The sequence below is a fragment of the Tachypleus tridentatus genome, chromosome 7 (genome assembly GCF_004210375.1).
Source record: "Tachypleus tridentatus isolate NWPU-2018 chromosome 7, ASM421037v1, whole genome shotgun sequence".
Taxonomy (NCBI): Eukaryota; Metazoa; Arthropoda; class Merostomata; order Xiphosura; family Limulidae; genus Tachypleus; species Tachypleus tridentatus.
Window position 1 is genome coordinate 78,060,040 of NC_134831.1, and position 144,179 is coordinate 78,204,218.

The 144,179-nt window shown below is 32.4% G+C and overlaps 2 protein-coding genes across 6 annotated transcripts; both read right to left on the reverse strand.

Moving 5' to 3' along the window:
* Positions 1–2,359: 2,359 nt before the first annotated feature.
* Dlg5 (MAGUK family member discs large 5) lies at positions 2,360–90,133 on the reverse strand. Its single transcript, XM_076512621.1, is given in 27 exon segments — positions 2,360–9,621; positions 10,007–10,116; positions 10,871–10,980; positions 14,094–14,323; positions 17,234–17,478; positions 18,336–18,549; positions 19,445–19,547; positions 19,889–20,087; positions 22,996–23,161; positions 23,675–23,777; positions 25,581–25,746; positions 29,002–30,754; positions 33,249–33,438; positions 41,658–41,834; positions 50,766–50,868; positions 52,269–52,396; positions 56,849–56,984; positions 60,177–60,334; positions 60,336–60,394; positions 60,697–61,036; positions 61,311–61,553; positions 62,325–62,651; positions 64,709–64,867; positions 68,988–69,142; positions 75,089–75,152; positions 79,979–80,121; positions 89,160–90,133. Coding segments are annotated over 27 exon segments (6,165 nt in total). The 5' UTR covers positions 89,446–90,133; the 3' UTR covers positions 2,360–9,523.
* Positions 90,134–107,306: 17,173 nt separating this feature from the next.
* On the reverse strand, positions 107,307–141,052 carry Tsp26A (Tetraspanin 26A). 5 transcript variants are annotated; one of them, XR_013030971.1, is made up of 9 exons: positions 140,892–141,052; positions 132,840–133,034; positions 131,944–132,018; positions 121,749–121,847; positions 121,163–121,291; positions 120,087–120,137; positions 117,663–117,779; positions 114,356–114,523; positions 107,307–108,805 (listed from the first exon to the last, which is right to left on the reverse strand). XR_013030971.1 is itself a non-coding variant. In XM_076512620.1 (8 exons), exons 1-8 carry the CDS (start codon positions 140,976–140,978, stop codon positions 114,455–114,457), a joined length of 822 nt encoding a protein of 273 aa, XP_076368735.1. In that variant the 5' UTR covers positions 140,979–141,052; the 3' UTR covers positions 112,407–114,454. The 5 variants fall into 5 exon arrangements, 1 of the variants encoding a protein (XP_076368735.1); XR_013030969.1 differs by having other exon boundaries at positions 113,671–114,523; XR_013030970.1 differs by lacking the exon at positions 107,307–108,805 and adding an exon at positions 109,485–110,878.
* Between the last annotated feature and the right edge of the window lie 3,127 nt (positions 141,053–144,179).

Here is a 144,179-nt window from a genome sequence, read left to right on the forward strand (position 1 = left end):
TGGTGGTTGTAAGAAATGATGGAGGTGTATTTAATCCAAGATTCCTTCTGGCTTTGACGTCTAACTCATCAAGCATGTGCACGGACTTGCTGAAATGCAGTGTACAGGGTGGCCCGTAAGTACCTACCCATCCATATATCTTATATATCCAGTGCATCTGTGTGCTGTCCCTCATTTTCGCTGCATAATATTATGCGAGGCATGTTCTGTGAGACATTTTCCTCAACATAGTAGGGGATATTGTTCCAAATGCCGCAGTGACAGATGCCTTCAACTCATCATTAGTATTGTTGAATATAACATATGGATGGGTAGGGACTTATGGGCTACCCTATAGTTTGAAAGTGTGGAATATCTACGAAATTTATTCCAACATGTTTCTGAGCTTTTCGTGTCATAGAACAAGCAAAACTGCACCAAGGGCAGGTATGCCATGGGAATTATGTTGAGGTTTCGGGGATGTACTGAGTAGCTTATTGGACAACACAGTTAGTTACTGCTGCTACACAATCATCTATCAATGATTTACATAAGATGACAAGATCAAGTTCCGAGAGAACAGTGAAAGAGGGCCAGTTGGCCTGGTCCAACTCCCACTGAGGCATACGGGTGGTTGGGGGGGGGGGACCACGGCCAATCTCTCTTAATATGATAGGGAATGATCACTACCCTATGGATTGATGTCAACCTCCCAAGAAAAGCAAGTGAAAAGCAAAGGGGAGCAGATGAATGATCGATAACAGTAAATGACTGAAGATAAGTGTAAGAGCCAGTACTGAAGAGAGACAGGTTGTGATTCAGGAGCATATGCTCTATAGTATGACCCCTCAACATCAATGCTAGAACCACCCCAGAGGGGATTATACCCATCAAGATCCCCCACAATTAAAAAAGGAGTTGGCAGTTGCTCAATGAGGGCATCAACATCTGACGGATGATAATTTTTCCCATGGGTAAGGTACAGAGAGCAAACAGTGATGGTACGACCCAACAAGATACAGATGACTACAGCCTCCAAGTCGCATATTCAATGACAAGGACCGGGTGGGCACATGTTGATCAACCAGCAGTGTTACTCTCCCATGTCTTTGTCCTACACATGACCTGTCATTTCGGTATAAGGAGTATTGTCAAACTGTCTGTATTAGTAGGTTTTAAAAATATTTCCTGTAAAGAAAGACATTTGGGATGATAAAAATCAATCAAATCCTTGAGGTCATTCACATTTGATTCCTTGACAGTTCCATTGGATTAGCGTGGTCATATTTATATATTTTGGAAGAGAATATGGCAAAGAGACATTCTGCTTGCAACCACGTTTTGTTTTTCTTTACTGGATGCAAGTCTGTAACTCTCTATTGATCCTGCTCAGGATCGAGTAGGCAGGTCGGTGTTTGTAGGCATACGTTCCAGTGATTGAGGGCGTAAACAAATAGTTTGTTTAATTTTTAGGGTATCAAGAGAGGAAGACCCCATAGAAACACCTGGGCTTGAACAAGGAAAAGTTGGCAACAGCTGCAAGATGTGGTTGGGACAGAGATAGAAGTAGGCACTGATTCATTTACCTTTTTATTTTGGAAGATACGAGTTTAAGGTGCACTGTTAAGGCTTTTATAGGAGGCACGGAAAGATATGTCGAGACTCCTACTGTAGTAGTGGAACAGATTACAGCAGCATAAGTCCGAGATGGAATTGGGAATAGTAATTTCTGAGCCTCTGGATAAGTAATATTATGAACTGTCTTGAGACGTTGTACTTCTTTCTCTTCCACCCATTTAGGGCAAGAAGTAAAATAGGAAGAATTTGGACCATTACAGTTAACACAATGTGGTTCTAGTTGGTATTAAAAAGCATCATGGTCTTTACCAGCACAACAGGCACATGTCAAGATGTTTTCGAATGACCAAATCGTTGACAATGAAAACATCTAACAAGGTTAGGAATATAAGGCCATACCTTACAATTCAGATATCCTGCCTTGATTGTGGTAGGAGGACGTGATGTTGTAAATGTTAATATTAAAACATTTGTCGGCTTCATAATGCTGTCTCTTCGAGTAAAAATTCAGGGCACAGCTGTAACACCTTGGCTGGTTTTTATGTTTCATGCAAGTTAATATGACGAACATTAAAGTGCATTGCTAAAGAACACTCATAACTTAGTGCTACAGAATTTGATGAAAATTACATTTCTGTAAATAAGTCTAGATGGAGGACGTAGTGTGTGTATAGATAAATTCAATTTGAAAATATATGTTGATAACTGTGTGTGTGTTACCTCACTTAAACCTTGATTCGTAAAGGGTCCCAATGTTCTTTAGTGCTTTATTTACCAGTAACTGACAACAGTGCAGGTTACATAAAGGAATACCTGGTACTTTACTTTGATCAAACAGCAGTGTACACGTTTACATCAAATACATAATTTCACGTTTTCATAACACACAAAGCTTTCTTATGAAATCTATTGAAATATATTTATATATATATATATATATATATATTTTATTTATTTATAAATCTAAAAATAGCTGGGAGCTTACTTATAATGATCTAGCTTTTATATTATTGGAGGGATAAGCTCTTACATCTTCCAGCACTTTGTACATAATATATTTTCTCCTGTGGGCTTCCACAACTTCCCCTTTTACCAGTATTATCCTGGTGTGGTAATGAATCCTCAGGTGAGACTTACGACTAGTTTTCTGAATCTTTGCCCGTTGTTCTCGCCGTTTATCACAGTTTTAACATGCCTACCACGAGGAAAACAAGCATACAAAAACTAACAAGAGCTTAAAGAAACATAAATGTAATAATGTCCCTTGTATACAATATCCACTGATATTTTACTTCTAGAAACAGGATAGCCAGAGATTTCTTTGCATTTATAAGAACTACATTATAGGCAGCACCGATTGAAAAATGTTAACATTTCTCGAGTTATCCTACCTTTTAATGAAAGCTGCCTATTAAGTCGGCCATAAACCTTGATATGAGCATTTCAAATACTTTGAGCACTAAAATTAGTGGACAATGAAACATTGAAGTGTAACATATTAAAAATCTTAGGGAGAAAAGGGTCCCTTTTCCAATTACTTTCTTGGACAGTATCAACAGATATACCCACAATTTAAAATCTTTGTTGATATATGTTACACACAAAAACACACTACACTTTCTTCTCGGTGAGTTCCTAGTATCAGAAACAAGTTATAACGCGCCTCTCGCAACGCAGAGACTTCGTTACAATTGTATAACATACAAAATACTTTAACCACCAAAAAGGATAGGCATTATATAATCTTAAATGTGCAGGGAGAGGGGCCAAAATATGAACGGCTAATCTTATGATTCGATGCTGAGTAACACAGTAATTAAAACGCACGTTTTTTAACTGTCATTATTAGTAATCTAATTAACCGTGGCCATGGTGTCACTGCACATTCACAACATATCGAACCGTATGAGGCCCGAGGTTCTATGTTAATCTGACGCATTATCACTAGGTTAGTTAGTCGTATGGTACTGTAATTACAGTAACGAGCGGATAACAAATAAACGGCGTATATTGCGAAGTAGTCTGAGAGAATAGTAACCATCATATTGACCCGTGATTTCTAATGATAATCAACATATGGAAGTATTAATACAAGTTACCACACAAGATTTTTTAGTGGACGATTGCTCTGTAGCATTTCATCAGAAGGGCAGATAGTCGAAGATCCATTTAAAACGTGTAAAAATACCAGTAATATTTGTGTGAAAACGAAACCATTAGTCTAAAATTCAGATACATTTCAGTTAATATAACTCAAAAGAAACTTTTCTCACGAACTAATAAATATATTTTGGTCAAATGTCATACGATTAATGTTAGTTTGGGTTGCATAATTAAACTGAAGAAAAACTTTTCGAATGGAAAATTTGGTGGTAGTATCCTTATAGTATTAAATTAATACGGCATCCTTAACTATATATAACGGGCGTTACTGAGAACTGATTAATAGGACTGGAACTCCGAATAAAAACATTGTGAAAACTAGACATTATCATCACTGTTTGGTGGTTTTTGAAACAAACTAATATATCAGGTTTCTACCAGTATTCGAGAACGAAACTCTTCAACAAATCACAGTCATGTAGTTTAACTGGTCACCAAGTGTGCAGCTTTCACTAAAACTAAATGCTTCTTAGATATGAGGCCCACACCCCACATACTGCCTGTTCCACTAACTTCACCCTTCAGAAACAAACACATTAAATTTTACAAAAATCCATCGGTGTAACGTTTACGTTTGTTCTGAGCACTGAATCACATTTAAATACACTACTGACTTTTACCACCAGTACTACAAAAACAGACTGTACAAAAATGCGAGTTTGTGTATACATATTAAAGAAACAAAGCTCTTGCAAAGAAGCCTGGAACTGCTCCTGTTATGAATTGTAAATAAAAGAGGAAGAGCCATGTTATTTAATAAAGATTTATGTCTACACACAAGTAAAATGGTGAAAAAAACTCAACTTGCAACATCAGAAACAATAACATTACTTTTAGATCAATTTGTCTCGCATATAAAACTGCCTATATATTAGCATATAGTTCGTATAAGACATACTAGTGTAAATATTTTAAGACAAGTTAAAAGTTCCACTTCCATGTGTTCCTTCTAACAATTTTCTTAAGGGCAACAAGCTGAAACTTAAAGGTATCCTTTGATTATCCCATGCTACATACATTGGTTACACAATACACAGGAGTGCTGTGTTGCTATGAAAACTATCAAACCTCATGACAAAGTTGTAGTTCACAAAGAACTACTCAGATGTCAGTAAAATACATAAACTGAATTTCACACTGAAAATAATCTTTGTATAAAATTTAAGATACACTAAAAAAAAACAACAAAAAACGTCACATAAAACTGGAGTCAGTGACACAGGTCAAAGCAGAAAACATTATATACGAATACTCTGTTTCATTGATCTTGTAGTTAAAATATAAGTTCATTTTTGATGTTTTGGACTATTTAATTCTTTGAATATTATTCTATATTACTGATATAGAGGGGGCAGTTGTGGATAAGTTAAATCTAACCTTTAAACAGTGATTACCCTAGCTTAAATACTTCAAATAGTTTATTTGACACTTGTACTCTTATTTATATAGTCACCAAATAAAACACGATGTTTAAAAGTTTATATGGACTAATAGTTTCAGTTAGGCAATAAAAGTTACTTTTATAATAATACATCATGTTATTAATCACTCTGCAACAAGCAAAAATTCATGACTCTGATTTACTTTGAACATGTACAACACAGTTAAAATAGATGTATTGCACTCTGAAGACCTTAGAGACGCCATTAGGCTTAATAATCCTAATTTACCAACTTTCAAACATCCTTATTTCATGCTGAAAAACTAGAAGTATACATTTCAAGACAGAAATAACAAGAATTTGTAAGCCAGATTATACTAACATACATATTTCTCTGGAAGACACAGTTTTAGCTGCCTTTTCTTTCCTTATTTGTAAGTTTGCTATCTAGCTATTTACATCTGTGGTAAGAGTTGAAACAAACAAAACAAGCAATAAAACACTAACATCAAACTGTACAAGACACAAAAGTGGTGAATATCACATTTTTAGTCTGTTAGTAAGTAATAACCCTTAGTTACGTTTAATGTCATACCTCCTTCCAGTTTGTAAAGCTTTCATAAATCAAGATTCAATGCACTATATTTTAACGTTCAATTTGATATGAAATATTGCAGTGATTATTCATTTTAAGTAAAAAATTATAACACTGTTTAACATTTAATTTGGTACAACTTAACAGAAAATAGGGATTTCATCAAACATTTGGTTTCATTACATTTGAAAAACTTTAAGCACCCTTTTCTAATTTTTTAAACATGTTACACTTTAGGAATAAGAATTGTGTGATAAACTTCTCCTGAGATGCAAGTTATGCCTTTGACTACAAAAACATAAGCAGCCTTGTTTAATTCGGAAACAAAAAAATCTGTAGTACACAGCTTGTGAAAAATGACTAAATAAGTTACTTTGTTACTTACTAAAGAAACACTATTGTGTTTCAAATTTTGTTTAGTCCTACATTGGTACATAAAACTTGATAATTTTGTCCACAAATCATTGTTCTTCATAAGAACAGTTCTTGAACAAAGTTTTTTTTTAGTGTAAAATCATCAAACCTGATTAGAAATTAATATATATATTATATACACATTTATCAATGGACAACTCTATTCCCTGTTGTCAAATAAGGTACTTCAGGTTAATAAAATTCTAAAGAAATTTAAACTTACATATATTTCAACTAACTTTGTACAGTGTGTGAAGAAAATATTTACTTCAGAATACTTAACACTGTAACAGGTTATTTAATACAAATTGTCTTAATACTTAGTTTAAATGAAAGAACGACTAAGGGTATTAAGTCATATTTATAACTTTATCTGCTATATTCAATGTCTCGACACTAAGCTACCTGTAAAAACGAAATGCTCATTACTCTTAAGTTCCTTAGTAAAAAACTTCTTATACAATTTTATAAAACTTGACATTTCACAAATAAATGTTCTAGTTTTTCAACCTTTAGGATAAATTGAGTACATGTAACCAAACCTAAATTTTAACACACACACAAATTAGCTCATAAGCTATGAAGCATTTAATACTAAAGTAAAGGCTTTTAATCATTGCTGGTTTAAAGCTGTATAATATAAAGCAAGTTCAAGTTTTGGGTATCCCCATTGCTACTTACAGAACCAAATGTATAACCAGTTCCTCACATATACACAAAGATCAAAGAATGGCCATAGTGGCTCCAACACATCTTTTCCTTTCAATTATTATTAGTTTACCTTTTACAAAACTTCTATGAATAAAAAAATAAAATCATCACACAAGATACATTAACTCTTACAGCATATTTAACAATGACAGATTTTACGTCATATAAAAAGTCTCATTAAATGAATTTTTTCAATCAAATTTTAGTACACCATCCACATACTGAAAAATACCACAACTTGTGAAAAAAAAAACTTAAGATTCTTACATCTTTTACATCACTAAGTTCCAAGAATTACATATTCCATTAACCTCATCCCGAACTTGAATTGCATACCAAACCTTATTAACTGTACTTTCATTCTATGAAAGTTCTTACCATTGTGTATTCCACAGTAACTACATACTCTCAGTATTCCTTCCAGTATGTACTGAACTGTAACTGCATACTCTCAGTATTCCTTCCAGTATGTACTGAACTGTAACTGCATACTCTCAGTATTCCTTGCAGTTTGCACTGAACTGTAACTGCATACTCTCAGTATTCCTTGCAGTTTGCACTGAACTGTAACTGCATACTCTCAGTATTCCTTGCAGTTTGCACTGAACTGTAACTGCATACTCTCAGTATTCCTTGCAGTTTGCACTGAACTGTAACTGCACTCTCAGTATTCCTTCCAGTATGTACTGAACTGTAACTGCATACTCTCAGTATTCCTTGCAGTTTGCACTGAACTGTAACTGTATACTCTCAGTATTCCTTGCAGTTTGCACTGAACTGTAACTGCACTCTCAGTATTCCTTCCAGTATGTACTGAACTGTAACTGCATTCACTTTAACAGTTTATTATGTCAAGTATTACTCATCTGTAGTTCTATACCTTGGAGATTCATAACATATTCTTATAGTGTAGTTCAAAGTGTTTCCTCCTAGTTACTACTTCATTGTGTTTAAAAGCTTTGACAGTTACTACTATGTAAATGAACACTTTCAAGGTTATTAATTATTCTTACCTGGTTACAATAAGATGACCTGAATATCACTACTTGATTTTAATTAACTCCATCTGGACACCTTAAAAACCACTACATGATATCACTTAACTACATCTAAACACTGAATATCTGTAACAGATCCAATAAACTTTAAGTGTTCTGAAGGTTGTTACCATATATTACTTCACAATATTCATCCTTACTACAAATGTTTACTAAGTTCTACTAATTGTGCATTTTGAAAACATTACTACTTATTTGTTTATCATTTCAAATGAACACTTGTAAATGGTTCTTACAAACTTACTTCTGGGCCAATGTAGCTGAACTCTTAGAGACACCTAAAGACAACTTACCCTGCATTATCATCAAGTTTTACTCATGTAGTAGCCATTTGGAAATTACAATTTTGTAACTCTCAGAGAACTTTTCCACATAATTAATAATTAGTGGAGACATTTGAAATAGTTGTTTATCTTCTGGATTTACCTAGCAAGTCGATACTTCACTATTCTGAGAGGTCTACAGTTTCAAAGAGAAATGACATTCTTAATCTAGTATTTACCTCATGGAGACACGTGGTCTTGCTTTAAACCAGGCTTAAGCTTGGACGTGTGCAACTTTAAAGAATACTGAGATTTTTCGTTGAGTATCTATTCATCACAGTGATCTCTTCTTAAATCAGTTGAAATTTATAATGTTTCACAGCATACTGATAAAGTTAGGTACGTACTATTGGGAACCACAGTGATCTAAAACTGACTTTTTTTTAAAAAACGTAATTTCAAGGTGTAATGATACTAACAGTTCAAGTCTTACTTCTAGAAAACATATGGTTTGTTCTTGAAAGTATGTAGTTCTAATGTGTTATGGGAAGTATGCAGTCCTAAGGTGCTATGATATTACTGGTTTGGAACCTATAGGACATGTCCATTGATTCACTCTATTTCTAGTTTAATACCTTTCTGGCAAACAAAAACAACCTCATTATATAATTATGTTTGGATAAAAGTTCTTACAAGGGATAATGGGTACTGTTGGGTTTATCACTATCCCATAAAAACACAAGACTTTCAACTAAGTTGAACATCAGAGGTAACTGTATGGAAAGCACTTTCTATCATAGCTTAGTGCTTGAAAGTATGCAGTGTTAACATACAATGACACTCTTAGCACAGTCTTTCTATAACACTAACACTCTTTATAAAAAATTAATACAAACTGTTCTTGATATAATTTAGTACTTGGGTCTCTTCCTCAAAGACAATGCACAAAATAACCTTTATATTCCAGAAACGTCAGAATAAAAGTTAGCAAGTTTCATGCAAGGGATATTTTTTTGTTCTTGTTGGCAAATAGAAGGCCTACAATCAAACCGATCCACAAAAAAATTCTTCCCACACTCTATGATAAAGTAATTTTTACACTGTTCTCCACACTAATAAGGATACAAAGGAAAAGTTAATATACTGCCATTCACGTTACTCAGATAAAGCTGACAATTATTACTTGTCCTTCACTGTAGAAGAAACTTACTAGTTTACTCTTCTCACTAATAAAGTTCTACACACAACATGTGGTTGAAATCATACTTTTCAATAATTCAAGCAGACTTTTCATGTATAACTTTATTTCTTATCCACAAGGAACCCAACATGCCTTTCTCTGCTATTCTTCAACACAAGTTTTTATGTATAACTTTATTTCTTATCCACAAGGAACCCAACATGCCTTTCTCTGCTCTTCTTCAACACAAGTTTTTATCTGAGTGCACAAGTAAGTGAGGTTGGAGCCAGGGATCACAGCTGAAAAAATATATAACTTTCTCAGGACTAAATTTTAGGTTTTATAACATTTTTTTCAATGCACTAGTTACATGTTTTTCAAAATAATTTCTTCATTTCCATTTCATACTCTTTAATAGGCTAAAAAAAAAAAAAAGTACCTACACAGAAAGGCAGAGGTTGTTTTACTGAAAACTGTTAAATGCTATTTTTAATAGATAAAGCAATAAAGTCAAAAACATTAAATTCCAAACTTGGTTTCTTCTAACCACATTTAACAAAACAACTACAGATGTTTTAAGGAAATGAAATCTAGATGTATTTTTTCTGACAAATAAATTTAAAAACATCAAGTGAATTGGCTTTACCTGGCTTTCAATGTTATCAAACACATTCAATTCCTTACCATTAATAAAGTGTTCATATTCACTCTCAATTTTAAGAGCATGTTCATACATTTCTTTAGCTGCCTTAGTTGTCAGTTTCTCTGTGAGGTATCTTGAATCCTTTACTTCCCTACAATAAGAGAAATTTAACTTTTACACTGCTAGAAATATTTAATACATACTATAAAACAATTTTCAAATGTTTATAGGCTGTTTATGTGATTTAGCTTTAAAAGAAATGCAGTAGGTTTAACATGGAAAGTCTTAAACTTTGACCCAACACATAAGAACAAACCAAATTTAACAATGCATGAAACGTTGTTAGAAAACGTCTAAAGTAAGATTTAATGAAATATTTAGTATACCATACTAACATTATTATTTCATAAACTACAAAATTTTTAAATACATTGTCACATGATCATTTAATAGTATCATAATTACGATATAAAAATTTTCTTTGTCTGTTACTTTTTAGTCATATCATTAGAGTAGCAAAAAATATGAAATTTCTAAGCCAAAGAATACTCCCACTAAAATGTTCTAAAAAAATAAAATTCTACCTCTTTTTGAAATTTCCAATCATAGATATTGCTTCTGAATGTTAAAAGGATCATTTGTCAAAAAAGTAGTTTGATAGTTATTACCGAACAAAATTAATAAAAACGTGGAAAATGGTTAACATTTAAAGAAATATATTTCAAGTAGTATCTGAATAAATAATGTGGCATTGAAAATAAGGGTTTATCACCATGACAGAGATCCTATAATATAAAAATTACCTACAATACCTAAGTTTATAAACTAACTAAATATCTTTGGAATTGATATCTTAGCACTGGAAAAGAAGGATTTTAAAAGGACTAGTTTAAACAAAGCAATACCTTATCTGCTTTGTACTCTTGAACTTGAGAAAGATCACAATTGGAAAGATTTGACAGCGATGAAGACGATCCACAGCTGACAGACTTGCATCTATCAAGGCATGACGGTTCTAGAGAAAACAAAGGCTTTCTTTATCAGTTACAATAATATACAAGTAACAACAACAGCCTTCTTTCTTCACCTACATATTAAACTGTTTCATTATAATTCTTTTTTCTTTGAAATACTGAGTCAAATGTTTTTCAAAAGTCCCAAGTTGCATTACTTATTTCTCACTCCATACTGCCATGGGCCTAATGACAGGTTTACTGGGGGAACCTCTGAAATAGATAATTTCCCATAATGAATTTTCAGTTCTAAAGAAGGTTCACATACTTTTTTTTTTGTGTGCAACAATTGAATTTGTAATTTCTTCAAAACTCCACATAGAAAATTTAAGGTAACAAATAAAACTTTATGTAGCTTGACTTGGTTTTAAATGTTCTCATACAGGTTTACAAGTAACTAGAATTTTGTGTTCAAATTGTATACATTTTCATTTATATGTAATGGTACAGGTTTCTGGTATAAATGTAATGAATCTGGCAATCTAATGTATAAAATATTATTTAGAAAATGCTTATTTTATGCTATTAATAAAGTCGGCATAATTTAATATTGGTTTTATGACAAACATGTATTTTAGCTTATTATGCTTCAACCACCAATTTGATAGAAATGTTTATATTACTCAAACAAAAGCAAAAGTACCCATCCTCACTAATGGGAAAATGTTAAATTAATCTATCAATTTAAATTATTGCATGGACTTCAAAAAGATTAACTGATGTTGTTCTCTTGGTTTCACTTAAAGCCAAAGCTCTGAGCTACTTATACCACCATATGTAAAAAATAATTGTTGAACATTTCAGTCATACTCAGGATGAATGAGGATAAATACTCATTTGACATCAACATTCTTTCATTTTCTTTAGTTTTTTTTTGTATTTCTGTTCATTGTCGTAAAGTAATAATTTAATCTGATGTTTTTCTGTTTTGTTTTCTTCTCAGTTTCTAAAAAATTCCTTAAGTGATAGAAAAAAAAAGAATATTTTCAAAATCTGTATAGCTGAATTATAGAAAATCTGTCATTAAGACCAACACAATTTTTATGAATTTTAAATTTGTACTTTTTGGGAATCAACCTGAAAAGTAATTGTGAAGCGAAAGGGTTAAACAAACAAGGGTATGCAGTGAAAAAAAACAACAAGTGATTTAGTTGATAATTATGCTGCAGGATGCAAAAAAAGCAACAGAAAAACAAAATAAATCAAAGTAATTTCCTCACCCTGTGTCTGATTAGAGATGTTACTGGCCAGTCTTTGAAAAAAAAAGTGTAAGAGGCTATGCTATAAAAGCATCCCTAAAATTATTTTTAACTGTACATTATACTAGCAAGTAACAGTTTCAAATATATTTCATATACTATAATAAAAATATATCACAAATCTTTGTTTATTCATAAATTTTTATGCCAGATTTAACAAGCAAGTGAAAAACTATTTTGAATTGTATTTATTTTGCTCAAATAGCTGGTTGTCTTTGTATTGTACAGACCAAGTGCTTCTTTCAGGAAACAAACTGTTCATTTTTACCAAAACACTAAAATAAATATATTTTGTAACCAATATGATATTTTGAATGAATATTCAGTTCATTTTAATACATCATAGTGTGTGACCTTAGAATCATCTGATATTTCTTATATACTCCTACTGAAATCAATAGGCCTAAAGAAAAGACTTACAAATCTATTATCATCTCCATTTAGAAATACAAAATTAAAAAAAAACCACTGAGGCCATCTCCTTCAAACACAACAATTCAGATACAAATATTAGATCACACCTCTAAAACATTTAACATCATTGTAGCTTGCTCAGTTGAATTACATTTCATAATCTTAGATAGACGTATCCAGCCTTTCAAACCTTTATAACTTCTTTATAATAAACAAAGGTGTTACACTTATAGTAGAGGAATTGCTTGCTAATAACAGCTATAATAAGTTATATTAACAGATATGCAAGTTTCTCTCCAGAATGGTGAGGGATGGAAAGCCAAATTATACACAGATTTTCTGTGACTATATCACATGCAAGATAACAGTGTTATCCACCAGAGAACACTAGTCAAGGTTTGAAGTCAAGGAATTAATAGTATACTGCTTTTATAATTTTAACATGTCTTACTAAATGTCATTTGCACTCCAAGATTTTCTATGAGGCAGTGAAAGAAAATTTATCTGTAATGGCATATAATTTGAATGCCCAAGGGAATAATCATCTTTACACATTAAAATCACATAAATGACAAGAGACAGATTTATTCTCAAATTTATTAAATGGAATAAAACTAATTCTTGAAATTTAAAAGAAAAAAATATCATTTATTACAATATGTGTTTAACTCAGACATACATAAAAACCATACAATCAAATATCTTTGTGTGGTATTAAGAAAGAAAGCTAAATTTTCCCCCTTGCTCTTAAACACAAGCAAGAGCAGAAATAATATTTTGTATACATATATACAGAATCACACACAATAGCTATAACTTTCTCTAACTAATAAATAATAATGAATGAAATTTGTATTCATGATAATTTTATACAATTTAAATCCAAACTTTTCACAGGGTACATCCTTACAGTTACTGGAGTATAAAATAAACAAGTTACAGGCAAGTGACTGACTTAAAAAATGAATCAATCAAGTATTGATTTTCCCCTTTTTAGAATGTCTTAAGTAATTATTTGACATGCATGAAAATATGCAAAATATTTTAAGACATACAAAACCCATTAATCCCATAAACGATGAAAGCACCCTAGCCAAATTTCTCAGGAATTTCTCTTTCCAGTCTCATTGGAGGACCAGTATAAAAACAATTTTTGCATGTCATTTTTTATCAAAACTCCACCCCTGTTGATCTGTAGAACTGTTAACACATAAAATATGAAATTTACTAAGGCACAAAAAAAATTCCATTTTATAAAGATCTAAACCCACAAAACTTAGCAAAGATAAGTTCAAATGGTACATACTTCGTAATATTCACAGACTTTAGTTTCACATGTCAAGCCCAAGCATTTTAATTACATTTTTTACTATGATTAAAAAATTCCTTAAGATAACCCTCATAGCCCACATGAAAAGTGTCAACCTTCAGTCATTACTTACCTTATCACAAATTTCTTGAACAGCACTTAAAGTGGTACATTCATAATAGTTTCCTTTACGGCAATAATCCACAATCTTACACTCTTCTAATCCTCTTTCCATAGCTTGCTGACTGCATTGGGTAGCTTCTGGTATACATCTCTGAAAGACTGATGGAAAGTCCTGTTCTAGCTTGTGCACAACAGATTCATTTAATGGACCAACCACCATGACAGGACGCATTGTCGAATCTGTTCATTGAAAAAAATGTATAATATACTTGGATAAGATTTTCTCTGTCTATACTGAAGCTATACTCAGAAAACACTGTTTAACCCTTTCACTACAGATCATAACCAAGAAAGTAATTATACTATGCTTTTGTTAACATATTGATCAGAAAATTTTCAATTTCAAATGTGAAATCTTTAGGACCTTCAAATAATTATATGTTATTCAAGAAATACTTTATATTTTATCTGTTACAAGAAATACTTTATATTTTATCTGTTACTTTCACTACTGAATCAAAATCTCTGTTTGATGGATTTCACTGATCTCGTAAAAAAGCAGTAAATCAACATTAATTTTGCTTTTTCTCTAGAATGACTACAAATTATAACTTTAAAACAGAAATGTTTAATCTAAATAGCATAAATGTCATTACATAATACATTTGTATATATCTATTATTTTTATTATATTGACCTTTCAGTAACTGCTGACTAACATCACAGAAGTTACAATGATATGGCGCACATGCACTCATGTTACCATATTCAAGAATATAAAACTGACCAATACAAAATGACACTTTCTTGGCAGTGTTTTAATCATCTTAATGTATGTGATTCTTCTGATGTAAATTGAGGGAACTTTCTTGAACATTTACACCTGTGAAGTAAGAATCTCCCATGGTTTAAGTTCACAGAGCTTGTTGGCCATAAATAATGGCTGAGCTGGGATATTCAAAATTAAGTTTTGAATTTGGTTGTGATGAACATGAGAAAACTAATCATTGATGAAGTAAAATCCAGTGGTTTTTATTCTGTCATTGCAGATGAAACCACGAAGGTCAGTTGCAACAAACAACTTTCACTTTGCCTTTGCTATGTTTCAGAAGGTGTCATTAAAAGAGTTTTAGGCTTCTTGTTGAAGAAATCAATGAAAGCCCAAGCCCTTTTAAATTGATTACAGAAACTGGAGTGCAACAGGGGCTCGATCTTTCTTTGATAGTTGGCCAAGGATACAACAGTGCCAAACATGCTGGGCTTCAAAATCTAATTAAAATTGCAGCCCTAAAATCAATTTATGTCCAATGTTTTGGTCACTTGCTTAATCTTTCCATTAAAAAAAAAACCCTAAAGAAAACTCAATCACTGTGAAACACTAGAAACAATACAATCAATTTATTCTTTTGTTGAGGGAAGTTCCAAGCATTACCAAATTTTCTAGGAAATTCAAAAATGTTATGGAGAAAAAAAATCATTGTGCTTCAGTTTCATAGTGAGACCAACTGGGCCTTAAGACATGCACTGAAGCTACAATTCTCACCCCTCTTAAAACTGGCTCAAATGTTCCCAGCACTTCAGCCACAGGTAAAGGCCTTCTAGTTTCAATCTGTGACTTAGAATTCATCTTCACTGTCCTAGTATTGGAAAAAAACTGAGTGAAACTTCATCTTTGTCAACTTACCTTCAATCAGAAAAAATGGATATATTTTTGGCAAGAATAATCAACAACCTTAAATCACTAGAGACAAATGAAAATTTTTTTAAGTTATGGGACAAAGCCACAAACTTGATGAAAGACATAAGATTTAATTAAGGAAGAACAAGATATCAGTTTCAAAGAACTGACCATTCCTTGCTACCAAATACTAACAGAATGAGCCTTGGAAGTTGGATTTACATCTGCTACTACAGATCTTGATAGTCCAACTGTTCATACAAGAGATGCCATCTTATTTAACACTGTTCAAACTTTCAAAGAGCAAATTCAATCTCATTTCAATGAAAATTATCAAAATATTCTTTGTGGTTTCTCCTCTGTCATAATGCAACCAGAAAAAGATGCTACAGATTATGGTTGGTCTTGTTGATCAAGACAAAATTCCAATTTGTCTTCAGGATATAATGTCAAACTGGATTTAAGAAAATGGCATCTCTTAACTCCTTCCAACTTACTATCAGTTGGCACAAATACTTAGCACTGTTCCAGCCACACCCTGTTTTGCTGAAAGGTCATTCTCTGCTTTACGTCAAATCAAAACTTATGTCCTACCATGGGCAAGAAAGACTGTCTCATGTTGCAATTTTGAATAATGAATGGGAAATTAGAAATGTTATAATAAAGAACAAAATGGAAGAGGTGATCAGAAGAATCATGAAGGTTATTGCTTATTTAAATTTGATTTGGTCAATGTTATGTGTTAGAAAAGTAAAAACACCAGCTGCAATGAAAAACTTATGTTTACTGTTTTCTATTCTTGAAAACAAATATATGTTGTTACTTTTTCGAAGCAATCAGGATACTGAAAATTTATGTTTATGTTTTATGGTTCTTAATAACAAAGATATGATGTTACTTTTTCAGAGGGGTCAGATTACTGATTGCCCAGTTAGGAAGTCTGTCCTGAAAGCCTGATTTCAGCTATTAAAGATGCTAATTCATAAAAATGTATAAACTTTGTATTTTAACATAATAAACATCTAATTCGAACCAGTGCTGCATCCAACATACCATGTTATATACAAATAAATATCAATGTTCAGGTGTGTTTTTTAATATGTTTACTTTTAAATTAAGAAATTAAATAATGTATAATATGAAATTTGAATTACAATCAACATTTTGATATGAAACTTAATGACAAATTTATAAAATAGTAGATAATAAAATTCTGAATATGGCCAAACATGTTGGCATGCCTTTGACTCATGAACTGTTGGGATGGGGTTAATAATCTTAGAGCTTGTACTGATAATCAGTTACTAGTATCAAGTCACATTTATGATTAGTTTTTACAGAGTTTCTTCTTCAAAGCTATAACTTTATTTAACTTTCATTATGAAAAGTCAAATAATAAGAAAAATTAACAGAACCAGTAATAACTATGTTCTAAAACAGACACAACATTTGGACTTTTGATAAAAACTTACAATCAAGCCGTTCAACCCTCTGATATGTTGGAGGTACCAACTCTTCAGCTAATGTTCCCGAGTCACTGCAACTATTAATAGAGACATCAGAAAAAGAAGCTAGCTCTTTACTATCTCGTGAACTACTACGATGGTGTCGCCTTCGTCGAAAGAAACTCCTTCTGGCTGAAGTTGAGCCTCTTCGTGTTCCATCATTACCCTCCAGGTCTGCTAGGTTCCTCGGCATCATTAACTCCTCTTCAACCCTAACAATAAAAAATAAAGTTTACACAATGCCTTTCAAGATAGTGAATAAATATGGTGTTGGCCATCCTTTTGGTTTAAATAATAAAACAATAATTATCAATAATTTCTAACTGAAATAAACTATCTACATAGATCAAATCTGAAATATTTACTTGAAATATGCTATCTACATAATTAATTCCTCAAGTATATACTAAGTAAATAAAATGGTTAATTTAACATACAAGTCTGACTAAGAAGTCAAAAAACAATTTATAACAATAAAAGTACTGATTCATCAGCTGGCATTCTCATTGTTAAAGATATTTTTAGCCTTAATCCCAATATGAGTTTAGAAAGTTTGGCAATACTGAGATTTTTAGCTCAGTTTTGAATCCATATATTAAGCTAATACCACCAAGGAAGCTTCATAACGAAATATGTATTTCTATATATTAAACATTTTTCTGCAAAAAGTTGTCTAAGACCATGTGGAAACTACCTGTTTTAACCATTATACACTAGTGTGTTGCATGTCAGTCTAAAATGATGTCACATTAGCAATGCTCAATGTGTAATTTATACTGTTATGACATCAATAAAACGTGTACATCATATGAAGAGTCATGAGAAGAATTATGCACTGTGAAGACTAAACACAGATGACATATGAACTTCAAAGCAAGAAACAAAAATATTTATTACTCTCTTAATTTTGGTTTTATTTATTCCTGATAAAGGGCACTTTCAGGAACCTGCAGAAGAATATCATATATAGTGTTAAGTGAAACTAACATCAAAGAAAAAATGGAATACAACTTACTTAACCAACACATAAGAGCTCTGCTCCATGCACTTTCACCAAAAACAAACTTACTTGCTCTTACTGGGGATGAATCCACATTTGATTTTCTGTCCATCCTGGTCAAGGACCCATGCTCGCCAAAGACCACAGGTGCTGTTGTACATGGTATTGTCCACAAATAATATGTCATCCTTGTGAAGTGACAAAGAACCATCAATAGATGGTCGATCAAACAAAACTCTAATGTAAAATGAATCTCCTGGTTTGTCTTGGACCTCCATGTATTCTGTAAATATATTTGGTATATTTAAATAAAGGTATATCACTTTACATGAAACAGCTCAAGCTCATAAAAACTGCATAAAAAAATCTCTTAGCTTCATAACCTACACGGAGACTAAAACATATGTATACATTTGATGACAAGTTATGAAAGCTCAAATAAATAAACTATACATTTGAATATCTTAACAGATTAATGATTCAATTCAGTAAAAACCCATGCATTTCTGTAACCGCAGTACACATTTTTTCATGATAGTTACATTTGTCCTTAAGGCTGCATGTAAATAATACTAGACTTATGATTCTAAATCCAACATTTTAATACAAAATTCAATGCTATAAGTATAAAAATAACACTGTTAAGTTGTGGAAGTTTATTTTTCTCGTTATGGTCAAGTTATTGTACACAACTAAGTTATTGAATTTTTCTGTTTAAATAATTATTTTGTTCTAGAAAGGAAAACAAGTTATAGCCTCAATATTCAAGAGTTGACAGCCAAAGCTTTAAGTATTCTCAATCATACTTCCCTTATATATAATGACTAAAAACTCCTTCAAGATATAACAGTGTACATGTTGTAGTTATATTCACATTTCAAATGTAATAAACAACATAATATTATGCCATATTTCCATTAATAATTAGTACTTAATTTGAGCATGAAATATTTTTGATGATCCATGGAAACTGGAACCAAACATTCTCTAGATACTACCCTGTCAATACTAGAAATGGTCAAATTTTAATAGTAAAAGAACTTATTTTATGTATGCACATAAAACACAGCACCAGTTTTTCTTATTTTGTATATTGATAATACCTTTATTTATACTTTCTTTGAAGCACAGACATTTATCTCATTATTACAAGTAAATGAACTCTGCAACAAACTTACTGCCTGTGTTGTAAAGAGCCATAACAGTGACAGTATCTGCTGGTTTAGCTAACTCGTATGCAGCTTCTTCAGCCGTGGCATTCCTCAAGTCCACTCCATTGTACTGAAAACAACACAGTCCACATAATATTAAATATCAAGAACTGCTCTGTATAAGGAATAATACAAAAAAAAGGTTTGAGAAGTTACTAAATAACTATATTTCTCTTTAGAAATGTGATGTTTGCATGTGCAATACATTAAGCACAAATTAGAGCTTTCTGATAAGTTCCTAGTTGCAAATATTACGTTTTATATCAAGAAGTACACAACAATAATAACATCATACACACTGAACTATAAAATGACATTTTAGGAATGTTTATTTACCACTTATCTATTTGTTTCTTTTAATATTAAAATCTCATACTATAGTTATTGAAGTGAACAACAAAAGCACATTACCTCTAATATCTGGTCACCAGGAAGCAAACCACTGGGACCTATAGCAGGAGAATCATCTTGGATGTCATGAACAAATATACCAACTGCATTTCCACCAAGAAGACTGATACCAAGATTGGATGTTGTTTTTTTAAGCACTATCATACGAGGTTCAATCTCTGATGACCGTGAACCACCTGATCTATCTTTACCTTTGGGACTATTCATAAAAAATAATAAAACGAATTCAACAATTTTTCTGTAAATCATTAAGACGATGAAATAATCATTCAGTAAAGCTTTCACTATGGTTGGACTAAAGTTTCCAAAAATAAAGTTTTTATACACTTTGTTGGCAATACAAATATTTTACACTGCTAAAGGAATTAATCAGTTCCAAAACATTTACCTTTAATGTTTTTAAAAACTACTGTAACTTGATCTCTATTCTAGTTTCTGAAGTTGCAGCAACCTGATTTTTAACATAAAAAGTACCAGTTCTTTCAGTTTTTAAGTGCACAGTAACTCTTTTAATTTGCACAAAAAAACTTAATACTGGACTACAAATATGTTTACTGCAAAAGTAAGTTTAGAATTGTAATTTTCCATTACAAAATCACTACACATCTACCCATTTTTTTTCTCTTGTTCATTACACCATTATTATCTTCGAAACTTCTACATAACTTGAAACTACTACTTTCCTCTTAATTGATTATGTGACACCTCATCTGAATGGACACAAGATTAACAAATTATGTCACCAGATGTAAGAAATTAAACTTCAAATATCATTTTCAACATCTTAATAACATGAGCAGAATAAAAACATACCAAAGGATACCAGTAAAAATACATAAATTATGAAAAGTTAAATACAAACAAGTTTTTCAAAATACTACTTAATCTAAAGCCAATTCTTTTTCCAAAAAAATTTGTTACACAAAAAAGGGTATGAAAATTTTCAAAACAGACCAAGGAAATATATACTTTTGTACTAATTCATTCATGCACAGACTGAAATTTTTCTGCACAATAAAAACAAAAGTTCTTCAGAACTGAAGTTTATTCAGTAGAAAAGTTATATATTCAACTTTACCCACACAAATAATAAAAAAATTGAAAGGTTTGGTTTTGAGTTAATTTCTTTGTTCTCCCAATGAAATCAGTATTTGTAAATTTCCTGAATTATGTTTGACTAAAATATCACTCACAGCACCCCAAAAAAAAAAGGCAATAATTTTGAACAAAACAGCACAACTTTGTTTTTGTAACTTGAATGTAAATGTAGTTTTAACAATTTTCTTAGCAAATCTTGGTTTCTTAGCACCTATTGTCGTGCAGTGTGCAACTTAACTGCCTATATCCCAGCACTGAGAGGTCGCAGGCTATTAAACTAAATACATCATGAACGTTTTTGGTATTTTTTTGAAAAGTTTCCAGTTCAACAGTTTCCAGAGATGTGTATAGAGATCAGACTAAAATGTAAAATATTAACTTGGTAATATAGTATAATAACTGTTAGATATTCAAGTGTAATTGGGGAGGGGAGGCAATTGTGGAACAAGATGAGGTAAGCTTAATTAAATCATTTTTTTTACTCAACTGTATTAATTCTTGATGAAAAGAAAAATAAATGTATCTCTCAGAACAGATGGTATGGGCATAAACACTTTTACTAATAAAGCAGAGAACATTTCAACCTTCCTAGGTAATCTTTGTTAACCTGAAGATGACCTAAGAAGGTCAAAACATTGTTCTCTGCTTTATTAGTAAAAGTGTTAATACCCATACCAACTGTTCTGAGATACATGAACTGTATTGTTTCACTCCATCAAGATGTAGTGAATACATGTAAAATCAATAAGTAACTGCTTAAATTAGCACAGAAAACTGTTGAAAAGGAATGTTAAAAAAATAAAAACAAACAAACCTAAAATGAGTTCAGAGCTTATTACGTACATTAGATAAAACCTTCTGATTAACAAATTTTTAAAAGTCAGTTTGATTATTATTTTGATATGGTAAACAAGATATACTAATTGCATGCCAATGATTGTGTGCAGTGACATTGCACTGTTTCTTCAAACCAAAATAAAGATAAAATTCAAAGTTTTATACAAGAAAGGTTTTATAGGTGTTTAAAAACATTGGAGAAAGCTATTAACATCAGTATTTAAAACCTGTATCAAAGGTAAGCATTTTTAATTATTTATTTAAAAAAACAAAACCATAACAGAATTATTTTGAAGTTTCAAATCTGCAACTTACCATAGATATAAAGGAAATTATATATTTTCAGAATCCACATACTCTGTATATAGTAATTTTACACTTCTGAACTAATTTTTCCATAAGTTTATTTTTAGAGTGCAATAAAGCAAACAGAACAGCTGATGCTTTGAACACATCCATTCTTACAGAGATCATTAACTAATGGAATACTATATGCATGTTCTAAAAAACAAGAATAATTGAGAAATAAATATATTTATAGCTCTTACGGTACATATGACTGTCAAATAAACTTCTGCAAAGCACATTCATTCTCTCAGAAATCATCAACACTGTTTTCATCCACAGAATATGTACATGGTTATTGTAAAATTAAACAGGCAATTTAGTGATAACTAGAGGGGACGCTCAGTAGTGTATACCTCTGCCATGCAGTGTAAATATTTGGCTCTAAAATAATACAAAAATGTATCCACAAGTCCATTCATTTTTGACCAAGTTACAGAACAAAAATAGCATTAAAAATTGACTCCCACTTTTGGATTTTTATGAACCTGCTGTGACTTTGACATTCCAAAAACTAATCGCACCTAAGCTTGGTTATAGGCTAAGTGTCTACCAGCTTTCATCCAAATCTATTCAGCTATTTTCAAGAAATCTAGCTGACAAATACATGCAACCAAACATACCTATATACATCCAGGAGTGAAAAACACAGCTTCCAGGCACAGATATAAAAATAAAAAACATATGATTGGTAAAGAAATAATAAGAAAAACAAACACAACCAAACACGCTGATCAAGTGATGTACTCAAACAAGATTCTTCTACTGTACTCAAAAAGTGCACATAAAGACTGTTGTGTATTCTCTAGTGTGTTCAGTTTAAGTACCTTGACACTTTCTGTCTTGTTAGTGTGGACGTAGTTGAACTAGGCAAATCATCATTTGAAAGCTTCATGGCGTCAATGTAGGACAAACGAGTGTGATACTGGGAGGAAGCAGGGGGAGTCTGATCACTGCCAGGGCTGCTTGGCTCCGATATTTTTTCTCTATATTCTAAATAAAGTAAATAAAGAATGAATTTTTAAGAAGCAAATAACCTCAATGTATTGCTCCATTATTTATACACAATAAAAAGGTATAATTTAATGGTTATACAAATTTCAAATGACCAAATTAAAATTCTTCCGTAAGGTTAAATTTTAGCATGGGCTTCAAAAATCATAAATAATAATGTTTAATTTCAAAACTCAATTTGAGCCTAAACAAAAATACTGACATTTTCTTAGTAATAAGAAAAAAATGGTACTGGTATTGAACTAATTAAGACACTAATTCAAATAGTCTATGGAATGCATAAATTTCTAGTCTACACAGTCTCTTTCACAGTAAATATTACTTAACAAATAAACTTTTCACATACTTAATATGATAAATACCCAGAAATAAACCAAAACTTTTCAGAAATTTAATCTCTAACAAAACAAAAACCCAACTAACATTTTTTTATTATAAAATTTTTAATGGAATTAAAAAGAGAAAGCCAATAAAACAAATCAAATCACTTACTGTCAGGATTGTACTGTACTAGCATGGTGATGCTGTGACCACACTGACGCAGAACATTAGATGCTTGTTGATACGTGGCACTCCTCATGTTAATCCCACACACCTAAAGTACAATAAAGGTATACAAATTACACAGATTTGTCACTTAATACACAATACACTCATAAGATTATCTCGTGTAATAAAAACTGTAAATTATTACAAAAGTTTGGCAAAGACACCTAAAATACAGCTTTTCACCTGATGTACCCATAATAAAATTACCTCTATATGCCCACTCTTAGTGCCCAGATATCATCATTTCAGCAACACAAGCTGTGTAACAAAGCTCATTCTTATTTAGATGTATCAGAACAATATGAAAATCAATTTTATTGATCGATTTAAAGTACAGCAAAACATACCAAGAGTACTTGGTCTAACCTAAAGCTTGGAACTTCCCAAAGTGTAACTTATATTTCCAAATCAACAGCTTGCTATCATACTCTATATATCCTAAATCTTTTCCTAGAAATCACTCACATTACTCACGTAACTGTAAAAAAACCTGTACAATTTATACATTTGCTAAGAGCTATTAAGATTCTCTCACAAGCTAAAAAAATATATACATTTAATTTGGTTAAAATTAATAGTGTTTGCCAAACCCACAATTGAAAGGAATTGGAGAAGATATGACTTCTTTTTTAGGTAGATGGAGGAATTTCTTACAAAAATTTGTCTGAAGTTCTAGAGTCATTGTAATACTTTATATATATTCTATTGAAACAAGTAACCATCCAAACTTTATGACCAAGTAACAGATTTTCTGACAAAATTGTACATATCTTGGAGTATACATATCAGGTGCATCAGATTCAAAGCTTACTACCAAGCATAAGATGGCAAAATGCTTTGTAAGCTACTGAGGCAGCAGATGTGGATGTGACCATTACAGGACACCAGTTGCAGAGGTGGCAAGCCATGAAAAAAAGCCACAGAAGAAATTCTGTTGGTGCTAATAAAAATACTAAACAGTTGAAAAGAAATGGATCTACCTAGAGACTGGGTATGATTACAGAATTGCTAGAATGCATCGGCAGTTGTGACCAGAGCTGTGAGAAAAGTTAACTCTGGTGAAATACAAAAGTGCTGTGATCATTTATCTGTAGAAAAGTCACAGTAGAAAACACCACAGATTAACCCTTTGAAAATGATGCCTTTTAAAAACCTTTTCTGCACACGTGACTGAGATACATTAAAAATTTAGTTAAACACCTTTATTGTCAATGTATTTTAATCAAATTATCATCAAGTATAATTACAAAATGTTATTCCTTTATTTCAAAATAAACCTCAAACATTATTTGATTTGAGTTTTGATATCTTATATGCCTTCAGTTACAGATCAAAATTTAAAGCAGCAATGTAGAAGAAACCATATGTGTAATGTAGACAATTCCATGTAGATGTTCAAAAGTACAGTACATAGGTTGTTTACCAGTAACTGAAATACATTACAAGAATTTGTCCAGGATAAACTCCTTGTCACATTTCCTCAACTTAAGAAAAGTCACGTGTTGCTAAGTAACAGTTTTAACTTGAATAGCATGCTCATAACCAATAAAAAGAGCCAATTTCCAGAAAAATTAGACAACATTTACCTTTTACCGAATAGGTTAAAAAAAGTTTAGTCCATTATTGAGAGCAATGTTCCTAGATAGTGACTTTTTTTTTCCTTACACATATTAATTTGATAATTTGTTAAATATACCTGGAGAATATTAAGAATTTGATTTTAAGATACATATTATATTTCAATATGGTAATGATGCAAAATAATAAATTGGTAAAAAGTTAAAATGTTGACTCAGAAATCAAGAAAAATACTTTCATAATTCCTAAAATTTTGGAAGTGTACACTAACCTCAAGCAACTGATCACCATACTGTAAACCAGCCTGTCCAGCTAAACTGTTCTCACTTATTGGAGATATGAAGATGCCTTGACTAGCTCCTCCACTTATGTTGATACCAAGGGGAACCTCCGAGCTCCGTTCAATAAAAATTCTTCTCAAATCTCCTGGTTTTACTCTTAAAAATAAATATATCCAATTATGTTTAAAACAGTATCAGATTTGTTGGGTTTTTATCAAAGTGTTAATAAATTTTCAAAATAACTTTTCACAATACATACACTATAAAAAAAGATGAAAGTGAAAATTTAACTGACTATTAAAAATATATATATCACCATAATCCTAAGAATAACTTAAAATAACAAACACTATCTTAATAGGTATTTTTAATACATGAAATAGGAAATTCTAATTCTTAAAAAAAATGAAAGAAAACTGAACATTAACAAAATTCCACTTTAATTATAAAATACAAAAAAGAAGAAAACATTTTCACACGACTGTAATATTCAGATTGTTATCTGCTTTCTAGAAACTGTGCTTTAAGTACTCTATTCTTTATCTAAATATAGTGAACACAAAACTTAACCATTAAAATGTACTTTAATCTAAAAATACTAAGCAATAAGTTTTTATTTTGAATTGAAAAACAACAAAAAAATTGTTTCAAACCTCATGTCCATTCTTCAAAACAATCAATTATATTTATTGTTCTGATCAATTTCAGAGATTTACATGTTACTCCAGTTACATTATTTAATGTGCAATCTAAACCAAAAAAACAACAACCCTACCAATCAATCTTTTTCACATGAAAAAAAATTACAAAACAGATTAGTAAACAAAACATAAAAATATTCATGATGCAACTAATAAAAGTAATCTCATTTGAACTACTGCAAATTTTTACTGAATATTTCCTGGAAGATAATTTTGGTCACAGAAGAGGCTTAAATTTCCTAAATTTACTTGTCCAAGAAATAGACCTTTTTTCAGTAGCTCAAACCAGTTACCCCATCTACTGATTACACTGCACAACAAAGTTTTTGCTTCTTGAACACGGTTGGATGTTCCTTATAGATATTTGGCTGCTGAACCCGAAAATCACATTCAAATTTGCCCATCACGTAATGTTTCATTGAAATTCAGTTTTGTCACGTTTTTTTCTTATATTTGTGTCCAAAAATATTTGTTTCTGTAAAAGACCTATGAACAATGTTTTGCAGTCTGGGCATGAAATCAGGCCAGGTTGGAAGCTGTTCTGTGGAAGTATGCAGCCCGGACAGGCTGGATCCAGCTTGACACTGTCTCAGCAGGCTATAAAAGTGGCTTGCATACACAGATGCTGCTCATTGGATTAATATAGACCTCATAGTGTGTACATATTGTTTCAGAATATAGCATTGCCTTAGTAGCACTGTAACAAGTAGGCTAGACATTATAGACGTTTCACAGGACGATTGGTATCAGTCAATATGTCTCGTCAATGCTGTAACAGCTGTGATACATTTTGGTATATTTGTGGAGAGTATATGCTTGTTTATCAGAGACCCTCAATGACTACTCTTGTGACGAAAGCATATCATCTGCACTTGGACTCTAAAATTGGTGATCAAGACCAGGAATGGGCACCTCACATTTGTTGGGAGACATGTACTGTCTGTCTGAGAGCTTGGCTCAGAAGCACTCGAAAGACAATTCTGTTTCCTGTCCCAATGATATGGCGAGAACAGAAAAACCATGTGACAGACTGTTACTTCTGTTTGACTAATGTGTCTGGTTTCTCTGCCAAAAACAAGAAGTCAATTGAATACCCTAATCTGCCTTCAGCAATGGGACCTGTGTCACATTCCTCTGGTGGACCTTAGATGAACCAGATGAAGAAACTGCAATGCAGGGAACTGGCAGTGACATTGATCCAAATTTTGAACAGTGTTCCTCGGGTGATCCACATCTCATAACACAATCAAAATTAAACAATCTGGTCAGAGATTTGGGTCTGTCAAGAGCAAAAGCCGAATTGTTGGGTTCAAGACTGCAGGAATGGTGATTGCTGTCACCAGGTACGAAAATTTCTGTTTTTTGAAGCTGCCAAGATAATATAACCAAATTCTTCGTAAAAATTGACAGTCTCTGTTTCTGTGTTGACATCGAAAGATTGTTCTCTGCTTTGAGTTATGACCATGGCCCGCAAGAGCGGCATCTCTTTATTGATTCATCAATGTTAAGCCTCAAAACTGTTGTTACACAATGACAATGTTTACCCTTCAATACCAGTTGGCTATGCAGCACACACAAAAGAAACCTACAAAAACATGGAAATGTTGCTGAAGCACATCTAGTACAGCAAGTACAACTAGAATATCTGTGGAGATGTGAAAGTTGTTGCTCTGTTACTGAGACTGCAGCTCGGCTATAGAAAGTACTGTTGTTTCACCTGTGAATGGGACAGTCGTGCCAAAGAGTCACATTATTCTAGAGAGTGCTGACCATTCTGTAAAAGTTAGTTCTAGGACAAAAAAATGTGGCACATGAACTGCTTGTCGACCCGGCAAAGACTTTTTTAGCCTCCTCTTCACACGAAATTGAGACTTATGAAGAATTTCGTGAAAACAATGAACAAAGAAGGCGAAGGTTTTCGTTATTTAAGACAAATGTTCCCAAGAATAACTGAGGCCAAGATCAAAGAGGTCATTTTTGTTGGCCCTCAGATTAGACATGTTATGAGTGACAAGCGGTTAGAAGATCTGTTAGGGCCGCAAAATATTGCCCGGAAAGCCTTCAAAGATGCTGTTAACAATTTTCTTGGCAATTACAGAGCCCAACATTACATTCAGCTGGTAGACAAACTTCTCAAAGCATACAAAACAATGAAGTGCAACATGTCACTCAAGATTAATTTCCTCCACTCACACTTGGACTTCTTCCCTGCAAATCTCGGAGCTGTCAGTGACGAACACGGTGAAAGGTTTCACCAGAACATTGCTACAATGGAAAAACAATATCAGGGCAACTAGTATCCATCAATGCTTGCTGACTACTCTTGGACACTGCAACGTGATGCACTGGACATTGAATACAAATGAAAATCAGGAGCAAAACACTTTTAATTATGTTGAACTTAATAGTGTATTAGAAACATAAATGCAATTAAATACGTTATTGCCGGTAAACAGTTAACTGTCTATTTCTCAGTGTTCCTATGATGAAGCAAAACCAAAACTGTATTTGTGCATACCCACCAGGTACCTGTCACAATCAGCAAAAACTTTTCAGGAAGCAAAACGTTTCAAAAAAATTGTTGTGCAGTGATACCAATACACTAAAATAAACCTACATTAGAATTGTTTTATAATTTTTCTTACTGCTAAAAACATATTGACATCAAGATTTTTGAATATTAAAAATATTTCAGTACCATAATACTTACTTGCGAACCCTATCTACCATTCCCAGGTCGTCTGTACTGCCTGAACTCAACCACTGAACCGTGACTGGAGGTACAGGACTACTACGCTCTGACATGGACAGTGCTTTTTCTATTGAACTAGTAGACATCTTCCCAGCTGAAGACTTTGATGCTACACTAGGAGTAGAAGGAATTCTTATTCTTTGGTTTCTTTTAGGAAATGTTGACAATCCATTGTAAGGTGAGGTTGAACAAGAATCCTCACTCCTGAATCCTTCGTGGATGTGAGAATGTACAGGCACCAGATGCTTGGGATGCTGAGTAGAAACTGTAATAGGATGAAAATGATGAAACTCAAGACTTTGGGTTGGAGAAGGTCCAGCATAACTAAACTGGGAGGAACAGCCAGGTGGAGAAGGACTGAAACTGTAATGTCCACTGTCCTTAACACCATACCTTCCACTATAACTCTGGGGTTCAGCCACAGAGCCCGATTCTGTAGTTGAACCACTTAAAAGAGAATCTCCACTACGGGAAGAAAATACAGAGAGTTCTTGTGGAGAGGAGTAACGAGAGGAAGTCACACACATTGGGCTAGAAGAGTGAGGATGATGAGGGTGTGGATGAGGAGGACCTCTCTGCCCACTACTTAATGTATAAAACATATTCTGTGTAGCAACATTTCCTCCAACTCCAAGAGGTACTGGGTTAGAGTATAAATGGCTTGAATTCTTAAGCACCAAGTTTCGTTCTGCAATAGGAGATGTAAGAACTAAACTGTCAGTACAAATATAAGCATTTGCTTCTAAAGGAGAAGAAAGGGTTTTTCCATACCTTAATGAAACTGGAGTGGCTGGATTTAAACATTCACTATTGATCACACCGTAATGTGCTGACCTAGGTCGCTGCCTTCCTTTATTTTTATAATACTCTAGGACATCTTTGTCTCGGTGAGCTGATACCACTGAATAGTCCAAACAGGATTCTGGTGATGTTGGACTATTGAAGTGAACATCCAAATGATCTGAACTACGATTACTTATATTTGCTTTTAGTGGACTTGCTGACAGGGCCATCATATAAGGAGAAGGTGCACTGGAAGACACAGGTAAGCTAGATGGAGGAGAGATAACAGGTGAATGATCAGGTGATGTAAACCTGTCAATAATAGGGCTTTCTTGACTACGAATTTCTTTTTCAGTATGAAGATGAGATACGTGTGATTGTGAAGAAGGATTTGTGATGCAATGTGTTGGTGGTTCAAACACACTTAACTGTTTTGTTACATTAGCTAATGACTTCCTTTCTTTTCGTTTTTGTGTCTGCAGAGTAGTGACAGTATTAATATTACTAAAATCAATAGGAGGACCTTTGTATTTAGGCCACGTTCCACCTGTGTGTTCTCGAGCTTTCCATTTCTTACTAGGTTTACTGTAATGCTCTAGTACAGAGTCTAATTCTGCAATAGGATCTTCTTCCAGTGTATAACTGTGAGAAATACTAGAGGCATGAGTTGATTTCTTTTCTTTATTATGTCGCCTATCTCCAAAGATCTTATGGTAGGCTTTGTCCAAGAGAGTGGATTGAGATGTAGGGCCATAAGATCTGCTCTCACTATGATGCTTCTTCCGGGAGGTTTGCGTGCAGTCGCTCACGTAAGAAGGAACAAACTGTCCCTGCTCAGTTTGAACTCCACTTGACCTCAGCTTTATTCTGTGATCATCCATATCTTCAACTAATGCATGTTGTTTTCTTGGAGAAGATGGTAGACTTCCTGAATAATGAAAAAATAAACTGTACATAAACTAACTGATAGTCATTTGAGGCATTATCACAAATGACTACATATATTGTTGTTGTTTACTTAAAACATACCAATGAAAAATGATTTTTATTATAACACTGATTTACATATCTTGTAATTAACAGATGAGTAGATGTACTATGTTGATGCATATTTATCATTAAAATTATAAACGTTATAAAAATCTACTATTTTAATCAAATAAAAAACATTTTATGAAATATAACAATCATAAATAAAATCTAACTTTATAAATAAATACTAAAAACAGCATTCGTGCAATGGTTAATGAAAAATAAAACACACGACAAAGTTAAAATGCACTGTAAGATAAAACTTCAATAAAAATAAAAAGGGCATCCGTTAGACATTCTCTATATTTTTCAGCACAATCTACACTGAGAGAAACATGGAGTTACAACATGAGAGAACTACATGTGCATACAAAACTGAAATACTTTAATATAATTAACCAACGTATTTTATCCTCAATGTATACAAAATAGATTTTAAAAAACTGATCTCTATAACACCTGGACAAAGATCTTTATTCAAAATTAACTGTAATTTTTCATATCCTCCAAAGATTTTGTTACATTTATTGTTATGATAAACTTGAATAACCAACTGATAAAATGATCAACACTTGGCACATGTTCATCAGAAGCTGATACATTAGTTTTGTATAGCTATAACATTTTATAATGTGCTTTAGCTCTAAATTTTAAATTTCTAAATATCTGACCAACATTAGTCAAACCACAGTTACAAGGAATTTCATCTATACCACATTCATAACTGTTCTACCTTCTTTTTAGACTGACTAATAAAACTTAACACACAAGGAGAAACATTACACTGGAATAATATCATTTTTAAAATTAATACTCATTTGCATGGAAATACATTAAGCATACTCTCCTACTATCTGAGTAATTCTTCACAATTTAGTAATCACTACCTTTAATTTATTACAGAACTTACAAATAAATTATATTGGTAATAGTAAGATCAAATTGTCTGTTTATGGCAACACACTTTAACACATTGTATCTACACATTAAATGTTTATGATAGGTGCAGAATTTTAAAGGTATAAAAACAAATTTAGAGAAAGAAGTAAATTTTTACTATCAAGGTTAATACAATCTCCCCAAAACAGCTTTTTTTCCCCTTTTTTTTGTTTAAGTCTTATCAAAATAATTTAAATAACCCTCCCTTTCAGTTTTTAACATGAATTGAATATCAGTGCAATGTATCACTACCATCCTGCCACACAAAAAACACAATCTAAATATCTCAACCATGCATCTTGTTTAAATAAAGCTGTACTTCAAATATGGATTTAAAAAACACACAAACAGCTCATACAAATTTTCTACCTTATCAATTTATTTAAAATATTGAATAAACACATACAACTTATTTAAACTTAGTGTTATTCTATTCTGAAGGTATTTAAGGCTTTTAGGCAATTTTTTTCTAAAAGTCAGCAGGTTTACATCTTTATAATTGATAAACACATCAGACCCTCCAGAATTCCAACATAGGATTCTAGTTCTCAGTAGTGCAAAGGGATAAGTAGTGTCTATGACTTCTTTCTTTTGCACTAGGCCCAGATAAAACTTTATCCTACACATTTATGTAACAATTGTAGTAGTACAAAAAATAATAATTTTTCAAATACACAAATGAGAACTCACAATATTAACATGCAAAAAACACAATGACCTCAAGAATTTATAATTTAACTGGCTTTCTAGTAATACAATAAGTGAATTAAAATGATTCTCTTATCTGGAGGAGGTGACCTTGGAAATAACAATGAATCTGTATGCCTAATAGTTCAAGGACGTTCATTCGAATGAGCTAACCTTACACATAAATCTTTAAATTAAAATCTTCTTTATTAGTTATAAATAATACAACAGCAAATGTCAGAATTACATTTTTCTAAAAACAGTATATAATAAGAGGGCATGATGCAGGCATTTGACTTTCTGGCTTAAATTTATATATTAACTTATTTTAGATCTTAACAGTATTTGTTTTATCAAAAAGCATCAATTACATCAATCTCAGAAAGCCAAATAGAAGTAGTAAAACAATTTAAAATGAGCAGTTTGAAGAAAAGTGATATACAGAAGATTGAAAAGTATTTAAATATCTCACTAGGAAATTAAAATTAAAAGCTAAGCAACATTAATTATAGACTACATTCTGATGCTTTATTTGTTAACATTCACTGATAATAAAGATTTTAATTAAATTTTGAATGTAACTCTGTAAAAGGTTGCAACACATTTTGACCTAGCTGTACTTGTAGGGTTGAAAGTACAGTCCAGCTCTTTATACTAAATATAAAACACTCATTATTTAATTATGACATGTTTTGTGACTGATAACAATACACTGAATGTCTCAGGCAGTTTAATGAATTTCACATACAGTTTTATGCACTTACTGTGCTCTTGATTATAGCGTGGGCCCCCCTCTTTGTCCATTAAGTTATGTCCACTTGAGGCTGAGCTTGGAGGAGAACTACTAGCAGAGAAGTACTTCACTATCTGAAGAATAATGTGTGGGCCAGCACTATCCAGCATGTGTTGAACTTCTAATATGGACTGGGTACTGCTTACCAGCTTTCCATTTATCTAAACAAATAAACAGATTGTTGCATGTGTTCAAAATACTTGAAACTTATGAAACATCAGACATTTGTTCAAACTGGATAACAAGCATAACACCATGAATTTCAGAGTACTTCAGTTTTACACTGGTTTTCATCATTCCTGCGTGAATAATGACTGTACTGTTAATAAAAACATTCTTATAGATCCAGCTGTACTGATAGAAGCTGATATACTTCGAAATTGCAGTATTCAACTAATCACTGAACAAGGTTTGTTATCCAGTAGGAGCAAAGATGTTTAATATTTTAAAATATATCACAAAAAAGTAAAAACCAAACTATGAAAGAGTACATGAGTGTCTGTGTATGAGAGTATAAACAAAACCTGTAGCTTTTTAAAACGATTCTTTAAACTTAGGTTTATTGCTTTTTAATGGAACTTCTGCCATTATATAAAAGCCATGCTTAAGATCAATAGTTATCACTTCAATTTTAAACAAAGTTTGTTTTTTTCATTACGTAAATAAACCAGTAACAAGCTGTAATTTTTTTGTTTTTTTTTGTTTTACATGTGTACATAATATATAAAATGATTTATACACAGCACACACATACATACATGACGATGTACCATATATAAATATGAAATGTCAAAAATATCCAAGTAATGTTTTCCACGAGAACCAGACTTTACACACAAAATATCACACTAAAGAACTAAGAATGACAATTCAAAGAAATTTATATTTTAAGGCTAAGCAGGCAGTTAATGTGCTGAGCAAGTGCTTTAGAGAAATCCCATCTTCTACTGCTTGAGACTGAATACATGCTCGTGGGAAATATTTTTAAATACTACTTTGGTTGAGTACCTGTTCAGAAATGGTGTTTCTATATAAATACAAGATAATTGTGAAATTACTCATAAAAGAAACAGTAATCACCATATAACTTCAAAAACGTGGGAAATATTTTTAAATACTACTTTGGTTGAGTAACTGTTCAGAAATGGTGTTTCTATATAAATACAAGATAATTGTGAAATTACTCATAAAAGAAACAGTAATCACCATATAACTTCAAAAATTTCAAACTTTTAAATTCAGACAAATCAAACATTATGCTATTAATAAAAAAAGTACTGATTAATAAAACTTCACTTCCTTAAATCACACTGTCAAGCTCATTTCATGTAGTTTTTCAGTTTTTTCTTATTTACTAACAGCTTCATTTCTCTGATGACACTTCATAGAATGGACGGCAACTGCCTGTTGTCAATACACAAGTGTAGAGGACATCATTTTGAAAGGCAGAATACTTTTGAAATGTCATCCTCTACACTTGTATTTCCCCACAGGCAGTTGCCGTCCATTCTAAAAAGTTTCATCATGAATACTCTGCCTAAACAATCTATCAAAGAAGCTTCATACTCTCTTGTTTTTACTCTATCATGATCCATATGCATCTAAATTAATTTTTTATTACACAGAATGTTACTTTCATAATTTAAGCTTACAGGTTCATTGTTTCAGAAAAAAATATGAAGTCTGTATGCCTTAAACAGCAGTACCTCAGTAGTTTAATACTAACATTTTTCTTTGCTTAAGGCATAAAATTCTTGAAGAACTGCTTAGTTTTGAAATAAAATGTTCAAAACTTTAATTTCATGTTATTCATTGAGATGACATATGGTAGCACAAGAGATACTGCAATTATGGCTCTCAGTTTTTATTTTAGTCTGTAAAATTTGTCCATGCCACAAAGGAAACAGCCAAGAGGAGTTAAGCCTTCTCACCAAGATTAACAAATATTTGGAGGCTGGTCACATAGCCAATGGAGATAATTAGAATACTGATTTTTAAAAAACCTAATTAAAATCATTTTCAAAAATGTTTATGGTTGTGAGAAGCAAACAAGCCTTGCAATGATCATGGAGTGTTACAGATTAAATGACAATGTAATTATATTCAGGTTTTAAAGGTATAAAAAAACTTAAAAAAAAAAGAGTGATCTATATTAAATAGTGTGCAGTAACTTATTTACAAATTACAACAAATTACCTTGATGTGGAGATTATTTTGGAGATTTCAACAGTTTAAATAATAATTGGTAACATTATCATGCCAGAAAAAGTACAATACATGAAAGAAGAATGAACCTAATTCATACATAGATAAATCAAGACACATTAGGAAGACGTTTCATTATTTTTTACATTTCTTAGTTGGGTTAAAATACTGCTCCAAAATAACACCTGTGAGCCACCACTGACAGTAAAACGATTGGTTGGTTGGTTGATTTAGTGTTTTATGGCATAAAGCAGCTAGGCTATCTGTGCCAAACATCCGTTAAAAAGGAAAAAATAAAGTAAATTAGTAAAATTCATAAAAGGAAATGAAGGTAAAACAAAACAGCATTTAAAAACATAAATAGCATAAAACCAATGTTGACATCCAGTCTACAATGTTAAGAGAGAAACTACATTAAGAGAAGTTGTAAAGGATTTTCTGTAGCATAATGACAATTATCATAACCTGCCAGGAAGGCTAACAGGTAAGTACAAGAACCACCGTCAGTCACCTGAAGTTGGCCTTTCCAGTCCTGGTTCTGGGTTGTGTGTAAAATATGGCTTATAATTAATCTGAGTGTTACATAGTCTACACACTGATGCATCAGTTTCAGATAAAAGAAAACGATGAGTTAGAAAACTGTGACCAATGCGTAGTCTAGTTAGAACAACTTCCTCCTTCCGATCCTAACGGAAGCAAGATGGCCAAAGTCCAATATAGGGTTTCATTTGGAAAAGCTTGTTTTCGCGTTGCTCACTCCAAGTCAACTGCCACCTGGCACGGAGCCAAGCCTTGAATACAGGACCATAGTTCATGTATGGAATAGGTACAGTGGTGATAGTGCCAGAGCAGATAGATTTAGCTGACGTGTCTGCAAGCTCGATCCCATGAACACCAACATGGCCTGGTATCCAGAAAAACTGGATAGAAGTAGATGTTAATGAGAAATGGGCCAATTGGTTTTGAATATCAGTGAGAACAGGGCGTGAACCAACGTGAAGCGATTCCAGGGACAGTAGAGAACTAAGCAAATCAGTATAAATAGTGCAGTTGGTGTAATGCTTAGCTTCAATATGATCCAGGACAAGGGAAATGGCATACAGTTCAGCAGTGAACACAGAAGCTGTAGAGGTGATTCTGTGCGCAACCACCAAAACCGCAACAAACCATGGCAGAGCCCACAGGGTCACCTGATTTAGAACCGTCCATATAAATTGGAATGGAAAGATTGTTTGAAAGATGTTCAGTAAATAAAAGATGGTACTTCCAATTGAGAGTATCTGCTTTTCTCAGATGACTTAAATAAAGGTCACATTTGGGGACTGTAATAAGCCATGGTTGGATGGGCTTACAAGTGGATACTGCAATGTTATCCAAGGACAGACCCAATTCATCCAATTGCACCTGGACACGAAGGCCAAAAGGAGCAATGGCAGATTGTCTGTTCTGAAAAAGTATGGCCCACCGAGGAAGGAAAACATAACCCCAGGTGGGATGCTTTAGTTAGGAATGAAGTTTAGAAGAATATAGTAAAGACAGTTGCAAATGGCAAAGGCAAAGAAGGTTCATGAGATTGTACATATAAGCTCTGAACTGGGGAGGTGCAGAAAGCCCCAGTGCAGAGTCAAAGTCCTTGATGATGAATGGGGTCCAGCATCTTTAAGGCCGAGGGTCTGGCAGAACCATAGACCATTGATCCGTAGTCGAGTTTCGACTGAATAAGAGCACAATATATCTTTAACACAGAACACCAATCAGCTCCCCAAATGGTGGTAGAGAGAACACGGAGGATATTCAATGCTCTTGTGTATTTGACCTGTAGCTGCTTAAAGTGTGGTATAAAGGTCAGTTTGCAGTCAAACATAAGCTCCAAAGTCTTGGTCTCAGGGACCACAGGTAGCAAAACTTCACCGATATGGAGTTCAGGATCAGGGTGAATACCCTGTTGGCAGCAAAAGTGCATGCAAACGGTTTTAGAGAGAGAGAAATTAAAGCCGTTTGCCATGGTCCGCTTCAGGGCAGTTTGTAGTTATTGCTCAAAAAATATCATGTTTGAGGACAAACATGAGATGTGAAAGCCATCGACATAGAGCCCCTTTGCAACAATGAGAAGAAACTGTTAGTGATGACATTAATCTTTATACTGAAAAGTGTGACACTCAAAACACAGACCTAAGGGGCTCCAAGTTCCTGTAGAAAAGTACAGGAAATAACTTGGAATTTCCTGTCCATTAAAATATTTTTAATAAAAATGTGTAAATGGCCATGTAACCGATACACGTGAGGTCTTGCAAAATGCCATACCTCCATGTTGTTTCATAAGCCTCCTCAATGTCAAAGAATATTGATACAAGATGTTGTCGTTTGAGAAAGGCTTCTCTGATTGATGTTTCAAGTCGAATCAGGTGGTCCACGGTGGAGTGCTGTCGTCGAAACCCACACTAGGTGGGCGAGAGGAGGTTGTATGATTCGAGGAACCAAACAAAACAAGCATTAACCATCCTCTCTCTAAGGTCTTACAGAGACAGCTTGTCAAAGCAATTGGATGGTAGTTTGAAGGAATCTTGGGATCTTTTCCAGGCTTAGAGGAAGGTAAGATAATAGCCTGGCATGAGGCACTAGGAAAATATTCTCCTGCCAGATCTGGTTAAAAACAATTAGAAGAATATCAAGAGAAGCAGGAGATAGATGGCACAGCATGTCATAGTGTACATTATCTGGTCCAACAGATGTACTGCCAGACTGATGAAGGGCCAGTTTCAGTTCCACCAGAATAAAGGGACGATTATAGTCATAGAGAATCAGTTTGAAAGGAAAGAGGTGAACACTCTGCCCGAGTCTTGATGGTCAAGAAGGTGGAGGAACAAGCAGAAGTGCTAGACACCTGGCAAAAGCTTTCACCTAGAGTATCGGTAATGCTCCAGATATCAGCTACTTCTTGGCCATCAGAGAGTAAGATTGAGATGGGGACAGAATTCTAGTGCTCACTGACCTATCGAACCCTGCCCCATATGACTTTTGAAAATGGTGGTAGAAGATAAGCTAGTTGTGAACTTAATCCAAGATTCCTTCTGGCTTTGACGTCTTATTCCCCTGGCATGTGCACGAGCCTATTGGAAAGAGATGCGATTTGAAAGTGTGGGATATCTACAGAAAGTATCCCAGGCCCGTTTTTGAGCCTTTCGTGCCATGTGGCAGGCAGGATTCCACCACGGACAAGGATATCATGGAAAACCTGTTGAGGTTTTAGGAATACATTGAGCAACTGCTTGTATAATACAGTCAGTTACTGCTGCCACACAGTCGTCTATTGATGGCTTACAGACAATGGCATGATCAAGTTCTGTGAGAGCAGTGAAAGAGAGCCAGTTTGCCTGATCCAGCTTCCACCAAGGCATGTGGGTTGGGTGGCATCAACCATGGCCAGTCTCTAACAAAAGTATAGGAAAATGATCACTTCCTCGTGGATTATTGTCAACTCTCCTTGAAAAATGGGAGAATAATAAAGAGGAGCGAACTGAGAGATCAATAGCAGTAAAGGATTGACAAGGTGCACAAAAATAAGTGGAAGAACTAATATTGAAAAGAGAAAGGTTGTGATCAGAGAGCATATGCTTGACAGAGCGACCCCTCCTATCAATAAGAGCACTTCCCCACAGGGGATGATGTTCATTGAAGTCTCTCAGGATTAGGAAGGGAGACAGCAACTGTTCAATGAGAGCATCAAGATCTGGTTGATCATATGTCTCTCTAGGTGGCAGGTAAAGAGAACAAACAGTAATGGTATGACCCAATGAAACAGATGGCTACAGCCTAGAAGGGTGTGTTGAGTGAGAAAGACAAAGTGGGCACATGCTGATCAACAAACAGTGCCACCCCTCCATTTACTCGTCCATCACACACCCTGTCATTTCTGTACAAAGAAAACTGCCGAAAGGTGACTGTATCAGTAGGTTTCAGAAATGTTTCCTGTAAGGAAAGACATACAGGATGGTAGGAAGCAATCAGTGTTTTGATGTCATCCAGATTAGAACATAAACATCAACAGTTCCATTGTATGAGGGTGGCCATTTTTAATGATGTGTAGGCAAATTGGCTAGAGAACCCTTCTCTTTACGACCACGTTTTTATTCCTTACTGTCCTTATTCGGGGAAAGTCTGTCGACCTCCATGGATCCTGCCCTGGATCGATTGGGCAGGTCTTTGTTATTGGAAGGGGATTCCAGTGACTGAGGACGCAAACGAATGATTGTTTTGCATCTCGGGTTGGAGAAAAAGATGTATCTGAAGAAATGTCTGTACCTGGAACCAAAGGATGTGGATCTTGGGGTTTGTTGGAATGTATGTGAGGAACAGAGATGGGTGTAGAAGTTGATTCATCAACTTTAACCATGGAGGTCAAAAGGCTTTTCATTTGTTTTGAGAACAATTCCCTTGGAGGCACAGAGAGATTTGTTTGCACTCCCACTGTAGTTGTGAAATGAAGTGCAAAAGCATATGTCTGAGATGAAGTGGTGGATAAAAATTTCCGAGCCTCAGGATAAGTAATGTTATGAGTCATTTTCAAACACTGCACCTTTTTTTTTCCTCCAATCATTTAGGACAAAAATGAAGGTAGGAAGGGTGAGAACCATTGCAGTTGACACAATGTGGGTCTGTTTCACACTCATAGGCATAGTGGTCCTTGCCACCACAATGAGCACATGTCAGGGAACCACGACATGACATCTTTGAGTGACCGAACCTCTGACACTGGAAACATCGGAGAGGCTTTGGAATATACGGCCGTAGCCTGCAATTTAGATAACCTGCCTTGATGGTGGCAGGTGCACATGGTGATGTAAATGTTAAAATGAGGATATCTGTCGGCTATGTAGCTCCATCTTTGTGAGTGGAGATGCGTCTCACTGCAGAAACTCCTTGAGTGGAGAAACCAGCGAAAATCTCCGACTTGGGGACATTCTTCAAATCCCTCTCAACAATAACACCTTGTGATGAATTCAAAGTAGCATGAGGTGTAACTTCAATAGGTATATCCCCAATTGCCTTTGAATTCAAGGGGAGTTCACTGTGTTGGGATGTGAATGTTTCAACCAATATGTCTCCAGATCAAAGCTTCTTTACTGACTTTGGAGAGCCAGCAAGTCCCCCCAGTCCCTTCTGAATAAAAAAGGGAGACATTTGCCCTAAAAGTTTCTCTGAAAGAGAATGTGGGATGAAAAAATGAGGTACAACTGGTGGTACAGATGTTGAAGATTGCTGCTCAAAGTCTTCAAGACATGGTCATTTACCTATTGACTGTTTTTTCACTATTTTAAAAAAATTTTTCTTTTTCGTTGGAGGATCCATAGGAAAAAAGGAAAATTTCGGTACCCACTGACCCCACCACCATGGAGCCCTACAAGGGGATGCACTACAATGTCAAGCAAGGACAATGCAGCAATGCCAGGGTTTTGTGAGCACTATACCCAAACACCAGCATCAGACACAATGTCCACAACACCTAAAGAGAACTTCCAACACTGGTACTTGGTTAACCCTAACCCAAGTGGACCAGCCGACTGACTCAAGGGGGGCCACCCATCTTCAAGAATTCAAGGTCAAAGTGGTGTGTTAGGGTTAGACCCCTCAACCACCAGGATTTTCTCCTCCCCTTCACGGGTCGCCACGCACAACTAACATGTGGGTGGATGTTTAGATCCCAGAGGAGGTAACCTGAAAGAACAGAATCTTCCCCGAGAAGTCCCCCCACCACATACAGGAATCCACATCAAGGGGACAGTAAAACGACCAAAATAAAATTACGTTTTCATAATTTTCCTGGTCCTTTTTATTACATTACAACTCGAGAATAAGGTACAGTAAGGACATATAACACAAAACATTTAATTTCTACAATTACTTATTTCAAGAACTAGTTTTAAATAATAATTACATAATTGTTATTTAGACCTTGTTTCAAAGACTGTCAAAATACAGTAAAACATACTGTTAAAGAAACTGAATTTAAAATTATTTTTCATTAGAATACATCCTCATTTTTCATTGTTCAATGTGAACTTCATTTATTTGAGCACAAGCTGAATAAAAATTTAAACTACATACCTTCACATAACATACAAGTAACTAGTAACTGAATAATGTTGTTACATTATTTACAACAGGATGAACTTACAGAATGTACACGATCCCCCACTGAAACAGTTCCTTCCCTTGCTGCCAATGACCCTGGTTCAATACGGCTTACATATACTCCTCCTTTAAGAGTTATTCCATGTTCCAAACTGCCAGAGGCCAACAAATTTACAGTCTGATAAATTCTGTTGCTTGTTACCTGTCGTCTACGTACAATCTGTTTAAAAGAAATATATAATGCTATAACTGAATGAGAATGTCCAAACATTTGTATTGTATAAAATATCAAATCTGAAATAGAAAATTAAAATTCCTTAAAGGAAACTGGTAGGTCATGCAAAAACTGGAGATCTCATGAATAATTTACCACATAATAAGTTTATTTCTCCTCGACTCTGACTAATTTCATCACAAATACAGAGAGTACACACAAAATTATACAATTTAAGATGTTTATTCCAACACAAAAAGAGTCAAAAACAAAACAAATATGATGAGCATATGTGAAACTGTAAAGAGAGGGAGAGAATGAATTCTAAGTTCTCAAAAGTTGGAGTTTAAACTTTCCATTATTGGCAAAGTTCAAGAAATTTATATCTTAATTTAAACTTCAATGAATTGTTCAAAATCTCTAGGAAACTGTAGAAAAATTCTCATACTTGCATGTCAACTAAGTATGAATCTCAAACACAATTTAACACAATTTTTTAAAGAGTTCCAAAACTTCTATAAAGAAAATCTTGCTAATTTTGAAAAATAAAGAAAAACATAGCAAAATATACAAACTCTTTTTTTTTTAGATCAACATAACTGAGAGCCACTAGCAAAACAATATGGTGTTAAAACCCTTAAACATCATGTTTACCTTTAATGTATCATGTTACAGTATTCTTTCCTAATAGCAAATTTAATGAAGCATTTGGCAACTTGGCTAATCCTGTGAATAACTAAAAATTATAGAAACTTACCAAATTTCTTTGGACCTACAAACTCTTTTACAACAACCCCAAATTAAACAGAAATGTTGAAAATTATCTAGTAAATTATGGAGCAAAAAACATGACAGATTCTCATACCTCAAAACAGTAAAACCTCTCTAAGCCATAAACTGCATAGGGCAGAAACCTGTACAAGCCAGAAATATCAAAATTTTGCAGCATTATCTTACGATTTCTCTTATAAAAGGCCCTCTGTATGGCAGAACCTGCATAATGTGAAACAGAAAACTATCTTTCACCTACCTCATCTACCAACAAGTAGGATTATAACCTGAATAAGGCAGAAAAATGTTTTTGATTAAATATTAATTTCTTTAAATATTAATAAATTCGTGTTTACTTAATAATTTTTGTTTAAAAGTTAATAAATTCACGAACATTTTGTTACAGAAAGTATTGGATAAACATAATCTGTTCTTTATTCAAAAGAATGATTGACTGTACTTTTTGGTCGCATTTGCTAATGGAAAACTAGAGACACCATGGGTAATAGTTAAAGTAAAAATTTGTGCTGTTTCAAAAATTTAAGGAAGAATCAACTTCCTGTTGAATGTAAAGTGAATAACAAAGCGTGGATGGCAAGTGCTATATTCAAGCAATTTTTAAACAAATTAAACAAAAGAATGGAACAAGAAAATAGGAATATTCTACTTTTCCTAGATAATGCAACTTGTCACCCAAAAGTACAACTTTCAAATGTTCATTTAGTCTTCCTACTTCCATGTACAACATCAGTTCTACAGTCACTAGATAACAGAATTATACAGTATATAAAATTGAAATACAGAAAATTATTGCTTCAGCATATTACTGCAAACACGAATGACTGTAAGAGAGCATCTGAAATGACCATGAAAACTGATGTGTTAGATGCAATTGAATATTTAAGTCATTCAATCAAATGCGTAAAATAATCAAGGGTTTGATTTCTTTTGGTGGGTTCAGCAGATAGTCCAATGTGGCTTTGCTATAAGAAAAACACACAAATGCGTAAAAGATGAATGCATAAGAAAGTGTTTTCAAAACTGTGGATTTATTCTTTATAATGGCAGAGATTATGAAGAAGTCATTTGTTATGACGATTCTAATGAAATCCAAACTCTGATAGAGAAGACTATTGCTGATGATTCTGTGAACATGGAAAGTTTTGTGAATTTGACAAGAATGTTTTAACAGAAACTGATTTAAAAGCTACAATAGAATTGCAAAATGGTAAAAGTTAGATTTAGAAGATGAACAAAATGGATGAGATACTGAGGAAATAGAAATTCATACTTCATCACAAGGGTTAAGTTATATTAACCCTTTGATATTAACTATCAAAATGTATGCAATAATGAAGGAGGAAAATGAACTTCATGAAAAGGCCATAGAATGCATGAGAAAGCCCATTAAAAAAAATGAAAAACAGTTGAAATTGGACACATTCTTCAAATAAATTTAAGATTTTGCATACTTGTGTATATTTTGAATGTCTATTTTTGTTCTTACTCTAATAAATATAGCATAAACAGTATACTAACTTTATTAACAAATGTCTCACTTTCCTTTAGTCAAGCAAGTATGATGTTCTGCTCAAAAATTATATATATAATTAAGGAAATGCATGCTCACTGTCTAAGCCGAAAATTTTACTTGGTCCCTTGCAATTCCTCCTTAGACATGTTTTACTGTATTTGAACATAATATTTAACTACCACCTAACAATATAGTCTATTTTATTTTTGTTTGAATTTTCTCTACTTCTTGTAGTAACATTATCCTGTTATTATGTATGATAATAGTAAATAGTTGGGATTGCCAAGGTTGTCATATAGTTTACATGCTGAAAAACCAACCTGTTGAAATTATATACAAAAGACCATTCGAAGTGTTATATTATGCACATATAGATCAATAATATGTGAAAAATTTCACTAACATCTCTGTTATAACAATTAAAAAATGTTTGAAACAATAACATTTTTTACTGCTATCTACCTAATCACATCAGATGGCCTGGACTATCAATATAAAATTTCTCCATCTTACTTGACTGGTCTGTGGCTATTCATTTTTAACACTGATAAAACATATAGATTTTATACATGGTAAACATATCATAAACATACTTAAATATCTTTGCAATCCAACTGAACCCAAAATACCACATTACACAAAGAGATAAGAGACAGTTTCTAAAATTAGAGTATGTACTTCATACAGGTATGACATGAAAAGCAAACATGCAAGGGTAGTAAAAAATTATGAATTTTAATATGAAATAAATATCCTGCCACAAAAAATAATCAAAAAAGAATTAAAACCATAACAAAATTTATAAACTGTAATTCATACTCTGGCCTAGAGATAAATGTATAGTATCTAAAGCAGCCAAAGTAGGGACTGAATTTTATAAATTTGTGATTGCAGTTTTAATTCTCTTTCATTACATTTTGTAGCAGGGTCCCTAGTTCATTTAAAAATTCAAAATTGTTTTAATACTTTTGTTTTAAGTTTAAAGTAGGCCTGCCTTTTATGAGGCACTTATAATATGCTCCACAGATTGAAGGGCATTTGTAAACTACAGTAAAAGAATCTTCACTTTATGATAAATAAATCTTTACATTCACTGCAAATTAGTTTTTGTTGATTCAAAACAAACATTCATCATTAACAAAATCTCAATAATAAGTTTTTGAAAACTGCATCTAACGTATCATACTGCTGTTTCATATTTCAGGAAAGTTGTAAAAACATGCAAGTACAGTAACTGGTTTTCCTTTCTTTTGCTCTCTAGCAAATATTACATCTCCACATCTCCAATATTCAGACATGGCATAGGATTGTGCTTCAGACTGGTTGATTGTTTAGCATTTACTGGCACAAAGCAACTAGGCTTTCTGCACCAAAGAAAAAAATTAAAAACCTGGCAAAAAATTAAAAGTAAACTGATTAAAATTTGTAAAAAGGAATCATGTAAAACAACACAAAGTCCAATTTTTGAATTAAAAACTTAAATTTAAAAACACAACTAAGGTCAACCATGTCACCATTGCCAATGATGATGTCCAATGTCAAGGGTGAGCTCATGGTAAAATTATGTCTAAACTGCTTATGGTCATAACAGCAGCACAACAGTAAATTGTGGAATGTTGTGATTTGAGTGTCACACAGACCACACATTGGTGCATCAGTCCCAGATAAATGAAAACAATGAGTTAAAAACTGACCAATGTATAGCCCAGCCAGGACAACACCTTTCTTCCAATTCTTACAGAAGCAAGACAGCCAAAGAGCAACAGAAGGTCTCATCTGGAAAACCTTGTTATCAAGTTGCTCACTCCAAGTTGACTGGCAACTAGTACAAAGCCTTGAATACAGAACCATAGTCCACATATGGAACAGTCATAGCTGTTATAGCACCAGAGCAGATAGACTAAGCTGTGGTGTCAGTGAGCTCATTCCCACATGTACCAACGTGGCTCAGTATCAAAAAAAACTAGATAGAAATAGATGACAGAGAAAAACAGTCCAGCCAGATTTGAATATTGACAAGAACAGGGTGAGAACTAATGTGGAGCAATTCCAGGGCCAGTAAAGAGCTAAGGGAATTGATATAAATAGTACAGTTCATATACTGCATAGCTTCTATGTAATCCAGAGCAAGAGAAATGGTGTACAGTTCTGCAGAGAACACAAACTGTAGATGGAATCCTGTGTACAACCATTGAACCACAACAAACCATGGCAGAGCCCACAGAGTCACATAATTTCAAACCATCTAGAAACTGGGAATTGAATGATTGTTCATAAGATGCTTGGCATAAAGAACATGGTACTTTCAATCAGGAGTATCCACCTTCTTCAGATGACTCAAAGATCACATTTGGGGATAGTAATAAGCCACAGTAGGATGAGCTGATCAATGGAGACAGCAACATCATTTAAGGACAGATCTAATTCAGCCAATTACACCTGGATATGAAGGCAAAAAAAACAAACAATGGCAGACCATCTATTCTGAAAAAGCATGGCCCACTGGGAAAGGAAAACACAGCCCCGGACAGGATGCTGTGATAAGGATTAGAGTTCTGCAGCATAGAGTAAAGATAGTTGCAAATAGTAGAGGTATAGAAGAAGTTCATGAGACTCTGTGTACAAACTCTGCAATGGAGAAGTGTTGAAAACCCCTGATGGTTTATAGGGTCTAACATCTTCAAGGCCAAGGTCCTGGCAGAGTCATAGACCAGAGATTCACAAGTCCAATTTAGATGACATACAGACATGATAGATTTCTAGCATAGAACATTGATCCGCTCTCCAAGAGGCGGAAGAGAAGACATGGGGGATGTTCAATGCCCTTGTACACTTGACATAGCACAGGAAGCCTAGCTGCTTTGTGCCATAAAACAACAAATCAACCAACCAACCAACCAACCAACTTGACACATAGCTACTTGATGTGGGGAATAAATGTCAAAAATAAGACCTAAGAACTTTGCCTCAGGGACAATGGAAAGCACAACTTCTCCAAGATAGAACTTGGGATTGGGGTGAATACCCCATTGGCAGCAAACGTACATGCAAATAATTTAGAATGAGAAAAGATAGAATTGTTTACAGTGGTTCACTTCAGTAAATAATTGAGGACAGCCTATAGTTACCGTTCAATAAACCTCATGCTCAACAACTTACACGAGATGTGGAAGTCGTCAATACAGAGACCAATTGCAATTTTGTATGGGGGTGTTGTCCACTGATGGCATCAATCTTTATAATGAAAAGTGTGACATTCAAGACATAGCCCTGAGGGACTCCAAGTTCCTGTGGGAAAGAATCAGAAAGTGTTGAACATGTATGAATTTGGAATCACTAGTCCATTAAAAATATTTAATAAAAGTGGGCAAATGGCCATGCAACCCATATGAGTGAAGGTCTTGTAGGATGCCATACGTCCACATAATATCATAAGCTTTGACAAGGTCAAAAGTACAGAAACAAGATGTTGTCACTTTAGAAAGGCTTCCCTGATTGATGTTAAGTCGAATAAGGTGGTCCACGGTGGAATACTGTCATTGAAACCCACACTGGGTGGGAGAGAGGGGGTTGCTTGATTCAAGAAACCAAACAAGATGAGCATTAGCCATCCTCTCTAAGACCTTACAGAGACAGCTCATCAAAGCAACTGGACAGTAGTTTGAAGAAATCTTGGGACCCTTTCCAGGCTTAGAAAAAGGGAGGACAATAGCATGATGCCAAGCATCAGTAAAAGCATTCTCCTACCAGATCTGGTTAAAAACAACCAAAAAAACAGCAAGAAAGGAAGGAGAGAGATGACACAGCACCTCATAGTAAATCTCATCAGGTCCAACTAAAGTACTGCAAGACCAATGAAGAGCAAGCTTGAGTTTCACCAGTGTAAATGGGTGATTATACTCACAGAGACAATCAGCCCAAAAAGAAAGAGGTAATCGTTTTCACCAAGTATTGGTGACTAAGAAGGAGGGGGATTAGGTGCATGAGTATAGCTTTTGCCAAGAGAACATTCTAAGTTATTTAAGGTTATTATTCAAAGTTTAAGCTTTAAACTAAGAGAAAATGAAACCAGCTAAGTGTCTTGCTAACAAAAAAAATTCTGTCATATATTTTTAACAAAATCTATAGTGGTGGCTATTGAAATTGTTGTATTTTCATTTACTTACAGTATTAAACCTAAGTTTCTTGTTTCTATGATTCTTATTTATCTGTCTTTGTTTGAAGTGAATAATCTGGCAATACACTTTTATGGCAAAACCAATAGTGAAGTGCTAAATAAAGAAATGATGAAATAAAAAATATAATGCATCACTTATGGTGGGATTCATTCAAAACAGTAGCAGCACTGCATTCAAGCTGAAGAAAACACAGGTCCACAGTTTACATGCCATTCTCCCCAACTACACCTCTGATTACATCCATAAGTTGGATGACCTCAGACTTAAGTACGTTCGAAGTTCATCATTGCATCTTGTTGTTTCCAATACAAGTAATTTGTTTATGCAACACCTTCTGGTTGAGTTTTCTTATACAACCCTGACAACTAATTATCAATGTTTTTTGTTGTTTTTTTACTAGTGAGCTAAGAATTCAGAGCAAACAAAGTTAACAAAGAATTGACAAATTGCATTTGTATGGCATACATCTACAAGTCTCTAACTCCACTTTTAGTATTCTTGTATTTCTTTGAAAATAAATCATTTTTAAAAGCTTATTAAAAACTATTTATTAGAGTACTGCACATCAGCTTAAGTGTTACTTGTGTTTCTATCACAGGCAACTATCATGATGCCAATTACAAGATACATGCAGCTGGCTACTATTTGCTCTATTCACAGTGGTAACAATAATATATGAAAACTGTCTCCAAGAATATAAACAAAAATTATACTTTTATAATGAATAAGTTTTTCTGTGTTCTTTTTTATGACAGGAATAACAACATATGAAATAGAAAATTAATCAGTCATTTCCACAAGCAATAAATCTATTGATCAGTATAATGACATATGTTATATATTTATCATTTTTAAACATATTTAACTGTGCTTACAAAATAGCAGGTTTGTTCACTAATTTATTATTCATAGTGTCAAGCACATACCTTCACTGTTTTATGAGTAATGAAGTCTCAAAGTAAGAAATCATCTGTTGTTTTTTGCTTTGCTCTAGTTTATTACTCAGATATAACCCAAGGTTTACACTTTTACTGTTTTACAAGTAATAAAGTTCCAGTATAAAAATGTATCCACTTATGACCTGGATGTTGTTTTTTTGTGCTCAGTCTTATAAGCTAAAACATAACCCCTGCATGCCATATATAAAACATAATGATGCAAGAAAGTTCATTTTATCCACAAACCTAATGATACAATAAGAATAAAAGTATTACTCTAACTTCACTTCTTTTTCCATCAGTTGTAAGTTGGATAACTGTATTATTAGCAAATACAACCTATGTGGATAAAACTTAACATAGAATACAAAGCTGTAATATTTGAATATGTACCTCTCTTTCAGTTCAAGATGCAATACTTTTGAAAGAAATGAGCTGTTGAAATTGGCAATGTCAAAAACTGTCAAATTCAACAAAATACATTTTACTTTATAGTTTACAAGTTTCTCAAGCCAACATCAGAAAATTGGAATTATTTTTTTCCTGGCAGTCTATCTGCCATGAAGCTCTCTTTATTTCTTATAAGCACTGTACATTTCTTTTAATTATTTTGCCTCAAGTCATTCTTGATGGCATGCTTTCAAATAATCCAAGCATATCATTTTGTTTTACTTTTACACACTGCATAAAAGTAATAAATTGATTTTAATTATTCAGATTTGTTTCTTTTGTTGTAATAATTATTTGACAGTTTATTTCCAATAAATAAAACCTTATGCATATAACTTGAATTTACCAAGTGTTATGATAGCCTTCATCCACAAATTAGCTGAAAGATTAGGGAGGATTATTTTAGAAATCACCATAAATAATTAAAGAAACAAGCCAAAGGTAATTTCTGTAAATAAGATATAGTAATAGGAAACCACTCAGAGACTCAGCATTAAGTCTAATGACTCAAAATAGTAAATATTGAATTTTGATAGCTGTAGTGGGAATAGCATAAGTAGCACACTGAACAGCTTTACACTTATCAAAACATTTATTTCAGAAAAGTAGAAAAGCACATGACATTAGCCTTGTTACTGTATTTGTGCAAATAAATGTGTGTTAACTCCAACTTTCAGGTAAACATTTATGGATGTATTCCATAATGGCATTGTATACAGCTATAATTTTTTATTTCATTAAAAAATGTCTAATTTACTAAAAAGATACAAATTTTGGGTTCAAAAATATTCGGTGGCTGTCATTCCATATATTTGAAATGTCTGTGTTTCAGACATGATAATGTTTACAAGTTATTAGTTTTTATTATTTGAACTGCAGAGACAGCCAGTAAAATGCCACTGAAATAGAACAGGCTATAGATGCGTAGGTAAATTTTACACCATATCAAAATCTACAATTCAAAATCTAAAAGATTTAATTAATGATAAATGACTCACAGGACTTTTAAAAATCATACCAAGTATCTATCTCTTATTACACAATATAAAATATTTTAAAACCTTACTAATGTTAGGTTTCCTTCTCCACCACGAAGAGCCTCCCATACAACGTGTCTTTCTACTGACGTCACATCAACTCCATTTATATTTAATATACAATCATTTGTCCTGTGAAATATATCAAAGTCATTAAAAACCTTTGTAACTTAAAAGAATTCCAGAAATACTGACTTTTTTCATAATGGTAATTTTTCTTTTTTGTATATCAACAAAACTGTATTATGTATTTGAAAACAGCTGGTGTGGGTAGAGAAAGCACTACTAACAGAGGAATGAACATTTCGACCTTGTGAACCTGATAATGACCAAAGAAGGTCGAAATGTTGTTTGCTTCTCTATTAGTTCTTTCTCTACCCATACCAGCCATTTTTAAATATATAATTTTCTCTACAAGTGGGTTTTCTCCTCATCACAAAACAAAACTGTATTATCTTTTAACAAAAGAAACAGAGATTTAATCAGGCATAAAAACTGATAAGAATGCTTATACTAGTAACAATTTATATTTGAATGAACTTGTGAAAGTCAACTACAGTATTCCAAACTAATGGTAAATCAGCTTAGTTTTGTAACAAGTTTATGAAATAGCTTTTAGTTTATAGACAGATTTTGTTTCTCTGGTAATATGTGCAGTAATAATTCATGAGAATACTGTAGCTTTTAAGTTACTTTGTCATGATCAGGAACAATACAAATAAATGTCTGGGTTTATTTTAAATATCATTTAAAAGATCAAACAAGTGAACAACATTAAGAATGTATTTTATTAATAAAACTACTTTATCTCAATACCAAGTGAATAGTTTCATGACATATTTTGCAGAGAATTTTGAGAGTCACATTAGACCAATTACAATATATCACAATGCTCTTCATCAGTCATCTCAATAACAAGTTCAGTGTGTCAAAATTGTTAAAATACATAATAATCACATCCAAGGCTAGAACAGCATGAAACCTTTTTAATCAAATCTTAAAAACAATCTCGTAAGTCAAAATTAGAAAAGGGTAGCCAATACCAAATAATTTTGTTAAAGTTTTATCACAGTTAAATCAGTTTATGTAAAACAAGTATGCTAGAGCAATCATTTCTATTAATGACATTTTTTTCAAAGAAAAAATTTTTCACAATTAGTTTTAAAGCCCCAAAACTTCTGTGTATATAGCCCTAAAATATTACAAAGGTAACAGCTAGACCAAAAACATAAACAAAATTGATTGAAAAACCCACACACATGCAAAAAAGACCAAGTATGATAAATAGCATAAAGATGGTGAAAGCGAAAACCTATGATTATTCAGTTTAATCGAACGGTATTCAGGTTTGAATACTTCAACAGATCCCATAAATTTCTCTAAATATTTTATGGTACAGAAGACATCTAATAATTTTAAAAATGTAATCCAGAAGTAACTTGCAGAGAAAGATGCACTTGGTTCTTCAAGCTGAAAAACATTAACAGACAAAAAGCTGGAAGTTCACCATGAAGTTATTTTTTAATACGTACCTTAACTTTCCATCAGCTGGACTTCCTTTTGTCACACTTGTTATATATACTGATGGATCACTAGGATAATGTTGATCATCTTTACCACCACCTATGTCAAATCCAATGTCGTCTTTACTGGTCCCTCTCTGTATAATAACAAATCACAGTTGTTACTGCATTTCTTTTTTATGCAAACAAGGTGATATGTCTATATCAGAAAAGCATGTTTATTGATTTCTCTTCAAAGTGAAGGGTCTATTATTCATTAGGTATTTTTGGCTACATAAGACAGCATTAGAGGAGGTGTTGATTCAGTTTGAAAAGCTAATAATTAATGCCATAGCTTGACTGAAAAAAGCAAACAACTCCATGACATGAGTTTCATTGTGAACCAAAAAATTGAATAAAAAACAACAACAGCCTCCCCACTGAAACCATCAGGTTGTTTCTGGCTGTAGTTGTCACATAAAATGCATATGTAATTTACATAGAATTATGTCTTTACTCGTAAAATCTATCAACACATAGGCAGATATCATGACCTAATTATGTTTGAGATTTTTTCATCTCATAAGCCATGAGAATAACATCTTTGTTACTTAATGTTTTTCACTTTAAACATATTTTGGTATCTCACAAACACTAAAATTGTAAATATACACATAACTGCAACTAAAAAAATCTTTACAATTGCCTTGAAATTGCCATTTGGAAAATATTCAGGATTGTATAAATAAAACATATCAGCAACTGAGCTGAAAAAACAACCCAGGAAGTGAGTTAACACTTGTCCAAAAGATTACTATTATGAAAGGCAGGCTCCCAGTTGTCATGTAGTACCATCAAATCTTCATCAAAAACAAGTTTTAGATACCATTTTAATAGACAAAATGAACATGGACTGAGACAGGAGATCATCCAAGATGTTAAGCAAAATATCAGAATAGGGGAGCTCTCAATGACAGACTTTAAGGAGTTCATTACTGTACATGTTAACTTTAAAATAGACCACATTTCTGTTAGCAAAACTGTAATTATAACAAGTTTAAATGTTCATAATTTGAAACTAAAGGTTAGAAAAATGAAATTAAAATTAAAACATCATAAAACAAAGTACTATTAAAAGAAAAAATTAAGTCAGTTAAGAATGTTTTGTTTGTGAATTTCACACAAAGATACATAAGAGCTAACTGCACTAGATGTCCATAAGTTAGCAGTGTAAGACTAGAGGGAAAACAGTTAGTCCTGACCACCCACTGCCAACTCTTGGGCTACTATTTTACCAATGATTGGTGGGACTAACTGTCACGTTATAATGCCCCCACAACTGAAAGGGATAGCATGTTTGGTGGAACAAGGATTCGAACATGCAATCCCTGAAAAGGATATTCCATACAGAGAGCTCTAAAATCACTATAAGGTTTACAGTTTCTTAAGAATGAAGAATGAAGAAACATCTTCAATATGGCTAAAACATGGAAACTTAATCTCCAAAAAATGTTTGGAAGTTAACATCCACTGAAAAATAAGACTATATTTAAAATAATTTTATTCTTTTTTATCTTATAAAATGAAATTACTTCATTTTTATTTATGCCTATTTTTCAATGTTAACCTTTTTCTGACTTGACTTTTACAGGAATTAGTTGAAGATAATGTGCTATGTCAAATTTGAAAAATGATTTGTGATGCATCCTCAGAACTTTTTTTCAAAATAAAAGTATTACCTTAAAATTTAAATTTGTCTTTTGGTATAAGATTAATATTTTTTAAATAAAATTAAAAAAAAATCAAGAGTTGATTCTTAGCCTAATGTTAGAAGTTTATTCATTTGGTGTGGATAAATAAAGAGCAACAAACAAAGCTACCATCATACCTTGCCACTTATTCAAAGGTTTATAGCTGTTTGATCACGTTAGATATATCATATAAAGGGCACAAATAAGTTTCACATTTAAAATACAATAAGATAAATACTATTTATTTGTACCAGTTACACTTTTTGTTTGTTCCAATAAAGTGACCTAACAAACTCATCATTAGACCTGCCAACAAACCAAGATCCCCAAAACATTAGTGAGAGTTTTCATGCCCTTTGCTCAAACTTTCCTTATTCTATCATTGTCATTCAAGGCACTAAAGCTACATTTTCTTATGTGTTAGATCAATAAATCTTGATCTATTTGTAAATATTTTATGCAGTCAGACAAACAAACTCATATAGATGTAAATTTACTACACAAGACTTGATGTAAAGTAAAACAATGTTATTTAAAATAGCGTACAAAGTATTTAATATATGATAGAGTAAGAAACTTGGAAAATGATGAATAAAACCTGTTGTAAAGAAAAATTACCTAAAAACTATTTATAGCAGTCTATGAAATGAACTGGACTAAATTATTACAAGGTTAAGTATATATCAGATCATCCCATAAGCAATGTCTGAAAATTTAATACAAAAAGTGCATCATTTCTGTCTCTGTAGAAGGGTTTAATGACTAAAATATGTAGTAGGACTTGTACAAAAATATTCAGACAAATAAAAGAAACTAACCCAACTCCACTTTACAGATCATAATGCTTTACGAGTTTATAAAAAGGCAATAGTGCAGCAGAAACTACACAAAACATTCAAGGTGTTTAAGGTACAGTCTCTATCAATGAAAGAAAATGTCAAAGGTTGTTTCAGAAGTTCAGATCAGGTGACTATAGCTTAAGAGATGTGCCATGTTCAGGTCATCCTGTTGACTTTAATGATGACTTACTGCTGGCTGCACTTGATGAAGACTGTGCTGTGACAGTTGAAGAACTAGCACAGAAGCTTAATTCAACCCAACAAATAGCTTGAAAATGTGTCAAAACTTGGAAAATGGGTCCCCCATGATTTGACAGAAGCCAACCTTAGAGCAAAAGTTAGCATTTGCACATCTCTGCACTATCGTGAATGTAACTCACCTTTTTTTTGTTAGTGAGTGGAGATAAAAAAAACCAAAAACACTGCAGACAATGGCTCAATACAGTTAAACTGGCTAAAGCACATTCCAAAATTGACCTCCACCCTACGAAAGTCTTGTTAAGCATTTGGTGGGATATTGTTGGTGTGATCTACATTGAGTTGCTGCCACTCAATGTAACAATTACATCAGATTTCTACTGTCAACAGTTAGAGCACTTGAATGTTGCACTGAAAGAAAAGAAGCCTGTTTTGATCAATCGTAAAGGTGTTGTGTTACACCAGGATAATGCATGGTCCCATACAGCAAGGAGAACACCTGCAAAGATTGAAAAGCTAGACTGGGAAAAACTCCCACATCCTCCTTATTCTCTAGGCCTTGCCCCATCTGATTATCATATATTCCAAAGTTTGCAGAACTATCTCCATGGAAAAGAACTTGGAACACATGAAGATGTCAAAACTATCCTCTCTATATTCTTTTCCTCCAAACCCCAAGAATTTTACAGAAGTGGCATTTAGAAACTTGTGAATTGTTGGCAGGAACTAATTAATAATAATGGAACATATATTATTGATTAAATAACATTAAAAGTGTTTGACATCCTTTCTCTTTTTCTGAACCTAAAATCAGACATTACTTAAGGGATGATATGATATAAAGTTGTAATGAAAGCAAACACAACTGAATATGCAGAAATATCCAAATGCATGACATGATCACAAAGTAACAAGCATGTGGTTTCAAACAAATTGCACAAGTATTTTAGATTTAAACAAGTCAAGAAGAGCCAAAGAAATTGTATTTTGTGTAAAACAATTTTTTTCAAGAAATTACACACAAGATAAATGTTGTTTGTGTGAAATACTGTGAAAAACTAAAAATGAAATCAAGTCAGTTAAAGCCAGATCTCAAGTTATGACAACAACATTTACCATTTTTTACCACACACTTTGCAATGAAAAAACAGGTAAAGAGATTCTAAGCTGAAAAGCCAATATGCAGTCAAGACTCCACAAAAACCTTTCTAACAAGATGAGATCTGTAGTTTGATTAAAACATATATGAGAAATTCTGGACATACAAACAAGTGAATTATTTATTTATACAGGTCTATCACATATTAATCAGTCAGTACACAATGCATGTGTAATGGCATAGTAAATGTTACATAGCAGATTGGATAATATTATAAAAAAATAAGTACACAGAAAAAATCAAACTTTTGTTTCAAAAGATGTCAGATATACAAGGGAGAATTGGCATCAAAGGACCAGTCCAAGCAATATCAGATGTTGCATAGTGGCTAAATAATTAAAACTTAAAATCAATTTCTAAGATGAATCAAACCCATTGGATCACTGGTCAATTGCTCAGTGTCATATTGGAACAATCTGCCCCCTGCATGAATATCATGTCACCTATTTGAAATGTCCATTTTTTCAGATTTAATGATGTTTACAGGTTATTATTGCAATATAAAAACATGAACCTGATGAAAGAATGTAGAGGTTAATATGAAATCTTCAAAATACAGTTTAAAAAAAACTGCTTTTAAAAATTTATCTACAATGTAAAAGAAAATTACATCTCTTAACTCATAACACAAAAAAAATAATTAATTAATCATAAAAAACTTACAATATTAATCTCCAAAGTTTCCATTTCCAGTTCTTGAAGGTCTGTTTCAATGGCAGAATCCCTACTGTGAGTGTTACCAACTGAATTTAATTGCTTCATGCGAGACTCTTTTTCTAACTGAGCTTCAATCTTCTCCCTCCAAATAATAGAAAAAAATCAAACAATATTTTGTTTTCCATATTTCGTAAAATATCAGAATTATCCATTAATATAAAACTTAAAACTCCAGAACCATAGAAGTCAAATTACTATGTAAGCAAAAATATAAACAGATACAGAATACTCTACAGTATAAAAGACACTTAAAACACCTTCAGCCACTAAAGATTTATCAAAAAAATGTTAACTTGATTTACAGTCTCAGAAACATACAGTATTATATTTCTTAATATATTACTTTGTTTTATCATTATAAACTGATACTCCATTTGTCTATGGTTTTTTCTCATGTGCCCATTGAATTATTTTCTACCTACAAATAGTCTCACTCTTATTTCTATAGAATTTATGTAACTATTAAACTAGCACTTGTTTTTCAACTAAACTTTTATTCTGTAAAGTTCTCTCATTTCAGCCATTTTTCATACTACATTATAATAAGCCTCACATCATGCTCCACATTTATCCCATCCATCTTGCCTTTTTGTATTTCTTTTATTCTATTTAATTAACCACATTTTGGTTAAGCCTGTTGTTCAGTGAAACTAAATTAACCATAATATTATATCAGATAATCCATTCTATAAAACCAGAAGTTTTCATAAAGCCACAATTCTTCACATCATTTCCACACCACTTTGATTTTTCTCAGTTATCCACAACATACCCAGGCCTGGAAATTAACTTTGTGAGTTTTCAGGAAGTGTGAGAAATCTGCTCTCTTTATGTATATAAACATTTTGCAATGTCTTAAATTGCAACTTAAATGGAATATTTCAAACAAAATTTTATATAGTCAAATGCTTTTTGTATAACTGCTACATATATTTAAATAAGCCATTATAATTCATCTACAGCTAAAAGTACAGGAAATATTTTGTGGAACATGAATTACAACCTAACCTTCCAGCTCCAAACATCCAGAGCTCTAACACAGGGGAATAGAAAAACCATATTCCAACCATAATATAATATTTATACTCATGATGTTCTAAAAACACGTAGGTCCACAAAGTCTTGATAAAAATGAAATAGGAACCCTAAACCTGAGCACTTTTGAAAAGTGGATCTTCTTTTTCAGGTCCACCTTTCAGAAGCACTCTGATTATAGGGTTTCTACTCTATTTATATTACCATGTAATAAAAACAGAACTAGACTGATAAGTGTACTGTACAACAGGTTGAATAGAAATATTTAGTTAATTAAATTATATAAAGGTGAGTACAAAGAAAAACCTGTATCAAATAAATAAATCCTTCTTACATATAAAGCATCCTTGGAATGTTTATACATTATAAATTAAAATGAACTTATAAGATGACATAATTTGAAACTGTAGTACTCAGCCTTCACAATATGGTTTTGTTAACCTTTTTGCAATGGGCCTGGTGTATTATACACAAGTTCATATATACATTTACACAAGTATTTATATTATAACCTTTGATGCAATATGTATATCTTCACAAAATTTGGTAGAATTTTAGTAAATATTACAAGTCCTTTTACACAAAAATTCAGGTCTTTTAATAAAGTATTTCTAGTAAATATTTGTTGATGAAAATAGTGTGTTTTGTTACTAGTCTGAATGCAAAGTGATCTTATGTTATGATTAAAAACACTATTCCTCATCTAAAAAATCTCATTATTTGCGTAATATTTAAAACCTCATAAATGCATTTCAAACATTTGGTTTCAGTAAGACTATTCTGCTGTTATTTTCTCTACCCCAAGTATGTACGGTCTGTCAATTTGACTGACCTTGTAACCATCATAAAAAAAATTAAGAAATAAAAATAAATTGGCTTTTTTTCATGCTGCAATGGTTATAAATTATAACATGAAAATACAAATGTTTAGTCCAAATTGCTTAAGTCCCATATATACATTTTTATTACATTGACCTACTAGTTGTGCCTGGATAACATTACATAACTTGCATTGACACAGTACATGTGCAATCATCTTACAGTATCCAATAAAATAAAACTGACCTTTAGTCTTTACAAAGTGACACTTACTTGGCTGTTTTTTAGTGGACTAGTATTTTGTAATACAGTCACATTTTAATTATTATACACTTTATATGTATATAGATTATTACTACTTAGAAATAAGTTGGTAAACTTATTTTTCTTAAAATATGAAACAATAAATAAAGAAGCAAACAATTATCTCTTTTAGCTATGATCCTTGAATTTGGTTGCTGCTGGACATATGTTGTAAAACCTTTTAAAATTTTGAAACAAATTTGTTAGTTTTTATATATATAATTGGAGAATAGCATAAAACCATAAGTTACTTTATCAATATTACAGAATTCCACTATAATTTATCAAGCTTAGTAACTAAGCTGTATTTATGTCTACAAAAAATATGAAACTTCAAACAAACTAAAGACACAACCTACATCCTGGAAATTTGATTTAAAAGAATGTAGTACTTTTAATGGATTGAAATAGCTGAAAAAGCCACTAGGAGATGTTATAAGCTGCTAGTTGTTTATTCATGACATATATTGAATTAAGTGTACATAAAAGACCATTTCCAAGTGTGGAAAGAAGTGAACAGCATCACTGTGTTTGACTCAGTATGTAAGCCATATTGTTTGTTTAAAGTTAAACACAAAATTAAACAATGGTCTATCTGTGCACTGCCTACCAAGGGTATTGAAACCCGATTTCTAGCATTGTAATTCCACAACACACTGCTGGACCACTAGGGGAACAAGCCATATCTGAGCAGAATAAAAAGATATTCTAGCTTGTCAGTATTGGTAATTTGAGTTCCTAATTTGTACAAAACTATAGACTTAGTATTCTGATGTCACAAGCATCTAATTTTAAACAAGGCTGCATTCAACATACAACTCACTAAAATCTATATTTGGATCTGGTCTTTTAATATTTACTTTTAAATTAATAAATTAACTCATACATAACATTAAAGTTTGAATTATAATCTATAATTTGATATCAAACTTATTGTTATAAGTTCATTAAATAGTAGTTCAATAAAACTTTTAATACAAGTCAACAAACGAGATGGCATGGCACTTGACCCATCACAAAAGGGTTTGAAACAAGTTTTATATAATGTTTTCAATAATCATGAAAAAAAATCCATTATATATAAAAATGAAACACTATAATTCATGCTTTTCTTTACCTAAGCTCCTTTACTTCTTTCAATGCTTCATTTCTTTGCCTTTTAATGTCATCAGAGTCTCGAAGCGCTTCAGCTAAGTCGCTAACTGCTCTATCTCGTTCTCGACGAAGTTTATCACAAAGTGTGCGAATGCTTTCTCTTTCAAGAACAATTTTGTCCCCGTTCACTGAAAGCCCAATCTCTTCTTCGTTTACAAACCTCTGCTTCCTGTTGTGCTTCTATAATTTGATAAGTTTTCTTTATAACAAACAAGTTCTTATTCTCTTTACATAGATGAATATTTTTCAATCTTTTAAATGACTATTTCCATGGAATATTTAAAATCAAGTTTTATACAGCTCAGTGCTTTTTGTATACATATGCTATAAATATACGAACTATTTATTAAAGCAGTCCAGTAAGATTTCTGAAAACAATATGTACGTAACAAATAAGCAACCATTTTCTTAAAAAGTACAATTTATTTTTTATGCCTGTTCTAAAACCTTTTTTCTCTCGACTTTCCACACCCATAACTTACCTGCTAATTCTGTTTGAAGCTTTTCTACTTGTTTACGAAGAACTTCAATCTCCTCTGTTGTTTGGTCCATATTATCTAACTCAGAAGCATGAGATTTTTTGGGACTCTCCCTTTGTGTCAATCTATAATCTCTTTCCTGTTCTTTTTCCTTTCCAATTTTTTCTAGGTCATATTTCTCCCAGCATTTATCAAACTTCCAACTAATCCAGTCTTGACCACGCTGACTTTCTTCTCGGCCAGTTTCATAGTCTCCATACTTTTCCCGCAAGTCATTACACTCTTTCAGAGCTCTATCTCTGTCCTGCAGTGCAGAGGAAATTTCACGTCGTAAACTTTCCACCTAGAAAATTATAGCAAAATAAATAATATATAGAAAACGAAGCAGTGAACAACTTTTGCCACAATATTTTAAGGGTTAAAATTAGACATAAATCTCACTGTTAAAAATATTGCTCAGTATCACTTTTACGTGAGCTAGAACAATACGTACAATTTTCTTTCTTTAGAAAAACGGCATATCTTATTTTCTCTATAAATATAAATGTACATTTTCCTCCTCATATAACACAACATATTCTATCTTCTGATGACCATACATAGAAAACAATAATTGCCTCTTCCATGGAGGTTTTTTGTTGCCCCACAGCTGCAGAGCATCGTTTTTGAGCCTCGCCTAGTTCTTCTTGTAATCTTTCAATCTCTTTATGCACTTGGTCACGTTCTGACATTATTAAGGAGTATTCTTGGACAGCCGCATTTCTCTCTTCTGTCAAGCGGGCTAGATCTTTTGTTGCTTTCATACGAACTGCCATAGCCTGGTTAATTTCTTTCATAGCATCATCCCTCTGTTGTTGAACCTGAGAAATATGAAAACACTCTACATATTTTCAGCACTTAAACATTTCAAATGCCTCAATCTTACTCGAGTTACTTGTAATACAACTACAAAAGTATTGTTAAACTAAATATTCCACACATGAATACAGAAGAAAATTAGTTTTTCAAACCATTTCAGCACATGTTAAGATATGTTTCTGGAAAAAAAAAAAAAGCAGTTTGACTAATGGCTTTGATAAATCAACTGAAAAGTCTAATGTGTTAACATACAATAAGTTTAATTTAGCTGTTAAATATTGAAGAAGCAACACACTGATTACAGTACAACTTGTATATTGTTAGAGTAGTTACAATTAAAAAAAACAGTAATATAAATACATTTAAACATCACAGTTTATTATACTATTTGCACATTAAAAACCTTAGAAATAAATATGTTGCAGCCTAAGTTGGTATATCTAATAAGATATATTAAATCATGTAAAACAAACTAGTACTGTTCAATAGAAAAAGAAAGCAATATTTCATGTGTTTCTTCAGATTTTCAACAAACCATACTTCACAAAGTGCATTATCAAACATTATAGAAATTACAACATAAGTACCGATGTCCAATTATGATAAAAAAAATTATTTATCACAGAGGCTGGATCTCTCTTACCAACCATTTAAATGCCCTCCCTGTCTTTCTCCCTAGAGCCTTACCCACAGAACTTGTTGTACGAACACATAATCAGATTTTCATTGATTGTTACATACGACAGAATAAGATAAAAAATTAGAAAATTAACCTTTGCCAACTGTTCTCGAGCTTCATTTCTCTCTCTGAGAGCATTATCCCATTGGCGAATTGCTGCAGTGCACTGTTGTTGTAAGCCATTTCTTTCATGTAGCGCTGCATTTCTTTCATGAAGTGCATCATCATAAGACTTCCTCAGGCGAGCATTTTCTTCCTGCGTTAATTCTAGCTTAGAAAAGGCAGCACTATGTGATGCAACCAGATCAGCATAACGCTTATGAAGGGCATCATACTCTTCTTTCACGGCTTCACATTTTCGAACAATGGTAAGGTACAGTTGGTTAGCAGCCTCACCACTTCCACTTTTGGCTAGCGAGTCCTGAAAGATTGTGTGAAAATTAACAGAACAGTAATACCTTATGATGGATTAATCTTTAATAACAAGGTCCAAATTACTAGAACTTAAAAAAATATGAAGTAATTTAATTTTTAACTGTTTCAAGCTAATTCTGAACCATTTTATTCATTCAATCCCTCTTAAAGTGGAACAGCTCTACTTATATTTTTAAATTAAGTTTTAATTTCTACCACATTATTAAGTTCAGTATTGCTGCATCTCCAAACATTCTCTAAACACAATATTGTAAATAAACTTTCAATGCTATTCAGTAGTAAGTTTCACACTGAGATACTTCACATAATAAAAACAGCTATCCATGTAAAAACTTAAAATTCAATGACCATTAACCTGTAATTTCCTGTTAGGGTTTTTAGAATACACAAAATTTAATTTGGAATGCAAGTAAAAACTATCATATGATTAATAACAAAACATTTTCTTACTGTATGCAAATTTTAAATCTTACATTTAGAAATAAGTGTATACATAAACAGTGTGTTATAAACAAGTGTACACATAAACAGTGTGTTTATATCAAGCCTTTAAGCAAAATCCCTCACTTTATTTGATTTTTCACCCCAAAATCACCATACAACAAGATATATAACATGTTAGTAAATTTTTTCTTGTTTGGAATTAAGCACAAAGCTACACAATGAACTGTCTGTGCTCTGCATACCACAGTATCAAAACTCAGTTTCTAGAGTCGCAAGTCTGCAAACATGCCGTTGTACCACTGGGGTGCAAACAGAAATCACAAAAGCCATATGCATTTACTTCTCAATATTCACTTCTCCAAAAAATAAATTCTGAAATCTTACTTTTACCCTAACTTAATAAATTGTATTAATAAACACACACATCAAAACTTAATGAATTACTCATGCTCACATGAATTTTGTTTTCACAAAATGCATGTAAAACACATGAAATAAACATTAAGTTCTTCTTCTATAATTAATGCATTTATTCAAGCAAGAAGTTTCATATAGGTTATGAAACTTTATCTCACAAACTGTATTTCAACTAAATGTGAAACTTTTTTGTAATAGTATCAAATTTGTTTTTTGGCTAAAAATGCACAAATTTCTTCAAAGACCTAAATGCAATATTTAAGCCTTATTTCCCAGAAGTTTTACTTGTTTCTAGATTGATAAAATTAACGTGTTTTATTACAGATAAATGTTTATCATTTCCATTGTCTGTCTGATGTAGGGGGCACTTTCATATTTATATAACTAAACAGTCTACACTTGTATTAGGTTTTCCAGTAAAAAAAAAAAAAAAAAAGTAGTCTGGTAAGTTGCAGATATGTGCAAGGTGCAATAAAGCAATTCTTTTCAAGAAATGATTATTTAACCAAAAATTCACATCTGTCAATTTTAAAATGTTTTTGTGAGAAAAGCCAAAGACTCCTAAGTTTAGTAGATGGACTGTGACATCATCCATAGACACCACATACATTTTACCTATTAAATGTTTATGTAATCTTACATTTGTAACATCACAATACCTATATAATAAATATACCTACACATTTAATGTTTACAAAAATTAGCATATTTTGTGTTTATTCCAAACTCAACACTGAATAACAAAACTTTTCATTCCAAATTGAATGTTTAAACTCTAGTTACTACTATGTGTTTATAAAACAGTTCAGTTTTAATTATAATTATAGGTTATAGTGTTAGAAGCTTAAATTGAATTGTTACATTTCTTTGTATAATTAAGTTGTCATACTTTGTTACTTACATATATATCATTATTCACAAATAAAAATTTCAGTTTTTTTATAAACCACATGTATTCATGTTAAACTGTTTGCATATCTAACATACGGGTTAACAGACAAAAATATTTATGCATATAACAATAAGCCCTGTTAAAAAATTATTGAAAACTGGTGCAATTTGTCTCATGCAAGGCAAATAGACCTTAATATATTGTTTTGGAATATGAATTATCCCAAAACCTTATAAATCTCAAAATGTTATAAAGAAACATGAAGTTATACATCATTAAAACCTATATACCTGCTGTTGTCGACGGAGTTCTGCTACCTCTTTACGATCTTCCTCGCGAAACCTCTGGAGTCGTGCAACTTCCTGCTCAAGACGATGCTTGTCAGCCAGTAACTCACTATACTGTTTCTTCAAGATCACTGTCTCCTGTCTATGTTCATCTCCTTTACTCTAAGTGATGTGGAACATACATGAAACTAGTATCATGATATCTGTTTATAAAATTCCTTTTGAAATAATACAATCATCAATGTTCATGTTATAAATGAAACAAATTCTTATCCTACTATCTACATATAGGGAAACCTGTTTTGAAGTTAATGGCATTAAGTAAAAACTTGGCTTATAAACCTTGTTTTAACTCACCACACTGGTTTCCATTGATCTTCAATATGAAACAAATTCCACACATAGTTATTTAATCTCTCTTAATAATCAGTTAGGTATTTATTATGACATACCACTGGCTGTGCAATATGAACCAGTAGCTACTAACTAAAAAAACATAAAAGGAACTACCTTTTAAAAATGGATAAACTTACATAATTTTGTAATCAATCAGAAAAAATTAATTCAGAATTTTAAAAAATAAGAGCAGTCAAAGTTTTTGTGGCATAAAACAGAGTACCTGTTTTCAACTGACTGCTACAAGCAATATATATCTCCAAGCAAGTAACATTTCAATCAGGAAATACATCTTGTTGTTTTTCTCAAGAGAGTAACTTAAATATGTCAACTTTGTGGTTAATGAACTTTTTTCTTCTTTGACAAGAAGATTTGAATGAAAATAAACAAGAAAATGCAAGTCTTATGGCAAAACTGGTAAAATCATTAAGGGAAAAATGTTTCTTGTTTACAACTGATACAAAAATCATTAATGTATGATGTCAGACTTTCAGTGGCACTATACTGCTGAGTTCAGTATATACTAAGAACAAAACCTTATCTTCATTGCATTCTTTTCCATAAGAAAATAACAGCAGATGCATTAAAAAAACAAGTACTCCTAACAATGCTGCTTACATATCAACTGCATTGAAACAATTTTATATCAAACATATTAAAGCTTTCACAGAAAGTTACATAAGAATACTTTTTAAGACCAAAAACATACCACCTTATATAAATAAGCATGTTATTAGTGAAATGCTTAATATCAAATTGCCTTTTCAAATCTAACCCTACAAAAGGCAATATGGGTTCATTATGCACTCATCTTTAATGTTTCATGGTACAAATACATCATTTCATTGTTTAAGTAAAAGTTTTACAATCTCTTATAAGAATTCACTTATCCTCGACATAAGTTTCATATGTAAAAAACATTAAAAATGAGTACAAAATGTACTGACATGGCCATATACGTTTGATATCTGTGAATGGAAGACTGAGCTATCAAACGTACAAACATGTATAAAAAATGTAAAACATTAAGAATGTTCTAAGTTCAGTGGTTACTCTTATCTGATTTCAATTTGGAAAAATTTTCTCAAATATGGGGCAAACTTAGAAACAAAGATATTCATGTATCATTTCAGTCAAAATTATAAGATGGTGTTTGAAAAATGAATTACAAGAAAAAAAAATTACTACTTCAACAATTAAGCAAAGATTAACACCAAAAGGAAACACTGTTAAAAACAGCAAGCCCAAACCTGTGATAAAAGCCATTTTAATTAACAAAACAGGCCCAAACAACACAAAAACTACATCAAAGACACTGCTTAAATTAAGACATTTACCAGGATACAGACTGTCACATGGATAGTGTACCTTGGTGATTGATCTTTATACACTTATGCATCCTCTCGAATGTAAACTTTGTGTTGTTTGGTCCTGTTTTGTTAACCATGAAGCATATATATTTATAAGCACACACATGAACATAAATAGACAGATCAATTAATAAGATAATAATGGAATATGCTACATAGTGTATACAAAGTTTAAGAGATCACTTTGCCTCACAAACATTTCATAAACAATTTTTCAACAGCATTTATGCATCATTTAAATGCAGTGATAACTAAATTAAACTACTGGTCAGATGATATCATAAAATGCATACCAGTCACAATTTCCTTTATGAAATTTTAAAATGATTAAAAACAAAATCAATATATCAAAAACATCCATATTTTAGTCTGCTAAATAATATTTCAATTTGGAAAAACTGAGAAAATTTATGATCAACCAACTTCAAATTCTTTAAATAAACTCCAAAATCTACTGAAAACAACACAGTAAATGTTTTATATATGTTTCCAATTTTATGTTTCTCTGCAGTTAATAAACAACTCAAAATCTACTCAGACCCAAGTAATAATTTTGAAAAACTGAAATGAAATGATTTTGACTGGTGCACCATTAACCCTTTCTGAACCAAAAACATGTCAACAATACTCAATAATTTGTTTCCTTCATACAATAGAAACACTTAACCAAACTGATTAACCTTAGTAAAGCTGACTACTAACCAGTAAGTAGTTTCAGCTTTAAAATAATGTAGTTTTATTAACTGTTTTCCTTTTTAGGTTGTGAAATTTTGAAAATTTTAAAATAAATAATTTTTAAAAGACACACATAAAATGCTTCTTCTCATTTTTAGAATTTCAGTGATTTTACTAGTTGATCAGAAAATTCCATATTATATTTATAATCAGTTATAATTTGATTAACATTCACTTGTTTAGCTCTCAATACTTTATTTTGCTTATTCCACTAGTTATCAACCAACACTTTTGTTTATAAATTATAAGAAAAATGGTAAAAACTTCCAAACATTTACCAGTGGCCTACAATCTGACCTGTCACAATGGTACCAGGTCAGGGTAGGTAGTAATATTTTTGTTGACTATATTTTTTGTAAAGTTAATTTATACCTAATAAATTTATTTTCAATAAATATTAAGTTCTTTTACTTAGATAGATTGTTTTAATACAATAAACTTAACGATAAAATTCAATGAATAAAAATCTGAGTCCTTAAAAAAATTTACTATTGTCTAAAGTGCTTTGTAAAACTAATTAGCATTTTTTGTCATAGAAGATTCACACAAACAGTTTCAGGAACAAAAAATATATCTATAGAAACTATAAAAAATTCTGAGGTCTGTGGTTTATTCCCAAGTCTTCTAAAACTTCCAACTAAACTGTTAGCCTATAAGACAAAACAGTAAAAATGTTGTGGCCGGTAATATTTATCTAAAATCTGTTTATGGTTTTGGCACTGTCAACAAATGTTATGTAATTTTATCTCACAAAAATTATGGAAAATCTTGTAATCTTTGGATATAATTATTATTAGAAACTTAACTTTTGTTAATTTTTAATTGATCACACACAAGCATTAATAAATAAAGAAACAGAATTGTCAACTTTACAGAAGCAGTACATATGAGTAGGAAAGATAACATTAATTTAACACCACATTATTTATGCCTTATGTCATTCAATTTAAATTCAAAGCTCCTGCTTTGAATTTTCAAAATAATGATTGAAAGGTTTTTATTACTATTGCTAAACAGACCAACAAGCACCTTTTATGTTACGTGTACATTTTCATAACAAATTTCAAAGCTTAAGAAACCTAATAATTCTTACCCTATTTCAGTAATTTTATCCACTCAAAAATATTTAAAATTTTGTAAATTTTGATATATATATTACACTACTTTTAACAGAACTTGGTTTTTTTATTAATTCACAATACACGTACTCTTGTACTGAATATTACTACAAAAAACACAACGTATCTGCACTCAATCCGATACCTTTTAACTTTATAGAATATTAAATATTTTGAGAATTACCATACTATGAAATTTACACACAATGACAATAAAAGCCTGAGCCAAGCCACGATACTCTGTATATTTGTCTAAACATATAATTCAAATAATTTTCTAATATATAAATATTTATGTTTGTGTACAACTCGCATCACTTTAGATCAGAACTATTATGCCATGTATTGAAACAAAATGCATTAACCAATAAAAAGGCTCTTTTACAATATGTTCATATTTATAAAATTCCTACAGGTTTGAAATCTCAAAGTAGGTTTTTTGTTTTATTCTCACATGTGACAGACTAAAACAACTACAATTTTCAGAGATATAATTTCTAAACAAAACTATTAATCCCAAATTATTTTTACAACTGTTTTTTCATAAAAGTAGGATAGAAATGAACTAAAATAATGTTATTTATTCCACCTTTATGTTACTATTTTCAGCATAAGTAATAACGAAATGTTACAATTTTTATCACCATTCAAAGAAAGGTTTACCTTGTGTTTATTGTGGTAAAATTCATTCTCTCTTATGGTGTGTTCTCCAGCACTATCTCGACACAGAGAATGCGACAGGTCTGTGCCATACAACTGAAGATCGTGTATATAGTCTCGTCCAGCACTGCTGAGTGACCGGTCACTTGTGCTCATAGCTAGATCAGTTTTGTTAATAAACAATAATAAATAATAAAACTATCAAACTTAGCAATGAATTGCTCATTTGGCATAATCGGTACACATCTCACATAACCTAATTGTAAGTGGATCTTGGATTTATTTACTGATATTAAAGTAATTTTAGTGGACATCTTACTAGATTTAATTATAGGGAAAAACATCACATGCAGTGTACATATTGCAGGCCTCAACAAATACTTTCAGATCTAGGAGCCAACCCAAAAGTGTAGGAACCAGGTCTGATACAGAAAAGTTATGGAATATATTTTGTCCAATCTGCATGATTATTGTCCAAGACACACAGCATTACACTAAAAAATAAAGGGTTCATTAAACTTTAATATGTTAAATGATTAAAATAATTGACTAAATAACTATAACTTAAATGGATTCTTGCAAAAAAGTAAAGTAAAAGAAAAACAATCACTGTGATATTGATAGATCGAGAAGCTTGTTTCAGCATAGATCTACTCATCCCTATAACACTGTACAAAAATATGTAAAGGCCTTTCAGGGTGTCAAACTTAACTTTACTACTGTTTATATCAGGAAATGTTGGTTACAATTATTTGCTTTCACAGCAGTGAGTTCATGATAATCACATGATATCAACAACCACTGGATAGTACTGTCTGAAATAACTACCTTTGGTCACATATGAGTTTTAAACATGCACAATGATTGGTTGAAATGAGAGAAAAAAGTAAAAATATTAAATGCTGAATCCACCATTAAAATTAAAGAAACAAAGTTTGGTTTCAGACTCAAATAATACAACAATAGTTCTGGACTTTCAATAATCCAGAATTGTTCTAGATTCAAGTTCTATTTAGCACATCTATAACATACAAATAAAATGGAAGATAATACTGAGTACCACAATGAAATTTAGATGCCATGGCAACTCAGCACTGAAGATTTGTTGAGGCCTGATTTATTGCATTTTACTATTTAATTTATAATAAAATATATCAATTCTAGCAACAGCAAGAACATTTGTTTGTATAAAACTCAACTTCATTTATAAACTTCCTTATTTCATTAAATGCAAAATCACTTTATATTAGATTTTAAAAATCATCAGTTAACCTTGGGTATTCTCAATTGGAATGACTGGAAACAAAACATAAATGGTTAAAAATAAGTTTATTTACAAAATGTTAATTTCTTGATACTTAAAACTCACAGTGTATATTTAAATGTGTGCATATCACCAACAATGCTACACTCTTAACATCATTCTTGCAATATGTTTGTTTTTTTTAATTTCGGACAAAGCTACTCAAGGACTATCTGTGCTAGCCATCCCTAATTTAGCAGTGTAAGACTAGAGGGAAAGCAGCTTGTCATCACCACCCACTGCCAACTATTGGGCTACTCTTTTACCAACGAATAATAGGATTGACCGTCACATTATAACGCCCCACGGCTGAAAGGGTGAGCATGTTTGGTACGACGGGGATGCGAACCCACGACCCTCAGATTATGAGTCGCACGCCTTAACACTCTTGGCCATGCCGGGCCCCCTTGCAATATAAAAAAAATATACCATACAATACTCAAACAAATTGAAACTTATATCCTTTTATCAATAGCAATTTTTTCATATAAAAGTAATAACATAAACTACCATTTTCAAATATAATTTCACACATTTCTAGAGAATTATAAATTATGAAAACTAACAATAAGGATCACTACAAAAATAATTTCAAAAGCAGTGTATAAATCGACAAACATAGTCATCTATAACAACTGACCAAAATTACTGAACGTATAAATCGATGCACTAGAAAATCTATTATGATTAAAATTCAATCTTCATTTAGTTATCCTTACTGTTAACAAAATTTTCAATGGATCCAATAATATTTCACATTTTTGGCCAGTTTATGATACCTCATGTAGTAAGATAAAAGCAAATTAATCTACATAAAGTGCAATATTAATTCCAAGATGTTCAAGAATTTGTGAACATTATAACTATTAAAACTGATATAATTTACAAAACACCATGTGTTAGCTATGAATATTGAAACAGCTTACCAATACATGAAATGTGAATATGCTCAAAACCATTCAGCACTTCAAAAATTGCATGTCCAAAATCATAAACTTTAACATTTTCCCAAATTGAAAATGTATTTCTAATAATACTTACTTCCACTGACAAATATAGATATTATTCAAACCCCAAAGTTTTTTTCTTTGCCCACTAAAGTATTATTTTGAATTTTCACACTTGCTCCAGTTTTTTTATACCCCACCCAATTGCCCTTGGTGATATTTGTTTTGTGATACTCTCCACCTACATCACTGCACTCTCTATCCTGGTGCTGTATATAAACACCTTATAAAATAACCTTTTTACTTTCTTGAGTCTGATACCATCCCAGTCTCTAACACGAAAGGGGAAGAGGGTCAGCAAAGGTAAATGTTATTGAAAATACATTTTCAATTTAGGAAGATGTTAACTTCCAAAACATACTTACCTCCACTGCCACTTACAGGTAGAATTCCACAATGAAAAGGTAGAGGGGCCAGTGAGGGCATTAACCAAACAGAAAAGTTCTGCATATATCATGGGTGAACCAAAGGAAGAATGGTACCCAAGTGGAGGAAATGCACTACATGTGAAACAGGTATACTCTCCACAACAAACTTAGTTCCATAATCAAGGACAGAATTGTGCACAAGTGATCATCACTATAGACCAGGCTCAGCCATATAGCCAAGGTTTCACTACTCGGGGTTACAATTTAGGGGTCTTAATCCTTGTATCAAATATTGGTGGCTAGAGCAATTGAACTGCAATATTACATATATTTATATATACACTGTTCCAAACCACCAGAACCACAATTAAAAAGTAATCAACACCTTAGCAGAAAAACATTTTCCTCCACCTGAAGAAGCCCAAAAGGCAACACTCCAGGCTCAAAACAACTAGATTGTGTATGCTTTACTCGATCAAAGGAACAGAACTCATCTGATCTGGAATTATGAACATTCCCAACTAAATGGACAAGGACCATTCCACTTTCCCCCAGAATAAGGGAAGGACTTGGAACAACTGTGCTCATCCAAGAACCCAAGATGACACCACACCAAATTTGAAACTACAAGGTGACAATGGACCCCTTTCTGTAAACAATGTACTGAACAGATACTGATTAAAAAGAAGTGGCATGTACATCTCAGCCGAATAGCAGAGTATCTAACCTGCACCAGTATTATGAGTAGGCTCTTGCATAGGCTGGTTTGCTTCCACAGACATATAGGAAAAAAACATCTAGTGACACAAAGAGAAGGGCCCCAACATTCTCCTGTTCTTTAAGAAAGGAAGAATTCACTCTAACACTTCAAATAAATGTGATTTTTGGACTAAGTAGAAACTGAAGTAGATATATGTCAACCTTATAAATTACACCTCAATGCCATATGAAAAACAGTATAACCTCTATGCCAGAAGCATGAGCTTCTGGATAGCCAGGTTTATTATGGTTACCCCCATAGCAAGAGCCTAAAATGAAGTGGAAGAGCATGGTACACTAGAAGGGACTGAAGAAGCAGAAACTCAGGTGTAGCAGTCAATTTAATGCTATCAACTGGATCAGACAGTGGGTTGAAACAAATCATATTTCATACCCTGAGTTACACATGAAGTGGAAAGAAGGTTCAGAGGTGGAAAGCAGCTATTGCCAAAACCCATAGATGATGGACCAGAGACCAAATTGCCAGTAGATGGGTGATCCAATGAACTGCCAACACACCAATTAAAATAGCAAATGAGAGCCAATCCAAGAGAACCTTGTGATGCAACATCTATTCAGTTGAGAGAATCTGTGAGAATTGAAACAATGAACCTATTATCACAGCCATTGCTCTTGAAATATGGGAAGCTAAAATAATGATAAGAGAAGTTCTGAAAAAGGAAGTCCAGAATTTGAAAATAAGGAGATGTAAACCACATGCCTCCTTGATAACAAACATACAACATCATCACAGAATAATCAGAGTAAAGCCTGATGATTACACATTGAGAAGCCCAGATCATGCCTGTTGAAGAGTAAGAATGTGAAAACATTGTGTAGGAAGCCCTCATCATCTGTGCATAAATTTGAAATTCCTGACTGTTGGTATGAGCACCCCATCCCCAAAGCAAGATATTCATGAAAAAAAAAAAAACTGGATGATGTGGTAGTAGAGGAACACAAATCATGGTAAAGTCCAGACTGAACAACTTCTCAAGATCATAAACTGAACAACTTCTCAAGATCATAAACTGAACTAAGGAAATCAATAAGCAGATGTATATGATCCTTCATCATTTAAAGGCAATACAGGGAAAATTTGTGTTATTATTTCAAATGCATAAAGGATTCAAGTAATGCCCACATTTCCAGAAAAAGAAGAACCATCCACAGAATGGGAGAAGGAGAGATGAAAAAGAGTGTGGTATTCTATTCTAATAATAATGAATAGAATGAGAGACAGCTAAGCCCAACTAAAAGAGGAAATGAGGAAAAAAATCCAGACTGATGACATATTGAATTAAAGCAAGAATATATTTTACATTCCCAAAAGGGATGCCTGCCTGGGATGTACCTGAAAAAAGAATCAGGATGTGATTGTCTAATAACTGACAAAAAGGTGCCAGTAGTAACCAGTTGTCCGTGGTACAATGGAATGACAAAGACAAAGAAAAAAAAATCATACAATATGGCAGAACACAACTGAAGCCAATGAGAGTTCAAAGGAAAAAAAACCATAACTACATAACCTGACCTTTGTGCACCACAAATGCCAATAGTGGTGGGACTACACCACTAAAGCAAAGTACAGATAGGAGCTGACTATAAATCAAGTTGGACATCTACAATTCCATTAAAAAAAACAGCTTGAGGAATGAGTAATTTGTGAACCTTGGCAAACCTAGGCATTAATATAGATGAGGAAAATCAATGCTTGGACAACAATCTTCTGTCAGCATAGGCCCAACAACTGGCAAGAATAAAACTCTGAAGAACTAGCCTAGACTCAGATAACCCTAGAAGTAATTTCCAAATTTCAATAAACAGTGGGAGAAAAAACCTAGATATTGGGTGGATAATAGTATGGAAGATATAAACTAAATGACCAATTGTGACTCCAGCAGAGCTCCTTGACCCAAAGTTAAGATAACCACACAAATAGAAATGCTTGGAACCAGGCCCCCACAGCTACAGAAGATAATCAACAATCACTGACATTGCTGGCAATTTGACTAAGCAGTGAAAGCCTTTGATATAGACAAAATCTATTCAGAGTGCCAGTGTACTAAGGGAATTATGCCAGGGGTAAAGACTCACAATAATACAGGTGGAAATACAACACCCTGTTGGAGCCAATGAAGTTTGAGAGTCCAACAACCATTAGTGACATTGTGATAAAAACTATTTGAATGAAGTACGTGTATACCATACCATGATAGAGGATGCATTCACATAGATGGAGAGTATCACCAAGGGCAATGAAGTAGGGTATAAAAGACTGAAGCAAGTGAGAACAATCAGACCAATGCTTAGATGGGCAAAGAAGAAATCCTGGTGGTCAAATAATAACTAAGTGTTAGAGAAAGCAAGTATGCATTGGAATAAAGTTTGTTAGAAAAATAATCAAAATTAAAAGGAATACAAACACAATATCTGCTTAAGAAGAAAATTATACCAATGGTCTAAACTGATCAAAGATGTTTGTGTTTAACAAATCCAATTCTCAATACAAGCTCCAGTCATGATAAACATCAAACAGGTTTCTAATGTGCCCAAAATTATTACCACTTAGTCATTATTTTCCAATTTATTCCACATAAGCTGTAGATATTATCTGTAAAGAAAGATAATAGAACAGAAACTTACTATGAGTTTTCAATAACGTACCAAGGCCTGATCCCAAACTATCTCCAGTAACAGTAAGGCGTCTGTGCACCATTTCCTTGTCTCCCTGTACAGTATCAAAATTAAATGTTGTGTTTTAAGATTACTTATTTCCTAAATAATATTAAAGGTTGTTTATTTTTAAACAAGACTAAATTTCAAAATTTCAAATAGGTAAGATTGTAATTACAATCCCTAATACACTGTCAGTCTCATTTGGTCACTCGAAATGATACAAGTTCTGCTACTTTTCCAACATCACTACATTTAATGAAATAACTCTGAGGACTTTTATGAATATTCTATTATATTTTTATAGTGTCTAACTTTTCTAACACTCATACCTTGCATTAAATATTACATTAATTCTACAGACATGGGAGGAGTCAAACTGCACATATCCCTACATTTTTACAAACTTACATTCAAAATGTAATTAAACTTTTTTATTTTCAATATTAAGTAAATACAAAATACTATGTAATCTATAATTTAAATTCAAAATAACAGAACAACACCAAGTTTTTATAAAACAATTGTAATGAAGAGGACACATGACAGTTTTCAAATTCATATCCATAAAAATTTGGTGGCATTTTTTATTGTAAATTTAAACTTTATTTTTGTTTACTTTGTTATTACTTGGCATCAGAATGAAGTTTATGATTCAAGTATTTATGTTATCTAAACTTTCATTCCCTAATTTCAAAAGGAAATATTTAAACAAATTCTAATCTGCACCTCTGAGTCACATGATACAATGACTTCTAACTCATGGGCTTGTTGTCTTCCCTTACATGGACTTTAGATTGTATAACCACTAAAAAACACATTTTATAGATACTGACAAACCCAAATAAAAAATTTCAATCTCTTTTTGCTTTACTGATTTATAACTATCTTTGTTCAACCAAAATTGACAAGCAACTCCAATGTCTTTTAAGAAATGTCTACAATTCTCTCTTAAATTTCTACTGGATATACATATAACCAATGAAAACAGTATATTTTAAACTAAATAAGTTACATTATTGTTTTGTTAAACTTGACATTTTATAAGGAGAGCCTGATGTGCTTTGACTAAAGATACATCTTTGAGCAGTAATGGATTAGTTAACCTATTTACAGGTTAATTAAAAAGTCAGATAAATTACAGTAATTAAAACCAAATGCTAAATGTCCTGGTTTGTTTATTTATATATATTTTAACTTGTTGTAAATTTCTTTCATAAACATGACAAAACCATAAAAGTTGAAACTTATTAAATAACAAAATGTAAATAAAAAAAACTGAAATAAACATTTCCGCTTGAAAAATACAAGGAGACTGCCAAGCACAATGCAACTTATTTAAATCAATAGTTTGTTTACCCTATGCTCTTACTAGACAAATTTTTTGCTTCATTAACCCTAACAAACAACTCACAGGTCAAAGACCATGTCATCATGTTTGTTGACTTGCATTGAAAATTTTACCGAAATACTATTTTATGAATGTATGCCAACAATTTGATATCAAATTGCAGATAATTAAAATTTTAGTATTATACAGTAAATTTCTTAATTTAAACTTAAATAGTAAAAACACACCTAAATATTGATTTTTGTGTGTCACACTGTATTGCGAATGCAGCATTGGTTCAACTTAGATGTTTGCAATGTTCAAATGCAAAATCTACAGTTTCTAACAAATTAAACTCATATTGCCAATAGTGACAAGCTGTAATATAAAATAAGAACCTCCTATTTTCTTACATAATAATATATTTATTGAATCTACAAAGGTGACTTTGCCCATCTCTTTCTATCTGTAACAGACTTGTTGTGTTTACCCAAATCTTGATAACTTTTATGAAAATACATTATATACTTTTAAAGTTATATCATATATACCTTCACAGTTACATTGTTGTGGAAAATATGAATCCATTGTGAAAGGGTTAATAAACAGCAACCATGTAGGTCTTCAAGATTTAATCCAAGTACAAAAAAAATATACGGTATGAACATCTAGAGAAGGCATACACAGTTTCTCAGCATGTATGTTGCAATAGTAGTTATAAAGTTGTTTCATTACGAATATATTTTAATTTTTAGCTATAACTCTCAAAGACTATTTTCAACTGTCTTCTTAATGTTTTCTTAAATGCCAACTGTACCAACTAAACCACACAGTTAAATTAGAAATATACAGATTTATTTATGATGAATTCCAAAAAATGGATTCAGATTAAAGAATTTAAAAAAAAGGAAAAATACTAGTGGTGAAATACAATAGTAAAACTAGTGATGCTGTCAAAAGAAAATGTGTGTGTGTGTGTGTGTGTGCATGCTTGAAAAGCATTGATTTTTGAAGTATTGTTACTTTTATAAGCCTAATTAATGTTGTTTAGAATTATAAAATATAAATATACAACTATCAGTGTAAACAAGAGACCAATTAAAAATTCCTGATTGGCATAATTTCGATACAGTATAATTGGCTCAGATCAATACCTGTGTTGTTGTCAAATTTAATGTAGAGAGCATTGTTTATTAATAACTTGTAAAAATAAATACAATAGTACTAATAAAGTATGATACAAACTAACCAGGACACATTTAGTTTGTCTGTTGCAGTACCTAATCCGAAAGGTGAGGTTTCACTGTTTTATATTTTCATACTTCAATTCTTATGTGCTGTTGTTAAGGACTGATTTTATGCAGAGTTGTAATAAATATTTTTTTTAAAATTTTAAATGGCTTGTCATTGTAACTTGTACTTATGACAACAGCTTACTGGAAATGCAGAAGGCATTAGCATAGGTTACTGTAGAAGATTTCATTAATGATTTGGTTGGGTTTGATTGAATGGGAATTGTGACAGATGAATCAACTGAATGTTCATATGAAACAAAACAATGGTGATAAATGCAACATGCACAAGAATTGACAAATCCATCTGTGAATTTCTTGTGCGTATCCAACCTTGAAAGTGATGTAACTGAATGCACACACATATAGACACACATTAAAGCTGTTGAAGTACTTGAGAAGTACAATCTTGACTAAACAAATATGTGTTCACCAGCACTTACAGCATATCAATGATATCAACAATGAGAAGGACATTCAATGATGGTGGTTCAAAAATTGAAGGATGGATTTCCAATTGCTTTTCCTGTACTTGACATTGCTCATCACTGTCTTTCGCTTTATATCAAGCTAATTGTTATGTAGGCTATTTCGAGGTATTAGGGTCAATATATTACAGCTATTATAAAAAAAAAGCACAATCTTAGAAGCATGCAGTTCACCTTATTCAAAACCTAGGTTAAGTTCAAAGTCTAAAATCCAATGGTTAAGCCCTGAGAGCTCAGTGTTTATGTTGAGCAAAAAATGGGAATTTTAAAACCTTTATGAAACAATTAGTTGAATACTCATTAGAAAACTAAAGATTCTCTCATATCAGCAAACTAGTAATGTTCATGCAAGTGAACTTCTGAAGTTAGCTGTAACTTACTAGTTTCTAGCTGTTCATTTTATGGATATTGTTATATGGATGTGATAAAAACTTTATCACACACAGACATCTTATAGATTTTAGCTCTCTTAGCACAGTCATTTCATCAATATTGTTGAGAAAATTAAGATAGCATCAGAAAAAATCATTAAAGAACTTTGAGTCCACTGCACTAGGTACCAAATGATACCTTTTAATGGTCTAGTCATGTAGCTAAATACAATTATGAGCAGAAGGGGCAAATTTTCAGAAGTCAAAACCCAATATCAACACAACCTGTGTGAAAAATTCACAAAAAATTCAAATGTTGTAAATCTTTAAGAGTTAGACCTAGACACGTACAAGCATCAATGTAAAATGAATTTGCCTCCAAGGAGAAAACTGAAAGTGTAACACTAGTACAGGAAGTTAACAGCAGACCTTGTTTTTGCTGCTATAATGTGATAGCATCAGATGTAAAAATATCAACTTAAAAAGAGCCATTTAAATTCACTAATGCAAATTTATTTCAGTATACCTGACCTTGACAAAACACATCCAAATTTACTTTGAAAAAGCTTTTACTTATTAATCCATGGGCAAAATGCACAGGATTATGATCTGAACTTATTGTACATCTGTTTAAAATGTTGTGCAGTATTACTTGGAAAGGTGAACTTTACATATTGAATGTACTGTTAGAAACAAAGATGTATAGTTTAAATTACATTGTAACAAATGTCTTTTACTCCCAAATAAATATGAAATTATATAAAAATACTTTGTTAAAAAAAACTAAGAAAACTAATTTGTGAATATGTTGAATGTTACTACACACTACACACTAGTCAACTTAAGTTTATGTACCTTTATTAAAACTACAAATAGTGCACTCTTAAGTTATAACTTAGAGAAGGGAAACCAATTAAAGATATATTTCAAAAAAGATTTGGAGGTAAAATATTGGATTGTTTGTATTCAATTGCCAACTGATATTTTGTAAAATAATTTCAAAAGCTACAACAAAAATCTATTCATAAAGTATTTCTACATCTGTGTACATATTTAGCTTTTAATGGGTAATTAAATCTGGTGCTTGAGTTTTACAGTTGTAAATGACCAATATCTTTATACACAGTGCAATAATATTAAAATAATTCAATTAAATAACTACTTAGTTCAATACAGTGACTTAAGGTATAAGTGGAATATAGAAAGAATTTATAATACCCTAACAAACTTTTGTTTATGTGTGGTGGCTACTGAATTTCACCAACAATTTTTTGTTTGTTTTGAAGAATTAGCTACTAGTGACTACAAAAATAAATAATAAACAAAAACAGGAAAACACTGCAAGAGATCATTGTTATACATTTTTGGAATGTTACTTAAAAAATATTGTAAGTACTTACATGTATCTTGTGAAGCTCTCTCCGCATGACTTCTTGATCACAGCTCAGTGACCTCAAGGAGGTCAAACTACTTTGAGAAGAATCTAGTAGCCTGAGTGGCATAGTGTTTCTGCTCCTAGTAAACTGTCCATCTTTACCTTCTCCTGATTTTAGAAAGTAGGTCAATAAATTTAAATCATTATAAAACTTCATAATGAACAAAACATTTATTACAATTACCTGTTAAATTTTAATCTCAAAGCTTCTCAAAGATGATTAAAGTAGCAAAATTTCAAAGTTGAAGTGCCTATTAAGTGCACATCTTCCAGAGAAAAACAAAATAAAATATTTTAACTTTTCAAATCACATTTAGTGGTTTCTAACTTTAAGTACAGTTGATTGAAAATTTGAAGTCACAAAGTTTTCACCATGTTATGACAATGTTATCCTAACAGGCAGAAGCAATGTATAGGGTGATTCTATATAATTATGCAACAAATAACAGTCAAGCTAGTTGGGGACTTAGAATGACGAGAGAAAAAGAAAGCATAAATTGAATTAACAATGGTTATGGAGCTTGGCATATAACTGTGATAACAATTCATGAAACTAAAGGTGTAATCACAGTTTGTTTTGTCTTCAAAATAAAAAGGGCTTTTAAACTTATGTCTAATATCCATGGTAAAAAATAGTTTTGCTTATTTGAAGGTATTTTCATTCTTGTCAATTAGTCTACATTTTCTCAATCAGTGGGGGTGTATAAACATAATTTCATAGTTTTTTTCTGCCACAACTCACTACACTTAATCTTTATTTTAACCTAAGAACAATTTTACATATACTCATATAAAAATTATATTAAACATCAGAAGCCAGCAAAATATTAAAACCAACAGACTTAATACCTATGACAAAATCATCACACTAGACAACACATACTTTTTCAACATTTTAAATTTTTTTAAACAAGTTTCAAATACAGCAGTTGTTGAAAAACGTTCAGACAGTATACAGGACTATTTTGTAAACTTTTTATTTAGTGCAAAGTATCTGACCTACTAAATACTTATTAAATAAACAAATATATATTTTCAAAGTATAATCATGATCCTTTTGCAGTTCTGAAAACTCAGTTTCACAAAATTTGACAATCAATGGGTCCATTAAATCAATCACATTAACTAATCCATATTCTCACAAGATTGATAGTTGGAATAATCTGAAACACTAGTTCCAGTTACTTGATTATGTTCATGAATTAAGTCATATCTGTTTAAGCTAATCAACCTTGGATTATTTAGAATAAACAAAAATCATAATGGCAGTATCTTGATTATTTGGGCAGGCATAATTATCTAGATAAAAATGCCAATTTAATTAGTTGATCGTTTTTGTGGTATAATCAATTTAATAGTAATTTTGATTAATCATTTTATATGACACTCATTGATGTAACTGTTACCCATGAAATGGATATTTTAGATCTATCTTCACTGTAAAAAAAAGCACTAAAAACAATGCCTTACTTCATGTGTTAGACACAAACAATAAGCTAGATATATATATATATAATACTACATTGTGAAAAATGAGTCAGGCAAATAAAAAATTAAGTTACTTTCAGTTTCAAACATGTTTTTTTGCAAATGTGTTGTTTGTCCATTTGTATAAATTATTTATTTTTAATAAAGATAATGAATTACAGGCTGAAGTTCTTATTTCTCAATTTTCATATACAGTTTCCTGAAAATATTTTTAATTAACCTTTCCACAACAAGGTGGGTGGAATTCACACAGTTCTTAACCAAACAAGTACTCCTGAGAGTAATCATACTGATGATTTTTGATAATGTATGTACATGTTTATAAAATTTTGCAACTTAGTTAAACATTACAAGGCTTTTGTACACAAAATATCAGGTGTTTGAAATAAGTATTAATCTTTTTAAATTAAAGATTTTCTTGCAAAATTTTCTTTCAGAATGTTGACTATCCAACACGTAATTTTCATTTTAAGATTAAAAATACTTCTATGCATCAGAAAATTTTCAAATTTCATGTGAAATTTTTATAACCTCCAAATGATTATAAAATGTTTGTTAAAAATAATTTTATATTTTATCTGTTAATTTCACTATCAAATTGAAATCTCTGTACATATTTAGTGAACTTGACTAATCTTGTAACCACTATAAATAATTCAGAAATAAATATGTTATGCTCCTAGAATGACTACTAGTTGTAACTCAAAAACATAAATGTTTAATCTAAATAGATTAAATGTCATAACATCATAAATTTATATATATTTATTATTTTATCATATTGATACTTCAGCCATTACTGTCTAACATTACAGAAACTACAAAGATGCAGAGCACACGTACTCATCCTATTTTATCCAAGAATACAAGATTGACCATTACAAAGTGACCTGTCTTGGCTGTGTTTAAGTAGACAAATATTTTTTAAAATACAGTCACATTTCAGTTATAAGTAATTAAATAGCTATATACATTACTACTATTTACAAAAAAGTTTTAAACATTTTTCTTAAAACATACAACAGTAAATATAGAATTAAGGCAAACAATTATCAAGTTATGACCTTTATATTTAGTTTTAGCTTGTTGTAGATTACTACACCTTAATAAATTTTGCATGTGGAGGATGGAAAAAACATTTTTTCAAGTTTCACATGTATCTTTGAATAACCAAAAAATATCATAAAATTACTAAAATATTAATACAATTGAATTTCAATATAATTTCTAAAGTTTAGTAACTAAGCTGTATTTGGGTCAAAAAAATATGAAATTTCAAACAAGCTAGAGACTCAAGTTCTAAATACAAATGTTTGTCTCAAAAGAAAGAAATGCTACTGTTATATCTGAAAATGGCTGAGGAAACCACTTGAGGTACATTGAGCATTTGTTTGGTTATTCAAATGTCATATTATAGAAATAAATGTATATAATGAAACATTTCCAAAAATGGAAAATGGAGAGCAACATTTCAGCAAATAGAAAAGAGAGGTTTTTTATTTTATATTCTAGCTTTTCAATATTGGTAATTTGAGTTCCTAATTTATACAAAACTATAGACTTTTTATCTGGGCAACATAAACATCTAATTTGAACTGGTGCTGCATTTAATGTATAAAATGTGACACAAAAAACTGATGTTTAGGTGTATTTGTTTAATATTTACTTTTAAATTAAAAATTAAATTATGTGCAATGTGTGTTATAATCTATAGTTTGATACCACAATCAATGAAAAATTCATAATATAGTCGTTTAGTAAAATGTTAAATGCAAATCAATAAATGCAATGACATGGCCTTTGACCTGTGATCCATGAAGAAAGAATTAAAATAAATTAGGAAAATAGTAAATAATTTATTTATATGCACCATGCCAAATCCACTTCTTAATTATGTTTAACAAATTCTTATAGAGTTATAACTCATTAACAAACTACTTCAGAGATCTTAATCTGTCCTTGAATAACCTTTCATCCCAGGTAAGGATCCCAAGACTGTAAATGTGGGCCAACCAATGAAATTATAACCTCTTTAGACGTGCATCTAATATTTCTGTAGATACCACCTAAAACTCTATTTGACCTGCCACTAGCAACAACACATTGTTTTGATGACTTGAGACCAATCAACTAGAATATCAAAATCCTTCCCTTTCTTAACACCGTTATTACAAAACTAATTATATTTATGATTTAAATTATGATATCCCATGTGCATCACCATGCATTTATTTGTCAAAAAAAACCAAATCATTCAAATTTGTTGATACACCAGCAGCATCATTTCCACAACCATCAACACCCAAAACCATAGTATCACCAAATTTAAATAAATTTTACTTACCTTTTCTTCATCTGTTATTGATGCAAACCCAAAAATTATCAAAAGTCCTACCACTGAGCCTTGAAGTATCCCACTATTGACATTCAATCATTTACACTGAATTCCATTTGTAACAACCCTATGTTATCTTTCAAACAGGGAGTTTTCTAAACAATGAGCTAAACTACTTCCCACATTTAAATATACAATTTTTAACAAGACTTTTGTGTGCCACCTTATCAAATACTTTCTGCAAACCCAAATACACCAAATCTACATCATCTATACAAGAATGTGAATATCTACCACTAGTAAGACAAGATTTTACCCAGTGAAATTATGATTATCATCTAACAAAGTTTTACCCTTTCTTAATTGAATTTGCAAGCGTCTTTCATAAAACTTTTCTGAAGACAAATGTAAAACTAACAGATCTTTGTTTGCTGAAACAATTTTTATAAAATTCCTTAAAAAGCAAAAGTAACGTTAGCCAAGTTCCAATTATCTTGCACCTGCCTGCTATTCAAGGACTTAAAAAAACAAAAGTGGTTCACATATGCAGTTCTTTAAAACCCTTGAAGAAATATCTGTCCCAGGAACTTTGTCATTTTTTTTAAACTTCCCAAAATTTTTTCTTGAGAATCTCCAAATTAACATGATCACCTTTTTCAATTCTGCATCTGTTTAGTAACAATTTATTTAGTAATTGTTGGATTAACAGCCCTTGCAAATAAGCCAGTCCATACCCTATCAACCACTCTAAAACATTCTTTTTCAAACTGAATTGTTCCCACAAATCCAACCAGCCAACATATCCATCCTTACATATTCACTTTATCTTAACATTCAGCCCTCAATAATCAACTCAATTTCATATCCACCCAACTAAGTCTGTAGTATCCTCGACAGAATTAAGTTAATATGGCTCCTTTGTCTTTTATCAATCCCTTTTTCTTATCACTTAGTTTCTACAACTTAACCTTTTAACTCTTTTGCAATAGGCTTGATATAACATGAGTTTGTCTATACATTTACATGTGTTAAGTATATATACTATAACTTTTGATGCAGCATGTGTATCTTCATAAGAGGTATACTTTCAGTAAAGGTTACAGGTATTTTGTACACAAAAAAATCAGATTTTTTAATGAAACATTTTTACTAGATGTCTTTGTGAAAATATCAAATCTGTTTTCTTACTAGTCTGAGTATAAAGTGATTTTGTGTTATGATTAAAATCTATTCTTCATCCCAAAATTCTCAAATGTTCTTTACGTAATCTCTAAAACATCCTAATTACATTTGACATTTTTTTTCAGTAAGACTATATTTTATGTTATTTTCTATACTCTACCTATGTAGGATCTGTCACTTCAACCTCATAACCATCATAAAAAAATTAGAAACTAAATATAAATTATACTTTTTTTTTGTGCTAGAATGACTACATATTATAAACACAAAAATCAAAAATACAAATGTTTAGTCTAAGTAGCTTAAGTCTCATAACACTATATATTTACATATATATTTATTACTTTTTATTATATTGACATTCTAGTCATGCCTAGATGACATTACATAATTTGCATTGATGCAGCACAAACACACTCCTGTTACGTATCAAGTATTATAAATCTGATCTTTAGTCTTCCATCTCTTGGTTATGTTTTAATGGGCAAGCATTTTACAATATACAGTCACATTTCAATTATTATACATTATATATATGTATACAGATTAACACTATTTAGAAATAAATTAAAATTTAATTTTCTTAAAATATAAAACAATAAATCAAGAAGCAAACATTTATCTCTTCTTGCTACAGCCTTTGAACTCTGTTGCTGCTGGACATAGGTTGCTAAGACTTAAAATTTTGCATGTGGAGGCTATTAAACAAAAAGTTCAAGTTCAACAAACAAAATATCAAAAACAACAATAATGATATCACAAAATTCCACTATAATTTATTAAATGTAGTAACTAAGATTACTTAAATTAAAAAAAAAAATGAAACTTTGAGCAGTCTAATAAAGTTTTACCTTCTTAATATCTCAGTTCAAAAGAGATCTGGTAGCCTTAAAATGGCTAATGAAACCACTCTGGGGACATTCTAAGCTGTTAACTGGTTATTCACATTATATATTGGAGTAAGTGTGCACAAAGGACAGTTTTCAAAAATGGCCAAAGGTAAGTGGGGTCACTGTGTTTGATACAGCACATAATCCATATCTCAGCAAAATGAAAAGATCCAAGATTCTTATATTTTATATTCTAGCTTAATAATATTACTAATTTAAGTTCCTAATTTGTACAGAACTACAGACTTAGTATTTTGACATCACAAATACCTAATTTTAAACAGTGCTGCATTCAGCATACCACGACTCACTAAAATCTATATTTAGATGTGTTCTTTTAATATTTACTTTTTAATTATGAAATTAATCATATATAACATTAAGGTTTGAATTATAATCTACAGTTTGATTCCAAACTTAATGACACAAATTCAGTAAATAGTAGTTCAATAAAATTTTGAATGCAAGTCAAATATGATGATATGGCCTTTGACCAGTGATTCTGTTTGTAAAAGGATTAAACATAAACTAACACATTTTAAATTAAGTAAACTAACTTGATAATATAAAGATTGTAATATGACCATTCTTCTCTTTCACAGCAATATGTATGATCTTCTAAACCTTAAGTTGTAGTGAAAAACAACTATTTGTGAAAAAAATACATATACATATATATATATATACATATATATACACACACGTTATATGCTTTTGAGACGTTAATATTATCCTCTATATAAAATAAACTAAACTAATCTGAACAAGCATTTCATATGCAACACATTTTGATACTACCTGCATTACACCATTTCCAAAGCACCAAATGCATTTTAAATGTCTTTAAAATGCCACAATTGAGATCTTTTACAGACTAGATCAATAACTGTGTGCACTTGCAAGGAAAGTATTTGGGTAGTTACAAAATTTTTGAAATAAAGAGAATGCTTCCTAATGACAACAAGCATGGGTACAAATAACATTATAGCACCTGCAAATTTTGCTATTTATCTGAATGAAGAAATTCATTACTCAGAAACAGTACCAAGTGAAAAGTACATTGCCAAATATAATGATACAAATACTATTACACTTAATACTCATATCTCCTAAATGTATGATTGAATTTATATTAAACAATTGGATAACACTGCCAGAGATGAATATTTTGATAAGCTGTTATTCAGAAAAGAATGTATAGTTCCTATCAATAACATAAAATAACATGTAAAAACTAAGTTTCACACTGTGTGTTTTGGTAAAACAAAACAGTAACATTTTCACACGTATTGAGAAGCAACATACAATAAATTATGCACTGAGGCATATCAGGAAAAATTAGCATAATAATGATGGAATAAAAGAAATATCTTGTAATATATTCTTACAAATTTATTATGATCATTACAATATTGACTTTATGATTGACATAATTTCAAATTAGGACCATTTTAAATTAAATCATGCAGGAGAGTTCATTAAGAAACATGCTCTTGAAAATAACATTTCTGAAAGAAATGTCTCAAAAATGTTTTACAGTCTGGGCCAATTTTCAGAATTGATAGAGTTACTACTGTATTTAAACTGCAACTCATGTATACTTAATCAATCCCAGAACACGTTTGAATATTTATCATCTTATAAAATAGAATACAGCATAAAATTTGTCATGACTGTTTAATTACATTAATAAAACGATTTATACTTTCACATTTCAATGCTATATCAATTTACAGATTTAGCTGTTTTTTTTTTAATTGATTAGTACATTTGCATTTGCAATTTACCATATGGTTAAAAGGTTGTCTTATTATATCGGTAAAGAATACCACTTCCTAAGAATTTGCTCTGGGATCAAATAGCTGCAAATATAAGATAAGCTAATATTAACCTTTCACAACTTTCATTGTAACATAAATTCAGAAAAGTAAAAAGTGTGGTGTGACAAACATAATGAAGAAAAAATGAAATTTATAGTTTATTTAACACTGCAAATAGTTCTGCAAATTATATATTACAATATAACAAAATGTAAAAACAATAAGTTTACACTATATTCAATATTTGAGAATACAGTTACTTGTACATAAATAAGAAACTTAACACAATAGAAAAAAGGAAAAGAAAATTCAGTCTATTTCACCCAAACATAGTGTGAGAGTTGTCTGGATGCTGTCAGCTGTCTGACTGGTTTCTCTCTAGTCAGTAGTTTGAATTAGAGATGGTGATATATAGCCTCAGAAATTTAATTATAACTTTAAAACAAAGAAACAACTACAAAGCCCTCAGAACTGAAAGTGAGGGCATGTTTAGTAGCAATAGAAAATAAACTCACCAAGACTTTTAATCCCAAAGTAACCTCATAATCATTAAGCAATGCCATACTGACCCAAAGCTAAACTAACTTAAATTTAAAAATAATAATATCCTAAAACAATATTTCAATTACTTGTATAATTGGAATAGTCAAAAGCAGTAACAATCAGAAACAATAATTTCAATTAGTTGATTATTTCCATGGCATTAATCAATTTGTGAATTTGATTAAATGATTATTTCCTGTGATACTAATTAATATAACTGTAATATTAACTATTTTAGGTAGTTTATAGAAATAAGTTTATTTCTACAAATATTGTAATTTTATAGTACAACTTTAGCTTTCATCAATGGTTATACCCAAACAGATGCTGAAAAAATAATTAAAAGCAAGGTAGTGCATATGGCATTCCCTCATTATGGATCACACTTTTAGTTTATGGAAACTTGCTTGAAAGTATGACTGAAGAAACATGCCTTAGTTTAATGACATACAAGTTATTAATTTTGATATATACTTATAAATAAACTGATTACAAGTCTCTCACCTTCACAAAAGAGGGGTAAGAGATGAACTTATTAAAACATACAAGATACCTTATGACAGTCTACTGAGATATTCAGCATAGGATAATTATGTCTACGAACAGACAATCTGAATCAGAGAAAGTGAACTTTCTGTGAATTTTTTTTTTGTTATTGTCGTTCAATATACATGTCACAGTCAATGCAGATTATAACACAGAGAAACAATCATGATAATGTTTATGCTACAGTTATGAAATTTAAGGAATATATTTTTCCCTTGCTGTTAAATATTTTTTACACACACCTTCATCATCATGTATATGTCTAATGCTAAAATATATTGGCATATTTGAGTCAAGGTCCTAAGGAAATAACACCATAAAAAAAATAAGTGATCTACAAACCTCCCACTTTCTGAGTACTTCCTAAAAACATCACTGTCAACAGATGAGGATAGGTTGTCTCAAGTGCAACACACAAACTTTGAAAAGCTTGGCTACCTTTGTTTTGCAAAATATCTAATAATTTTTCTGCCTTTGCTGCTGTACTTTCTTGGTTACACACATCATTAACATCATCAAAACTCAATGTTCCATTAGCTTTCAAACAAGGTATAAGACAATCTGTATCGACACAACGTACAAACTTTGGTCTCAGTTCACCAATCAACTCCCTATAATGTTCATTCATTTTTAATTTTCTAAATAAAATCTTTAAAAACCTATGAAACCATTTAAAAAATTATGACTGGTATAAAAGAGACACCACCATTTTTATGATTTACTTATACATTTTTAAAAGAAACAATAATACTTAACACCGACCAAATTAAATTTTATCGATATTGTAAATGCACAACGACGAAAATATTTATGTCAGATAGCCAACCTCAATAATGGTAGAGTAGTTGGTATTACCCTGTTTACGACTTAGAGCCTAGACTAATCAAGCTAAGGTAAGCCTAGAACTACAACTTGAAATACTACTAATAGTAATAGTCATATTATTAGTAGTAGGAAGTCAAATCGAATGCAAGGGAGTTATTTTTTATAAATCTGTTTAAAATAAATCTAAACCCACTATCATAAACAAAATGCCTTTAACTAATCATCATTAATTACATTTTGTTTTTTGGCATACATTTAACTTTTGAGACCACAAACAAGTGTACATGTACGACCCACATACACCCGCTCGGTACATAAAAATCGTGCCATTGACTTTTCGGTCAATCACAAGAGTTTTGTACTGAAGTATTAATCATAAGACGCTAAAATTATTTAAAAATTATAAAAATAGAAATATCGCAAAAAATAATTGTACAAGTCAAATTCATTATTAACAATAATATATTTTCCGTAGTACTTTATGGAATATTTAAAATACCACAAGCTAAGAATAGGTTCGCACAACTCTTTTTTTTTTTTTTTTTTGTAAATTTAACTGAAAAAAACATTCAGTTTTTTCATTTAATAGTTTTGACCTAGTATAACAAATGTTTTTTTTCATTTAAAATATTTTATTCTGCTATAAGATACACTTTTTAAGTGTAAACATTTAATTATTTTAATTTTAATTCTGAAAAAACTAGTGTGCATTTTGTAGGCAGTAATTCCTTTTTATCTCAGTTACTATTTTGCAAAATCTAAAACAGTAAAATGCTAGAATTTAATCAATAAATGGGGGAAAATAATATTTTTAATATATTTTTTATTCAAAAATAGATGTAACATTACACTTTTTGTTTTAAAAACACGTTTACTTCGCTTCCCTAAAACGTTTGTTAAATTTGTTATAAGGGTTTATGTTTGTGTGTGTGTAAGTTTTTAGAATTGAAACTTGTGCCACAGGGAGGCTAAATAATTAATGATCTTGATGTACACTTATATCATTCACATTTATGGTACTGGATAAAAGCAACACTTAATACATTTTTAAGTATAAACTGTCATCCTCCCGGGGCGATAACACATTAGTTTTGGGCTCATTTAAATGTAATTAACATTAGTCCAAAGAATGATTGTAATAAATTCCTATTCTTGATTGTCTAGAATACTAGTTGGATTATTTTATTAGAAATATGTATATTTATTTTACCACAACAGTTACAGTAAAAAGTAAACTTTTTTTTATTTCTTGCCTTAAGGCTTCGTTGGAAACTTTTTTTTTAAAGCAAACTACATTAGGGCATCTGTTGTATTCACCATGGAAAAGCCAACCTTGGATTTTTGCGTTCTAACTCTAAACTTGCCACTGTTCTACCGGGGACTCATCATTATTATTACAAACGAAGACACAAAGACTGATAACGTCAAAAGCTAAGATACTGAGATGTTTTTTCCCCCCTTTTATGGCGTTGTTATCGAAAAGTGAATACAAGAATTAAATTTCAAAAGTTCTGTATTTTCGCCACAGTCAGGGGCGTACTTAAAGTATTTAGTATCCAAGGCGAATCCTTTCTTTTGTACCCGCCCCCCATAAATAATTTAAAGATTTAAATACACAGAAAAATATATTATGTTTGCAAATAGATTTGTAAACAGTACAGTACTGTCATGAGCAAACTGGAAATAAGAAAAATGCAAAACATTAAAAATTAAGTGAACAGGTAAAACTGCATATTATTTTATACAAAAAACACAGGAAATCCAGTCTCAACACTCAGCTTATTCTTCAAAAATAAAAAGAGAGGATTTACAGTCTATGCTTTCGAGCCTTTATTTCCGCAAACTGATCAGTGACCTCATCAAAATCCACCATTTTTGCATATTCCTATTCAAATCAAAGTAAAGCCAGATTTGTCAATCTTGTCTGACTCATTGTCGAGCGAAATAAATTTTTATCAATTCAATTTGGAAAAAACTTCTTTCAGATGAAGCAATAGACACATTGAAAGTAAAAAAGAATCTCAAACACAGTAACAAGCTTGGCAGAGATTCACAAAAATCCCATTTCACAGTAAACACCAGAAACTGCAATGCTCTCTATTTTTATGCCTTTACAACGCTGATTTTGGCAGCTTTCAAAGTCATCCAATTTCTACACTGATATCTTCGTCAGATAATTCATCGAAAGTCTGAGTCAAATTTGGAATACATTTCCAAAGTTCTTCTTGTGTTGCAACAACCAAAGTGTCTGACTGAACAATAACGAAGATTGACAAAATTTGATCCATTGTCCTAGAAAGCGATCAAAACATTCAAACGTACCCCTTTTTACTTCCTATGACAATGTGAGACCAGCATCCTTTTTCTGAGCTTTACTTTCCCTTTTCTCTCCACAGAAATGTCCATTTCCTCACACATTGTAGCTTCATAATGAATGGCCCTCGCCACAATATCATTGTGCTGATCTTCAAGGAACAGTTTTAGAATTTAAAGATTCAATGGCTGATTCCAAATGTTTCCAAATACTTTTGTGTGAAACTAATTTCTTCTTGAACTTCACACCAGAAGGAAAAGTAACTCAAAAAAATAAATCACATACAGTAGATAGCAAAATCTAAGTTGACCCACTTTGGTTCACATTTACTTTGGGATCACACAGTACATCAAGTGTAGGTGTCAATGTCTTAAAATTTGTCTTCACTGGGTTCATAGTGTCATAATAAGCACTCCATCTGGTCTTGTGAGACTAAAGAGAAGGAATAGACTGTCTCCAAGGTTCCAAAAAAGTCACACATAAATAAATGCTTCCAAACGAGTGCATCTGCATAGGTTCAGAGAATGATTTGCACAAGGTACAAATAAAGCCTTGGGATTAATCTATCTGATCCTTGACTGAATACAGCCATGAATCTCAGCCATAGTTATAGCATTGTCATATCCTTGATCATTGCGCAGGTTTATGACCAGTCCATCTCTCTCCAGATGTCTCAGGATATTCTCTGTGAACTTGGCAGCAGTCTTTCTGGCAATAGGGAAGAAGCCAAAGAATGATTCCTTTACTTCAACTTCGTCACATTTAGTATAGATGTATCTGATCAGTTCACATATCTGATCAGTGTGGAACAAATCAGGAGTGCTTTTTTCATGCCTTCTTCATTTTTCTTTGTTGGAGTCCACTGGGTTCATTTCACTTTATATGGATGTTTTCTGCAAACTTTCAAAATTAAAAGGTATGGAGCATGAATATGCAAAACAAGCGTGACTTGAAATACATCAACTGAACAAACTGTCTGTGATTATTATTATTTTGGGGAAGGGGGTTTCAGTGCAAACCTAAAAGAAAACAGAAAACTTTGAGCATTACTCACAAATAACCAGACCACTGACAAAATGAAAATTAATAGTATAGCCAGTAAATGAAGAAGTTAAAAATATATTGCAACAGAAAAGATTCAAACAAGTGGTTCTTAAATTTTTTTCCATTAGGTTATCAGATTATCAACCGAGATAAGCAGAGACAATTAATTATCAAAGTCATTACATTAACACTAATTGAATATAGTATGGTATAACGCCAGCTATTATAATTGATATAATTATTTATTAAGCAGTAAGTATTAACAACATATTAAATATACAAAGATACTTCATTGAAGCTAAAGCTAAAACTACTTGACTAAGCCAATAAGCGTGTGTGTGTTTTCTTATTGTAAAGCCACATCGAGCTATCTGCTGAGCCCACCGCGAGGAATCGAACCCCTGATTTGAACGTTGTAAATCCGTAGACATACCGCTGTACTAGCGGTGGGCAAGCCAATAAGCATTGGAGCAAATTTAATATAAAATAGTACTGTAGTTGTTGATGAAGATTTGAAATGGTGTTTACTTTATTAAGCATACAAGCATCAACATATCTCCATACAGCCACATCATCACCCTCTTTGTCTTAACATCACTATGTAGTTGCATTACAAAAATCATGCAATCACATCACCATCACCATCGTAAGATCACCACATAGTCATCATAAAAACTCACATCATCATTACTTCAGTAGTCATTGTTGTAGGAAGAAAGTCAAGTCTAAAGTTCAGTGCAAAGTGTGGTTTTCTCTGTCTTTTTACTGATCACCGGTAGTCACACGAACCACCATTCATAAACATGATTTTTTTTTTTGGCATCACGACGATGCATTTATAAACACTTAAACATTACTATGATACTACATTGTCAAAAATTACTGGACACTGACATAGGTACCATGCTATTGTTATAAACACCAGCACTTTATGTTTTATGATTATTATTTAATGAAACATATCTCATGTATGAGGAGTCACCATGTCAAGTGAACGAGACTTGAAATGTCAGTTGAAGCCAGCTGGCTATACTCAACAAACTGATGAATAAAACGTTAGCAAACGTTCGCCTCTCGAACTAATTTCTTATCAAATGTATAATTTTTCATTTGTGAAATTTATATTGCCAATATAAAAAATATTTTGTAGTGGAAATTAGCATGAAGCTATTATAATAGTTTGAACATTTTTAAAATTTTCTTATAATTTGGCGAATTTTTCATTTCGTTTAAAAACCTATACTGGTATTTCAACTCTCCTGAATTCAACCCCTCCTGATTTCTACCAGGGGCGGACCATTCCATTAGCACTTCCCTTAATACGCCACTGACCACAGTAATTAACTTCGTTTGTTTGCCTTTGAATTTCACACAAAGCTACTCGAGGGCTATCTGCGCTAGCCGTCCTTAATTTAACAGTGTAAGACTAGAGGGAAGGCACCACCCACCGCCAACTCTTGGGCTACTCTTTTACCAACGAATAGTGGGATTGACCGTCACATTATAACGCCCCTACGGCTGAAAGGGCGAGCATGTTTGGCGCGACCGGGATTCGAACCCGCAACCCTCGGATTACGAGTCGAACGCCTTAACACGCTTGGCCATGCCGGGCTCTCATGTAACTACTTTGCAGGGTTTGGATGGGTCTTCACCAAACTGGTAGATATGTTCGGTAAGACCATAGAGAAATGATACATACATATATTCTGTTTTTGCATTTTGAGGTTTTTACGACTGTCTCATTTTCTGTTGATAGATCATTACTAAATCTCGTACGGAGGTTCATTGGGTCTTTGGGGAGATACAAACTAATTTTCAGTTTTGCGGTTCTTATTGAAGTATTTTACCACTACTTCACCTCCCCCCTTCCGTTTATGGATCTTCATAGAATATGGTATGAGGGTTTGTCGGGTGCACGTAGTTATTATTGGTGTTGTTTTACAATTATATATGACGGAAGTAACTTTTCATGTTCTCAGATAACTTTCATTAATCACGAATTTAGACAACTTCCGTCCAGGGTACGAGTACTTCAGTTCATGATTATAAATTAGTTGAGCCATTAAAATAAATTAATTTCCAAGTTTTAATATTTTCCTATATATATATATATGCGTGTGTATATGTTATATGTTTTTCACAAAAACAGCCTTTGTACCACTGTCCTGATTAACAGAGAGACAAAGGAAACCTACCTCTTTCGCATCTTGGCAGATAACACGATTTTTATCGATGGCTACACTTTCTGGAAAGACGTATCTATCGAGTACCCTAGAGATCTCACTGCCAAACTCCTCCATATCACTAACAACACAAGAGTCTGTTGTATAACGTAGGCTGACATCATAGTAATTACTCGGTATTGATTTCACTACACAAAAGATATATGTATATTAGTAATCACGAAACTTTCGTCTTAGAGTTGTTATAAACATTTTCAGTCTAACTTAACCCTCGTAGCTCGACTGTTAATGAAGCGAGAGCTAAAATACTTGGTAAATGAACTAATAAAAGGTACTGACCGTGGAACGTGCTTACCAGGGTCTATATAAAACAAGATTAAACATATCAGTGTTAATTCTGCTTTAAGAAATAGTTTTTAACATGCTACATCTGAATGTTAGAACTGCTTTAGTAAACAATTACTTCACCAATCATATTGGCACTGGATAAATATTGTATCGATGAAAGTTGCGAACATGGATTGTTTGTTTTTGAAATTTAGCACAAAGCTTCGCAATTGGCTATCTGTGTTCTGCCCATCATGGGTATCAAAACCCAATTTCTAGAGGAGTGAGTCCGCAGGCATACCGCTGTACTACAGGGGAGGGGGAACACGAACGTAAAGGACTGAATAATCATAAGGTTTGTCACAAGTCAGTGAAAATTAATTTGAACAAATTGGATTGCTAGCTGATACAACTAATCATCCTACAACAGTGGTTCCCAATCAGGGGTCCCCGAATGTAATACTAGGGGCTCATGAGCTATTTTCTTTAATTTAGTTATGCATAGAAAACACGGAAGAGGATCGGTCTGTGGAGAAAAGTTAATAATAAAAGACATTTTGGATAGTGAAAAGGTTGTAAACGATAGAAAGATTGTTGTTGTTGGCTTATCACTAAATCCAATGACAGGAAAGGTTTGCCCACTGTGCTTATCAGAACCCAATACTTATTATAAATCTCTCACACTTAACACTAGGTTACCCAAGAAACCAACTTGCAATGGATAAATAATTAATAAAAATCGCACATTTTGAATATTATACATCATACTGCCATACTTTCAACATTAATATTGTACTAAACACGCTCTAAGCGTACAAGTTGCCAGATATTAATGAGGGTCGGGCATGGCAACGTGGTTAGGGCGCTCGACTCGCAATTCGAGAATCGCTGGTTGAAATTCTCGTTTCATCAAACAAGCTTGTTCTTTCAGCCGTGGGGACGTTATAATATTATGGTCAATCTCACTATTCGTTGGTGAAAGAGTAGCCCAAGAGTTGGCAGTGGGTGGTGATGACTTTCTGCCTTTCCTCCAGTCCTTCACTGCTAAATTAGAGACGGCTAGCGAAGGTAGCTCTCATGCAGCTTTACACAAAATTCCAAAGACAAACAAACAGCAATAAAATATTATTGCCTTCTGATGATTAGCTTTCAAGTTATTTAAGTCAGAATTGGCATACGTAGTAATTTTGAATTAACCTCTTATATAAATAGTCAGTTCAAATAAACGCAATGAAATACTATTTATTAATGATTATTATTATAATGGAGAATATATTCTAACACAATTGAGATTCATAGAGATAGCAAACAACGATTAAATACTGCAAATTTGCTATGTAAATTCCGATGAAATTTCAAAGACAAGCAACATAATCTGTTATACACTGCTGGCCAAAATCTTAAGGCCATGGAACATAAATAAAGACAAAATATGCATTTTGCATTGTTAGACTCAACCACTTATATGAGTAGAGATTCGAAAGATGAAAATAAGAAAAGGGAAAATACAAATGACAGACTTTTTTAGCATTTTATAACGAAAATGTGAACACTATAAAATTAGCCTAAAAGCTGGTCAAAAGTTTAAGACCATACTGAAACGAAGCGTTAACTGATAAACACGTAACGAAATTTAGTCATTTGTTTTCAAGCATTAGCGTTGTCAATATCTCCCATTGACATCTCCTGTGTTACATTGGGTAAAAACATGGCAAAGGCTGAAAACTTGAAAGAGTTTGAACGTGCCAGAATTATCGAGTTGCAAAAGCAAGGTCTCTTTCAACGTGTCATCGCCGGTAAGATTGGGTGTAGTAAAACTGCTGTTGCAAATTTCTTAAAAACCTTGAAGGATACGGAACGAGAATTTCAAGAGGTTGGCACAAGAAAATTTCGCCAGTGTTGAGCAGGAGGATTCGACGGGGTGTCCGGCAAGACACCAGTGGATCGTCGAACCAGATAAAGGCCCTTACGGATGCAGAATGCAGCACAAAAATAATAAGACGACATTTACAAGAGAAATACTTTAAAAACCATAAACGTTTTCAAAGGTTACGCCTCCTTCCACACCACGAAACAGTTTGGTTAAACTTTGCTGAGAAGCATCAAACATAAGACGCACAAAAGTGGAAGAAGGTTTTGTTCTCTGATGAGAAACAATTGATCGTGGATGGTCCAGATGGCTTCCAACGCTAGTGGCACGATAAGGATATCCCACCGAAGACATTTTCTACACGACACAGCGGAGGAGGTTCCATCATGATCTAGGGTGCTTTCTTCTTCCATGGAACAATGGAGCTTCAGGTTATACAGGGGCGTCAAACAGCAGCTGGCTACATTGGCATGTTGGAGAGAGCATCCTTATTGACTGAAGGCCATCGCTTGTGTAGAAATGACTCGATCTTTCAGCAGGGCAATGCTGCAATCCACAATGCCCGCAGGACAAAGGACTTTTTCATGGCGAATAACGTGATTCTTTTGGACCATCCTGCGCGTTCGCCCGAACTAAACCCCATTAAATGTGTTTGGGGGTGGATGGCGAGGGACGTCTATAGAAATGGACGTCAATTCCAAACAGTGCATGATCTTCGTAAAGCTATCTTCACCACTTGGAATAACATTCCACCCAACTTCCTGCAAACGCTTATATCGACCATGCCAAAGCGAATGTTTGAAGTTATTCGCAATGACTGCCGTGCAACTCACTATTGAGACCTCTTGTTGAGCATTTCCTACCCTGCTTAGGACCTCTGTTTGGCATGGTCTCAAACTTTCGACCAGCTAGTAGTTAGGCTAATTTCATAGTGTTCACATTTTCCCTATTAAATGCTAAAAAAGTTTTTATTTTTATTTTCCCTTTTCTTATTTTATCTTTCGAAGCTCTACTCATATAAGTGGTTGAGTCTAACAAAGCAAAATGCATATTTTGTCTCTATGTTCATTGACCTTAAGATTTTGTCCAGCAGTGTATATGGCCTTTCACGAAATATATGGATTTCTTTTATTTGTTTGTTTGGGAATAAGCATAAATTTACACGACAGACTATCTATGCTCTGCGCACCACTAGTATTGAAATCTGGTTTCTAGCAGTGTGAGTTCGAAAACAAACTGTTGAACCACTTGTGTTTTTTTAAACCATCTTGCTTAATATACCAAACAGTTATAATATTCAAAATGATTATATTAACTCAATCTTTTTGGATCTCTAGAAGGAAAGGTAATGGCCTTTTTTATTACTCATGCTGTATGACTAGAAATATAAAACAACTATTAGACAAAAGTTATACTGAATTTTGAATTGTAAATGAAGTATATCAACCGTATTTATACCTACCATGTATCTTATTATAATACGTTTTGATTCTTAATCTTCCAAAATATATATTACACTTCCACAATCCAGAAACTTCTTTGGTCACGTTATAGATTATTACTATGGATCCATCTACACCTACTTTGTAATGCTCTTCGCTTATCCACTTGTCTTCCAGATCCCATTTATAAATGAAGGAGTTGTCTGAATATTCTTCTTCCCCCGCGGGTATGCAAGGTATTTTAGCGGTTGTTCCAACAAATAAAACAAAAAACACTAAAAAAATATAATAGTAATAAATGAAATTGCTTCAGCACCAGATTTTTCAAAAATAAATTATTTTTAAATTAGATACGATAATCGAATAAAGAATTCAAAAACAAGAAAAATCGCAAGTGACTTCATCTGTGGTGGCGTTTAACAGAAATACTTTTATACTCTTTTGTTGTTTCTGTGTGTACAATTTTGCGAAAAGCTATTCGCTCCTCTACATAGTGATTTCTCTATCCATACCAGTCGTTTTTACACATATAATTTTCTCTACAAGTGGGTTTTCTCGTCATCACGGCATGTGGTTGCAACTCAATATATAAATCATGCAGACATGGTCAAGAAGTGACTCGTAAAGTTCTTCTCATTTAGACGGTTGTTATAGTTCCCTGCATGTCTGTCTTTTATGTAACTATTCCACTGCACAACAATTTTTTTTTGAAAAGTTTTGCTTCCTGAAAATATTTTGCTGATTGTGACAGGTACCTGGTTGGTATGCACATATATAGTTTTAGTTTTGCTTCATCACGTAGGAACTCTGAGAAATAGACAGTTAACTGTTTACCGGCAATAATGTATTTAATTGCGTTTATGTTTCTAATACACTATTAAGTTCAACATAAAAGTGTTTTGCTCCTGATTTTCGTTTGTATTCAATATCCGGTGCATCACATTGCAGTGTCCAAGAGTAGTCAGCAAGCATTGACGGATTCTAGTTGCCCTGATATCGTTTGTCCATTGTAGCAATGTTCTGGTGAAACCTTTCGTTACTGACAACACTGAGATTTGCGGGAAAGAAGTTCAAGTGTGACTGGAGGAAATTAATCTTGAGTGACATGTTACACTTCATTGTTCTCTATGCTTTGAGAAGTTTGTCTACTAGCTGAATGTAATGTGGGTTTTTTAATTGCCAAGAAAATTGTCAACAACGTCTTTGAAGGCTTTCCAGGCAATCTTTTGCGGCTCAACTAACAGATCTTTGAAACACTTTACACTCGTAACACGTCTGATCTGAGGGCCAACAAAAATGCTCTCTTTGATACTCAGTTATTCTTGGGAACATTTGTCTTAAATAACGAAAACCTTCGCCTTCTTTGTTCATTGCTTTCACGAAATTCTTCATAAGTCCCAATTTTATGTGAAGAGGAGGCAAAACATTTTTTGCCGTGTCGACAAGCGGTTCATGTGCCACATTTTTCTGTCCTGGAATTAACTTTTTACAGAATGGTCAGCTCTCTCTAGAATAATGTGACTCTTTGGCACGACTGTCCCATTCACAGGTGAAACAACAGTACTTTGTATAGCCGAGCTGTAGTTCCAGTAACCGAGCAACGACTTTCAGATCTCCACAGATATTTCAGTTGTACTTGCCGTACTGGATGTGCTTCAGCAACATTTCCATGTTCTCGTAGGTTTCTTTCATGCGTACTGCATAGTCAACAGGGATTGAAGGGTGAACGTTGTCATTGTGTAACAAAACAGCTTTGAGGCTTAACATTGATAATGAAGAGACGCCACTTTGCGGGTCATGGTCGCAATCCGAAGCAGAGAACAATCCTTCGATGTCAACACAGAAACAGAGACTGTCAACTTGTGCAAAGAATTTGGTTATATCATCCTGTCAGCTTCGACAAACAGAAATTTGCGTACTTAGTGACAGCAAACACCATTCCTGCAGTCTCGAACCCAGCAATTCAGCTTTTGCTTTTGACAGACCCAAATCTCTGACAAGATCGTTTAATTCTGTTATGAGATGTGGATTGCCTGAGGAACACGGCTCAAAATCCGGATCAATGTCACTGCCAGTTCCCTGCATTGCAGTTTCATCATCTGGTTCATTTCTCTGGTGGTTTCGGAATTGGAAGATTGTCGTCATTGGCACAGATAGCATTGCTGAATGCAGGTTAGGGTATTCAATTGACTTCTTGTTTTTGGATGAGAAACCAGACACATTAGTCAAACAGAAGTAACAGTCCATCACATGGTATTTCTGTTCTCGCCATATCATCGGGACAGCAAACAGCATTGTCTTTCGAGTGCCTCTGAACCAAGCTCTCAGACAGACAGCACATGTCTCACAACAAATGTGAGGTGCCCATTCTTGGTCTTGATCGCGAATTTTACAGCCGAAGAAAAGATGATATGCTTTCTTCACAAGAGCAGTCATTAAGCGTCTCTGATAAACAAGCATATACTCTCCACAAATATAGCAAAATGTATCGTGGCTGTTAAGACATTGACGAGACATATTGACTGACAACACCAATCGTCCTGTAAAACGTTTATAACGTCTAACCTACTTGTTACAGTGCTACTGAGGCAATGCTATATTCTGAAATAATATGTACACACTATAAGGTCTATATTAATTCAATGAGCAGCATCTGTGTATGCAAGCCACTTTTATAGCCTGCTGAGACAGTGTGAAGCTGGCTCCGGCCTGCCCAGGCATGCCCGGACTGCATACTTCCACAGAACAGTTTCCAACCTGGTCTGATTTCATGCTTGGACATACCTAGACTGCACAAAACATTGTTCATAGGTCTCTTACAGAAACGAAAAACTTTGGACACAAATATAAGAAAAAACATGACGAAACAGAAGATTTCGATGAAACGGTACGTGATGAGCAAATTTGGATGTGATTTTCATGATCACCAGCCAAAAATCGGTAAGGAACACCCAACAGTGTTCAAGAAACAAAATCTTTGTTGTGCAGTGTGTTCGACGAAACATTAGAATGGGGAAGATGCGTGATCTAAGCGATTTTGGCCGTGCTAGATGTGGTGGTTCCAGAATCTCAGAAACTGTTGACCTCATGGGATTTTCATGCACTACAGTCTCTAAAGTTTATAGAGAATGGAGCGAAAAACAAAAAATCCAGTAAGTGGAAGTTCTGTGGGCAAAAACACCTTGTTAATGAGATAGATCAGAGGAGAATAACCAGCTCGTTCACGCTGACAGGAAGGTTACAAATACTCAAATAACCACTCTTTACAACAGTGACGTCCAGAAGGGCATCTCTGAGCGCACAACACGTCAAACCTTGAAGTGGATGGACTACAGCAGCAGCAGACCATGTTGGGTTCCACCCCCAATCAGCTAAGAACAATAAGATGAGGCTACAGTGGACTCGGGGTCACCAGAACTGGACAATTGAAGATTGGAAAATCGTCGCCTGGTGTGACGAATCTCGAATTCTGCTGTGACATGCAGATGGTAGGGTCAGAATTTGACCTAAAGAGCATGAATCCATTCATCCTTGTGCCAACGGTACAGGCTGCTTGTGATGTACTGGTGTGGTAAATGTTTTTTTAACAAAATTTAAGCCCCTTAATACCAATTGAGCATCATTTGAATGCCACAGCGTACATGAGCATTGTTGCTGATCATGTGCATCCCTCCATTTCAAATTACTACTTCTAGCAGGATAATACGTCAGGTCACAAAGCACGCATGATTTCAACCTGGTTCCACAAACATGACAACGACTTCAGTGTTTTCCTATGGTCTACACAGTCCCCAGATCTCAATCCAATAGAGCACCTTTGGGATGAGGTGGAACGGGAGGTTCACAACATGAATGTATGGCCGACAAATCTGCATGAAGTGCTTGATGTTATCGAGTCAGCATGGACCAAAGTCCCAAAATGTTTCGAGCATCTTGTTGAATCCATGTCACGAAAGATTCAGGCTGTTCTGGAGGTAAAAGTGGCCACTGTGTGTATATATCTATGTGAATCAGTCCTAATTTTGAAGTGATAGATTGAAAAAAAAAAAAAAGACATCTATTCAAAAATCCCTACTGTGACGGCTGTGTGCTTAAGGCACTCGACTCGTAATCTGAGGGTTGCGGGTTCGAATCCCCGTCACTCCAAACATGATCGCCCTTTCAGCGGTGGGAGTGTTATAAAGTCACGGTCAATCCCACTATTCGTTGGTAAAAGAGTAGCCCAAGAGTTGGCGATGACTAGCTGCCTTCCCTCTAGTCTTACACTGCAAAATTAGGGATGGATAGCGTAGATAGCCCTCGTGTAGCTTATGCTAAATTCAAAAAACAAACAAACCTACTGCCAAAAACTCGCGGGTTACTTTGATCGAATAGCGGGATTAAGATTATTTTTTTTTAGTATTTGTATTGCACACTAGAGGGATTGCGGATCTTATAAATAACGTAAGAAAAAACAACCTTTACCCTCAAGGTAATAAAACCTTTTTATTTCAGTTCATAGCAGTTTCAGCAGGATTAATAGTACATGAACATTAGTGGCACTTTTATCGGAAACAAGTGTAGAAACAGTGTAGAATGACGTTGTTAAATTTGTTTATAGTTAAGCACAAAGCTACACAATCGACTATCTGTTCTTTGCCCTCCACGAGTAACAAAACTCGGTTTCTAGCATTGGTTCACAGACATTCCGCTGTGCCACTAGGGGGCAGGTTGTTAGAATTATTATCAATGCTAATTTAACGTAATGTTACACCTATTATTCAATAACAATATTTTTCTTTTACAGTTCATAATAAATTCGTCTTTTATAAATGCCCAAATTAGGATAAATAGTAAGTTACTGTAATCGATAAATTAGATTTAAATCAATTCATAGTATTAATTTTGAGTGTGGCCCGGCCTACCCAGGTGGTTAAGGCATTCGACTCGTAATCTGAGGATCGTTGGTTCGAATCCTCATCACACCAAACATGTTCGCCCTTTCAGCCGTGGGGGCGTTATATTGGATGGTCAATCCTACTATTCGTTGGTGAAGAGTTGGCGGTGGTGATGAATAGTTGCCTTCTCTCTAGTTTTACACGACAGCTAGCGCAGACAGCCCTCGTTAGCTTTGCGTGAAATTCAAAAAAGCATTTTGAATATAATAAAAATTTTGAAATGATTCCCTTATGATGAAGGTAGATTGTCAAAAAAAAAAAAAAAAAGAGAAAAATATCTTTACATATCGCAAGTTTTGTAACATTTTATTATACTTGACATCTGTTTAATTATTTCCATAATTTTATGCTCTAACGCTTTATTTGAAAGTTCTTATACACGTATAGCAACGATTAAAGAAGTTTAAATGGAACTTGAACTTCCCAGGTCTAGCAGACGGTCACAACGTCGTTTTAAATTATACAGGCAAGTATGAATACCTTCAGTGATCGGTTAAATAACAATAAGCCAAAAGTCTGATTTTCTGACAGTCATCTCGATCACAAGTTTTTTCAGCCTTAAATTAACCATGTTCTAAATTTTAATCAAAAATTGTCAAACAATCTACATTGCATTAATCTGAAAATTACATGTTAGACACGTACTTTAAGAAGTATGCATACAATTAATTGCAAATCTTAAGAAATAACTTAGGCGTAAGATTACATGGCTGTGTGTGTTTGTTTTCTTATAACAAAGCCGCATCGAGTTATCTACCGAGTCCACCGAGAGGAACTGAACCCCTTGAATTCAGCATTGTAAATCCGTAGACTTACCGCTGTACCAGCAAGGAGAAAACGATTACGCATTAAAACTTACTTTCATCATTGTCTCTTTCGTATAATACTTTAAAGAATGGAGCCCTTGAAACCTAGTCTTCTTCATTGGAATTATCTATAAAAGAATGAACTCTACTAATGTTCTTCAGGTTACCAAATATACAAGAAATACACAATAAAATAAAATAAGGTCTCATTTTGAAATATTCCCACCACTCTCTGTCTCCGTAATCAAAACAAAGTTTCTATCAATGTGCAATCTAATTTTCTTTGGTATGTATCTAAGGCGTCTTGATTTATTGTTGTTGTACTGGCAATTGTTGACTGAGGCATAATACTTCAGGAAACGGTTTTTCCTTACATATTGTTCAAAATTAAATAACAGGTTAACAATTATGAATGTTTATTTTGTCACAATTTACAGCTTTTACAGTAAGTAAGATAAGTTGTAGAAAAGGTACAACGTTTCGTTCACTGCTGCGATCAAGTTTTTATAGTAATGTTTTTTTTATATTTTTAAAGAAAGATGGCATTTCGAAATAATGCTCTTTTCATACCGTATATTATACAATAAAGGCGCGTGAGCATAATTCAAACAACAAGCGCGCGTAAAAATTCCAAACAGATTCAGTTAAAAGTTTTGTTACACGATGCTAAGCTAACTTGTGATTAAGCGAAAACAAATTCCTTTCACTCATCGAGTTAGTTGTTATTTAATCAGAAAATCAGTAAGTGAGGCATCATTTTATATCGATCAATCAATTAGCTAGGAAATTCTGAAAATATGAGACTCGACCATAATTTGTCAGTTGGGATACATTTCTTTGAGTATTTATGTGGAAATGTTTTTTTGTCAAGTTAGGCTACCTGTGAACATAGCCCATATAGAACATTGTTGAAGACAACTTAGTTATTATTAAGTGAACTGAATTTTGCATTATATTTAGGAAGAATACAAAAGAACCTGTTTAATGACAGAATGCATTACAACAATAGTCAAGGGCTTGAGAGACATAGCTAGGCAGTGAACAGTATCCTTAGAAAGTACAATTTAAAGAAAACTATCAATTGTCAGCTATGAAACATTCGCCAGGACTCGAACAGACTTTAGAAACAGTTTCTCAGCATTCTATATATATAAATTAAAAATCTACAAAAAACCTTTTATGTACATAAAAATAAAATACATTCTAAATAAAAACAAATATTCAACTTAAACAAATACCACCTGTTGGGAGAAGAAAATCTTATATGAATAGAAAATGAAAATGTTGAATCTCACTAAAATTTGAAAAATTGTAGCAAACTGATGTTTCAAATTAATTTACTGTTTCTCAAAATACACAAATTTTTTGTTTACTCACTGCTTCAATAAAAATTCAATTGCAGTAAGTGAAATGCAAAGAAATATAGCTTTTTCTTCATCTGTATCCATTGCAACTACTTTTTAAGTACTAAAAGGCAACTTAAGGGCCTTTCAAGGCCAGGGACAACAAAATTACATATTTCTGTACTTCTCTTGGACATGAGGAACTACAACCACAATTTGTGCTATACTTGAAAATTAAAAAAAATACTCAGCTAGAGAGCTTTAAGAAGAAATTTTATGATATGTTTATTACTTGTAATATCCAATGAATAGTCATTACATTATACAGGATTGTAAACCATGAATGAAGAATGCAAAAATCAAACCTATTTTCTTTAAATTTTAAAAGTACTGATAAACTTGTATTCATCTTGCTATGGTTTGGTAAACATTCATGCAAGTTCACTCAGCTATTAATTGCAACAAGGTTCATGAGGAAAATACAAGAATTACAAGTATCCTCAGAGGTTAATTCTTCATAGACATACTTTTTATTTCAACAAATAAACAAAGCCAGTATAATATTAAGAAACAATTTAACAAAAAAAATATGATCAAAGAAAAAAATCACAGTAATTATATGGAATTAGATTATTATATGTTAGAAATATTTGGAACTAGCCTTTCATAATTACTAAGGGAAGTCATTTTTGTTTGTTTGTTTGTTTGTAATTAAAGCACAAAGCTACACAATAGGCTATCTGTGCTATGCTCACCACAGGCACTGAAACTTGGTTTCTAGCATTTAAGTCTACAGACATGCTGAGCCACTAGGGGGCTACAAATGGAAGCCAGGTTAGTGTTTGGACACAAATCAACTACAAAGGAAACAACAGTTATATTATCTATACAATCACATTTTTCCTATACTGAAGCATTTAGTCTGTGATAAGTACAACCCTCATTACAAAGTGAGTATTCTTCATGTTACATAATAGAATTTTGTAGTTTGGTAGCAACGTAAACAGTTTCGTTTAATGACACTGAATACTATACTGCAAAAAAGAAACCTGACTAGGCTTGTGAATTTCATTATCACATGTTAGTATATTTGAAATTCATTTTAAATGTTTAATTCAAAACATCAAAATTATAAAAGTCATATATCTTTAAGTAATATTATATGTAAAATAATATAATAATTTAATCTGATTATATTTTACTTCAGTCTATTCAAAGGTCTCAAAAATACATCCTAAATCATAATAATCTCAATTAATTGTAGATGCAATTAGCCTTGATAGTTTGAGCTCTTGTAACAAAAACATCAAAACCAAAATACTATGTTCTCTTAAATTCTGTAAATTTTGTTATTACTTGTGGAATTACTTATATTTTTGTATTTTGAAATGATACAAATTTGAGTACAATGACATACAGCTATTTATTATACTTTTTTCTTAGCTGCACCTGAATTTTTTTACACTTGTCATTCATTAACTACAAAAGACCTGATGACAAATACTACTGCAAATACAAATTCTCATCTTCCTAAGAAAGATGTTCATGCATAGCTATAATTTCTTTATTAAAATTATTGATTACCAAAGTTAAGCATGATTAAAAGCACATAATATAGTTTTAACATGAAACTATTAAATTCCCTAAAGAAATATTTCATAGGTTACAGTAGAAAAAAACGAATGTAACACTTATATTCATGAAAAAATTTTCATTGCTAGTACAAATGCTGCATGTAGTTACACGTATTCTATTGAAGTTTAAAACTTGTATATTATCAAACAGACATTAGAAACTTTTTACATTTATGGATAAATCAAAACATTTTAAAATTACTTTTCTTTAAACACTACATTTTGTGAAGTTTACCTATGGTCATCATGTGGCAAACTTTAAAAAGAACATACACATTTTATTTTCTGACAGTATACAACTCTCTTGTGAAGTTAGTTCAACTTACATAAGAGTTAATGAACTCATTCATGAGTAATAAGTGGCTCTTACCTAGATGCAAGTCATCATTATTTATAATATACATACAGAATGTGTTCAATTGTTTTAGGACATAGTTGTTGATCAAAATCTAATGTAGCTGTTTCTCTACTTTAGTATAACATTTACTGCTTCTTAATCTATTAAGCAAGTAAGAGAACATATGTTTATATTTATACAATAAATTATTGTACATTTTTAAATGTTGAATGTTCTTACTTATTTTATGACAAGAATATATGAACATGTAAAGAAATAAAATATGTACCAATATCTAATGACAAAAAATTGAAATGTTATAATACACAGTAATTGCAATATGAATAATATGCAACAGAAAAAATAGACATTTTTTATTATAGAAATGGAATCTGAAAAACAGAGTTTAAGAACTGAGAAAGAAAGGCCTCACTCAAGAGAAAGTAAAGTTCCTCTTAAACATTTAATTTTGTTTGATGAAGGAGGTCTTGTAAGAGGCATTTGAAGTTGAAATCTGATTTTAATCCTTTGAGACTTCTGATAGAGGCCAGTTGCAAAAATAAATGGCCAAAATATATTGAATCAGCTCTTTGTAATTCTGTCCTATAGACAGGTAAGTATATAGCTGGACCTTCATCAGATGAGAGTAATCCTGAAGAACCAAGGCCAGGTACATCACCTGAAGAACCCCCAACAAAGAGAGGGAGGAGCAGGGAAAAGAACAGAGGAGCTGAAGTCAAAAGTAGGAATGTTCCTTCTGAGCATAAATGGCCTCTTTCCTGCAATGACACCTAGACCTAGGTGGAAGAGTGAAACAGCATCACTATGAAAGCAACTCCAGTTGGTCAACAGAATGACTCCCAATCAATTTTTTTAACTGTGATATACATTATATACTATTCAAAAACAGCAACAGGATTTCCAATCTATCAAAAAAAGAAAAAAGAGGTCCCAATCAGTTTTTTTAATTTTTAGCTAAGTACATTATGTATTATTTAAAGATTGGCATATACACAGTTACAGTTCCATAAACAGCCTACTTAAGAGGACCACAAGTAATCCATTTTATGTTTTAATTCTAAATGATGGGGTATCTTTGCAAGAAACTCCCTTGCAAACTGATGGATATTTAAAATCTTCAGAGATGTTTATATAGTTACTAGGCTGTTTAACCAGTCAGTTAATCTGACATCAATGATGAGGTAACTTGTGAAATTGTTTGAAATATGTATAGCAGCAGTCACATGTATTTGTCATGACAACAATTCCCACCTTTTGACACATAGCAGTCTTGTGAAGTCATAGAGATTATAGAATAATCAACAGTTGTGCTGTGGATCCATAATTCATTGCATAACATTGAAAACCACAAAAGCAATTTGTTCTGCAGTTCAATTTAGCAATGTGATACTTTTTTTTATTATTATTGAAGGTGTATTTTCCATCTACTGTTTTCTCCAGTTTGGTATAATGATTTGGTATTGGTTATTCTGTTTTCTCCAGTTTGGTATGATTTAGTTTTGGTTATTCTGTTTTCTCCAGTTTGGTATATGTTTTCTCCAGTTTGGTATTGGTTATTCTGTTTTCTCCAGTTTGGTATAATGATTTGATATTGATTATTCTGTTTTCTCCAGTTTGGTATAATGATTTGATATTGGTTATTCTGTTTTCTCCAGTTTGGTATAATGATTTGATATTGGTTATTCTATTTTCTCCAGTTTGGTATAATGATTTGATATTGGTTATTCTGTTTTCTCCAGTTTGGTATAATGATTTGATATTGATTATTCTGTTTTCTCCAGTTTGGTATAATGATTTGATATTGGTTATTCTGTTTTCTCCAGTTTGGTATAATGATTTGGTATTGGTTATTCTGTTTTCTCCAGTTTGGTATAATGATTTGATATTGGTTATTCTATTTTCTCCAGTTTGGTATAATGATTTGATATTGGTTATTCTGTTTTCTCCAGTTTGGTATAATGATTTGGTATTGGTTATTCTATTTTCTCCAGTTTGGTATAATGATTTGATATTGGTTATTCTATTTTCTCCAGTTTGGTATGATTTGATATTGGTTATTCTATTTTCTCCAGTTTGGTATAATGATTTGATATTGGTTATTCTATTTTCTCCAGTTTGGTATAATGATTTGATATTGGTTATTCTATTTTCTCCAGTTTGGTATAATGATTTGATATTGATTATTCTATTTTCTCCAGTTTGGTATAATGATTTGATATTGGTTATTCTATTTTCTCCAGTTTGGTATAATGATTTGGTTATTTGTGTATTTTTAACTCTTCCTCTCCCTACTCATGTTTGCTTTTTATTTGTTTGCTAAAACTATGCAACAATAACAGCTTTTGGTTATATCTGCTCTAACCTACTATTATTGTCGGTTAGGTCTAAGGAATAATCAGAACTATATTCTTCAAAGTTATAACATATACCACAGAGATATATATGATGTGGTCGTATATGGTGCATGCTTGCATGTCTGTGTTGTAGATAATCCGAATGTGTATGTGACTGCCAGCTGGTGTGGTACACGCTTCTTGCCAGCTATGTACTAATACAGTCTGCTAATATCAGTTTCAGGAGAAGAGGAAAATAACACAAAATTTGATGGCAGTAATAAAACAGTGAAAGATAACAGTGAATTCAAAATTAGGGGTTTTGATTGTGATTTGTAGGGCCCTCCTCTGTAGAGTATAAGGGCCCTTTATTGGTTATTTAACTGATACATTTTTTTTCTGTTTTACATCTCATTCAACTCAATTATCTCTGACCTTTTGTGAACTAAATCATTGGTCATTTGTTGACACAGTTTTCTACTGAACTTATTGGTGCCACTAAAGCTGCACATCTGGTTCTACATTCTTTAGAGAATTCTACAAATGAAACTCTCAATGATATTAGAAATGTTCTGTTTGATGATTTGCTGTCACCCACATCATTTTCACAAGAGGTTAACTACACAATCTTGTAAATGTGTTTTCCTGAAAGAACAAAAAGTATTGATTTAAACTTAATATATGTAAAAATGTTTACATTGTATGTGTAATAAACTGTGATTAAGTCTCATCTTTTATTCTTAATGGAAGATGATTAGTGATCTACACATACCTATTAATAATTATAGGTTCAGCTGTGGAAGAAATGACTTCATAAAATTACAAAAACTGAGAAGCTCAAATCTCTCAAAATTGCATTAAAGAATGCAGTCAAGAATTTTTCCAACATTTACATAATTTTATGCCTTTTAGCTGCATTAATGATTGGCTCTTGTTCAGCTCTCTCAAAACCATCTTAAAACATGGTCAAAGGTCCAGCATAGCTAATTTCAGATTAAATGAAGTACCTCTTTTATACATTCATAAAGATATGAATGTCAGTCTTTCAGATATCATTAAAGACTTGGATTTTCAAGGTTTGTGCAGAATAGCTCTTGCATTTTAAAAATAGTAAACAGTACTGGTATATTGTAGAAAAGTAACAATATGTGGATAATCAGCAGGAGTAGAGTCCACTTCAACAGTTTGATTCCCTACTTTTCCAGTGCTTGATACAGCCTTCCAAACATGTGAATGGATCTAAAGTTCCTAAAAGAAAAGACTGTAAAAAGGACTGATATTACTGTTGAATATATTTTAGTATACTTTGGTCTTCGTATGGGTCTAGAAGACAAATGTGCATATCTCTACCATGCAATTTCAACATAACCAATTTTGACACAAGAAAAATAAACTGTCTATATCACTGCTTATTGAAAACTATCCTTGTATCAAGTTTCAAATTGGTTGAAAAAAGGTGTAAATGATCCAAACCCATAAAGTTATGATTTAACCTTTTGACTTTGACCCCAAAATGGGCATATCCCACATTTTTGTATTTATATGTACAAAACCTGTAAAAAATGTTTGTAACAAATTCCATGAAAATTGGTCAAAATATCATGGGGGTAATTGTCAAAACATCCCAAAATTATGCTTTTTATGACATCTTACAATTACTAAATGGGTAAGTCCAACATTTTTGTTTGTAGGTGTATGTTGCCTGTAAAAACATCTTTGTAGCAAATTTCATACAAATTAGTTGAAACAAATAATTGACCAAAATCCCAAAATTATAGGCTTATTTAACTGATTGACCCCCATCCAAATGATCAAAAATGGGCACATCTTACAATTTTATAAATTAGTGAAATTATGGCTAAGAATTGACCCCCCCCCAAAAAAAAAAAAATACAATTTTGTTTCTGAGATCTGACCCCTATAAAAGAACCCAAGATGGGTAAATTCAACTTTTTTCTAAATGAGTGTGTTGGACTCATGAATATTTATACATGCAACATTTTTACCTTGATTGCTGTAAATATGACTGTACAGAAGCCCAAAATATACATATTTGGGCCATTTATTGTTACACCATAAAATCTTTAAAAAGACAAAAAAGTGTATTAAATCATTCAACTTAAAAAAAAAAAAAGTGGTAAAACGCTTCACTCTTACAAATAAGTAAAATAAATTTGATCTGTTGTATGGTTTATTAGTAACTGGAATTTACAAAGTTGTCAGAAATAAAGGTATTTGCTACTTCCACTGTATAATAATATTATTTTACAATGTTGCCCCAAATTGCAAGATGTTTTCAGTACTAAAAAATGTACTGCATAGTCTTACATATGCTACTGATGATAAAAAAAATGTACTTTTGAACAGACATCTTAAATAACTTCAATTTGTAATAAGAGTTCTAGCACTTCAGTAACACACCCAATGAAATACATAAATAAAGGAACAACTGGCTTTAGTTTTTGTTCAAAGATGGTAGAAAACTCAAAAGACTAGATCTAATTAAATGACTCATTTCTTCATATAAATGTTATTTTCAAAAGAAAAACCTCAAAAAACTGAGCTTGAGACAGAAGATATTAAAGTAATAAAGAAATAATTGGTACATCATGCATACTACTACTGATCTAAGTATAGCATCTTAAATTCCCCCTTTGGTAAACACTTGAAATGATTTAAGTGATATAACATTTTGATTTAGAATGATTAAAAAGTCCAGCCTCATCAGAAAAATATATTTACCCTTTCCCAGAGTTTAAATAATGTTTTTTTTTTAATGCTAACACAAATGACACTGACATATGGTTTTAGAACACATTAGTGATATGTATGTAAGTAGTCTGATAATAAAAAACACTTTGGTAAAAAAACAAACAAACAAATAATTACAAAAAAGTTTCAGTTTTGTGAAACAACAGTCACTCTGAGTAATTTCACAAATAACTTTCCATGTCAATTTGCAACATTAAATCAGTGTAGAAAATGGTCCTCACAAAAAAACATGGAGTGAACAGGTGTGTCACAAAACCAGTAAGATAAATTAAAGTAATCTCTGAACACCACACACACACTGATGCAGTACTTTCTATTCACTACAATGAAGTAGCTTTTTGTATAGTACTTCAAGGAAAATATACATACTTACATACAGCATGACATTCTCTACATGAAAAATAAACATTTCTTCTAATAAAGATTCTGGATAAACAGGAGGTTTCTATTATGAAAATTTTAAAACACCCCTATATTTTCCATAACCTAAGTCTTATAAATAAGCTGATGACTGTGGCTAAGTTGATGATGTACAGCAAACTTCTTAAGTTCTTACTTTATAGTACTTAAGAATTTATGTTAACATCACATCAATAAGTAAAAACTAATATATATCAAAATAATAAAGGTACAAAATTAATCTGGAGTCTAATTTATATACTTACATGGGTGAAAGTGTCCAATGGTAATTTTGACTGAAACATATCTATTGACTGGAGGTTTGTAGGCCTAGGTCAACAAAAGCTGTGGGGTTGTACATGTCACCAAATTTTCTGAGATTCTCTGAGCCATTATCAGTAACTTTCAGAATCAGATTTTAACTCGACTTTGTAGGGAAAAAAAAAAGTTCAAAAATCCTGATAAATCACACAAAACTACTTAATTTTTTAAACATTTATACTGAACCCTTTTACACATGTGCTCATTTAGTTCCAGTTGGTTGTGCTTATAAAAAACATATCGCTGAATTCACCAGTTATAATTTTTTTCTTGTGAAAATTAAAATGGTTGGAAGTTTAGACTAACAAAACTTAAAAGCATTGGCAATGAAATACAAAATGTGTTTATGTCACATGAAATATAAATCATGCCTAGGAAAAGCCATTTTGATATATTTCAGTCTACAGACAGAGGAGTTTCACCCATATATGGAAATGAAAAAAACAAGAAAGTATTTAAATCTTGATTTTCTTATGAACATAAAACAGTTCTAAAACCTAAATAATAATTTTACAAATACCCTAAAATTTACACCACAGATAAAATAATATTTCAAAGAAAATTACACAACATTTTCAAGTCCTATATGTAATTGTTAATAAAAAAAAATCAAAAAATAAAATACAAAACTTGTTACTGATGGCTTCGGCACTAATACTAATAGAGATGTGGTGACCATTGTTTTGATAGTGTTTTCTTTTCTGGATAAACTATCACAGATGCATCGAGTTAATGCCACTTGGCTTTTTGGGCAAAAATGTCCGCTCGAAGATTTTGTGCAAAACAAATCCCAAGTATCTATACATGTCAAAAAAGTATTTAATAATTAAAGAAAGATCTGTAATTTCACCACAGAAATAATCACTTCTCTTTATGTTCTTACAATATATAACTATGTATGCTAATGGCAAAAAATAATTTCAATTTTCAAAGATTGGTGTGCACACACACACACACATTCAATGTATATAACAATAAATTTATGACTTTAACCAGGTCAAGATTAATGATAAATCTGGATTATGTGATATTTTTTACATATTTCAGTTTATTACAAAATGTGCTATAGTGATAACCTTGGGTTAGATATTCCATTCTGTTAAGATGAAATGTTGGTAATTGTTTTCACTAGGGAATTATTCAATATTGTTTCCCTATCCTTTGATAAATATTTTTCATTTTATGATCAAACACTGACTGCCTTTCTTTGTAGAATACTATGGAAATATCAGAAGTTTACCCTATTGCTTCCTATTTCTTGCAACTGCAAAGGTGTTTCAAGTACAATAAATATAGTAGATGTGGATGTGGCCATGGAAAGAAATCCATTTAAACAGGATACAAGATATATACCCAACAGACTAAAGGAAAACCTACTGACCTTTAGAAGTGAGAAATTTAATTACCTATGAGCACTCATTACATCAATTAGTGTAACAAAATTATAGTTAAATTGACTGTTATGTGAATAATCAATTCATCCTACCAAGACAGATTAGATGGATCTTCCTGTGTTCACAGGTCAAAGACTGTGTTGTCATGCTTGCACTTACATTCAAAATTTTATTGAATTGCAATTTTATGAATGTGTTTTAATAAGTTTGGTATGAAATTGTACATTATAATCCAAGTTTGAATATTACACATTAGTTAAATTTCTTAATTCATCAATAAATATGAAAAGAAAATCCCAGATATCAATTTTTGTGTGTCATTTGGATTATTTGTTTAGTTTTGAATTTCGTGCAAAGCTACACGAGGGCTATCTTCACTAGCCATCCCTGATTTAGCAGTGTAAGACTAGAGGGAAGGCAGCTAGTCATCACAACCCACCTCCAGCTCTTGGGCTATTCTTTTACCAATGAATAGTGGGATTGACCATCACATTATAATACTCCCATGGCTGAAAGGGCTAGCATGTTTGGTGCAACGGGGATTTGAACCTGTGACCATCACATTACGAATCGAGAACCGTAACACACCTGGCCATGCCGGGCTGTGTCATTTGAAATGTTGAATACAGCACTGGTTAATATCAGATGTTTATAATGTCCAAATACAAAATCTGCAGCTTCTTAAAAATTAGAAACACAAATTACTGATATTGACAATCAAGAATATAAATTAAGAAGCCCCTATCCTTTATATTTGTTGAAATATTTCTACATTTATTGAATTAAACACAGTGGTCCTTCCCATCTCTTTCCATTTTTAGAAATGCTTATGTATACCTACTTATGTCTAAGACATGTGAATAACCAACTGAAAACTCAGAATGTTTCCCATGTCATTCTGAGCCTTTGTAAAATATTTATGTAGGAAACCATTTCTTTTCATGGCAGTTTCCAAGTGGTAAGGTAAGCTATTATTGAGTTTAAATAATTGTATTTTTTTAGACCCACATACAACTTAGCTATTAAGTCTAATAAATTAATGTGGAATTGTGTAGTACTTAACAATTATTTGTTCTTTCTTTTGAATATGTAAAACATAAAAAATAATTTTGTTTTATATTTTCAAAATGCAAAATTGATAAGGCTTAACTATGGGAAGCAGCAAACATATACAAAGTTTGTAACTAGAAAAGGTAATTATTTTCTATACTTCTTTATTTACTGTTCTATGTTTTATGAAAAAAAACTGAAACTCAAGAATGTATTTTTAAATAATAATGTATAACATATTTTATAACCAATATGTGACTATTTTGCAACATAGTAGTTCACTGGAATTTAGCCAAGACAGGTCACTTTTGAAATCCCAGTTTTACATTATTGGATATGGTAACACTAGAGCACATGCACAGCATTATTAAACTTCTGTAATGTTAGTCAGACACCATTAAAAAATGAATAAAATAAAAATAATAAATTTTAATATATATAAAATTTTAAGAGGTTTAAACTGTTTAAAATAAACATTTATGGTTTTGTCTTATAATTTTAGAATCAAAAAGTGTAATTTTTATCTATTTCCTATTGTTTTTATGATGATTGAGTTTGGTAGAATCAACCAACAATACAAAGATATAATAGTGAAAATAAGAACAAATAAAACAGTTTTTCTCTACAAAAAGTTTGATAATTATCTGGTAGATATTAATTGGTTATGGAGATTTTGCACATGAAATTTGAATGTTTTCTGATGCATAAAAGTATTTTTAATCTTGAAATAAAAATTACTTTGCATGTTAATTAAACAATATTTGAAAATAAAATGTGATCAAATAATTAAAAAAGATAAAATTAAAAAGAATTGATACTTTGTGTGTAAATGCCTTTTAACATTTAGAGATAATTTGGAAAATTTGTGAAGATATTTGTACACTTTAAAAAGTTGCAGTATAACTGCTTTATGGTTACTTTTGGGAATAAGGGTGAATGGATTAGAAGTATTAATGAAAATTTGGGTTTCCAATTATTACTATAATGTTAATTTCTTGTTAAGTACAAAGCTACATAATGAGTTAGTTTTGAACTACTGAATAGAGGGAAGACAACTGTACAATAGCACCTACCAAAACCTTTTTTTCTTCTTGAACTGTTGATGAGAGGGAAGGAAACTATGTGCTAATATTCACTGCCAACTTTTGTAGAAAGTTTGAGAAACAGTGTATTAATTGATTAACTGCATGTAATATATCAATGGGGCCACTAATTAAATTAATTTAATCTAATAATGGTGGTGGTCATCCTTTACTACTAATTACCATCCTTACCTACTGTATAGCCATAATAAATACTATAACAGAAACTTCACCTGTTTCTTAAATTTCTAGATCCAACAGTACAATCTGTAAAGAAGTGGAGAATATTTCAAGAAAAAAAATTATTGCTTACAATCTTTCATCACCCCTTATTTGAAAGATTTGTTAAACAATCTTAAGAAATGATTTAAAAATGAAATAAAAAAATATTAAAATCATCAGAAGATATACCTGTAAAACAGCAACCCCCACTGCTACCCCTGCCACTGGTACCAGGTTAGCTTCTATCCACTCCTCACCAGCTCTTAAACAACCCTTTTCATAGACAACTGATGATTTGTCACCAGCCTGTGTAAAAATAAAACAGAAGCAAGAATTTGTGAGCTTTAAATGACATACCAGACTTGTACCATCATCACCTCCATACTTATTCATTCAAAAATAATTAAACACTGAAGCATTAATAGTTATATCACTGTAAATTAATTTTAAACTATGTTCAGTATAAAAACAAAATGTGAATAAAACAAAATATTTTACAGAAACTTCAATTATTCTATAATGGTTAACATTATGTTTTTCAATCAGAATATTTTATTTTTAGACTAAAAGAAAACAATATAGAGTGGTGGAAAAATAATATTGCACCACCCAATGTTTTTCACACTTTTATTGATTCCTGTAATGTTTTATGAGATTACGCAATGCAGAAATGTTAAAACTAGTGTAAGATGGTTGGTGATATTGTGTGGTGTAGGCTGGCTCATATGTCACTGAATCCAGCATACATGATTCTTTATTAAGAAACCAACCATGAAAAATGTATTTCAGCAGATGATCAATAAATACTTAGAAAACAGAAAATGTTCTCTAAGTAACTTAGTTTTACAGATAACACCATGTAGCTGTCAGCACTGATAGTGCCTTTCAAAAAAATTTAGGCATCTCACACCCTGACTAGAGATGCATCCCCCTATCACCCGACCCTGTGGATACTTATCAGTTGCATTCAAACATGCTGGATGAAACTTCCCCACACCAACATTATACAAAGTGCTTCCCATCAGACCCATGCAGGTGAAACTTTGATTTGCCTGAGAAGATCATACTCCACATTGTTTCAATCCTGTCAGCATGCTGCGTGGCCCAGTTCTCATTTTCCTTATATTGTTGGTGAGAGGTTTCTTTATTCACTTCTGCTGGGAAACTGATTGAACACAGACCAGATCAGATGATGTATAGAGTGAAAAGAATGCCCTTGAAGTTTCTTTCCTAAGCTTTTGAGCTCAGTGGATGAGACTCAACAATTCTGCAGGCTCATGTGTTTTGGAACATAATCATTAACTGTTATGGAAGCTTTCCTTCAAGTTACTCCTTCCTTTCCACTGCTTCACAAAGGCAATCTCTCTGTATCTTTGCAGCCAGCAGCTTACAGTAGATTGGTTAAATTTATTTCTTCTAGCAGCCTCTCTTGTCTAAAGTCTTTCTTTGCTCAAATAAACAGTTTTTTTTTGGGAGGATTAACTCATAACCTTGCCCATGGTGGCATTACAAACAAATTGAAGCAAATAGGCTTTTAATGTAATTTTCAGTAAAACTCCATTTCTAACCAAAACACAACTGACAGAATACCTAGACAGCTTACAAGTCTGATTATATAATAATTAGACAGTACTGGATGATCCACAAAACATTTGCATCAACAAACATTATGGTCTGAAAACACAAAATGATTCCAAAGAGGTATGTGAAAAAAATTAGGTGATACAATAGATTTTTCCACCACTGTATATAATATTGAAAAGCATGTTATTTTAATAATAATCCGTATTGGCTTTATCACTTCTTTATATCATGAAGTATTACAAGAGTATATAAAGTAACACACTGATCTGAATGTTTGATGGTTTGCAAGGTAGCTTTTGAAAATGTTTAGTTTTTACAATAAAAGCTTGATTGTTAAACATAATGAAGTTCATTAAAGCATGTATGCTAAACATAAACATCTTATTTCCAAATTAAAAAATTGCCTGCAATAAATTTAGTGTAGAATTACAGAGATGTTACAAAGACAGATAAATATGTATATTAAAAAATTCTTTAATTATGCATTTCTTTATGAAAGACGTACGAGACAACATGTGTTATCAGATTGCACTTAAAAAAAATTGTGAAAAATATTTCATTCACTGTTAAAACAAAACAAAAAATGAACTAAATTATATCTTCAAATAATCCTCTCTCTCTGGTATTCTTGAGAAGCCAAGATAAAAACCAAATGTAATCAAAATTGTATTATGTGAAATTATTAATAAGAAATGGATCTAATGAATAAGTAAAAAGGTAAAAATTTATAATTTTTCTGGAAATATAGTTAAATCACAATTTGGATTTAGAGTAAGTTTAGCCAAGTATCTCCACTCTTTTGTTATCCTTAAGAAATTGTTACATTAAGTTACCGTACAAGTTCAAATACAGACATACTCTATTTAAGCCGAGAAATGTAATTCAAAACATTAAATTATCAGCAAATACTATTTTATATACATATACTATTATGTCTGGCTTCAGTTTGTTTAGTTTCTACTTTTTATAACTTAGCTTATGTGATAATAGGTAACAATTACACAAGTGGAAGGAAAATTGTATACTCACATAATCTCTCTTTCTCACATCATATCCACATTGCTTGTTTTTAATCATTTCCTGAAAGTTAAAAGTATCACTTATTGATGTATATGAATCAAGATTCTTCACAAAAATGTAATACACTGAAAGTACCTCATTTAATATCAGATTGAATCACTTTTTATCGCTGTAATGGAAGAGTCCAAGTTCTCTATGACGGACTCAAGTTTCTAAAAAGTAAGATATCTTGTTGAATTAGAGCCTGATCATCAAGATACGTGGTCTGAAATTATTTAACAAGCATATGAAAAGGATTACCAAAGTTACTGCAAGTTCAATCCACAGATCAAGTGCAGGCCTAAAGAGATGTCTCTAAAACAATATCATACCTTAATGAGCATAGGGAATTGTTGTATTACTGCCCTGGAAGGTTGTTTATTCATCAAAGGGAATGCATCTACCAACAAAATTCACTTAAATGTACTTAGCTTGTTTATCTTTCTAAACAAAGGAACAAAAGAAACCCTTACGTTTTTTTTTAGTCAGAAGCATTTCCCTTTTTGAATGCCATATTTGAAAAATTGATGACAAAGGTTTTAAATAATGCTTCTACTAGATAGACATCCCCTGTCATGCTTCTTTGGAATATTTAAAGCTCATTGTTGTTACCTGTTGTCTTTCAAAGTACCTATGGTACAACTACCCATGTGATCTGTCATGGTTTAATCAACTGATAAATACATCTCATGATCAAACTAATGTTAATATGTGAGTATATAAAGTTTCACAAATGTGTATGTGAAAACCCTAACATGTCTTGTAGTACAGAGCTAACTAGCTTTGTAGTGACCATTTATCATAATATTTCTTCTTACTTATTAATATTTATGAGCCATAAGGTTCAATGCATCATGCTGAAACATAACATGTCCTACAAACTAATATTTAGTTGAAATTTATAAGAAAAATATACTTATTAAAAGTAGAGTAACATCTAGGACTAATTTCTAGGACCAAGAATATAAAAGCAAAATTCAGACATATAATGAAAACATTTAAAAAAAATTCACCAGTGCTTATTTGGTTGTATTCACTTAACTCACATTAGGTTGCCGTTTACAACAAGAAAACGGAACTCCACAAGCTTCCCGACTTCCTATATCAACACTGGAACAGTTGAAATAATTATTCATGTCCCAGTCTTTTGGACCTTCAATACCACAACATTCTAGCTATAAAGATATATTACATAATTTGAGAAATTTGAATGGAATACACAAAGTTATAAAACAAAGATTCACAAAAAGTTACTCTGAAGAGATTTAACCTATTGTAATAATGAAGTTGATTAATAAATACACATTAAACCAATTTTTTTAAAATAATATGATCTTGTTTTGATATTAAGTCTTCTAAATATTTAATATGTATGGAAAACATAAATGTATCTCAGAACATCTGGTGTGGGTGTGAACGTTTATGCTCTCATCCCTAAGACATGTCTGACAACATTCAATTGCAAACTCTTTTTGTTAACCTGAAGATGACCTAGAAATGTCGAAACGTTCTCTGCTCCTCAATAAAAGTGTTAATACCCAAACTAGCCATTCTGAGATACATTTTTATTTCAAGCAGGTTTCTTGTCATCAAGAGTATGGAAAATACAGTTAAAATATTTAATATTGATACCCATTCTTCTTGAATCCAATCTATGAGATTCTGCCTGTCAGGATCATCTCTATAATGAACAATAAAAGCCTGAAAACCATTTGTGGCTTGATTCTTTATCTGTATAGAAAATAAATCAAATGTTAATAATAACAGATATGAATAATACAAATTGATAATATGAAAAACAATGTACATATTCTTTTGCAGTTTCAGTGTCAAAAATATATAATTGATTCTTTTCAAAAAATGAAGAATTACGGTTGAAACAAATAAAAATTATTTACTGGACCATTGGACCAAAAATTAAGTATCAATTTATCTTTTTTTTTTCCTTAAAACACTATTTCACAAATTAATTCTGAGTAAACCTCACTTAACCATCTGATCTTTTAAATGTGTGTGTAAATTATACATAGAATCAATTTAGAAAAAAACAGTCACTTATTCACAATTATACTTTACAGTTTTTTGTTTTTTTTGCATATAGATATTCCTACCCAAGTCTAATTTGATAATCAACAATTCACATAATTGGTTTCATACAACTCATAGCAATCACAATGATACAATGTCACACAATGGTGTAATTTAGGGTAATAAACACACTTAAATAATGCTCAGAACAAACAGTTATATTAAATTTAATAGGTTTTAGCTATGCTATATATTGTGACAAAAAAGTTTTTATCAATAATTTGAAAAAATTTAATGGGAAGTGATAAAAATTCACTGTTTTTTGTTTTGTTTTAAAGCTTCACATAGTGTCAAGTTGCAAAGAAACAGCTATTCTTTGGAACTGTTGATTCTAAAAATATTAATGTAGGTAAGAAAACCATGTTCATCAGTTTCTTGAAATGATGCATAACAGATTGATCATAAAAAAACTGAAATTAAATAAAAAATGTTTTCAATTTGAACATAACTCATTTAAATCTCAATTTATTTCAAGTTTTAATGAATATATTACATTTATTTTGTGACCTTGAATTTAGCACTGATTCACTGTTTGCTGAATTGGCATTTAAAACAAATTAATTACAGAAAATTTTGTTAAACATTTAGATTTTCAGTGTTTTTCTCCCATACTACACGTAATATTTTGTTAAAACAATATTAATAAATTGACATTACACTAAAAACATTTGTAAGGTAGATGGTGTCACCCTTGCCAATGACACTGTCTAACATTATGGATAAACCCTGGGACAAAACATGTTTAAAATAGTGCTGTCATTGAAACTTGTAACGACAGCAAGACAGTAATATGTGGCTTATTGTGACCTGAGTGTCACACAGACAACACACTTATGCATCGGTCCCAGATAAAATAAGACAATGAATTAAACTGTGACCAATGAGTAGTCCAGTTAGGACAAATTCCTTTTTCCTATCCTTACAGAAGCAAGACAGCCAAAGTCCAATATAGAATTTTATTTGAAAAAGCTTGCTTTCATGTTGCTCACTCCAAGTCGACTGCCAACTGGCACAGAGCTGAGCCTTGAATACAGGATCATATAGTCCATGTATGGAACAGGCACAGCAGTGATTGTGCCAAAGCAGACAGATTTAGATGCAGTATCCACAAGCCTGTTCCTGCAAATACCAATGTGGCCTGGTGTCCATAAAAACTAGATAGAAGTACATGTTGAAGAGGAATGGGTCAATTGGTTTTGAATATCAGTGAGAACAGGGTGAGAACTAATGTGAAGCAATTCCAGGGCCAGTAGAGAACAAGGCAAGTCAGTATAAATAGTGCAGTATGAGTACTGCTTAGCTTCTATATGATCCAGGGCAAGAGAAATGGCATACAGTTCAGCAGTGAACACAGAAACTGTAGAGGGGATTCTGTGCACAACCACCGAACCACAACAAACCATGGCAGAGCCCACAGAGTCAGCTGATTTCAAACCATCTGTATAAACAGGAATGAATGGATGGTTCGAGAAATGTTCAGCAAATAACAGATGGTACTTCCAATTGTTTATTTCTTCCAATTGAGTATCTGTTTTCCTCAGATGACTTAAAGAAAGGTCACATTTGGGGATTGTAATAATCCATGGTGGGATGGGCTAACCAGTGGATACAACATTATTCAAGGACAGACCTAATGCATCCAAATGTGCCTCGATACAAAGGCCAAAAGAACAATGGCAGATCATCTGTTCTGAAATAGCATGGAAAACGAGGAAGGAAAACACAACCTCAGGTGGGATGCTGTGGTAAGGATCAAAGTTGGAAAGCATATAGTAAAGACAGTTGCAAATAGAGTAGGTGTGGAGGAGGTTCATGAGACTTTGTGTATAAGCTCTGGACTTGGGCTTGGGAAGTGCAGAAAGCCCCAGTGCAGAGCTAAATTCCATGATGATGAATGAAATCCAGCATCTTTAAGGCCGAGGGTCTGGCAGAGCCATAGACCACTGATCCATAGTCTAGTTTTGAACAAATAAAAGCACAATATATTTTTAGCATAGAACATTGATCTGCTCACCAAGTGGTGGAAGAGAGGATATTCAGTGCTCTTGTACATTTGACTTGTAGTTGCTTGATATGTGGTACAAAGGTCAGCTTACAGTCAAAAATAAGCCTCAAGAACTTTGTCTCAGGGACCACAGGTAGCATAACTTTACCAATACGGAGTTCAGGATCAGGGTGAATACCCCATGGGTGACAAAATTGTATGCAAATGGTTTTAGATAGAGAAGTTAAAACCATTTGCTGTGGTCCACTTCAGTAAATGATTGAGGGCAGTCTGTAGTTGCTGCTCAATATACCTCATGTTCGACAATTGACATTAGATGTTAAAGTCATCGAAACAGAGCCCATTTGCAACAGTAAAAGGGAGTTGTTCAGAAACAGCATTGATCTTTATACTGAAAAGTATAACACTCAAAACACAGCCATAAGAAACTCCAAGTACCTGTAAAAAAAAATGGGAGTGCCAATCCCACACGATCTTGTAATTGCCTGCCCATTAAAAAATTAATAAAATAGCAAATGATCATTTAACCCATATAAATGGGGTCTCCCAAATTCCCATGTAGTATCAAAAGCCTTCTAAAGGTCAAAGAATATTGATACAAGATGTTGTCCTTTGAGAAAGGCTTCTCTGATTGATGTTTGAAGTCAAAACAGGTGGTCTATGGCAGAGCTCTGTTGTCAGAATCCACACTGGGAGGAGAGGTTGTTTGATTTGAGGAACCAAACAAGACAAGCACTAATCATCCTCTCCAAGGTCTTACAGAGACAGCTCATCAAAGCAATTGGACGATAGTTTCAAGGAATCTTGGGATCCTTCCCAGGCGTAGAGAAAGGTAGGACAATAGCTTGGTACCAGGCATCAGGAAAAACATTCTCTTGCCAGATCCAATTAAAAACAATCAGAAGAATAGCATGACAAGCACAAGATAGCTGGTGCAGCTTCTAGTAGTGTTCATCATTAGGTCTGACCGGTGTGTACTGCCAGACCGATGAAGGGCCAGTTTGAGTTCCACTCGTGTAAAGGGGCAATTATAGTCAGGGAGACAGCTTGAAAGGATAGATGGGATCACTTTGGCTGAGTCTTGATGGCTAAGAAAGTGGAGGATGAAGCAGAAGTGCTAGATACCTGGCAATAGCTTTCACCTAGAGTATTGGAGATGCTTCAGGTTTCAGCTACTTTCTGACCATCAGTGAGCAAGATCGAGAAGAGGACAGAATTATATTGCCCACTAACCTTTCGATTCTTGTCTCATATGACTTTGGAATTAATTGTAGAAGATATGCTTGTTTTGAATTTAATCCAAGATTCCTTCTGGCTTTGACTTCTTACCAGCCAATCACGTGCACAGGCCTGCTGAAAAGCAATGCAGTTCAAGAGTATGAGATACCTATGAAAAGCATGCTAAGCCCGTTTTTGAGCCTTCCATGCCATGTGGTAGGCAGGATTCCACCACGGACAAGGATATTGTGGAAAACATGTTGAAGTTTTAGGAATACATTAAACAGCTGCCTGTATAATAGTCAGTCACTACTGCCACACTGTCTATTGATGGCTTACAGATGATGGCAGGTTCAAGTTCTGTGTATGCAGGTCAGGTGGCACTGAATGCAGCCAGTCTCTTTCAAAATTATAGGAAAATGATCACTGCCTCATGGGTTATTGTCAACCCTCCATGAAGAGTGGGAGAATAGTGAAGGGAAGCAAATTTAGAGATCAATAATAGTCAAGGACTGACTAGGTGGATGAAAATAAGTATAAGAACCAGTATCAAAAAAGAAAAGGTTGTTATCTGAGAGTATATACTCTATGGAGTGACCCTCCCATCAATATCAGTACCTCCCCAGAGGAGATTATGTCCATTAAAGTCCCCCAGGATTAAAAAGAGAGATGGCAACTGTTCAATGAGAGCATCAAGGTCTCATTAATCATAGGTCTCTTCAGGAGAGAGGTAGAGAGAACAAACAGTGATAGTATGACCAAAGGAAAAACAGATAGCTATAGCCTCCAAGGGTGTGTCGAGTGGCAAAGACAGGGTGGGCACTCATCCATCATACGGCTTGTCATTTCTATATAAAGAAAACTGCTGAAAGGTAACTGTATCAGCAGATTTCAGAAATGTTTCCTGTAAGGAAAGACATACAGGATGGTAGGAAGCAATCAGTGCTTTGATGTCATCCAGATTAGAAGATCAACCTTGACAGTTCCATTGTATTAAGGCAGCCATTTTTATTTAGGTGTAGGAGAATTCAGTGGAGAGCCTTTCTGTTCTTGGTCATGTCTTTTATCTTTATTTTCTTCATTCAATGGAGGTCTGTCAACTTCCATGGAACCTGTCCTGGAACAGTTGGTCAAGTCTTCATAGTTGGAAGAGGATTCCAGTGACTAAGGACATGAATGAATGATTGTTTTGCATCTTCAAGCATGAGAAGATGTACCAGAGGAAATGCCTGTACATGGAACCAAAGGAAATGAATCAAGGGGTTTGCTGGAATGAATGTTAGGGACAGAAATGGGTGATGACATTAATTATTCATTTTTTTTTAACCATAGAGATCAAAAGAGTTTTCATATGATTTGAGAATGATTCTTTTGAAGGCACAGACAGATCTGTCTGCACTCTCATTGTAGTAGTGGATAGAAATGCATGATGAAGTAGTGAAGACCAACTTTTGACCCTCATGGTAAGTAATGCTTTGAATCCTCTTCAAACACTGCACCTCTTTTTCTCCCAACCACATAGGGCAAGAAAGAATGTAGGATGGTTGAGAGCAATTGCAACTGACACAATGAGGGTCTGTTTCACACTCATAGACATTGTGGTCCTTGCTACCACAGTGAGCACATATCAAGGAACTGCAACATGATGTCTTTGAGTGACCAAACTGCTGACACTAGAAACATCTGAGAGGGTTTGGAATGTATGACCATACCTTGTAATTAAGATAATATGCCTTGATGATGGCAGGTGAATGCAGTGATGTAAATGTTAAAATGAGGACACTGGTTGGCATTATGATTCAATCTTTGCAAGTGGAGATATGCCTCACTGCAGAAACTTCTTTTGTGGAGAAACTAGCAAGAATCTCCAATTTGGGGATGTTCTTCAAATCCCTCTCAACAATATCTCCTCATAGCAAATTCAAAGTTGCATGGGTTGTAACCACAAAGGGTATATCCCCAATCACCTTTGAATGCAACACGAGTTCACTGTATTTAGATGTGGATGTTTTCACCAATGTCACAAGAGCAAAGCATTTTGATTGACTTTGGAGTGCCAGTAAGTCCTTCTAGTCCTTTCTGAATAAAAAAGGGAGACATTTGTACTAAAGGTTTGCCTGAAAGAGAATGTAATACATGAAAATAAGGTACAGGTGCTACAAATGTTGAACGTCATTGCTCATAATCTTCAAGATGTGGTTGTTTACCTATGGACTGTGTTTTCACTATTTTATTTAAGTCTTTATTTGGGGGATCCATAATAATAAAAAAAAATAATGTCTTGGCACATACTCACCCCACCCCCCATGCAGCCCTGTGAGGGGACACACTACAATGCCAAACAAGGACACTGCAGCAATGCCAGGGTTTTGTGAGCATTATACCCAAACACCAGAATCACATACAATGTACAGAACACCTGTTGAAAATATCCAACATTGATACTTGGTTGACCCTAGCTCATGTCTACCAGCAAAATGACCATAGAGGGACCACCACACAGCTGCCCATCTACAGGAATTCAAGGCCACAGTGGTGTGTTAGGGTTGTATCCCTCAACCACCAGGATCCTCTCCTCCCCTTCACAGGTCACCATGCACAGCAACTATGTGGGTAAATGTTTGGATCCCAGAAGAAGCAAACTGAAAAACAGAATCTACCCTGGGAAGTCCCCTTACCATGTAAAGGAATCCACACCAAAGTGGAGAGACAATAGGGAGGGTGCATATATTGATTTGAAAGATTTATAATATTATAACACCATTAGAATCAACTTTATCTTTATAAAAGACATTTTTATAAGAAAATTTTTATATCATAGTTACTATGAAATTTGAGTATTTTATCCACTTCTATCAAACATACATGTAATCCCAAGATAATTCATGGTTGATACTGGGGCTATAATAAGAAACTTTATTTCCTTTTATCTTTTCATACTCTTATGCTTTACTATTTTTATGCAAAATGTAAGCCCATTCTAATTCCTTATTACTGAAGTAATAATCTTATTTTTGAACACAGCACTAAATTTTTTCTACAACTTTAAAATATTTTGACCAGAAGAATGTAATTGAAAGTACAATAACCAAAATATCATGCATTATTATGAGTTTACTTAATAATACTTATGAACTGAAATAAGTTGTTTCATCTTAAATAGATACTGTATACATAATTTCATTAACAACAATTTCAATGCTCTTGTATTAAAAACAATTTGCAGGTACAGTATTCTAATTCTGAGAACTAAAAATATTACATTTTATGATTTCTGGATATTAAAGCAAGTTTGCAAATGTTTAGAGCAAAGCACAGAATAACAATTGCTGATTGGTCAAAAACTTGATATTTCTTCTGTTACCAGACCCGTTTACTCCTGTTGAGTGATGACATGTTGAATAATAATAAAATAGCTAATCAAAAAATACTTCATTTTAAAATAGCTTTACAATATCAGACAATGTAATAACTACTTTTTCAATATTGAAAAGGTTGAAACAGCACACACAACTACAGTAAACTATTGTTTTATACACTGCTGGCCAAAATCTTAAGTCCAATGAACATAAAGAAAAAAATATGCATTTTGCGTTGTTAGACGCAACCATTTATTTGAGTAGAGCTTCGAAAGATGAAAATAAGAAAAGGGAAAATAAAAATAAAAAAACCTTTTTAGCATTTAATAGGGAATATGTGAATACTATAAAATTAGCCTAAATAATAGCTAGTCAAAAGTTTAAGAACATACCAAAAAGAAGTCCTAAACAGGACAGGAAATACCCAACAAAAGGTCTCAATAGTGAGTTGCACAGCAGTCATTGCGAATAACTTCAAACATTGGCAATAGCATGGTCGATATAAACAGCAGAAGGCTAGCTGGAATGTTATTCTAAGTGATGAAGATGACTTCACGAAGATCATGTACTGTTTGAAATTGATGTCCATTTCTATGGACTTCCCTTGCCATCCACCTCCAAACATTTTCAATGGGGTTCAGTTCGGGCAAATACGCTGGATGGTCCAAAAGAATCACGTTAGTCACCATGAAAAAGTCATTTGTCCTGCAGGCATTGTGGATTGCAGCATTGTCCTGCTGAAAGATCCAGTCATTTCCGCACAGTCAATAAGAATGCTCTCTCCAATATGCCAATGTAGCCAGCTGCTGTTTGATGCCCCTGAATAACCTGAAGCTCCATTGTTTCATGGAGAAAGAAAGCACCCCAGATCATGATGGAACCTCCTCCACTGTGTCGTGTAAAAAATGTCTCAGGTGGGATATCCTTATCGTGCCAGTAATGTTGGAAGCCATCTGAAATCTCCGGGATAAATTTTTTCTCATCAGAGAACAAAATCTTCGTCCACTTTTCTACGTCCCATGTTTGGTGCTTCTCAGCAAAGTTCAACCAAGCTGTTTCGGTGTGGCCTTTGAAGATGTTTACGGTTTTAAAGCCTTTCTCTTGTAGATGCCGTCTTATTGTTCTTGAGCTGCATTCTGCATCCATAAGGGCCTTAATCTGGTTCGACGATTGGCTAGTGTATTACCAGACAACCTGTCGAATCCTCCTGCTCAATGCCAGTGAAATTTTCTTGGGCTGACCGCTTGAAATTCTCATTCTGTATCCCTCAAAGTCTTTTGAGAAATTTGCAACAGCAATTTTACTATGCCCAATCTCACAAGCGATGGCACATTGAAAGAGACCTTGCTTTTGTAGCTCCACAATTCTGTTATGTTCAAACTCTGTCAACGTTTTAGCCTTTGCCATGTTTTTATCCAATGTGATACAGGAGATGTCAGTGGGAAATGTTGACAATGCTCATGCTTGAACACAAATGATTAAATTTTGTTACACGTTTACCGATTAATGTTTCGTTTCAGTATGGTCTTAAACTTTTGACCAGCTAGTATTTAGGCTAATTTCATAGTGTTCACATTTTCCCTATTAAATGCTGAAAAAGTTTATTTGTATTTTCCCTTTTCTTATTTTCATCTTTTGAAACTCTACTCAAATAAGTGATTGAATCGAACAATGCAAAATGCATATTTTTTTTTAATGTTAATTGGCCTTAAGATTTTGGCCAGCAGTGTATCAGTGTCAGAACAAAGTCTCTAATAGGAGGCATAAGGTGGTTCCTACTGCTTCCATTTATATTGGGATGTCAAGTAATACTTACATTAAAATGAGGAGTTAGTTAATTCACACAATAAATATATTAAATAATTTATTTCTTGATCTATTTTACTTTGCTATTCCTTAACATACTATTATACCATATGACCTTTCATCTGTCAATTTTATTAAAGTCTGGAAAGATTGGGAAGTCAATAAAATGTATACTTTACATAGTCTAAAAATTCCATGATGTTTATGTTGAACAGGATAGGATGCTCACTTTAATGGACAGGTTCCATGTTAGAATAAGGTTTTCAGGCTATGTTTGATGGACATGGGCAAGATCAGGAAATATTTTCTGGAAGGACCTTAAAGGCTTTCACTGAAGAATATTTAAATAAAATAATTTGGATATGGGTAAGAGAGAAACTATTTCTGTGAAATAGATAATGTTTTTAGAGAGGTAATCAAATAAACTTTCTGTACATAAAAATGTTAGATGTCATTATTTGTTTTCAGAAATTTGTACAAAGCTATACAAGGGTTATTTGAGAATACCTGTCCCTAAGTTTATACAGGTAGACAAAAAGAGAAAGGGAGAAAATTAACTGTATCACTGCCATATCTTGCACTACTTCTGTCTGTATAAATAGTGAGATTTCACCAATATTCCTATAGTACAACCATGGTGCAACAGGTTACAACTTACAACCCAGGAACACTTACTACTTGGCTTCACACAGTTTGAGGGCATCCTTAGATAAAGATTTGAGTTGATGTCAGGCAATATTAACATATGGTTCATGTCTGTGGCAGCATATTAAGTCATATGAAAGATTAGTGATAAGGAATTAAGTTCATATATCTTTGACAAAATGATTTCATTAGTAGAAATTTTTTTTGTATGCAGCATTTTATTGAAAAGATTTATATTGTATATGTATGCTGCCTGAAACAATTTCTTTGTGTATAGCATTGTATGTTATGCTAACATGATACACTAACACTTTCTGATATTAATTTTACTTGCATTAAAGCTGCAATGTGAGATCTACAGCTTAAGATAAATAGAAGAACCACCAACTGGGAACTGAAACCATAATTTTTCACTAACACTTCACAAAGACCATAAGCAACTACCTGTATTTGTTGTTTTGTGTTTTTACATTTTTCTTTCACAGTCTTGGTAAGTCAGAAATATTTGAAATTTCATTTTATGCAAACAATGCATATAAATTTAAACAAAGTCTTCAAAAATAGGGTATAGAAGAAATGATCAACTGTAAAGGACTTTCAGTAGTTTAATTAGCTTCCAAAATAAATTTTTCTGTGGCACCAACAACTATTTCATTGTATATGTACTATGATGCACTTTAAAATGCAAGTAATAACAAAAGCTTACCCAGTCTTTGAAAATAAAACCTAAGATTCCAGCAGTCATCTCCAGTAGCAGCAGGATGGCCAAAAAGATGGCATACTACAAAAATTATGAAAGCATTCTATTGACTAATCTTTCAATAAAACATTTATCATACTGAACATATGACACTTGAGAATTAATCTTCCAACTTTCAGCCAGGTGTAATTATAGGTAACAGTTACTTAATGCAAGAAACTACTATGCATTTGAAAAGAACTGCATGTTCAGAGCTCTTAATTTGGTAAAAGACATTCAATAACTGAGCAACATGGCTGTTGATGAAAACTCACATTTTATTTAATATAATGAGCACAATGTCTTTGCAAAGTATTATACAACATTCTTTCTCACTGCTTAATCTAATTATTGTGAATAGGCAAAGATTTGGCACCTGAATAGCATAGCTGTTTTCTACATCACAAAATATCCATTATCTAAAATAAAAAAATGCTGAAACATGGAAAAAAAAAGTGTATTGTATATAGCCAGAAAGAACCAAGATTTTTCTTTATATGTTTGTTGATACTGGCAACATAAAACATTGGTATATTTTATACAAGAGCTTAATGAAAGATCACTGGTGGCTTTTTTTTTTCTGTTTACTGTATGTACTATAAATTGATGCTCTAATATTGCTCACTGTTTTACTTGTCAGAAATAAAGCTTTAGCAACAGAATATTTAGAAAAATAACTAAATTCTGCAAATCTTTAAATTCTAATAATAAATATTATAAGAGTAATAATTATAATACTTTATATACCAAAAGCAAGCTAACAACCAGAAGATTTGAAAAGACAAATATAAAGTAAAATCCTATTGCTTGCAATTAATTGTATCAATTTTTAATTGAGTCTGGTGAGAATATTTCCTCCTTACTGCTGCTAATAAACAAGTGTTCTCCCGGAGAGCTCCAACACATCCAGTAAACCCAATTGTGAAAGTAATAGTCCCAACCAGAACTAGTATGAATGCAGGGTCAAGAGCAATGTTTGTTAGCCGGCTTAGATTGTTGAAAATATCTTTTTCTGTCCATGCCCAGACTCCAATGACTAAAATGGCTAAACCTATAAGCTTTAAAGAAAGGAAGAAAAAATATTTTTAAGTAACTCATTAAAGCATTTAACTTACAAAAATAATATTCTATCATTTAATGTTAATAGATAAAACAGACATTTTAAAAGCTTACTCTCACCCAAAAATAAACAAGTATTATGCTTCAAGTATTATTTCTTGGCACTTCTTTATAATGTTAAAATAATAATACACAGTGTTAACATATGTACACAATTAAAAACATTTTTACTGTGTACCTATTTTAAGTGTGTGTTGTTTATTAAGTATTATGCTCTTTTAACCAAAAATCTAAGATTTGATCTAATTACACAAAGAATATACACTGTCTATATAAAACAGAATTAGAAAACAAACATTATTTTCAAATATAATGTTATTTATCATTTTTTAACTTCAAAATCAAAACATTTATGCATATGGAAGTAGCCCCTTTCTTTCGTGAGAAATAGCACAAAAATGAGGTAAACAGAACATTAGAAGTGGTTAAAAATGATAAAAACAACACAAAGATTTTGGTAACAAATAGATGATACAGGTTTTGATATTCAATTGTACTCAATGCCCAATGTGACCTACATATGAAAGTAATATTATTAATAATAACACAAGTATTTGTTCAAATTATTAATTAAATATCTTTATTCCAAAACCATAAAAGCTATTTTATGTTATAAATGAAAAATATTAAAAAATTTTGAATTTCAAAATGCAAACTTTCAAATCATCAAGCAACAAACCTTTCTTTAAAGCAGTCACAATTTATAAGAAACATTTAACATGAACTTGGTGCCAAACTAGTTTATAGCTTGTTGTACATTGAAGGAAAAAATAGATTTTAAAGCAGTCAGTTTATAACAAACATTTAACAAAAACTTGGTGCCAAACTAGTTTCTAGCTTATTTTATACAAGGAAAAATTGATTTTAAAGCAGTCAGTTTATAACCAACATTTAACATATACTTGGTACCAAACTATTAGATTGAGGAATAATTCATGAGCGTTTTTTCAAGTTAAAAAAAAAATATTCATAAATGAAACGCATTCGAAAAATATTTCATGTCATTTGGTAGATATTTTTTTGCTCTAATAGATGGTGTGTTTGATTTTCATATGTCTTTAATTTTTGCTTTCATTTTCAGCTCATTAAATGGAATGTCAAGTGGACAAAATCGAGCATTTTCGACACCATCTGCTTTTCGCATTTAATTTCTTGCAATTTCGTTTACAACAATGCATACTATATACCTAGGTATTACATGAAATGTTTGTTTGTTGTTGTTTTTGGAATTTCGCACAAAGCTACTCGAGGGCTATCTGCGCTAGCCGTCCCTAATTTAGCAGTGTAAGACTAGAGGGAAGGCAGCTAGTCATCACCACCCACCACCAACTCTTGGGCTACTCTTTTACCAATGAATAGTGGGATTGACTGTCACTTATAACGCCCCCACGGCTGGGAGGGCAAGTATGTTTAGCGCGACGCGGGCGCGAACCCGCAACCCTCGGATTATGAGTCGCACGCCTTACGAGCTCGGCGATCCCAGGCCAAATTACATGAAATAAAGTATCATAATAAATGTTTTGGGTGTAATGTGTTCATGTATTGAAGTATTGTATAGTCTTGCATGTAATGCTTGAATGAAATTATTTAAAAACGCTCACGAATTATTCCTCAACCTAATAGTTTATACCATGACTTTAAATATAAGGGCATTTACAATTGCAAGAATGCAAGAGTCACATGTATTTGTTTAAAGCTCAAACACTAATACTTAGACCCCACTGGTACAGTGGTAAGTCTACAGATTTACAACACTAAAATCAGGGGTCTGATTCCCCTTGGTGGACTCAGCAGATAGCCTGATGTGGCTCTGCTACAAGAAAACATAGTACTTAGTTGGTACAGCATTAGTCTCAGAATGGTAGCATAAATCAAAGGTCATAGATTTAAGCCCTAAACAAAATAGATTTCTAAGCATCCTGATAAATTATGTAATGTAGAAGTATTGTCTAATTTAACTCTAAAATTGAATCAGATTTTTATTAAGTAACAAAACTATGACTATTAAATAACCGCAAAAGTTCTCAGATGTTACAACCATGGAAAACCACCACATCAACTGCAGCAATGTTAAAAATAGTTTTAAAATGTTCATCTTTACAAATGTCTTAGCTTATGCTTCTGGACAGGAATGCCCAATACCAATATTGTAATAATTTTCCTATGTAATTTTATCTTCATAAGTTCACTTGTTTTAAAAAGTAATTTTATATTAAACATATCAAGTTGTGTGTTTATCTATGAACTCTTCCCTTAAGTTTGGAGTTTCCAGAACCAAATTTAGCAAGTGGACTTGGAATGGCTCAGAAGAGGGTTTCCTTACCTATATGTTGTAACCTCCTACCAGGATTCAAATTGTGCAAAAATTTTTAATCAATCATTCACAGAAATTCTAACTGATTCTTCAGGGATTATAATTTTTCCTGATTAGGTTTAACTAGTTCATTCCAAGGAAATGTATATATATGTTAATAACATTTTATCAATTTCAAATGCAAATGTTTCCAAGAAAGACAATTGCACATTTCCATATCTAACATTAAACAAAATTTTTAATAAGAACTTAATTTTTATCATATAAATCTTTAAATGTATATAATTTTCCTATTAATCCAGATTAAGAACAAGAAAATAATGGGGCAATTGTATGTTAATTCTGACTACAAAGTATTTCTCAATTTAAATGTTAGTATCTGTCAGGTTTTATTTGGTTTGTTCCCACAATCTCATGTTCCAGGAACCTCATTTTCATTTCACAAATCATAGGGATTTTTTCATAATGTATAAAAATAGACCAAGGATTCCCAGAAAGCTAGAGGCTCCATCTGGAAGATTGCATGAAAGATATGCTTTCATAATAAACATTATGAAATAGCTTGACTGAGTAACGAAAATCATTATTTTAAATGTATGATGTTTTAATAAGATATATCTATCCTCTTTCAAATTACAAAAGCAAAACTATTGTTTTTAGGAACATGGTACTTTTGTGCCGAGGCAAAATAAGAAAAATGCTTAAATTTCTAGTCTTCCCTTTTATGTCATTTAAATTAATGTTTTGGTATTCTAGTTACCCCAGTCTCCTAGCTGATCAGGGCCACTATGTATCAGATTTCACTCCCTAATTAGGGTGATACAATTTGCCAAGATAGAAGATTGTCAGAGTCATTATATCAACATTTGTAATCAGACTTTGTACTTCTGGTTCTACTTGGAGTCCAGCAGACACCATGTTTGAAACTGTGTTCACACCCCCACCCACCAGTTAACAGGGCCAAACGTAACATGTATCTAGGTATTACAGGCAGATTACCTCAGGTTTGTTTAAGGATACAAACCTTTCTTTGAGTAGCTATAGAAGCTGTTGTTGATAATGGATGAGTTTAAACATTGAAGCCTTTGAACCATGAAGCAAGTGTAAATATATTATGCTAGTTATATTAAAGTCAAAGTACAGGGAGTCCCCCTTCTTACATATCAGAGTTAAGGAGTGGAAAGTTGTAATGAAATATGTAATGGGGAATTTTCTACCATAAAAATTGAAAAACTGGTTGAATAAGGACTGCAAGAGTGTAAACATGTCTATGCAATGCAAAGCAGAGAAATTTTTGTTCTCAGAAACACTGAAATATAGTACTGAATAGGGACTAACTTAAGAGAATTCTGTATTTTACACCTAGCAACCAAAATAATAGAACACATAGTGTACACATACTCATAACTAATTTTGAGTTTAAGGATCCACAAACAGTATTCATATTTTTGAAACTTCACTGACAACCATTTTTAAAAGCATTTTGAAGCAGCCTTATACACTAAAACATTTTTTAAGAAAAAAAACATTTGTGATATTTTACAGCAGTGACTCAAATATAAAACTATTTTTAGTGTAAAAACTGTTAAAGAATATTAAACAGCATTTTAAAGACTTCACCATAACCTTTAATTTTATTATCTTGGAGAGTCTATGCATCGTTCTTTATATGTTTCATCGAAGGCATTGGGAGAGGATTAGGCTGAGAGTAGGAATGGAAATGCATCTGAAGGTCATCAGCAACGACTTCTGCAGTATTTATAAAATATATTGGCTCAAGATTTTCCTTGAGTGACAGACAAGCCTGCTTTGGGTTCCTTAGGAGTGTTTTGTTTTTCAAATAAAATATTCAGGATTGTCTGCTTTCCTACTTGCATGTTAATAGTCTATATTCTTTGGTGCATCATTTAATTAAATATTATTTAGTGCATTGTTACCATCAGTATAAAAACATAAGGTTAAATACCATTGACAATAAAAAAATACTATATTTTGTAGATGAAAGACTTGTAATGTTAACTGAAATTCTACCACACACTATACTGAAAGTTATAAGTATTAAATCTGTAAAGACTTTAAAATCAGTCAAATTGACTGAACTCTTGCTGGTAGGGTTAAGCTGAACCACATCAAAATTATGAATGATGTATGTGCAGTGAAATTTTAAATTGTGTTCATCAAAAAGTCAATGAAGAAGATGAAGACCCCCATACTTAAATCAAGTAACTTAAACCAATAAAGATAACCCTAAGATATTTTTAAGTGCATTTAAACTTATTTATTAATCTAAATACGTGATTGTAACTGATCAAGTTATTTATATATTAAACAAAATTTGAAAACTGAACCTTCAGTTAATTGTATCAAAAGATATAATACTGAAAACAAAAACAAAAAATTGTACCATACTAAGGAGTAAAGAGCATTTTATAAAAAGATTAAAATACAATGATATCCTGCATAAAAACTAGAATGGTATCAAAATAAGAAAATCATAACTTTTTGTATTACTATACTGCTTTACTTGTCATGTGAAAAAAAACCAAAAAAGGAACAATTTTAGTCTTTCTGAAAACCATATACCCAATATAATGTTATAGTGGTTTTTAGTATGAAAAGGGAAGATAGCACTGGATTTAGTAAAGCAGTAAACCCTAAGATTAGGGCTAAAGAAGCTGATCCAAGTCAACCAGAGGTAATTTCAGAAAATTTGAGACTGGTTGTTATTAATGAATAGAAAGAGAAGTATCATAAAAGTAGTAAGGTATTCTTAAATTACTTAAATAGATTCTTTTGTAATAAAGCATACAAAGAAACTAGAACCAGAATTTGCTTACTAGTCACTGAAGTTCAAAATGTTACTTATATACAGTATTTTAATACTAAAAAATCAAGATTCACTTTTGTAGTATGTGCACGTGTGATGCAAATGATGAAATGAATGGCATATCAGCATAGTTAATAAGAGCTACTGCAAAGCTTTAAAAATATACAAATGGAGTATTATCTCTCAAATATTTCCATACATTAGGTGCAATGTTTAAGCTAGAGTTTATCAGTAATTTGTTTAAATCATCAGGGTAAGTGATTTATGGAAAAAGTTTTAAGAAAGAAATGAGTTGTTTGTCTACAGTGGTCTCCTTGGAGGCAAGACAAAAAATACAGAAATTGTGGAAGTACTAAATGGCTTGATTAGGATTTGAGCTCGGATATTTTAGATGTATGGACAACTTTTGGGCATTAGAGATTTTAATTTGATTCATAAAAATATTATGACAAATGATTAATTAATTCATTTAAACAGCTTATTTTTTGCATTAATACCCAACATATCTGTAAGAACACTGCTAAAATTGGAATATTAGGTTGCTCTTTGGAATGAGTTTCCTTCAAATGTAGTGAAGTTCATGTCAGGAAAGGCTTGAAAATATTTGAATGATTAGGTTTGGTTTGTATGTTTTATTCTTACTCCAAAGTTTAGTCTAGTGTTTGAGATGGTCCAGATGGATCAATATGTAAGTTACTGTTTTTAGATTATTTGTAGTATACTGTAGGTCACTACTTGGACCTAATTTAAAGTACTATGTTCAATCTTGGTCTCCTTACCTTCAAAAGTACAACTGAATGATGGAAAGGGTTCAAAGGAGGGCTAATATAAATGATATCTTGGATAGTTGTTATATAAGGATACATTAAGATCTCTGAAACTGCTTTCTCTTGAAAGTGTTAGAAGGTAGGGTTGGAGTAATCTTTAATTTACTTTACATTTTTTAAAAGGATGCTTGGCCTTTGGAATGAGCTGTCTTCAACAATGGTGGCTGCAGTAAATGTATGAGAGTTTTGGGGAATGAGCAATAAATATTTAAATGAACAGGGTTGAATTTAATTTCTTAAAGTAAATGAGAGTCTCAATGGACCAAGCAGGCCACCTGTTATCCAACAGGATGGTTGACTTTTGGAATGGGTTGCTTTCAGATGTTGTAGAGGCAGTAAGTTTAAAAAAAAGCTTAAGTATATGAATGATAAAAGCTGGTTTTCAGACTTGTTTTATTTTAGTTTAGAGGATGGAACAGCCAAGATGGATCAGTATGTCCCATGTTGTTCCAAAAAAAGTGGAATAACATATGTTAAAATGTGGTCATTGCACAATAAAATTTCCTTTGCTGCAGCTTCAAATAAAAGGAAATCAGATTTTAAGTTTCTAATTTTTAAAAATACAATCTAAGGCCATGAGACAAGGTTTATCAATAGTGAATGAGACTAATGAGTTAAATCATGAGGTGAAGAAAGATCTGGGAAGTAAGAAAAAAAAATTGGAATTCAAAATTGGCATGTTCCTAAAAATATACAGAAAATAACAAGAAGGTTCAAACCTAATCAGCTTACTTGAGAAACAAAGGACAAAACTAGTAAACAGATTGATATCTGTACAGAACTATACAAAATCAAAGCATTTGTTTAAAAATAATTGAAGTTAAGAAATCCAAAAGGCCTTATGAAAAATAGCTGATAGTTAATAAAACCAATAAGGATTTTTAAAGTATGCTAAGGATAAGGAAATTTTTCAACTGAGGATTGGGTCCTTAAAAGGATACTGACAGCAAGGTTTTTCTTGAAAACTATAACAAGGTGATAGGCTAAACAAGGCTAAACTTTAAAATATCTTATTTTCATGTTTTATAAGACATTACCTTACCAGAAGCATTGTATGTGAAATGTTGGGATAGACCTATATTATTAAGATATTAATCCTTTTGTGACAAGCTGAAAGATTGTGGGATCAAAAATAATGCATGAGGGTCAAGTTTTTTCCATGGGTTTAAAGGTAGCTAAAGATCAGATTAAAAAAAAATCTATTCTTCATTTTTGTAAGCACATAGTGAGGAAAGGTGCTCAAGGGCTAGGGAGTTGTTACAATGGTAATATGCAGTATTACTACTAATAATATTAATGATACAATAATACTATTATTAATATTTACATGATTATTTAGAAGTTCAATATGATAAAGGCATCCAATTTCTTTGTGCTATATTATGAATGGGATGAAAAGATAAATTTAAAAAACAGCAAAAACAAAAAACTGGCTAGGCTTTAGTGTTAATGATATAAATGGGTGGTTTTATAGTTTTACTTTTATCAAAGGTGGCTGGCTTTTCAACGATAGTTGTAAAACCAAATGCCCTTTTTGCTCCATTATTTTAATTTATATATGTTTACCATGTCAAACGTCTAGTTTCTTCAAGTACAGCATTACCTACGACTCGTATCTCACCAAAACTACAAATTTTGTGAACTAGTCTAATCTAGTAATTAATTAGAAAAAATTAAAAAATTCTGTACCTTACTACAATAAAAAAGATATGCTGAGCTGGACAAATATACATTATATCTGTTAATAGTGTTATAATCTTTTGAGAACTATCAACTGTATCTACCATAATTTCATTTACTTATTTCATCGAATAGTAACATAACTTACCCAAAATATCACATTAAAACCAAAAATCAAATATTTTAAACAACAACTTATTTCACTTTTGTCCCTTCTTCGTTTCCTCCCTGGCATTTTACAACCTGTCGATGGTTAAGCTGATTCAGGTCAATAACGGGGAAAAAAAAAACAGAAATAAAGAAAAAAAGGCTCTTTAATGCCCTCTAGAAAATAAAGGAAAATCTCAATTATTTTTTGAATTTTCTTATTCCAAATGTGAGTCAGAATTTATATTTGCTTTTATGACAAATCTGCCTACGGCCCGGCATGGCCTAGCGCGTAAGGCGTGCGACTCGTAATCCGAGGGTCGCGGGTTCGCGCCCGCGTCGCGCTAAACATGCTCGCCCTCCCAGCCGTGGGGGTGTATAATGTGACGGTCAATCCCACTTTTCGTTGGTAAAAGAGTAGCCCAAGAGTTGGCGGTGGGTGGTGATGACTAGCTGCCTTCCCTCTAATCTTACACTGCAAAATTAGGGACGGCTAGCACAGATAGCCCTCGAGTAGCTTTGTGCGAAATTTCCAAACAAACAAAAGACAAATCTGCCAATATTTTGAGGTAGTAATTTAAGTAATTTATAAATATATATTTTAAATTAAATGGCCAAGCGTGTTAAGTCGTGCGACTCGTAATCTGAGGGTCGCGGGTTCGCATCCCCATCTCGCAAACATGCTCGCCCTTTCAGCCGTGGGGGCGTTATAATCTTATAGTCAATCCCACTATTCGTTGATAAATGAGTAGCCCAAGAGTTGACGGTAGGTGATGATGACTAGCTACCTTCCCTCTAGTCTTACACTGCTAAATTAGGGACGGCTAGCGCAGATAGCCCTCGAGTAGCTTTGCGCGAAATTCAAAACAAACAAAAGAAATCCATAAATTAGAGTAGTATATATCTTCGTATAGAATAGCAAGAATACTCGCTTATTCTCCAACTGTTTCGGTTATGTGACTGTATAACGAATATATCGTTATACAACTATTTGCGTTACTTTTGCCCGTCTTAATTATGTTTCATACAATTAGCTGGGACATGAGGATGGCTTTGTGCGAATTTCAAAAACAAACAAATTTTTAATTAATTAATTTGTTTTTTTATTTATGTATATTTCCTTTTATAATTTTGTTCAGCTCTATCTTTATATTTATTAAAATACGAACTCATTTTCCTTGTATTGTAACAGATATTAAACGAATGATTTTAATTATCAATACACCATATATACAAGGTTTAAGAACTTACAATGCTAAAATCCGGGGACTTATTTCCAAGTAGTGGACACAGTGCAGATCGTGCCGTGAGTAGCTTTGCATTAAAAAGACAATGAAGATTCCAACTATTCTAAGGTGTTTAGTGACTTTCTTCTCAGAAACTTTGTAAATAAAAGTGAAAGTTATAGCCTGAGTCTTAAAAGCAAAGGTTTTTGTAACTGTTCCTGTTGAAAAAATATTAATACATACGTACGATTTCACAACATCTGTTCAACATGAATATTATTAACTACCTACGTAAACTGCATGGATGTATGTTTTCTTACACCAAAGCCACATCGAGCTACCTATTGTGTCCACCGAGGGGAATCGAAGCCTTGACTTTAACTTTGTAAATCCAAAAGACTTGCCGCTGTTTCACTGGGGGACGAAACTGGATGGAAGTTCAGAAAATTATTTTAATATACACTGAACAAAGAAATAATCTATAAAGTTAGAGAAATGAAAAACACAATTCTTGCTTTATTCGTTCAATGTGTGTATTCGAATGTTTTATTCATTCACAATTTCATACTACTTTACCCCAACCCCTAGTAAAAAATTCTGCGGACACTCATGAAAAAAACAATGTTCAATTACTACACCCTTCATTCTCTTGCCTCAGTGCTTTTCTAGTCTAATATTGGTGATAACCTGAGAACCTTCCCCTCGGTGGATACAGCTGATAGTCTGTTGTGGCTTTGCTATAAAAAAAAACACACACACACAATTTTGAAGTTTTAAATAATGTAAACATGTGCTTACCCAAACCTATTCTCAGATTCGGTTATCATTGATAACATCAGTGCAAGCATATAACTCACAACACCTAATACTAGTATATTTATCGGCATGAGATATGAAAACCCCAGTAGCGAAAAGCTTAAACTAAGAATAAACTTCCAAGTAACCATAATAAATCGTAAGTACAGAATAAAAATTCAAATACAAGTTAGTTTCGTATAGAGCCAAAACGAACATTATCAAAGGCTAAATCATAAATGAACTAATTGTTTCTTAGAAATATTTATACAGCTCAACTAAATCAAACGATTATAATGAGCAAAATGTTAAACATATTAAACTCAATATTTAATAGGTCTATAGCTATTACAAACAAAAGTAGACTAGAATAACGGGTAAGATAAAACTGAATCAGCTTGTTATATTTTGGAGATAGGTCGTTTGGCTGAGAGGGAGAAAACTAAAGTTTAACGTAATAACACTTGTACTCAAAATACGAAGTTTATAAGTAAAATAAAACAGAACAGTTCTTTAAGAGAAGTATTAAAGTAATGAAACTTTAAAATAAAGAGAGGGTACAACTTAGCATTAATTAAAACTTAACATAAAAGTCAGTGAAATACAAAAACTTAAAATTAAATGAATAGAACAACAACAACACACAGGCACAAATAAAAATTAAATTGCAAGTGAGGATAACTAAACAAGACCAAGCATGAAACATTAGGTTAGTATAAATGAAGTGCTCTTACATAAAAAGTAACATATTAACACTTTGAAGTCAAATAATATAAAAATTCAGTAAAACCAAATATAAAAATGTAGAAAACAAATAAAATAGATTTACTATTGTAACTGAAACTTGACTATTGTAAAACCAAAAATTATGGTATATAACAAATTCAACATACAATGAAGAATATTTATAAACACATTTTTAAGGGATGAAAGAAAGCTGTTAAGGGTTTCCAAGGTCCTCCTTTTCCTGACTGAAATATTTTAGAGAACCTCTTTAGCTTTCTAATATTCTTCTGTGTTTTTGAAAGATCTTGATAGAGTAAATAACTTTAAACTATCAAAAGATGGTTTTAGTATTAACTTTCCCTCATTGTTGGCCACTTTCTCACCATGTGAGATCATAAGCTTTTATTCTCCGGGTCCTAAAAATGACACTTCCATTACGCAATAGTCCTTAAATTTAGGCTTGATAAGGTGAGGAGAGATGATTAGAAGAATTATCTGCCAGGATCTTGTTGCTGAAGTTGAGGCAGTAATTTTGTGTTCCT

Excerpts from the sequence above, each read along its gene's own strand:
- Tsp26A (XM_076512620.1), bottom strand. The coding sequence starts at position 140,978 with ATGCCAGGGAGGAAACGAAGAAGGGACAAAAGTGAAATAAGTTGTTGT. Across the intron at positions 132,019-132,839 it reads ACACTTGTTTATTAGCAGCA|TATGCCATCTTTTTGGCCAT; the intron begins GTAAGGAGGAAA and ends TAATTTTTGTAG. Across the intron at positions 120,138-121,162 it reads GTTGTAAACGGCAACCTAAT|GAAATGATTAAAAACAAGCA; the intron begins GTGAGTTAAGTG and ends TTTAACTTTCAG.